A 135,950-nucleotide genomic window follows, 5' to 3' on the forward strand; every position below is an offset into this window, starting at 1 on the left:
TGAGGCCTATGGACAGGACTAAAATCATTATTTGATGCACATTAACTTGCTATCTACTTTTGTGCTATCTACTGCAGGCTAACCTTCTCCCTACCCCTGGAATGGAGACTGGGTAGACCTCTAGATATTGATGGGACCTCCCACCTGCCCTGACCATTGGCCATGATGGGTGGGGACTGTTGGGAGCTGGGGCCCAGCATCTGGAGGGCCACAAGTTCCTCATCCTTACTGTCCCATCACTAAACCCCATCATGCCTCCTTGTTCTTGTCCATCTTATACAGACGTGTAGGACATGGCACTTCTGTGTGGTCTCTGCAGCACCACATTTGGCATGATGTCCAAAGCACATTCAGTGGGACTCAGGCACCTGGAGGCTACTTCTCCCATGCAAAGAGTTGTGTGGTTGCACAGATTTCCAGGGAAGCACCACAAGGCAAAAGGAGAGGATCTAGTTTCCTGACTCACCTTTGTAGCAAAGGAAGGATGCAAGCATCCCCCTTCCCACCTGCTATTTCTTCCCTCTCCTCGCATCCTTTTCTTTGGAGAAATGGTGGCCGCTGAACATACAGTTTTGGCCAGCTATTCTCAAGCCCCACCACAGAGATAATGATGTGGAATAATTCTGTTACTTTTCAAGGCACGCAAACATATCCATATTGCTTATTTCAAGGGCAAGGCATGGGTGGGAGGAATCATTCAAGCACATGGAGAACTGAAACTTTATATTCATGTGAATTTGAGCACTAAAGAAGTAACCCATATTGATTAGCACTTAACATTTCACCAATGTGAAAAGAATTAACAACTGCAGGTACATTTTCATTTTAATGAGGCTATAAACAGAGCTATTTCTCCCGTGAAACTCTTGTTAGCAACCTTCGGGGACCTTTGTTTCCAAAATATCCTTTTATCATATAACAGATGCAATTAGTAGCATGGCGCATGAAGTCGCCATTATACGAAAGAGAACAAAATAAAGTCCACAATGAAATATTTCAGTATTAGGCCACATGATTTATTCAGTAGTGTTTATGTTCCCAAATTACAATTTATGTCTATCCATGTAAGACTACAAAAGTTACCATTAGAATTGTCTGTGCTTATAAAATACCAACATTTTCTTCTCTCTCTCTCTCTTTACTGTTATATACTCATTAACACCAGTCTGCAACAAGTTACATAGAATCATAGGCACTTCAAAGGCTTTAAAAGACGTTTACAACTTAAATGCATTTTTTTAAAGAACAATTTAAAAAAAGGATTCTTTTTCAATTCCTACTCGTACCTTCAAATTGCAAGAAATTAACCAACAGTGGCCATAGAAATTTGCAGCAACATCTTGGAATACTGTTAAGAGTCTTTGGGTTTGTATAGGCTTGTCAGTAGCTTACTGCAACATCTCCCATAAAGAAGATTTGTTTTTGTACGGGTACGACTACATCGTTTGCAGTAATAGTCCAATTTTACACATTAATTTGCTGCTGTAAGTTTCAATGAAGCTACAGGAACACTGAGAAACAAAGCAAGGTGTAAAATGGATTTTCTGACACTAAAATTTATACAAAGTGGAGGTTAAAGTTTACATAGCTGAAAAAATACATTTACACTAAGAGTTACCATTATCTGAGTTATCCGAAGACAAATTGCACCATGACAACTACAAAAAGGCATTTTATTTTTTATTTTATTTTTGGAAACAGATAAATTAATGAAATAAAAACTAACTTGTAAGATCAATCAGACATGCTGACAAAAATTAAACAACTTTCATTGAACCATAGGATAAAAACAATCATTTTCATTTATGCATAAAGTTTTTAAATGATTCGGTGAACATCAATGGCTGTATAAAATAATGTTTTGCCACTGTTATTCACAGAACACTGCAAAATGTTAAGATTTTACTTTACATTTTCTTAAAAGGAATACATGAAAAGTTTTAAATACAATGGGATTTTTTTTTTATCATAAAGGTGCCATAAAGGCTCTTTAATGAAAAAAAAAAGGTTTCTTCATTATTCTATGCAAAAAAAAAAAAAAAGCTTTATTTAAAAAGTTCAGTGATCTCTTAAACAGAGACACTTAAGTTAAGAGTTTTATGCATAAAACTCCTTAGTAGGTGCCTTCTGGTAGGCAGCGCTGGATGGTTTGCGTTCTCCAAGGTCGTAGCTGCCTTCATCCTTCTTTCTCATGCGATATACCAAAAGCAAGATAAGGAAGATTGCAAAGAGAAAACCAATAACTCCACCGGCGATAACAGCTATGGAAGGGGAAAAAAACAGAAGTTTCACCAGGAGCAGTGTATTGCCTCCAAGAGAAAAAACAACCACCATCATTTACTGAGTATCCCAACCTTTCAAAATGGCATTTCAAAGCAACAGGTCTCAAGCCTGGAAACCAAGTGGAGAGGTTTCCCACCCTTGCCACACCTCCTCTTCCCAGGCCACGCCCCTCAATGGTCCTGCTCTGCAGTTTCCATGAGGGTTCTGCCTGGCTGAAATGCATCCCTGAATAATGCAGTTTGCTTGCCTGAATAGGGAGGAGCGTGCAAGTGTGCGTAGAAACCATTCTACTGTACAAAGGGTTAACAAAAATGTTGTTCCCCCTACTTTTGCTTCTGGCACTGCCTACTATGGCCACTTGGAGCACTGCCATTGTAACATTTTAATTTAGTTTAGTTTAAACATGTAAACCGTGTTTATAACCCAACCAGGTTCTTAAGAGCCACCCAGATTATTTTATAGCCGAATAACTGTTAAGGTTCTGGAAGGGACGTTCTAAAATGTTCCTGAAGGCTTGACAAGCCCAGCCCCAAATATATTTACTTGGCTGCAAAATGCAAAAGGATTTACATGAAGGGTGCAACTCTCTGGTCCCAGAGAGAGTAGCCCAGAGGCCCACCCTCTGGGAGGGAGATCCACCACTTGTGGAAAGGACTGCTGCCATTTCCCCTCCACTGCTGGTACACCAGTGGCCAAGAAAGGGGTGTTCTAGGGTAGGTGCTCAATATGTATTTTCAACACACGTTCTCTCAAAATGCCCATTTCTGAACAGTATCTGAAAACATGTGCCACCATTAAACACAATTCTATATGCTTTGAACAAAAAACTGCGTTGTAAAATTTGAGGAAGTGTGAAATCCAAAGCTGGCAGTATTCAGATCCTCACATTCATCTCTGTGAGGTGCAGGTTAGGGTTCGTTTGTATCCGAATTTGCAAAGCTCAAATGCTTCTAGCAGCCCCATCCCCTTTGCAAAAAACCCCCTCAGGTGAAAGAGATTTGTTTTTTCTTTCATCCCTTGAGGAGGAGGTGAATGTCCTGGTGTAAACATTATTGAGATGCTAAGGAAAGGGCAGCAATGTATTGAGAGGAAAAGAGCAATAAAACTGTTCCTCAGTTGCAAAAGAGAAAAAAAAGTGGGGAGATTGCATCATACCACAGGATGGGGAGGAACAGTGCTCAAAGCAACAGCTATGTGAGTAGCTGCAGAGATAGTGAATACCTTGGCTTCAAAATAGAGCAGGAAGCTCCTTATTCTGCACTTTATGAACATATGGCACCCACCTGCCAATACTTCTGTTCTCTGGAAAAGGTTTTCTGAGTGTTTTTGGGTGAATACGTCGGTGTCTTCACCTGGTTCGTTCTTAGCGTTTTTGTTTTCAGCGTCAGGCTTGAGAATTCTCTTTTTATCTATCTCTTCAGGTGACTGTAGCACAAGATGTGGGAAAACGATGGCACAGAGTCAGTTCAGGGGGAGAAACAACAACCCGCAGCAGCAGTGACAGAAACCATTACCCTTTATGCATTCAAATTCTGTAATATATACATTTCCTATTCACTTGACACCTTTAGCTCAATTCTCTTGAGAACCTTAAAGGGGGATGGAGGACGGGGCAGAATTTGTCTCCTAAATTTCTAACTGGAAGCCTCAGACCCCTTTCTCAAAATAACTCCTACAAATCAATGTGTGCTTATATCGATTTGCTTACCCCATGAAATAAGAGTAAAATCAAATAGATGTGTTGCTACATGGTGCAATGAATGTAGTCTATTTCAGTTTAAATATTCTTTAACTGTGTAACATAATGTGGCCTGTAGCTCAGTGGAAGACCATGTTCTTTGTATACGAAAGGTCCCAGGTTAAATCCCAAACATCTCCAGGTAGGGTTGGAAAGTCCCCTCTCTCAAACCTGAGGAGCCACTGCTAGTCAGTGTACCCCAGTCTTCCCCAACCTGGTGTGATCCAGCTGTTTTAGACTACAACTCCTATCAGCCCCAGCTGGTGGACACCAAGTTGGAAAATAAGGTTGGTGTAGAAAGCATAGAGTGTAACTAGGTGGACCAGTGATCTGACTTGGTGAGAGTCAACTTCCCATGCTCTTGTTCCTATAATTTGAAAACAAGGAGCCTATTCCCCACAATTTAAGCCACGCCCCAAAACATTTCCACTGTTAATTTGAGGGAACTAGCCTAGTCTGCCAATAGCCCTACAACAAAGCTTTTAGCGGCCATCAGTTCCTTTTGATATTTTGTATTTTGGCTGCCCTGTGTAAAACCCTTTTGAGTGTCAGAATTCGTAAGGGAAGCAACAAGCACATTCTGATAGGATTCACGGTCCATAAGAGGAATAGCCAACTGCTCGGTGATGCTTATTGGGTGCCCTAGATGCAGAAAACTACAGGAGCTTGCCCTGCTCTTTGGTCGTTACTAAAAACTCTCCACTATGGTTTTTTGCAAGTTTCAGGCCTTTGGAATTATCTCTTACGATGCAACTCAGAATCATAACTTTGCAGTACTTAACCCTACCCCAACCTCTGCTTTCCTTACACACCTGTCTCCCTTCCCCACTAAAAGGGGGGGGGGGAGAAGCTGGCTGGAATAGGTTTAAGGGTTAAAAGAGGGGAAGCAGTGGGCAGAGCAAGGCTTAAGCACAGAGTCTCCTGCCCACTCCCTTTCTCCTTGCAATAGGCTATTGCTACTTTGCACAACAGCAGAAAATGCAAGGCTGGGGATTCTACACTTGTCACCAAGCTTTCCCATTTTAGCTGTAGGCACTAACACATTGGGGAGCCTGAGGATGCTCAAGGAAGAAAATGTAGCACTGGGGAAGAACCCTGCCAAACTGTGGGCACCGGCCGCCTTCTACGAGAGAGTCGCTTCCGATATAGAGGAGGGATACACACGTTTCAGAACAGAAGACCAAAGCTCTGCGTTTCTCCTAATAGACTGATATGATATCCAAGTGAGTTGTCTTTATGGTTAATCCACAGCTTTGCACTAAACCTAGTAAATCCTCTTAAAGCATACATCAGATGGCATTTAAGGTTAAATTATTATCACGGCAGCTTTAAAAACCAGCAAGAGGCTCCTCCCCTGCACACACCTTTGTTTGCGTAGGTACCTTGGTCTGCATTTTCAGCGTGGTTTTCTCAGTTCTGGGAGCATCACTAGTTGGTGGCATCTTTGGGAGAGTTCTTGATGGCACCACTATTGGCGTGTTATCGCCTTCTTCTTCTTCTTCAGCCCCTGAAGTATAAGAAGAATAGGAATGGAAACGCATCTGTACATATTTGCTCTGCTCTAGTTTATTGCCGATACTTGTGTGCTGCCCTAAAGGCTATTTACAATTTTATTTTATTTTTTAAAAAAATCTTTTCTAAAAAAACCATCAACATCGCAGAAAAATGTAAAATAAATATTGGCGCTTCTCCTCCAAGGAGCTCCAAGATAGGATATACTTCTTCCCTCACCCCAACCATTTTGTCCTTACAACAACCCTGTTGTAAGATGACTTGAACTCTTCACAAAATGCTGGTTTCCTAGCTACAGCAGTGAAGGCGAACCCATGGCCCTCCATATTTGACCATTGACCATACTGGCTGGGGTTGATGCGAGCTGGTGTCCAACCACATTTCCCCATGTCCCTGATCTGCGGGGGGGGGGTGCTTTCATAGGGAAGCATTCAAGCATGTGACCCCCCCCCCCGGAACAGTTTAAGAATGTAATCTGGTGTTTGTGGGGACCAGCCCTTACTTATTCAGCAGCTGGCTAATCAAAAAGGTCCTAAGCATTTACTGTGTAATTTATTTAGCTGTAAAAAGGACCGGATAGTTATCTGACCGATTATGTAGCAACTACTTTGCACTGAAATCCAAACACTCGTGACATTTTCTTTTATCTACCTAACTGATTTAATTCATCGAGATTTGCTCAGTGGTATTTGGCTTTCTTAGTTTAATTTTCCATTACTTCAGTACATTCAACTGGGGCAGGGGGAAAGAATTATATTAATCAAGCAGCCTGGTGCAACCACTTTTTTAATTCCTCGGGGTCTAATCTAGAACCAAATCCCTTTTTTTTGTCTTATCCCTTATTTATATGCAATAAATCCAACAGGATATCAGCGTTTAAGACTGCATATCCCAACTCCAGAAAACATAAATTCACAATTCAACCAACAGGAAGCGTCAGAAAAGTTCAGGATTACTGTGTAACTATAGAAATGCACATGAAATTTCACAATCCAGGTGGGAGCATGGAAGGGGTAGCCACTGAGAGCTCTGTTTGTTCCCTGCCACACACTCAATATCTCCGTCACTCTAGGTAGCCCCGCCCCCACGCCCATCAACAACATTATGCTCTCCATAAAAAATACACTTTAACTGACATATGCTAATGAGATGCAATGCTCTTGCTTGTGGCAAAAATTATCACGTGGTGTCACCTGAGCCACAATTACTTCTTTGTTGCCCAAACATTCTCCGTGGCCTTTAAATGCAGCGTGTCACCAAGGCCATCCTACTAAATGATACAGACACTGATAACAACATGGGGATTCTAATCTTCATCATAAACAGCATCACAGATTCAGCAGGTAGTCAACATACAGGCAATGTCTGCTTTAGGCACATCCAATATATGTGCGGTTGCGCACATGTGCATTGCGCCAAATACAGAAGTGACCCAAAAAGTCACGAAAAGGGGCGGAAGGGGGTGTCTGAAGGCTTTTTCAAAGGTGTTTCAAATATACACACTTTCACTTAAATGCATGGTGCCTAGGAACGTAACCTCCGCATAAATTGGGAGCTGCCTGTACAGTCATACCTCGGGTTGAATATGCTTCATGTTGAGCGCGTTCAAGTTGCACTCCGTGGCAACCCGGAAGTAACGGAGCGTGTTACTTCTGGGTTTCGCCGCTCGCGCATGCGCTCAAAATGACGTCACGCGCATGCGCAGGAGTGGCAAAAAGTGTCACACAGGTGCGCAGACGTGCCATCGCTAGTTACGTTTGCTTCTGGATGCGAACGGGACTCCGGAACGGATCCCGTTCATATCCAGAGGTACCACTGGACTGAATTTTCTGGACTCTACAGATTAGGTTTTTTCATGTTCTTGTTGATCAAGGGCCCACTTCACACATATCAGCTGACCTGAGTGCATCAACACAACTAGTGGAGACCCACATAGGAAACACAAGAAGAGAACATGGTCGGACTCTTCTAGCCCAGTAATGACTACTGTGCTTCTCATTGCTTGCTATCTGATTTTATTTCATTCTTAAGAAGCCAGGGATCTAACCTGGCACATTTTGCATGTGAAGTGTATGCTGTACAATGGAACTGTAGGACAAAGGCCATGTCTGGCCCTAACACATTTATCATTATGCGACATTGCTTTACCTGAGCCTGAACCCGAAGTATAATCATCGTCATCAATTGGATAAACTCCTGATGCTTCTTCAATGGAGCTGTTGTCAAGGTACAGGTCTTTATCGGAGGTCAATGCTGCTCTCTGGAAATGATGGTGAAATGCATGGTTAGTTCTTTGTTTCATGAAACACAAGCACAACTTCTAATTTAATTTCATCCCAGTATATCATTAAATGAACCGAGGAAGCAAACGTCACAATAAATAGTAGTGAGAAACAGTGTTAAAACAAGTGCCATAAGAATATCCTTCATGGCCATTGTTGAACTGGGTTTAACAAAAGATGAGGTCAACATGGAGGCTACGTCCTGTTTCCATTAGCCAAGACTTATTAATTTAAACTGATCTTATTAGACATATTGTCAAAGTCTGTACTTTCTTGGCTTGAAATATGAAGCACAAGGACTTGTTGTGCTTGCATTAAATAAAAGGCAAGCATTATGATTCCCAAAATCTCTTTTCAGCTAAACTGCTTCCTTCCCCTGTTTTTTCTGTACATCAGTAGCCATGGGAAAATAACATTTCCCAGGGCTACCAACCTTTGGGCTGCTGTTACAACAATACTCCAGGAGAGAGATGTCTCTCATTCAATCCAGTATCCAAACAAGAACCAGATAAGCAGCTGCAAGAATGAGTGTTGGCAGCTCCAAGGTGGGTTAGTTGGTGGAGATAATTTGGGGGCTCAAGGATATAGGGATTTGGATGCTCCAGGGTTAGTGAGAGAATGATCTGTCCCATAGTGCTCCAGATAATATTATAATGGGTACCACAGGATCTAATTGCAGTTATAACAGAGCTCAGTATAAAGTGAGTTATTCCTCAACTGTTTTCGGGAAATATTTATGTTTGCCGCTTCCAGTTACTGAGGACCAAGGGTAGAGAGCCTATCACTCATTTTTCAGATCTCATTCCAAGGCAGCCAACAAATTCACACCCAACACCACCTCACTAAAAAATAGCATAAACACAACCAATGACAAGATCAGCAGTCAAACACATACTTTCTGATAGGCAGAGGTATTATACTTACTCCCTCAAAATGAACTGACAAAGCTCCCAGTTATTAACTTTGAATCATTTAAAAACCAGCAGGCCCCTTCATATATTACAACCTGAAACAGGAGGTTGACAGGCAGTTTAGGTGGAATCTCATATGAGAAACTTGAACATGCACTTGTGCAAGAAAAAATGGTTTTAAAAAAATGAGAAAAGGGACAAAAACAGAGAAATGCTGGCTAGTGCTCCCTGGTCAAGTCAGAATAAGAAACAGCGCTTGATCACTGGAAATGGGCTTTCATATTTTAACACATAAAACAACATGATGGACTAAGTTTATTAAACATCAAAGATCCAGACAAGAACATATGAGCAATATTCTATGCATGCCTACTATAAATAAGTTCCCACTGGGTTCAGAGGGACTTACTCCCACCTAAGTGTGAACTGTTAGATCGCAATCTACATGCATTTAATTGTGTGCATTCAGCTGAACGTGCATGGCAAAATACTTTAAAGGAGGTAGGATTCCGGGGGGGGGGGGGGAGGGACTTCGGCAATCCCACCCAACATTGCATCTATATGCTATTTTTGCTTGAGGTGCGGTCTCCGGAACGTAACCCTCGTGTAAGTTGCAGGCTTACTGTGCATGATTTTAGCGTCGGGCAGCAGGCCCCATGCAAGAGCCACAGAAACTCTGTTCAGTACACTCAGACAGGGATTGCATTCCCATCCATCAATTATTATCCCACTTACATTGATATTCTTAAGAGTATAATGCTGGAAAATCCTCTGACCTAAATTCTTCACATATTACAAGCCAATGATCATTGGAGCCCAGTCTGGTTACTGAATAAACAGGAATAAATCTAAATCTAGGGGATGCAAAGCAGATTAATGTCCACTAAGCACTAAATACAGGTTGCTTCCCCTCTCAAATATGTGCTGAGTTTAGATTGCACATCTGGGAGTCGTTAGCTGTTTACAAGTCATCAACAAAATTAAAAAATAAAAGTAGTTTTACAGAAATGGTGTCACCCTAGACCCACAGTCAAGGTAAAGGCATCTTCTCTGACCACAGATATAAAGGGAGAAGGGAATAGGTGTATCAGAGTGCCACCCACCCTCTGCCCCTGGTTCATCTTGCACACGTATCTAAATAAAAGCATCCCAATCACCATTTCATAACAGCTGGGGAAAGACTATGATAAGCAAATGTAGGAAGCACTTATACTGCAGAACCACTGATTCCTTTAGGGCTACATAATCAGTGGCCTAGCACTCATGCACCTTTCAAATCTTATTTCTTCAGCAGGCAGCCTTATATAGAGAGTTTAAAGCTGGCATCGTATGTGTGCCCTCAGAGTGCTGCCACCTCTTCTTTTGCTGCCCACGGCAACCATTATTTTACTGTCACCAAAGGCACTTTTATCAACATATGATATGAGCACCTCAATTTATTTATTCTTAACCAAAAACCCCCACTGTGTGTACTGACCAGAGAATAAACCCCACGGTGGGTCAACATACTGAGGACAACCCTGTAAAGGTATATATTGTGTTTCAGAGACGCATAGCTGTTTTGTTTTGCTAGGGAGCCTAGTGATGTGAAAGAGGCTAGAGAAATTCACACAATCCTTATTAGGATTAGAATGCTCAGGAGTCTGTGTCAGAAAACCACCACTGTTTAAAATTGGTATAAAGTCAATAAGTTATTTTAAAAAAATAACTCTGCCATTGTTCTCTGCCATCATTTCCTCTTATCTGCTGCTTATGCGGCCTTTTAATTTTAACTTACAAATCCTATTTCCCACCCCCCGGTTAGTCACATTGGCAGTACCACCCAATCAGGGAGCGTGTGGTGACTGTCATGATGTCGCAACACTGCATATCCTGTCTAAATTGGCTACACGGTGATGCAATTCCTTCCTGAATCAGTGACATGGGTAATCCCAGTCAGTTGAGGGTATTGAACAGGATAACATCATACCATTACATAGCCAGCCTGATTTTGCTATGTAATTAAGTCATTAAGGTCAAACAGAGTCAATTCAGGTAAAGTCTTATTAAGTACAATATAAAATCACCAAAGGAAGGGGCCCTCTAATAATAATAATAATAATAATAATAATAATAATAATAATAATAATAATAATAGATTAAAACTGTGCCTACCAAATCCAATCCAATTTGCTTTCTCACGGGTCCACCATGATTCTCAAAGTCAATTCCTGCTACCTAAACAGTAACTGTATGCCACGACATCTATTTTTAGGATAATCTCTTGATTTGGGGCTTTAGCGTTCCATACACACATATGTATGAAATATTATATAAAATTCAATGAATGAATGCTGATAAAACCTGGTTTCTAGCAGGATCTATTTAGAAGTAGTGGAGGCTGGTCCATGAAAGCAAATGGGGAACTGCTCAACCAACTTCAGCCGGTCCTCACCTGTCTTTTTACTTACGACCAGACCAAGAAGTAGCTCTGTCTACTTGCTTCCTTCTCCATAATGTCATTGTTACCATTACAGAGCTTAGCAAGGAGGAGGATGGGGACAAAACTAGAATTAGTGGCTTCTGCCAGTCTTTGGCTCTGCTCCACCTACTGTTGGCTTCCCTGCCTTCCACCCTAGTAATCCCAATAGGCACCAGCCTCCAATGCTTATAAGACTGCACTGAAGTATGTACATCTCTAAACAATGAGCCTCATCGTCCTTCTGTTAGTTAGCATGTGTCTTGGCCTCTCCAAAGCCAGGGGAGTAACCTTCCACAATGGATGGTTTCCTACTAAGAATTTGGCTCCAGATTCTGTGTGCTCTGCCTAGCACTCTTTCCAATAAGTGAGACGGGAGGGGAAGAGAACAACCCAGAACATCTGCCTGAAAAAACCCGCTCCTCTGAGGGTGCTGAATGGTCCTCAGAAAGCAAGTTAAAAATTCATTGCTTCCGCTCCCATGCTTTTCCTGGTACCCAAATGAACCTAGGGGAGAGAGAGGGAGGGAACTTGCAGAGGTCTTTAAGACATGAGTTGTGCATCTGTTAATGTGTTTTAGATGGTGCCTGACACAACAGAGCTCTTGCCCGCACTAAAAAAACTTCTCTGCTCTAATGGAGGATGAGTGATGCCCTTTGGCTAAAGAGGCTTAGTGAATCTCATGGTGCTCAAAGACATTTTCTCTCTTGACAAGGCAATGGAATAGATACAAACTTATTTCGCAGGACTCCATACTGATATCTTATTTCAGCAAAGCTACGGCAGAAAGCAACAAGGAGGAAGTTTTATTGACCCAGAGGAAACAAGAGAGCTTCTCTGTGGATACTTTCAAAGAAACACACATCCCTTAAAAAAAATAAAAGTGGCCAAGTTCGCTTGTAGGGCTGCAACTCAAGGAGCAGAAGACGTTTTAACAGAGAGCTATCCTGCTCTATTATTATGTACAAGTCCATGCCCACATATATAAAGCTTTAGGCTAGGTCCAGAATATGTGGAATGGGGGATAAAGCCAGTAGCATCAGAAGTCTTAGTAGAATCCAGTGTTCTCCAGATGTTTGGGACTACAACTCCCATCATCCGTGGCTATTGACCATGGAGTCTGGGGCAGATGAGAGCTGGAGTTTAACAATACCCAGAGGGGAATATTTTGGAAGGCCTCTTTCTGTGGTCTGCCTGCCTGGGCAGAGCCTCATAACTCAGTCGATCTCTCTGCCAACACTGCAAAGGGGCAATATGGCCTATGAAGTGCTGTTTGAATAACTCTAGCTGCAATGCCAACGGATGTGGGGTTTTGCAGGGCACTGCTGTGCTGAACTGAACAGGACACCTTATTTTAGTCCTCCCCCCACCCTCTTAGACAGGAGGGTTTACTGTAATTTAAAATGACACACGGCTTATATAAAAATGCTTTATAGTATTGAAGGACATTTGCAGATCTTCCTTATGTAAGCACGAAACAATACTAAGTCAGCATTTGTAATGTGCATCTGCAGTTGATTCCAAACTCTGGCATCCGCCTGTGGCAATGAGAGCACAGCCTTGGAGATGAAAACTGTGCTCTGGACTGCAGCCTTGCTTGGCTTACCAGCGCAGTTACTATAACATTCAGAGTAGATGCCAGAAAGATTATTCACGCTCTTTGTATCTAATGAAGAATTTCTTCCCAACTCTCTGTGTGTATATATAATAAAATAATAAAAACGAAACATAGCTGGAGGCTCTGAACTTTCATTGCCGATTAAAAGGAAGAAAGAAAAGAACTGGCTTGACTGTCTTCAGCCACTGAGAGTACGGAAAGACCCAGATAACTGAAATTACAGGAAATTGTCTCTGTTGCACACAAAAGAGAAAGGTTCTTAAACAGGAATAGGTTCCTACTGAGACATATTAACCGGTTTAGTCATATACAATTTGCATAACAGAACTGTAGAATTCATCTGGTCCAAAACCCTGCAAAATGTAGGAATCTTTTGCCCAATGTGGGGATCAAACCCACGATCATGAGATTAAGAGTCTCATGCTCTAGCATTTGGATTACAGTGCAATCGTAAACCTACTATTTCTTTCTTATTCTTTAAACCAGAGGTGGGGTACTCCAGATGTTCTTGGAAAACACCCACCATCCTAGGTTACGCTAGGTGGAGCTAAGAGGATCTGGAGTCCAATGACATCAGGAAAGGCCACAGTTTTCCCCATCCCTGTTTTAAATGTGCACATGCAAACAACATAGAGAAAGTTCTTGATTACAGTTCGAAGCAGAGGAATCTCAAGCACACAAGCAGATTTCCCCAGGAGAACAAAAGAAGAACACTGCTTGATCAAACCATCTAGTCCAGTATCCAGTTCCCCACAGTGGAGAGCCAGATGCCTCTGGGATAAAGGTAAAGGGACCCCTGACCATTAGGTCCAGTCGTGGCCGACTCTGGGGTTGTGGCACTCATCTCGCTTTATTGGCCGAGGGAGCCGGCGTACAGCTTCCAGGTCATGTGGCCAGCATGACTAAGCCGCTTCTGACGAACCAGAGCAGTGCATGGAAATGCCGTTTACCTTCCGGCCAGAGCGGTACCTATTTATCTACTTGCACTTTGACATGCTTTCGAACTGCTAGGTTGGCAGGAGCAGGGACCGAGCAACGGGAGCTCACCCCGTCACAGGGATTCGAACCGCCGACCTTCTGATCGGCAAGTCCTAGGCTCTGCGGTTTAACCCACAGCGCCACCTGTGTCCCTGCCTCTGGGATACCCACAAGCAATTTCCAAAAGCACTAATCATTCCATGGTGCTGCTCCTCAGCAACTGGTATTCTTCGGTTCCATATTGCCCCTATGACTAATGGTCATTAGCACTCCATTCATTTGTCTAATCCCCTGCTAAAGGCTCCACCAGCAATTACCGTATTTTTTGCACCATAACACTCACTTTTTTCCTCCTAAAAAGTAAGGGGAAATGTCTGTGTGTGTTATGGAGGGAATGCCTACAGGTGGCATGCCTACGGATTTTCCTCCTCTAAAAACTACGTGCGTGTTATGGTCGGGTGCGTGTTATAGAGCGAAAAATACGGTAGATATCCAAGCAGTACCATCTATGGAAGCCACCTCCTGTCATGGAGAAGTAACAGTTTTATTTATGCCACAGGTTGATTCCATGTCCAGATTACAAGGAGGAGCAACGAATCATTTTGCGGTTCACACATACAGTGGTACCTCGGGTTAAGTACTTAATTCGTTCCAGAGGTCTGTACTTAACCTGAAACTGTTCTTAACCTGAAGCACCACTTTAGCTAATGGGGCCTCCTGCTGCTGACGCACTGCCAGAGCACAATTTCTGTTCTCATCCTGAAGCAAAGTTCTTAACCTGAAGCACTATTTCTGGGTTAGCAGAGTCTGTAACCTGAAGCGTGTGTAACCTGAAGCATATGTAACCCGAGGTACCACTGTATATACAAATATTCCCCACATGAACCAACCCGGACCCTGCAGTCATCATCTGAGGCCCTTCTTCATGAGCCTCCATCCAGAGGATGCCAACACGAGCTTGGGCCTTTTCTGTAGCCATTCCCTGCTTGTGGTGCTCTCTCCGGGAAGATTCACCTGGCATCTTTTTAACATATATTTAGTTGTCAGGCAAAAACATTCCTTTTCTTGTGATCCTCGGAGGAAGGGCGGTATAGAAATTTAATAAATAATAAAAATAAATATAGGCACTGAATTTTTTAAAAAATTGAGGCAGCTAAATTCCATTCCTAAACCGTTTCTTGTTGTGTGTTTTACCCTGTTAAGTAGCACAATTTTAATTGCTTCAATCCCACCACCAAAATAATAATAATCAAACACCCTTCATCCGTTGGGTTGTCTGCTATATCTGGTGCATGCCTAGGCATTTGAGGCACAGCATGCATTTCTGGAAATCTAAACAAAGACTCCCATCTGCACAATATAACTAACATCAGAATTCAAAAAGGTGGGGGGGGGATTCAGCTTCATTGTGAAAAGTCATACCCTAATCCTGGATATGAAGACTGGGGTCTTTTGCTGCCACCATATTTATTATGCTCTCAGCTCAGCCTCCAACGTGGATGGAGTGGGAGCACTCAGCTCTGAAGACGTCAGAATAGCTGCTTCCGAGAAGCTATCTCCAGTTCAAACCCTGAAGTGCCACTCCACGTTTAAGTTTTTAAATAGATAAGCTGTTCTTCTAACTGTAGCAGCAGTAAGGCAGCCAGCCAGCCAGCCAGCCAAACCACAGATGGATTTACCTCAATTAGCATAGCAATTCTGCATGTTTTACAAAGAAAAAAGAAAAAAAAAGAAAAGCGCAGTCATCAGTCTCAGTCCCAAATAGAAGGAAGCATGCACGGCTAATTCTCCATTATAGTTCAAAATGTGGGTGTGCATTTTTCAGCCACTGGAACATCAGCCTGCGTTTTACACATAAAGGTAAATCCAGAGAACGATCTGTTAATGAAGACCCAGGTGCCAAACTTAATCCTTTTCAGGCAGTGAGATGCTGGTACCACTGAGGAGGACAGCCTTTCCTCTTAAACAAACAAACAAACAAACAAACAAACAAACAAACAAACAAACAAACCTCTTATGAATGCATTTCCCTGTAATTAATTGCTATTAAAGGCTATGGAAGCATTTCTCTGTCTTTTGTCTCTCAGATCCATTTTCTACCTTTCAGAGGACCTTCATTTCCAGCTCCAGAGAATGCAATTGAATGATTAAAGCTGTCAGGGTAACCTTGCTGGCATGCATGCCGATAACTCTTCACATCACAACCTTCCCTCTTGCCTCACTGCCCTAGCCTAGCAGCAATTAATTGCAATCTCTCCAAGTGGTCAAATTGCAAAGCAGCCCCCATGGAAACTTGCAGAAGCTCACACCAAAGAATGTTGTTTTTAAAGCACACACTTTGTTCTTTTCTCAAACAACCCCAGGCACTTATGCAAGCAGCTGCTAATCAATAGGCACTGGAGATGGAGTGAGGAAGGTTCTGCAAAAATACATACATACATATATAAAAACAAATCCACCACTGTCAAAACTTTCCAGCTGGTGGAAAAATACATGGAGAAACAAGTGTAAGAGATGCAGCATGTTTAGCAGTTACATATTCTGAAGAAAAGCAGGCAATTACATAGCTAATGAATTGAATTACTTTTGAAAAGCACCATCTTAATCAGTGGCTATTACAGATGTCACAAAACAACACAACTTCTATTAAGCTTATAAAAATGTCAAAGCATTTCCCCTCCAATTCTACGAGAAGGTTCTCATAGCCTGGCGTGCTCTGGTCCATGGGGTCACGAAGAGTCGGACATGACTAAATGACTAAACAACAACAACAACCTCTTAAAAATTTAAAAAAGTGGGCCCATCATGTGCAGCCATTAAGTCAAATCTTCCTTCAAGTATGTGAAATGAACTGATTTCAGAGTTCTGTTTTGTTAAGTTTTTCAAGTTGGATTGGACACTGAAAGAGATGCCTTGGGGATAAGGAACCTCTGTGGCAGTCCAGATACTGTTGGACTTCAACTTCCATAAATCACAGCCCGGGTGGTCAATGGATTATGTAGTCTGTCAATATCTGGAGGACTCCATGTTCCCCATCCCTGACCTACATGGCAGGCTCATTCTTACTAAGGCCAGGAGAAAGTCACATGTGATAGTGACTATATACGCAAAACTGGGTTCTAACATGATGGTTACTGAATCACTATATAGTCAGCAAATCCAGCTTTCCAGTTTTACCAAATACTTAGTGATAGGAAACTTGCCTATGTTGAACTCCTTCACAGGCCTGGTCTTCATGCAATGTAAGCAACTGAAAGAGTACCAAGAATCTATCCTGTGTCACCAAAGCAAAACAGGGCAGTTTCTAAGTAGAACACTAACTCACTACACTTCAAAAGCGAAATGCTTAAACATTTAAGCCTTGCTACTCTCAGGTGCAATGCTTATCACACAAGGCATGCAAGAGTTGGCAGTTAGCAAACAAACGTTCTAATTTTCTAATCATATCACTGGCTCTGAGGAGAAAACAACATTCATCTTGCTGTGCTTCTATAATTTAAAGCATTTAAGCAGTTTATGCCCTCTTCTTCCCCTTAACATCTCGTTCATGACACTGCCAGGTAATTCATATTACCAGGTAATTCATTGTTAGAACTTAAAACACAAAAAGTGAGAAGCCGGGAGCTTGATAATGGCAGTCCTCTCACCCCAACCCCCACCCCAAAGCTGAAAATTGAAGACCAACACAGACATTTAAAATGGAACTATGTCTTCTAGGTTTTTCTGCATTGGGCGCCACACCTTCTGCTTCCCCCATTCCTTTTAAAACATTTAAAAACAGAATTTTGCTTATAGGACGGCAAGATATGCTGCAAAATGTGTGGAGTGCCATTAGGACATTAGCCACTGACAATCGTATTTTGATGAGGGGCCTAAATCTGTATCCATATGTATAACAAATTTGTGACAGAGACCTGCGTCCTGAGTATTTTAAGTACATAGTAACACCCTTGGTGATCAATGCATAAGGCTGGGGGGCGGAAGGAGAGAAACTCTCTGTAGCCAGTGCTGACACAAGAAGTAACTAAAAATACAAACCCATCAGAATGTAGAATTATATTTTAGCTATCATGTAACCATCAATTACAAATCTGTTTCATATGTAATGCTATAGTTAAGTAGTGCCGGATTATGTGGTTCACCAACAAAGTGGAATGGGCTCCTACGTTGGTGAGGGGAGAAGGCACCATTAGATGCAACAATAGAACTTCCAAGACGAATAATATTGCTGGCTGTTTGACCGGACGCAGAATAGCTGTGACTAATTCAATTGTGTAGCACACTGACACTCAACAGAGCTGCAGTGAAAGTACATACATACACAGAGAGAGACAGACAGACACAGAGATGTCCAACTTAGTTAACAATTAACGTTGGATCAAAGCATGGAAAAAAGGATCTCATCACCCACATCTGGAATCATTTCTCAACCCACCACTTTTTTGTGTATTCTCTGTTGACTGTTGCTATGAATGTCCTACTCAGGGACAATGTTCCAATCAAATAAAGCATTAGTGCTCCAGGGTTGTTCATTCAAGTTATTTTCAAAAAGTTCTTTAAGCAAGGAGGCTGCCCAAAACAAATAATAACCTCACAGAAGGACCAAAGCAGCTATTTACAGGAAACAAGATTCTCACTGCAGTTCCTTTCTAAAAAATAAAAGAGCAAATTGCACTACTGAGCTATTAACGATGTACTACTAAGAGCAGTCCCGATTTTCCCTTCTTTGAATGCTTTCTTCCCTGAACTGAAGATTATTCCCCCTTCAGTGTATTCTGTCTCCTGTGTCCTATGGAACAATTTATTTATTTTACAAGACTGCTTTGATATGAATGTAATGGGAAAAGAAAGGGTAGATTTGATCACATTTCAAGTTGTGTTGAAATTTGTTGTCTTTGAAATAAGTGTGATTTCTAGGATTTCCTCCCTTTTTAATACAGTATTTATATTTTAAGTTTTCAACAAAACTGGTTTCATTAATGTCTGCGAGAGAAGCAAAGTGAACCAAGCTCCAGCAGAGGTGATTATTTTGTGGCTGATTTCTCCCTCTCCCTGCAACCCTTAGTGCTACTGTCATGTTGCTCATAAGAATCCACCAACCCTGCAGTGCAGATTTTCAGGCGCCTGCAGGGAGATCAGTGACAATCACTGCCCCACTCCCTTCCTCCAAGCCAATGGGAATCTTATAGGTTAGGAACTTTTGTTGTTGTTGTTGCAAGACTGACAAAACAAGTTTGGAGAAGTACAAATGAAGATACTTGCAAAAAACCAAAAACCTCAACTTTTGAACAGCACTCGCTGCTTACTGAACGTCTTGCCATGTTTACAAGTTGTGCTCTGCCACTGCAGGGAACGATTTGTATAACATCAGTAGCCTTTCTACTCACGACGTTGATATAATGCCAAACCACACTGTCTGAACTTACACCATTTGATAAACTGAAAAATCTGTGGTTTCTGAGAGGTTACCAAACCAGGATCTGAAACCAATAATGTTTGAAGATAGTTTGTAAACTGTAACTGTAAACTGTTTGTAAACTATAAAGTTTGGCCAATTGTGGTTTGGACTTCCACCCCACCTCTAAAAGCACAGATTAGGATGTTCTTCTGCACTCAGAGGCCACTGTTGGGACAGCACCTGGAAATTCTCAGGGAAGGTGAGGGGGAATGTACCAACTATAGTTTGTATGGCAGTCCAGCACCTAATGCAAGCCATAGTTTGCCACTGCATATGAACCAATACACACCTGTGGGATTTTTAAATATATTTTTATTAAAGCAGGGAGACTTCTGTACCTACAAATAAAAATAACCCTGTAGTATCTAAGTCAGGGATGGGGAACCTTTTCCAGAGGAGGCTGAAAGGAGCAAAAGGCAAATGTCAGGGAGGGCAGTGATAGTAAATGTCTTTTCTGGCCTCCTGGAAGTACCAACTCCATGTGTAGGTCTCAGCGCACTTCCTCTGTCAGGGCGAGGAGAAGAAAAACAGACTAGCATGGAAATGTGGAAAGGTTCACTTAAGTGATGAGATCCTTTCGCCGAATGGACAATTGATGGTCACAGAAGATATGGGCAGTTCAAGAATCAGCAGTGAAAAGACATATGGAGTTCTCTGGAGGATGACTCGGAATAGGAGCGGGAGAAGGCGTTAGCTCGCCAAGTGAAAAGCCATGTTTTACTGTCTTTATGTTTTGATTATTTTTATTCTGTATTTTGTGCTTTGTATGCTGTAACTTTGTGTTGTGAACCACCCTGAGACCTACAAGTATAGGGGTGGTTTACAAATAATACTAATACTAATACCAATAATAATGTCTGCTCTCTGGTTCAATACATCAGCATAAGAGATTTCTGCGAAGTCACATTTTGATGCAATTATTTGTATAATTTCTTATCTGGAGCACTTTGAAGAAGTCAAGACATTAATCTTACTAGTCTGTTTAAAGGAACATTTTATATGGTTTATCTATGGTTTTAGTTAAAGCTGCAAGTGTCATCCCCATTTTACATCTTATCTATATAGCACAACATGCACCTTCAATTAGAATTCCAGTACTTTGCAACAGTACAAAAAAAGCAACCACTTCATGTTAAACTGAACTTCTCCAGAGTTAATCTGAAGGGTTATGGCAGACCCAAAAAAACTGCATTTCTACCATTTCAACCTCTCAGTGAAGACAATAAGCTTTAGAGCTTGTAAAACCAGAATATCAAATGTTAGCACGGAATAGTAAGAGCTCCGTGGTGTTTCTTAGAAGGGGGGAGGTTTTTCTCTCTGTTTTTTGAAAGCGGGCGATCAGAGTATAAAGAGAGAGAAAACCCTTCCTTTTAAGTCCTTTATTATGAAATAGCTATTCCTGGATTCCTGAAATACCTACAATTCTTTTCATTCAGTACTAAGAAACTCTTATAAGCTTAATGAAATGAAGAAACACTATCCTTTAACAAAGACAAGATGCTTCAAGAAACAGGAGGAATGTTCATTCAGCAACTCACAACAGTGGAAGACCATTAAGGGGGGGGAATATAAAGTTCAATAAAGCAGCAAATATGAAAAATGGAGTTGATAAAGTAACCAGCCCTTAGGAAGTTTCATTAATAGTGAAAGTGTCAAGGGTGAATAGTGAATAGTGAAAAGGGTCATGTAGTATAAAGCGTGAGCTTTGGGTGGGGAATGCTGCTTTGTTGCAGAGGAAAGTGTATGCAAACTATTTTCACAAAGATGTGAATGCAGTTTCTGCAGGTGGAAACTCAGCTGCTTAAACAGAAGCAGGCTGGCAACGTGGTTGTTCAATCTGTTCATATATTTAAAGCTTGATGTCCAAGTTAGGCTTATAAGAGAAAAATCATTTCTGGAACAGTTTTCATTAAACACAAACTCTAGCATTATTTGAAAATTAAGCTGATTGTCAAGTCTTAGGCTGCAATCCTAACTGCATTTATCTGTGAGTAAAGGTGGAGCTCAGGAGACGCGGGTGGTGCTGTGGGTTAAACCACAGAGCCTAGGACTTGCCGATCAGAAGGTCGGCAGTTCGAATCCCCACAGCGGGGTGAGCTCCCGTTGCTCGGTCCCTGCTCCTGCCCACCTAGCAGTTCAAAAGCACGTCAAAGTGCAAGTAGATAAGTAGGTACCACTCCAGCGGGAAGGTATATGGCGTTTCCGTGCGCTGCTCTGGTTCACCAGAAGCGGCTTAGTCATGCTGGCCACATGACCCGGAAGCTGTACGCCGGCTCCCTCAGCCAATAAAGCGAGATGAGCGCCGCAACCCCAGAGTCGATCACGACTGGACCTAATGGTCAGGGGTCCCTTTACCTTTACCTAAAGGTGGAGCTCAGTGGAAAGGCATCTGCTTTCCATGCAGAAGGTCCCGGGTTCAATCCCCAGCATCTCCAGGTAGGGTTGGGAAAGACTGAATGCCCCAGAGAGCAGGTAATCAATGTAGACAATACTGAGCCAGCAGGACCAAAGTTCTGACTCAGTAGAAGGCTGCTTCCTAGGTTCCTCTGAATTTAATAGTACTTATGAGTAGACATGGTTAGGAAGGCATTGCAATTCTGGAGGAGGCATAGCTCAGTGGGAGAGCACCAGTGAAAACATCCTGAATTCAATTCCAGGCATCTCCAGAAAGAGCTAGGAAACACACTTGGAGAGCTGGCCAGTCAGTGCACATCCTGGTGCATTGTCATCATCCCTGACTGTTGGACACACTGGCTGGGGCTGATAGGAGAAGGGGCCCAAAATACCTGGAAAGTGCCAGGTTGGGGACAATGCTAAGATAAACGGACCAATTATCTGACTTTCTATAAGTTAGCTTCCCACATTCCTAATCAAAGCAACAATCTGGTAAGTAAAAAGCACAGAGGAAAGTGAGAACAGGAACACTTCCTTCATTTTTTGTTTTGAAAAAGCCATCACATTAATTCCTACCAGTGGAAACTGGAAATTGAAGAAACCCACAATATGAATTGTCTATTAAAGGATGTGATGCTATTTCTAAACCTGACACCACCTCTTGGACAATGTCAAACAAGTGGCAGAAGATAGGAATTCAGATTCAATCTCAAAGTCATCAGCAGTAAATTGTGCTGTTGTTTTTTAATGATGTTAACATGAAGGTTGCTGTTATTGGGAGAGAACTGGCAATGCACATAACAATCCTAGGTCCAGTGAAATGATGTAGGACTGTGAAACTAGGCAGTCAAAGCTCCAGGGCTTTCACTGAGCTCTGTTATAGAATTTACAAAAAGCAGGTTAACATACAGGCCACATTTGCATGATTCTGGCTCACTGTCATGGTTGACCATGAATGAGCAGCATGGAGGTTGATCACTTCCACTTCACTCCTCCCCTGCCACCAGCAGAACTTAACAAACAAGGAAACCTTGGCTACCTATTATGTCTGAGCCAAGGATTGTTGTTGTTTTCTTCCAAACAAGCCATGGCCCATAAACCGACAACAAATCCTTGCCTAACGTTGGCTAGAAATGATAGTTTGTTAGAAAACAGCAAATCAACAATGACCAATTCAGATACAACAGAGAAGCCAAGCAATTGGGAAGTTGCACTAGCACCCTACTCAGGCATGGTAAACCACAATAATCCAAAAGCTTTGTTTTATTGTTACATGAGAATTTGACTATGGAGAAGCCAGTTTAGCCCCAAGTTCCAACAAATTCAATCCAACAGATGAAAGATTAAAAAGAGTTAAAGGCCCACAAAATGAAGTTACAGACACCAGATTACTTTGCTCAGGACAGGGAAGGAATCACAGCATGCTTCCTGATTAAAGTATCAGAAACAAGGAGGAGGGCTCAAAGAATCTGGTGTCAAAACTGGATTAGTCCAAGACAAAATAATGGGCAAGGAGTAACAAGAAAAAGCAGGCCGCCAGCTGGCACTTTCAAATAATCAAGATGGCCATTAGCTAGAGGAACAAGTTCCATACCTTCTCTGTGAGAGTCCTATCTTCTTTAGATTATTGCGTACACTGAATACACATCACAAAACTTAAAGCGTGGGAGCAATTCCTTATAAATGAAGGAAATGGATGGGCTGAACTATCAAGACTCGCCACTCCTCTCCCAAAAAGCCCACCTTGAAATATTTTACAGAAGTAAAATTGGATAGAGAGGTGGCATCTGGCTGTGTACACAACGGGGGTGGGGAATGACTGCAACTCCTGAAGGAAGATATTTCACACTTATTACCAGACAGGAGGCAAAATTGTGATAAATGCAGTATTTATGTGGTACATTAACCTCCTAAGGGCTTGATGTGTAAACAGCCAGGGCTAATTTCTGCTGGTTCGAAAGGGAGGGAAGGGGATTGCACATGCATTCGAATGAAACGCATTTGCTATTGTTGTGGACTGCAACTAGAAAAAAGAGATATGTGAAATATTTGTTAGCACTGCAATTCAGGTGCAGGTGGGTGGGTGGGTGGGGGGAGATAAACAGCCCACCAGGCAGCACAAGAGAAGAAATTGGGTCTAACTCCAAGCTGTAATTTAATCCCTAGAAAGTTTAATGTATTGCTGAAAGCATATTATTTGGCTATGCAAAACAGCCCTGCTTTCCTCTGTTAAGTGTTTGTAGAGCTTGGCAAGTTATGGAGCACAATGTGGTCCTGATTAATAGCTTCTGATATCCTGTGATAACTAAGGCATTAGAATTTATGTCACACCTTACTTGCCTGGGGGCAGAAGGAACAATTTCTTACAGCCCTGAGCTTGGCCAGGAATAAAAAGAAAATAAAGGAACACAGGCTTGAGTTTGAAGCTTGCTGGAAGAAGTTGCTGAGTGGTTACTGGCTGCCAGGAGTAGCTTCAGCTCAGAAATATATTGAGGAGTAGGACTGGTGTTGCTAGTACCACCCGCATTGCTTGCTTCCTCTTGATGGACTCAACCTGTTCATTTCTAATGAACTGTTCATTGCAGAAGGCAGCAAATGGTCTCTAGTGTTCTCATCACAAAAACTTGACCCTGTAAAATAGCATTGGGGAACCTCTGGTGTGCTGCCTTTTCAGCTGTTGGTAGAGTCCCATATCTGAAGAGGCTGATGACCACTGCTATATGCTTATCAACTTTTTGAAAAGAAGGGAAGGAGGGAGGATAGAAGGAAGGAAGGCACTCTATCAAGGGAAGGTTGAACAGGGCCATCTCAAGGACCTGTGAATCTTGAAGACAGCTTTGGCTTTAAAATATTGTTGGATAAATTCATGGAGAAATAGGGTAGCAGTGACTCACTAGTCATATGCTATCTCCAGCTTCAGATATTGCATGCTTCTGAATACCAATTCCCGGGAAGTAAAGGGGAGATTGTCACCCATTTTCCTAAGTAGATTGTCACCCATTTTCCTAAGTAGAACACTTTTTTTGGGGGGGGGGTGACACTCTCCTATTGTCTCCATGGAACTTTTGAAGACCAGCAACTGAAAAAGTCAAAACAGTAGCAACTTCCAGGAGAGAATACAATTTCCTTCATTGCCCCTGCAGAGATTTTGTAAGTCAACACTGAATTTTATGTGCAATATGCAGTACAAACCATCCCTTACGCAGGTGTTCAGTTCCAAGGGATCTGTGTACACCTGAAAATACGCATACTCAACCTGCCCCCATGGAATTGGCCACATGCAAGCATCTCTAGTCTTCTGGAGCCAGCACACCAAAAGGGCCTTGGCCCCCCCAAGCAAGGCAGAGAGCTTTTAAGCAAAAAACCCACGTGAAGATAACATATAAGCTGCCCACCTTACTTGAATTTAACTTGCAAAATTTTAACCAGCCAGACTTCAACCATGTATGGTTGAAACCTCACAAGCTAAATGTGTGTAAGATGTGATCATACTGTATTCATTTTCACTTACGGCCAACCACGTTGGAGGCCTGTTTTCAAGCAGAAAAGTGGACTATAAATATTTTTAAAATAAATAAGCATTCCCCGAATTTTGTGCCTGTGGGTTTTCCATGGAGCCTTCTCGCTGGCCACCATGGAAAACAAGATTAATTAGATGGGAGTCCGTCTGGATCACACCAAACGCCTGCAAATGTTCTCAGTGTGTGTGTGTAGCGCTGTTTGGCAAAGATGGGCAACAACCCAAAGAAGTAACTTGTGCAGAGCTGGGTTCATATTCAGTGGTTGATCTACGAAGCAATCCTTTTTTCTTTTTTGGGTCATTGTTTCTAGGCAGGGAACAGAACAGCTGCATCTCCATAATAAAAAGTCAAAACACAATGAAGAAATCACTCTTGAGTAAAGATTTTCGAGGGATCCAAATGGGTCCCAAAGCAAGATGTCTTTGAGTCAACAATGACTCAATGGCAATTGTCTGATTTATGGTATCATTTTCATTACTTTCCTTGTATCCCTTTTCAAAGAAAAAGAAAAAGCTGGTTGAGTTTGCAGACATGAAATCAAGCACCTTAGAGACCCCTGTTCAGCTGCAGATAAGAACCAACACAACAGCTGCCTTCTGTACAACACAATCTTCTCCGTCTCCAACACCATTCCATGTGTCAGTTCCTAAAATATTTGCTGTTTATATTTAGGATTTAGGACAGTTCCAAGGTTTACATTGCCTGTAAGGGCACTTTCGCATGCTGAAGTCTGCTCAGCAGCAGGACACAGCAGCTTAATGCAATGTGCAATTATTAGGATTGTCTGTTATCCCTGGGGTCCACACCTAGTCATATCTGCTCCCCAACACTCATAATGGAGAAAGCTGCACAGACTGTAATATGCCAAGTAAATTCCATCATCACCAGACAAACCACATCCATGATCTCAGCACAAGCCGGCAACAAGATTGACAACTGGCCATTTTTTTCTATCACATCATTGTCCCACTGCCACAAATTTATTATAGGGTGACTGATCATAAAATGCGCAAAAGTTTCCTTTGAGTAGTTTCTTATTAATATGTATGTCATTTGAACTAGGGTAGATTCAGCATAACCACAAAGCGAATTTGAGGTAACCTCAAATCCATGTGAGTCTTGTTCAATATATGTTCTAGTTTGTTGAACAAGTTAGTTTTTTTAAAAAAACAAACCTCATTCAGCGTATCCCTGAATAGATCATGTGCTAGAAATTCAAACCACAGAATTCCATCGGTGAGGCAGGAGAAAGTCGCAACTATTTGTTCTTAGTAATGTTATGTTTTTTATGGAAGTGAGAGCTAGACCATAAAGAAGGCTGATCGCCGAAGAATTGATGCTTTTGAATTATGGTGCTGGAGGAGACTCTTGAGAGTCCCATGGACTGCAATCAAACCTATCCATTCTTAAGGAAATCAGCCCTGAGTGCTCACTGGAAGGACAGATCCTGAAACTGAGACTCCAATACTTTGGGCACCTCATGAGAAGAGAAGACTCCCTGGAAAAGACCCTGATGCTGGGAAAGATGGAGGGCACAAGGAGAAGGGGACGACAGAGGACGAGATGGTTGGACAGTGTTCTTGAAGCTACCAGCATGAGTTTGACCAAACTGCGGGAGGCAGTGGAAGACAGAAGTGCCTGGCGTGCTCTGGTCCATGGGGTCACAAAGAGTCGGACATGACTAAACAACTAAACAACAACAACATTATGTTTACTGCATAGATTCGTCCAGTTTTGCAGAAATGGAATTGCACAGTAAAATCTTGTTAGAGATGGGCATTCGGAACTTCCTAAGAGTCGGGCCCATCTAGTCCAGCGTCCTTTTCTTACAATGGCCAACCAGGTGCCTCTAGGAAGCCCACATGCAGGACGTGAGCACATTAGCACTTTCCCCTCCTGTGGTTTCCAGCAACTGGTATTCCGAAGCAGTGGAGGTAGAGCATGGCTATTGGCATTAGTAGTCACTGAGTAAGATGCAGTTGGTATTGATGAAACCTGGCCTCCATCTTGGAACTCACAAGCCTTGCCTGGAGAAATCCTCAAAGTCCACAGAGAATGTACAGCGCAGACATATATTCAAAGCGTAATGCCACTTATGAGAGTCAAAAATGGACATGGGCATGTATTTAAGGCTTGGCTAAAACTACCCAAATCAAATTAAATGCTATGATTATTTCTGTCACATGGAACTCCCTCCCCAGGGAGGCACATGTGGCTTTAGCATTGCTGGTTTTTAAAAGAACTTTGAAAATATTGTGACTCCACATTTAATTAATTTGCTGTGCTGGGGAGAAAAAACGGGTACGGGGCTTTTAATTTTGAATTATATTTTTGTTCTGATCTGTAGCTAATTAATTTGCTGGTCTGGAAAATTGTTCACAGCTGCTAAGGTTTAACTTTGAAACGGTACTTAAAAGTACTGCTGTGTTGTGATGTTTTATATGATTTAATAATAATAAATAGTAAGCCGTCTTGCAAGGGCAATGTGCCCCAAAAGGTGGAGTACAAAGGCATTAAACAAACAAATAAAGCTTTAAATTACTTATCATTCATCACAGTGGGAAATTATATACTGCCTAAGCAGGAATGGATCAAAACTTAACTGAAACATGCCACAAAAGCAGCATATAATCTCACACAATCATCATGAAAATTCAAAATAATAAAAAAACACCCAATTATCTAACCCACCATTATTTAAAATTGTTTAACTAAACAAAACACTAGATTCCACTATTTTCTCAAAGCTTTCCAACATCACTGAAAACTGGATCAACGAACCTGCATCGTTCAACCAGACATGCATTGTCACCTGAATTTTAGGTTTGAAACAACCCAGGGCTAGGTTCAAGCCTTGTATAGCTTGGGATTAGGATACCTAAAAAAACAAACCCAAGTGATCACTGTATTCTGCGGAAGAGGGAATCCTCCATTTGATACCATATCAAGAGGTCCATTCTGCACAACACCAGAATTGTGCCTTTAGTGTGAAAACACTTATCCTTCAGAACTCCCTCCCACTGTAAACCATACAGGCATTCTTCTTTCAACAAGCCTTCTAAACAGAGACCTGTATCTCAGTTGGTATCCGCACTGGATTTGAACTGACTTTATGCTGTTGTTGTTTTCGGTACTGTTTTAACTGTTTTCATATCTGTAACTGCTTTCCATAGTATTATAGTGTGTATCGCTTCTGGATGCCTCACAGTGAGCGATTAGTAAATGAAATAATAGTAATAATTCAACACCAAGCAGTGAGGCAAGGTCTCCCAAGAGTGAAGAGTGTTCTTCCATACCAGTTGTAAACAATCAAATGTCTCCTTGCTTTCCTTGGTCCACCAGTTTCACCCCTTCCCCCCATGCCCAACCCATTCTGTGGTTCTATTGCAATGGGGCCTTTGACAAATCACCACTCTGTGGCAGTGTAGAGCTATACAGTACAAGGCAAAGCCAGCAACCCCCCCCTCTATAACCACAGCCCCCCCTTTAAACTTCCCCCAAAAGCAGAGTCATAGGTGTCTGCATGGCAACAAATGTAGAATGAAACAGATAACTCATACAAAATATTTTGCTTTGCATTGCATTGCCTTGTCTTTCAGAATAATTAATAAAAGCCAACTTGGAGCCTAACGTATTTTAGAATTAGCCATCTATTTATTATAGGACATTCCTAGTTCTTTATCATAAAGCCTTTCATTCTGCAGTACCCCCAACCAGAAGCATTCAAAAGCAACGAAACCCTTCAGCTGCCAACAATGAAATCCAGCACATGATTCAACTTTGGTTTATTGTTCCAGTGTCCTAAAAACACTTTAGAAAACACAAAAGTTTCTAAGGAAATTTGCAGGAAGGCCAAATCCCATTTCTTCTTGGAACTAATTTGGTTTAACAACTTGCTGCTACCAGTTCTTCTCAAAAGCCAGCAAAATGTCCTTCTAACTACTGTTCTGAGACCATGGCAGACTGCAAGACCTACATAAGGCTTGAGAATTTAAGGCTTCAGCTGCAGAGAGGCATGGGCTCTTAACATCTAAGTCATATTAATCATCATCAGCAACATTTTGTGCAAGCTGAAAAATACTCCATGATTGGAAGTAAGAAGGCAATCAGTCATTCTTCAATACTAGGTTGAAACATTTCCCTCATTTCCTCGAACGTGCACTTACAGTAATATAATAATTTTCCAGGGCACAACCTCTACAGATCCAGATGGCAAGACTCAGTTAACCCACAAGGGAGGCTGCCTTGCACAGAGTCATATCAGTAACTCATCTAGTTCAGTATTGTCCATATCAACATAGCCCAACCTGATGTCTCACAGAGATTATGGCCTCTGTCCCATCCAGCATGGCCAAAGACAGGGATGGGTGAATCTGTCCATTTTGCTTCCTCTCAATTTCTTATTGACCCCCCTCCTGCATTCCTAAATTCAGTTCTCCACATTTCCAAATCAGTTTGTGATTGTTATTTTAAAGAAAAAAGTCCTCATGAAAATTCATCAGCAAATATATCCTAATATGCACATGTTGCTATACAATCTTGCCTAATAAACCCATTGTTGCAAAGTGATTTCCCTAAATACAATGCATTTTAATGTTATTTTCACTAACATGCATTTTTATGCACACTTTACCCTAGTATATGAATTTTGTACACACTGCTGGCTGGAGAACTACATTGCAAAATTCGGGGAAGTGCAAATTTTGAAGGATCCTATGTTTCAGTTCTCATTTTGTTTTGGACAGTGTGAATTGGGTAGTTTTGCATTTAAATGCATTTGTGTGGGCTGGCATTTGCACTATCAATTGATACTCTCACCTCCCACATGTTCAAAAACTGCTATCGGATTTAAACGTGCATAAAAATTGCATTTTAAAATACTTTTTTAAAAAAGAAAAAATGCTTTAGAAGTAAGTATTCAACTGTCCATTTAAATGCAAATGTCCCTGGGAATTTAAAAAAAATGTATTCACAGATATATGCAGAAACAGATTGAATCGTTCAGCCTTAATTTAAAATGTTCGTGCAAATCGTACTCTGCACTTAAAATAATGATTTCGCAGTCATTATTTACTGCCCCATCCTGCTGTGCCCACAAGCGTTTAAACACTTAACTCATGGATGTGGTTCAGATAAAAACCACAAATACACAGACATACATAAGCACCCTTTAACAGCCTTACAGCATCTTCACCATGACTTATTAGCAAACATAATGTGTGGGTTTGAAATGTGTAAAAAGGGTAAAGGGACCCCTGACCATTAGGTCCAGTCGTGGCTGACTCTGGGGTTGCGGCGCTCATCTCACTTTATTGGCCGAGGGAGCCGGCGTACAGCTTCCGGTCATGTGGCCAGCATGACTAAGCCACTTCTGGTGAACCACAGCAGCGCACGGAAATGCCGTTTACCTTCCCGCCGGAGCGGTACCTATTTATCTACTTGCACTTTGACGTGCTTTCGAACTGCTAGGTTGGCAGGAGCAGGGACTGAGCAACGGGAGCTCAGCCAGTCGTGGGGATTCGAACTGCCGACCTTCTGATTGGCAAGTCCTAGGCTCTGTGGTTTAACCCACAGTGCCACCCGTGTCCCTTGAAATGTGTAGTGCTCTCCTTTTGTTCATAACTCATAATCACTTCTGCCTGAAAGTTCTGCACAATTCAGTGCAATTAACCAAGTCCTTCTTTAAGGCATCTTTTTCATCATGCAAGCTTAGGGGGGGGGGAGGAGCACAGGATATGTGAGCCAGCTCAACCATCCTGTCGTCACACAGTCAGAGGTGCTGCAGCAGAGAAAGTGCTGTGCTTGTGGAAGCTCTCCAAAACATGGAGAACAGCTTCAGAAAAGGTGGGGCTTGCAAATGTATCCCCATTTTTCCCCTCTCACAACTACAACCTCGTGGTGAAGAACACATTTGATAACCCACAACTGGAATAAGGTTCCATGGGATTTTGTGGTATCCTGACAATACCATCAGTCAATAACACGACTTAATATTGAATTGTAGCAATTGTTTTGATGAATCTGTTGTTTTTGCTTTATATGCTATTGTGTTTAGTATTGTTTTTCATGCTATTGTGAGCTGCTTTCAGCTCAACATTTGTTGTTGGAAAACAGGAATACACATATTGAATCAACTCAAATCAAACAAGAACACCCACAAAGGGCTACAGTAAAAGTGATACCTCACTGATCCAAATTGGGAGGGGTTCCTACGACATACTCTGCACAAAGGCTGGTGACCAAAACACCTTGTTCAGAACAGATTCAAACACATATTGAACCATGGGAAAAGTCCACCAGATATATATTCCCTTGCAGCTTCCTCAAGGCCCTGATCTCTACAGTTTCTGAGCTTTGTGTAAACCTGGACTGGTGGTACTGCTCCAGAATCTAGAGAACTGGAATACACAACATGTGGTCTGGATTCTCTAATGTTACAGGGAGTTCAGTCTCCATAACCACAGATATCTGAAGCTAGACTCAGCTCACATACTGTGATGCATTTTTCATTTATTAAGCCCTATTAAGGTTTCTGTAGCAGAACTATATGTTGGCCCAGGAACATAGTTTCTTAAGTTCTTTTTTTTTAAAGGAAAGGTTATGTTGGACACACAAAACATGCTCATGGGGGGGGGGGAGTAATATGTAACCAGCATCACATTACATCTGCAGCATTGGAATACCAGCTTGCCATACACCCTGCCTCTGGATTCCTGGTGTACTAATGCTATATGTAGAGGATGGCAACACAATGCATTTCTGATTCTGGCAATGCGCAGAAGGACTAAATGCACACATTTCTTTCACACCACTTTTAAGTTTGGCCTCACCTGCAGAAGACCCATCATTTCTTACTACTCATAATTCCCGCCCCCTATTTTGCCCCAGTTGTACCCAACACATAGCCCAATCCTGAGAATGTTTACTAAGAAGCAAGCCCCACCAAGTTTAGTGGGACTGAGCCTTGAATCCAGATGCTATAGAGCAGGGTTTCCCAAACATGGGTCTCCAGCTGTTTCTGGACTACAACTCCCATCATCCCTAGCTAGCAGGGCCAGTGGTCAGAGATGGTGGGAATTCTAGACGAAAAACAGATGAAGACCCAAGTTTGGGAAACCCTGCTTTAGAGGTTTACTTAATAAGTCCCTCTGTGTTCAATGGCACTTTCTCCCAAATAATTTCAGCTCGGTATTTTGATTGCAATTCTAAACATAATTGCTAGGAAACAAGTCCTACTTAAAGTCAGTTGGACTTTTGTCTTGTTGAGAATCAGGCTGCAATAGAAGCACTTATGATTTGCATCATTCAGACTGTACACAGGTCAAAAAAGCGGGGGATAATAGGCAGGGTGCATTAGATCAGGGAAGAAAACACGAGACAGACGAGCTTACCATACAATGCCCAGAGGCATGCAGACACAAACAAAAAGCTTTACAATCCAATATTACCTGGAGGAAATACAGCATCTATTTCCTCCAACACACCATCTATTGCCTAAGGCAATTCCTCCCATCCCCAATAATCCTTCTAGAACAGTGACCAAGTGGCTTCATAGAGCACAATGAATTCCACTCAAAAGCTTCAACAAGGTTTTTATAAAAGAAAACTAGTAAAATATTTTTTATAATTACACTGCATTGCACTGCACCCACATGATGCAAGACTGCATTGTAACATCACAACTAACTCTTACACAAAATATACCACCCAATAATAATAATAATAATAATAATAATAAAAAAAAAAAAATTCCTTCCAATAGCACCTTAAAGACCAACTAAGTTAGTTCTTGGTATGAGCTTTCGTGTGCATGCACACGAAAGCTCATACCAAGAACTAACTTAGTTGGTCTTTAAGGTGCTATTGGAAGGAATTTTTTTATTTTGACTATGGCAGACCAACACGGCTACCTATCTACAATAATAATAATAATAATTACACCCAACCTATACAGCCACTCTGTGCGGCTTACAGTATATCTAAAAATATAATACAATCATCAAGCATTAGAAACCTCCCAATACAAGGCTGCATATCTCCTAAAGTTTACTAAACCTTTTGAGATTAAACATATATATATACTGTCTGGGTTATCAGGAAATGCTTTTTAACCCCATAAAAGTGTGGAAGACAAATCTTCTCTCCTGTTGGTGTTCAAAACCCCTACTTACTTCCCTGGCAAATTTTGATTGTGGCTAATATTAGTTGTTGTTTTTTCAGGCAGGAAGAACTGGAGTTAGGGCATACATAGTTTAGGTGCAATAATGGTGTTGCCAAGGCAGGACTGCGGTTTTGCGACACGAAAGTACTTGCACATTCTGCAAGGCCACGTGCTAAGGAGGGGAACCATGTAAAACTTGTGGTCAGGATCTGTAGAGTTGTGTGTGTGAGTAAATCTGTTTACTGAGCACGAATAAAGATGTATGTGCGTTTTGCTTTCTGGTTTCAGTCCTTTGCTCCAAAGGGTCCATCTTGCTACAGAAGGTCCCTTGAAGGGCTCCAGTGGAAGGTGCCTGGCGCATGCAAGTTGTGGCCTAAGACATTTTGCTGACTGAAGAGGAACCGAAAAGGTGCCCATCCACTCCCAGGCCCAACATTTCATAAAAAACGTGCTGAGCCATTCACCACATCCCACTACAGTCCAGAAGATGTCCGCTAACTTGGATGACATTAAAAGAGGATTAGTCAAATTCATGCAGGACGGTGAGGCATTCAATGGCGACCAATGTTGGGAATCAAAGGCAGGGAGAGTGCTGCTGGATTCAGGTCCTGCTTGCATCTGGCTGGCCATCAAGAGAACAAGATGCTGGAGTAGATGAGCCTTTGGGTTGATGCAGGAGGGATATTTTTGCACTTCGAAAACAGTTCTTGCCCTCATCTATCTCTCTAGCTCCAGGCGCCACTAGAGCTAGGTTGCTTCGCTCTGTGCCACATTGCAGAGTTGGCTCTGGGGGGGTATGTGCCCTTCTCTGCAAAGCTACAGAATCAAGCTATATCAGGCCCAAAGGTTCTGGAAATCTCAGTTAACACCCTAGTGCCATTAGATCATTAGATGAGGTCTTGCTCCATGGACTATGTTATCAGTTCATTTACTGAATTAATTTTCAGTTGCCTTAAGAGTTATGCCCTCACAAAACAACATGCAAACAAGTCCAAAGCAAGACGCAAAAATGTAATAGCCACATTAGCAAGCAGACAGAATACTTTGGTTCAATGAGTATCCCAAAACTGTGACGCTGGTCCTTTATGGCAGTTATGTCCAACAGGTAGATCGTGATCTACCAGTAGATCAGTGGACGTTCTGTGGTAGATCACTGGCTCCCGCCAAAGAAGCTAAACAACTTTGATCTGAACCCCCCAAAATGGGGTAGATCACTGCCAGTTTTTAACTCTGTGAGTAGATCACAGTCTTTTGGGAGGCGGCCACCCCTGCTTTATGGTGTGAACAGTTCCCTCCGGAACTGACAGAATGACATTTGGCTGGGACATTGAAACATCCACCAAGAGTACTACACGCCAGCAGTTGTCTGCACTGAGTCTCAGTTTATTGGCCCTCGTCCAGTCCATTGCTACATCCAGCCTCTTACATACTGCTTCTGTTTAAGTGTTTATTGGATTGTTTCTAATTATCACATGGGATGATTTTATTGGCCAATTATGCAGATTTTCTTTTCAAGTTTGTAAACTCATACAGACTGCCATTCCAAGACAAAAGACCAAGAAACTAGCAGTATTTCTAAATAAACTTCTCTCCATTTTTTTTTTCATTTTTTTTTTGAAAAGTCATGTTTTCAAGCACACAGACAACAGAGGTAGCTGGTATATTTTAAGCTAGTTTAAACACAGCACCAGAACCTACTTTTTACTCTGAAGAAAAGCACCCTGTGTCATATAGCCATCTAGAATATTTCCCCAACAAATAAGGCATTTAATACTTCATTAAAATAGGATCAGAAATGTGCAGGGTACCCATGGTCAGAAGTGGCCATGTGTCAGGGACTGGTTGGATGCAAAGGAATGGTGGGAGCCAACCCAGGTCTCTTGATGGTGTGTTCGCACCGTGCTGACCTTGACAGTGTCTCCCCCTCTGCCTCGTATTAAGCAGTAGTGATGTAAGGAAGTCAGGTGAGTGCTACTGCCTCATCATGCTGTCTGCTCTGAATGTTGCCAAACTATAGCTCTCACCGTCCCTGACTACTGACTATGTTGGCTGGCGATGAGGGAGTTGGAAGTCCCACAACATTTGGAGGGCACCAATTGGGTGCAGGGAAGACTGTCCAAGAGCAAGCTCTTTTTGCATGGCCTGGCTTTTGGTGTCTGAGGCTAAACCAGCACATTTTCAGTCCTTGTACTCCGGGAAGGATCTGGGTGCATTAAAAAAAATGTATTTCTTCTTTTTTATCCAGGATAAAGAGCAAAGACAAAATTCTAAATGAAAGCTAAAGACGACAATGAACAAAAGGTCGAATTAGCCCCCATGCAACCACAAGACAGCTTTGTACTACAAAAGCTTAAGACTGACAGCTACACAGGCTGACAGAAGTAAGCAAGTTTTTAAGATTAAAGCATGGGCTGTTTAAATTTCCAGTTGCTCATTTTTTATGCTGTTCGGTTGCTCCCAACTTCTTGCTCACAGTACTTCGTTTTAGAAAAAGCAACGGCCAGTCATGCACCTGGATCCATTTCAGAGTCTTTGATGCATGAACTATTACATTCCACACATAGCAACCCAACAGAACTATTAAAATGTCTCCTCTCATGTTCGAAACAGAGTCCTATATTCAGAGAAGGGGTAGGAGGGAGCATACCTCCAGGTTATGTTTTTCTTTGCTATGTGACTGCACATTCCACACACACACACCCCACAAAAAAATTGTGAACGGGGAGAAAGAGCACAAAAGTAACTGCTTATTGAAAGCAGTCCCCTCTCGTCTTGCAAGCTATTCCATTCTATCATCTGAACGGCAGAATTCAAAGAAATCTAAAAATGTATTTTTAACCCAACACACCACTTATTACATATTAATAAAGGAGAAGGACTTAGTAAATGTTAGGAGACAATTTTATTAGAAATATGAATTTGGAGAACTGTCATACAGGTGATGTGATGAAATTCAGTTAGAGGGGATATTATTAATGCTATGATTATAAGATATCTGAAGAAATATTACCTTCAGTTTTTTATTTTATTTTATTTGTTTAGTTTATTGTATTGTAAAGTGTTTTTCTTTGTTGTGTGTTTTGTAATGTCTTTTTTGTCATAAATGTGGAAAACCAATAAAAAAAATTTGGGGGGAAAACAACACACCACTTATTACAGAGAATGACAGGGAAAGTGATTAGTCTAAGTCAAACTCAAGTAACAACTGAGTCAGTGCACCATGTCCTAGCAATGGTTGATGATCCTTCCATACCTTTCTCCCCTCTCCTTTGAGACCCTTTTCACTCACTTTCCATTATTTCCTTTTACCACAGTGCTGCCTTGCATTCTGCATTGCTGCTAAAACTAAGTCAGCATGGTGTAGCAGTTAGAGCACTTCACTAGGGTTAGGGAGATCCCAATGCCTATCCAGCCATGGAACTCACTGGGTGATCTTGGGCCTGTCACTATCTCATAGTCTAAACTACATAACAGGGTTATTTGGGAGGGGGGCAAAATGAAAGGGGAGGGCATGCTGGAGGGATAGAAGTAACAGTAGCTGCTATAAACAACTATGGTCGATGTCAAGAACCTAGGTTGGAAGAACAGTGGGATAGAAGTAACAGCAGCAGCTATAAACAACTATGGTCGATGTCAAGAACCTAGGTTGGAAGAACAGTGGGATATAAGTAACAGGAGCTGCTATAAACAACTATGGTCGATGTCAAGAACCTAGGTTGGAAGAACAGTGGGATAGAAGTAACAGCAGCAGCTATAAACAACTATGGTCGATGTCAAGAACCTAGGTTGGAAGAACAGTGGGATAGAAGTAACAGCAGCAGCTATAAACAACTATGGTCGATGTCAAGAACCTAGGTTGGAAGAACAGTGGGATAGAAGTAACAGCAGCGGCTATAAACAACTATGGTCGATGTCAAGAACCTAGGTTACCCTTGTCACCAGAGTCTGGAAACTCAATTTAAATCCCAGTTACAAATAAAACCTGTGTTGTGATTGGAGCAAACCATGGAAGTGGAAAGGGGAAGGAGCACATTAAAAGGTGCAAAGGTCTGCTGACTGGATCCAGAACTGAGTGCCGAAAGCAAGCTGGCTGAACTCAGCAGCTCTTGAGCGAACCAATCCCAACAAGGCTTGCATTTGGTGCCCAAACTGAAAAGGTGCTGAATACAAGCCGTAGTTGATGAGGAACAATCAGAAGCACACTGTCACACCCCTGACTGTCCCTTTGCAGTCAGGAATATAGCTGTCTCACATCCGACATCATATGATCTCAGGTGTGGGGCTTGGGAGAAATGGCCTCGTGGACTAAACTGGGGTCCCTGACATGACTTTGTAAGCCAGTGACCCTAGGTGTCTCCACCTGTAGACTAAATGAATTGTTTGCTCTTAAGTGTCTAAACATGGCTAATGAGATCAGGAACATATTCCCACCAGGCTCAAATGCTCTTTTGAGATGAAGGTACATAAATATACAGAAGAAGTTGATCACCACATCTGGAATCCTATTCCATTTTAAAAAATCACTCTGCAACTGAGATTTGCAGTAGTAACGGTGTTTCTGACCCAATTTCGGCTGCACGCACTCCCTACATTTAAAGCCCATGGTCTTCCTCAAATAATCCTGGGAACTGTAGTTTAAACCTCACAGAGGTACAATGCCATTAAAATACAGCTTGCAAGATTATTTGGGGGGAGGTCGTGTGATTTAAATGCATGGTCTATTATTTGCAGAATGCTTTGATATCAGAGTATGCTAGTTCACCATTTTTTTCCTGCTCTTTGGTCTTTTCTTTCTTTCAACAACCACCTAAACTAAACCTGAAACTTTTTTTTTAAAGGTAAAATACTACTAAGCCATCCTAGCATTTAATGCAGAAACGAAAGAAGACTTACATAAGAAGATTAAGACACTGCATTACGTTAACTTGCCAGCATTGCCCATAATGACTTGCATTACAGTGTTAGCGAAGGTAAGATCAGTGCGGCTGTGGTTCTCATACCACCAAGGTAACACAAGAACCCAGTCTAAGATAAACTATTTTATTGTCTCAGGGAATGAACCTTTTCAATCTCCACTGAAAAGCCACTGAATTCACATACTGAAAGACTTGTCCTTGACCGACGGAGCACTTGTTGGCTCCGGGCATGTCAAAAACAACAAAGAATACTCCAACCTCAGGCTAAATAACACAAATAGTGAGTATTGTACATTTACACAGAAAAGGGCATATAGATGCACTCTTTCCTGTTTAAAACCTTGGGTTTGGAGCAAAGCATTTTTTAATGTTGTTTCCAATAATAACCCAGCCCTGGCCCTTCTGTCACCACACACTATTCTAGACCCTCCCCTTATATGTAAGGATATAACTGCAATTCTGTTTTACCACTGCACATTCAGGGACTGGCAAGGGAAAATTTGGCATCTGGCTCTTTCCAAACATCTAATGTAACATGTTAAGATGCTAAACTAAGCATGATCATTTTGATAAGATATAGTTCCCATATATCAAGGGTTGCCAACTCCCAAGAGACTGTGATCTACTCACAGAGTTAAAAACTGGCAGTGATCTGCCCCCAGTGGGGGGTTCAGGTCAAAGTTGTTGAGCCTTTTTAAAGGGAGGAGGAAGGCCCATTTTTTAGGGGTTCAGGTCAAAGTTACTGAACTTTTTTAGGAGGTTCCAGTTACAGATAGGTAGCCGTGTTGGTCTGCCATAGTCAAAATAAAAAAATTCCTTCCAGTAGCACCTTAAAGACCAACTAAGTTAGTTCTTGGTATGAGCTTTCGTGTGCATGCACACTTCTTCAGATACACTTCAGTGTATCTGAAGAAGTGTGCATGCACACGAAAGCTCATACCAAGAACTAACTTAGTTGGTCTTTAAGGTGCTACTGGAAGGAATTTTTTTAGGAGGGAAATCCCTGTTTTGGGGGGTTCAGGTCAAAGTTGTTGAGCTTCTTTGGGGGGAACCACTGATCTACCAGTGATCTACCACAGAACGTCCACTGATCTACAGGTAGATCACAATCTACCTGTTGGACGCTCTTGCCATATATCAACTATGCAAATATAAATGACTTTATAATGTAATACTCCTACTGCTCACTCTCAGTTATGGAGAGGTTATGTCACAGCTGAAGCCTTGGTGGTGTCTATTCAATGATTCAGTTAACTGACAGTGTCCCCGCTCAATTATTTTTTTCTCAGATGTGATTGACATAAGCGTGTAACACTCTACAAGTTTTTCTGGAACTGATCGGTGTTATTTTACTATAAAACTAATGTAATGTTCTTCAAAACAAATTAAAAACCAAGGAAATGTAAAAAAAATAGATGAAATCTACTAGCACATATTTAGACTCAACACAGAAGCTATAAAAAGTGGGAAGTCCATATACTGCTTTCCTTCATAAAATCTATGTTGTATCGACAGGCCTGCAATTTAAAGGCAGCTCAAAGGCACTCAGTGCTCACTGCAGAAAACATCAGCACCTCTCACAGAAAAACACACACTGGCTAATATAGACCCATGTATACATTGGAGAACCCAGACCTAGGAACCATCTGCAGTAGACATTTAAAGCAGTATACCCAGCCACTTCCAAGGATTCAATGGTTGATTCGATAACCATGGTATTCTGGCTCCTCACAAACAGTCCAGCCGGTCAAGTAATGGTGACTACTGATGGAGCAATTTTTTCCCCTGTGGTTCCAGGGGGTAAGCCCCAAAACTGCTTGTTCAAATTTCCAGAAACATTAGCAACAACCTCTTGGGAGTAGAAGCTGACTTTGAAAGTGGAAGAGGCTGCCTTGCCCAGTCGTGGATGCCCCTTTGATAAAAGAGCCTGATGGGCCAACTATCAGGGATGCTGAAGCAGCATTCCCTACTGGGCTAGAGGAGGATGCAGCTACAAGTGATCTCAAAAGATTCAACTATTCTTCTATCTATCTATCTATCTATCTATCTATCTGCCTGGTAAATTATACTCTCAGGAGAAACACCAACCTGCCCACCACCACCATGACTGCTAGCCTTCCCTAGCCATCCCACAAAAACATTGTTCACTTTGACATAGGCTGCTTACATATCATGCATTTAAATCACATTTTTCTCCCTCAAAGAATCCTGGGACCTGCAGTTTACCCTTCACAAGTCCCTACACCCTATAGTCCCCAGGATTTGGTGGGAGGTGCATTTAAATGTGCTTTAAACGTATGGTGTGCAAGTACCATGCAAGAGTGCTCTCTTCCAAACTTCACATATTATAAGCATAATAAGGGTAACAATAACATGCTTCAGATTTTGCTACCACATAGTTTCTTTGAATGATCATCCCCTAAAGCGCTCTCTCTCTCTCTTCTCTCTCTGTATGTGGGAAAGGGAGTAACACGCATCCTACTTGAAAGCAGGCATTGGCAGGGGGGAAAGGGAAATGAGAAACCAACGCTCTGCTGAGAAAAATATTTATACACGTTATGTTAAATGTTTGACCAAGAATGCAACACAGCTCTCCAAGGACGCCTGTTCCTCTTTAGTTGATGTATTATGAAAAGCACCTTCTGATCTGCCAACATGCAGAATGCTTTTACCACTGCGACTTCCCGAGCACGTTTCCCCCCCTCAAAAGAAGTTTTTTATTTAAAAAAATCAATTTCGACTGTTCTCCTCTTTGATCTCTTTGTTCTTTCTTCCTTTTCTCTAAGGAGGAGGTTAACATCTCCCAAGAGAAGCCAAGATTCCCAAGTAAGCGGACTGAGCAAAGCTCCCTAAAGCAGTGACCTACTGTACGTTAACAGCATTAACAAGGATTACGCACGCCTCCCTCCTCTCCCTGCCAACCACAAGGGCTCGCGATAACTACTTTGCAAGCCTTGTACCGCTTTCACAGTCTTCAGGTTGGGTGCCCTGGCAATCCAAACACTCCATAAATAAACAGAACAAGGGTCCTATATGGAACGGGAGCAGCGGTGCATCCGGACAAAAGGTGCAACGTGTTGACCTGTTTGTGTCTTTCCATCTTCAGTTCGAAAAGCGAGACCCTTTGACATGGCAAGTTCCAGTTCAGTTTTTTCAGCAAGTTCCAGTTCGGTTTTTCCACTTTCCCTAAATATATGCTCTACTGTATTTGCAAAGGCAATATAAAAAGATTTAATAAATAATATTTGAAAGGCATGTTATATATTAGGACTCTCTCTCTGAGATATTCAGCGGTTTATACAGATTGTTATAATTTTATCGTTAAAAGATAAAGGCAGTGTTTTTTTGTGTTGTTGTTTTTTTTAAAAAAAACTTAATATCTTCCATAGGTATCCTCTAAATAGGCTGGGCACTACAGAAGAGACTCAGTAAGCAGTTTCAAAATTTTATCGTTGGGTGGGAGTAGAGCAACTTCCATAGAACCACAGAATTGTAAGGTTCCCCCAAAGGTCATCAAGCCCAACCCCCTGAAACACAGGAATCTTTTTGCCCAACGTGGGGCTCAAACTCACAGCCCTGAGGTTAAAAGCCCCATGCTCTACCGACCGAGTCATCCTAGCTGAAGCCTTTGCTCCTCTGAGACGGAGATTGCTCTTTCCTTCGCTTCTGTCATTACAGGGTAGTGACAGGCCATTCCGTTCGGGCAGCGGTTCTCAACCTGTGGGTCCCCAGATGTTGTTGGACTACAACTCCCATCATCCCTGAGCTCTGGCCTTGCTAGCTAGGGGTGATGGGAGTTGTAGTTCAACAACATCTGGGGACCCACAGGTTGAGAAAGGCTGCGTTAGGGCATTCTCTGCCGGGGTGGGGGCAGCTGTTGGTCTTGTGGCTAAGAGCCAGGAACCGGCTGATCTTCACTTCGTACTTGGACTTGCTATGTGTTAATTTGAATCCTGTGTTGGGAAACTTGGCTGTTTCTCTTCTGCTTATTAATAAGCACTGGTGGCTTTTCCTCCTGCCCTTGATGAACGAAGTTGCAGTGTCCTCAAAAAACGACTATTTCACACTATTCACATAACTACGAATGCAAGTTGATTCAAGACATGTTGTTTTCCCAACCATGATGGAGCTTTGACTAGGGTCTAGTTGTGCAAACTGGGGGGGGGGGGGGGAGAACGGGACCAGACTATGTTTTTTAAGTAAATGAAGCAATATAGAAAAGACTGTCTCAGCAGATACAATGCATTTTTAAACAACACAGGCAAAATGGAGACACGGCCTTCCCAAGACTCAGTGAGCGTAAGAAAAGGAAGATGCTATGTTTCTAGGCAATTTACAATAAAGCAAATAGTTTTGTGCTGTATCGGGAACGGAGCCTTCCAGACATTACTGGATTCAAACTCACATCATTGGATGGGCCCAAAATTTCTAGAAGGCCACAGATTACCCATCCCTGTCCTATATTTCAAGTGAAAATACATTTCATAAAGAAAAAGGTACCATCTGAAGTGGCTTTCCAGCAACAAATTTCATAGCCTAGTCCTAGGATGTTTTGCTATCACTCATCACTCAATAGGAGTATAGGATCTAGATCAAGGGAAGTAATAGTGCCACTGTATTCTGCTCTGGTCAGACCTCACCTGGAGTACTGTGTCCAGTTCTGGGCACCACAGTTCAAGAAGGACACTGACAAACTGGAACGTGTCCAGAGGAGGGCAACCAAAATGGTCAAAGGCCTGGAAACGATGCCTTATGAAGAACGGCTAAGGGAGCTGGGCATGTTTAGCCTGGAGAAGAGGAGGTTAAGGGGTGATATGATAGCCATGTTCAAATATATAAAAGGATGTCATATAGAGGAGGGAGAAAGGTTGTTTTCTGCTGCTCCAGAGAAGCGGACACGGAGCAATGGATCCAAACTACAAGAAAGAAGATTCCACCTAAACATTAGGAAGAACTTCCTGACAGTAAGAGCTGTTTGACAGTGGAATTTGCTGCCAAGGAGTGTGGTGGAGTCTCCTTTTTTGGAGGTCTTTAAGCAGAGGCTTGACAACCATATGTCAGGAGTGCTCTGATGGTGTTTCCTTCTTAGCAGGGGGTTGGACTCGATGGCCCTTGTGGTCTCTTCCAACTCTATGATTCTATGATTCTATGATCCTAAGAGAGTTGTTGTGAAACAGAAGGGCACACCACGTAATATAAGCCAGTCTTAAACTGGCTTGACTCCCATTTCTTAGTTCAGGAAACAGGAAAACCTGTAGCTCTCATGGGAGTGTTCTGGCTCACAGCTCAAAAATTCCGAACTCCCATTCTCAGGGCTCTTCTGGGAAGCTATGACATTTAACCTATGTAACACAGATGTCTGTACAGTTGATAGCATCCCCTGTGTAAACCCATCCCAAGTCCTCTGGACAGCCTTGAAAAGAAATCCAAACAAAAGTACTAAGAAGGCGGCCAGCAATGCTGGACCAAAACTAGAGATACAGTACACTTTGGTTTGGATCCCAAGATAAGTTAACTGGAAGAGGTTCATGGAAGGAGCGTTTCCTGTTCTGTCCTTGCAAGTGAAGCCAAATGCATCTGCTGAAAAGTTTCTCTGGAAGGGTCAGCAGCGCTACTGGATAATGTGGGACAGGGTTGCTGGAGGAGAGGGAAAACACCCAAAACTGAACTTTGATCTTAACCTAGGGATGGAAATCTCTGCCACTGCATATGTTGCTGAACTTCAACTCCCAGCAGCCTCAGCCAGCATCGTAGGCACTGGATATATATATATATATATATATATATATATATATATATATATATATATATTTTGCAGCATTAAAAGAATGAGATATGAAATTTACACCATACCTTCTGAATAAGCAAGTATTACAAGAGACTGCCTTATATCAACTATATCGAAATGAACAGCAATATCAACAATATATAGACCACAAAATAACAAGCATGACAAATTAAAATTATAGCAACAAAATCAGCAAACTCAACAAGGACTTTGGTGTTAGAACTCAAAACACCCTGACTTGGATGCAGTCATACCTTTTAAAAAGGCAATATTTATACATTTCTGGTTGTACCAGAACATAGACTGAGCAACAGATTTGACTGTACAGCCTACTGAAAAGCAACTCAGTGCAAATAGATGGCATTAACACTCAGGTGTGCATCCAATTTTCCTTTGCAGTTCCTGATTCTACGGAATATATGTTCAGTTCTCTTTCACTCAACTGACAGTTTTGCACATCTCTGTGCAGCTCATGCCCATAAAGTGAAGTCTGACTCACAGTAAGTTGACATATTTATTCAAACTTACTTGTGGACCTTGCAAACATATAAACTTCTTTAAGGAAAAGAAAATCAGGAGCACTGAATATGTAGGTCAATCCTGCCTTGGAGAAATCCTTGAATTGCAACCTTTTTATTTGCTCTAATTCGTCTACTGAAAGGCAAGGGGGAAAAGCAAGGAAGACTATTTATAGGTAAGTGTCAATGCCTTTAGTGGGTCCAGAGGGTTAATAAGTTGTTCATGATGCAGGGTGTGCATAAGCAAGCTCTCAGACAGCAGCTGCTGATCTGGAGATAATCCGTCAAGAGTTGTGCCACGGAGACTCTCTTCTCCCTTGCCTAGCGAGACAGCTTGGCAGGAGGCCCGAGTTGGTTGGACCGTATGTTCCAGACACATTACGTGCCTGTGACTGGTGTGCAACTGACTCAGCAGAAGCCAGGATTTGGGTGGTTTGTTCTACTGCACATAGCGTGCGCCACACACACACACACACACACACACACACACACACACACACATTCTGCATTCTTTTATACCTTTCAGTGTTCAATGGCAGATACCACAGTGCTATCAGGACAACCCAATGTACCTTGACTGAGATATTAAAAAGTCAAACATCTGACAAGAGTATAAAGCAAGTAGGTTGAGCCAACATTTATTTTCATTGCATTTGTGAATGAAAGTGCTTTGTTCATCATGAACTTCTTCTCTGCCATGCCACTTTCCTAACTGGAATCCCAGTGCCACTGCAGCAAGCAAATAGGAACCCACATTTCAGTAATGTGCAACATGTAGTTTGGTCCCAACAGAGCTTCCTTTTAATCTGGCCCTCAGGATGAATGCACAACTTTTGATTTCTCAATATTGCCACCTTACTTTTATACCCAGCTTATACACCAGCATTTTTTTAATAGAATGCTTGGATAGGTTAGGATCTTTGTTGTTTCTTAATAAAAACATGGGAAAGATGCAGGAAAATTTGACCACTTGGCAAGTCCTTTTGTCTTAAGGAGAGAGGTTAACTAACAAAACAGCTGAAATCAATGGGTGCCTTTGTAACTTTGAGTGCACTGCCCACCTATCCTCAATGTAGAACTGCTTTTGAAGACTTTTGGAATTTCCGCCTGGTCTAGAATGATGCAATTTGCTTTTCAGTTGGAGACATGGAAGCAGCAATCTATTCTGCATGACTAAGCATCACAAATCAAAACGCTTGTTTTAACTTATAAATCCCTATACAGCTTGAGTCCACCATATTTATTAATTTACTTAGAAACTTATGCACAACTCAATCTGAGAAATATCTGAGTAGTGGACAATACAAATCCACATAAATACAATATGAATATGTCCAATCAGTAACACAGAGAAACGTATGGCTGAGTCACACTCAAGAATGTGAATAACAATGTGGTGATGATGATGATGATTACCAGTTGAGTTCAAAAGGTTTGGGGTCATCTGCTGCATACAGCTTCCAGATGATGACTTTAATCTTGTTATTTTAAGTACTCTTTATTGCTATTACTCATCAGCAGACTCAAGTTGCCCAAAATCCATACCAATATTTAAACAAGTAAAAGCATGTGTTTTCCACTTCAGTCCCATGCTGGCCAATATGCAGCTTTTCCAAACTTGAAAATGAAAGGTGCATATCTAAACCATATGTAGGTGACACATCTCAGTGCTCAGAGGGCATAAACATACACTGCAGCAGGTTGTATAAAAGAGATGAGGTCCCAGGTCCAATCCATGGCATCTCAGGTAGCAGGGATAGAGAATCTGTGGCCCTTCAGATATTGTTCAACTATAATACTCATCAGCCCAATCACCACTGCCCATGCTAACTGGAGCTGATGAGAGTTGAGAGTCCAATAAGATCTGGAGGGCCACAAGCTCCCCATCCTTGACTTGAAGAGTCGTTGCCTTCCAGAGCTGGGCCACAGGCAGCAGGTTGAACTGAACCAGGAGCTGGAATCAGAAGCCATGGAACAACCCAGAAGTCAAAACTGAAGGACAAGCCAGGACTGAAGGACAAGACAAAAAGAGGCAGGGTTTGTCTGAGAAGCAATATAAGCTTATCCTTCTCTGACGCGTGGTGAGGCATGTTAAGTTGTGGGTGAACATATCAGACGACACAGTGATTCTTCAAACAGCTCTTGTTTATTCACAGGCCAGGACAGAACTGAACTGAAGGGTTCAGTCAGCCTGCTTATATAGAGCTCCAGTACAATGTAACTGTAACAATCTTCTAAAACTATCCAATCACTGAATGTCACTTTCAATCCCTTATTTGCATAACTATCTACAGTATCCCCCTGCTGGCCCAGGGTGAGAACTTCAGTACATAACAAGGCATGTAGCTCACTTCACTCCCGTTCCACTTAGTGTGTGTTCCCATCCTTATCTGTGAGGTGTTCAGCCCTCAATTGCTGCAGCTCATTCTCCAAACCCTACAATTCCACAATGTCTTCTATTCTTGGTTGTTTTTTAAGCGATGCAAGGTTTTTTCCTTTCCAAAATGTACAATGCCCCCAGGCAATGATGACCAGCGTCCACTGAGACTAGTGGGGCAGAAGACAGTGATGTCAAAAGGAGGTGGAGCCAGGGACATTGATAGGCGGAGCCACAACAAGTGGAGTCAACCAACTCTACTTCTACCTCCTCCCTGCTAAGTTCTAGATGGGGCAGCACTGAGACTATTAGCAGAAGAAAGCTAATAGCCAGTGACAGTCCCTGGCCTGGATGTAAGGAAGAAGGTAGACGGGTGGGGACTGGCTGGAGGCAGAATGGTGTTGGTGGTGAAGCAGTACCCCATCTCAGGTAGCAGGGATAGAGAATCTGTGGCCCTTCAGATATTGTTCAACTATAATACTCATCAGCCCAATCACCACTGCCCATGCTAACTGGAGCTGATGAGAGTTGAGAGTCCAATAAGATCTGGAGGGCCACAAGCTCCCCATCCTTGACTTGAAGAGTCGTTGCCTTCCAGAGCTGGGCCACAGGCAGCAGGTTGAACTGAACCAGGAGCTGGAATCAGAAGCCATGGAACAACCCAGAAGTCAAAACTGAAGGACAAGCCTTTACCTTGATGAACCAGGCACCACTGCCCCTAGATCCAACCACCACATGGGACTCATTCCCCCTCTCTTCTTCTGCCTACTTAGACCAGCACATCTGGTTGGATGGCAGAAGCTGGCCATCTGTCATGGATGCTTTAGCTGAGATTCCTGCATTGGAGGCAGCCGTTCCCTTACAAGTCTATGATTCTATGATCTGAATGAGGGACATCCACTTTACTAATACAGGGGAGAGGAATTTAGAATGTAGTCACTGTCTTGCAGGGATGTGGGGCCGGGGGGCGGCAGCTCCTTTTTTAAGAAAAAGAAAGAAATAGTGCAACTTTAAAATAAGCATCCCTGCAATGGCACACACAAATTTACATCCGTTAAAAAAAAATCAGGTTGCGAGCAAGAACCACAGTTAGGGCACAGCCTCCATTCACAAAAGCCTCTAGCAAACAAATCTCTCGTAATAAAGGCTAATTGACAACTGCGGAGCGCCAAATGAGAGACTGCCACTACTTAATTGCAGGTACGTTCTGTGAAGCTTCATGCTATATTTAACGCTTAGCCTAGGCAAGGGGCTGCCGCCTGTGCATGATGCTCTACAGCAAAGTTTTTCTGTGCGTGAGCGTTTAAGCCGGGAAGAATTTACCTCAAAACCTTTCCCGGCAAATTAGAAGGGCAAGGCCGACTTGCCCACTTTCATCGGAGAAAGTAGGTCAGGACTTCCCTGAATGGCTCCATTGGAAGGCTGTGCCCAGAATGCAGATCAAATGCCTTTCATTGGATTAGAAGCAACAGCATTAAGAGGTAAATTCATATAGTACTAATTATCACCAGAACAAGAGGTTGTGGCTTGCTTCTTAAATGGTACGCAGAACCTCTCCATCCCTCAAAGTAAGAGGCTAGAAGTTTGATGTTGCTTCCACCCTATTTATTTATTTTGCAAGATTTATGCACTACTTTATTGTAACGAAACCTTGAAGCGATTTACAAGAAAAACATATCAGGTTTTTTTTAAAAAAACCTACTGAAATCATTTAAAAAATAATAATTAAAATCAACTATAAGCTAAAAACCAGGTTAAAACACTTGTCATCATTCTACATGTCTGGATGGGCTTGCCTAAGCAAAAATGTTGTAAGCAGGCACACACACACACACACACACACACACAGTACAGCAAACACAGCTGCCTTATGTCAACAAGCAAGGAGTTCCACAGTGTGAATGCCACCACAATAAAATATTGATTTCTTACAAATGCAAAGCAAGGAAGCGAACATAGAAATGAGCACTAGACAAACTGGAACGTGTCCAGAGGAGGACAACCAAAATGGTCAAAGGCCTGGAAACGATGCCTTATGAGGAACGGCTAAGGGAGCTGGGCATGTTTAGCCTGGAGAAGAGGAGGTTAAGGGGTGATATGATAGACATGTTCAAATATATAAAAGGATGTCATATAGAGGAGGGAGAAAGGTTGTTTTCTGCTGCTCCAGAGAAGTGGACACAGAGCAATGGATACAAACTACAAGAAAGAAGATTCCACCTAAACATTAGGAAGAACTTCCTGACAGTAAGAGCTGTTTGACAGTGGAATTTGCTGCCAAGGAGTGTGGTGGAGTCTCCTACTTTGGAGGTCTTTAAGCAGAGGCTTGACAACCATATGTCAGGAGTGCTCTGATGGTGTTTCCTGCTTGGCAGGGGGTTGGACTCGATGGCCCTTGTGGTCTATTCCAACTCTATGATTCTATGACTTGCACAACATGAATTGTTAGGGGAAAGCCATGAAAACTGAATAAACTGCCATGTGAACACAGCTGATGGTAAGCATTCTTTCATTTAAGTGCTAATTCTCTCTCTCTCTCTCTCTCTCTCTCTTTCTTTCAAAAAATACAAACAGAAAAATGTTTTCGTACTAATTGGGCATAACCCTTCAGGCACTGTTTGAAATTAGCCAGGAGCCAGACGCATTTTGCACCTGGCTATCGGCCACTTGCTACAAAGTGAAGATGCTTGGGGCCCCGGATAGCACCTGACATCTCCACCATCTAGAGGTGCATGTCTGGGGATCTGGACTGTTTTCACACACTAATACCCCATCCTGTAGAATTCTATCAGTTATATTTTATCTGCATAATCAGAATGAAATTCAAGAACCAAAATGCTTTTTCTGTGCAGACTGAGCAGGAGCAGTGAACAACGCTATAGTTAACTGTTGTAGCTTGTCTACACTTACCGCACCCCACTGCCCTGAATAATATTCTTAATTTTATCAATGGTCCATGCCACCATTAAGAAAAAAGAGGTAGGAACAGGGCCAATAGATATATGGACTGTCCCTTGATCTAGTCACTTTTCTTCAAGTTCTCGTAAGTTCTTAACCTAGCTCAAGGTTGTCCTCTGAACTAGCCAGATGTTTAACTGAGAATCAATCACAGTCAGTCCATCATTTGAAAAATAAGTCTTTAGAGCCATCTTGACCCAAAATGGCAACTAGACATTCTGTTTTGATGACTGAAACCTTGGTTTAAGGAGCCATTTAGCCCCTAGCTTAGATATCTGAGCTTCTAACACTGCCTCCAGGCACACCTCATAAGCAAGGGCCAGAAAAATGAATGGGAGTTCTGCATTGTTTTTGCATCCATTCCATGCTTGCTTAGGAAAGGTATAGAATATGCTTTTAAATGAGTCCAGCTTTGTATTCTTTAGATTAGGCATGAGCAGTCTTTGGGCTTGTCAGGGCTTCTTTGTTGTTTTTACTAGAACCCCAAGATCTATCAACCAGAGTCAGGTGCAAACAACAACCAATTAGAATTGAACAGGGTGTCTCTGAACACATTCTGAGTCCAGGAATTTCTTTGCAGTACAGAACTGAACTGAACTCACTGTTCCTTTGCATCGAAGTTCACTGCTGGTTACCTTTCTTCATTTTAGCAACCTGGCTTAGGTGGAAAAGTCATGTATTCTGGTTTATTAAAATGTTTTGGGCTCAGAAACCCTTGCTAACCTACTGCAAATAACCCAGAGATCTACCAGCACATCCTGATCTAATTTTAGCCCACCCCTGCATCAGATCTTTGTGGTATTTATTCATGACTTTTCTGATTATTATTTTTTCCTCAAAGAAGATTCTGGCAAAGCAAGCACTTTAAAATGGATATTTTAATGATACAGTGGGGGAAAACCCTATAACTTAAGTTTCACAATAATTGCACCAGTCATACACGGTCCATGTTCTCAAATCTATTACAATAAGCCAAATAAGAACATCCCATTTTGCATATGCTCACTATTTTCATTCCTTCCCTACTTATAAGGGATGCATTGTTCTACAACGAAAGCAAAATCATTCCATCAGTTAAGCAGAAATGCTTGAAATGGTGAAATAATTTCCATTCAACACCACCTATAGTACATAGCACAGTGTGCAATACTGAAAAAGCAGCATTATATTAGGACATCCTGACAGTCGCACAGTTGGTAGGGCTACTGAACTGACCCCCTGCCACCACCATAGCATACCCAGAGGGCAAAGCAGCAGAGAAGTTTGTGTGGTGCAAACACACCAGCAGGAACGCAAGATTGACTCTACTAGTGCTTTTGTATCATGCTGACCTTGCCTCTGCAGTGATGGGAGGTCAGGTAAAGCAGTGCCCCGAACCACTTCAGCAGTCACAGAATCGTGAGCCTTTTGGAGGCCTGGATTCACATCTGTCAACAGCCATGCAATTCACTGGGTGATCATGGGCCTGTCGCTGTCTGAGTCTACCCTACCCAAGCAATCATGCACCAAACCAAATTTGTCTGCCTACTTCACAAGCTTACAACACTGGCAAATACTACTCCAGCATATGGTTTTGCTGCTCCTGCTGCAGAAAAAGCACCAGAGTTTCAATTGTGCTGAATTTTATGCTCCGCAACACTATTTGCCGCCTATAAAAAGTGCACTTGTTGAGCAAAAATGCATTGCACAAAGCAGCCCAAATCCAAAAGAGAAGGCCTTATGCTGTAATAGGTTTCAATATCCTTAAGCACTCACTTTTGCATTGTGGCCTAAACTCTCACAAAACAAGCATTTGCTTGAGAATGTTGCCTTTAAATTTTGATGTATGACTTAAATAGTCCAAGTATAGTTTAGCTCTTTAAAAGGTATTGCTAACCAGAAGCAAGCAACTGACTACAAGTCATCCCTACCTTTCCAAGCCTCCCTTGGGACAAAACAAATCTGAATACAGTAGCACCTCGGCTTATGTTACCCTCGGGTAACGTAAACTTCAGGTTGCGAAAACGGCAAACCCAGAAGTGTTTCACCACGCATGCATGTGCAGAAGCACTCTACCGAGCCGCATGCATGCACAGAAGCAGTCCCTCTGGTTGCGGAAACCTGGGGATCTGACCAGAGCTCCCGAACAGATCCCGTCTGCAACCGGAGTTACCACCGTACAACTCACTTTTGCCTGCCATGGATTATATAAAGACATTTGGGCCTACTGACCCAATCAAAGTCTCTAAAGTAACCAGCACACAAAACCAGCAGACAGCAACGAAAACGTAACCAAGTTTTCAAAAGCCAGATGAAATTCGTGCTTCACCCACACTTTCCTCAATCTGAAGATTGCCAAGCTGTCCTAGACAAGGACTCAGTAGGCAAGGACACTTTTTTCTAAACCTGGACTACCATTGAGGGAAGGATTTGTGTTGTGGAATATTTCGTGACAAGGAACAAGATGTTTGCACTGTATTCCAGGTAAGAACGTAACAGAAGGGTGGAGAGGACCTGTGACCAAATATTGTTAAGACTACAGCTTCCATCATCCATGACCACTGGTCATGTTGACTGGGGCTGATGGAGGCTGCTAAACTGGCTACCCCTAAACTGTACCCCCTCTCACAGAAGAGTGTTAATGTGCCTTAAGGAATGTTGGGCCAGGTTGGCCATGCTTCCAGAATTGGGAAATATAATAACATTTTGTGATTCCGTGACACTTATGCCATAATGGGCAAAACTCCTGACATAAATCCCATCTAGGGAGCAATGGGAGTTCCACCACCAAGGTGCCACAACAGAGAAGGGCCCACTACTTTTGGGCGAAAGAAAACATGCGCAAGACCAGATTGTCAATCAGTTCAAATCCCCATCCCTCAGCTTCACTGGATTGTGGATTCACAGGCTGCCTGAAATGAAAGCCAGAGTGTAAACATAAAGCTAATGCCAAGCTCAGCAAACGTAATATGCTCGGCCAAATAAGGGCTCCACAGACATTCAGTCTCCAGCATGTTTCGCGCGATTCCTTTCTCTAAAGCGGCACATTACAGTTGAAATGCCAAGCCTCACAGCTAAGAAATAATCAAAGAGTCTACGCCGGAGAAATTATAAACAAAGCCATCAAAGATTGGAAGCTGTGTACAGTATTTGAGTGCAGGGGGATACATATGAAATTTTCATTGAGCTAATAAAAGCAGCAGCAATGTTACTTCAAACTTTCTGCCTCGGGGTGGTGATTCCATTCTCTCCCCACGAATTCAAACGCGGCACAACGCAGAAGTGTTTAAAGAGCACGCAGGATAAAAATGCTGTCACAGACATTAAGATGTTTCCGTCACAGCCATCGTTCTGTCATCAGGACTTGGTAACAAAATGTTTCCAAATCTTAGTCCAGGATACACAGCAAGAGTCCTGAAGCCCAAGAATGTGCTTCTCTCCAAAATGGCTGAACACCCAGTGCTACATTTTGTTTTTAAAACAGCTCCATTCCACTTTTATGTCCAAATAAGAAACCTAATAAGCATGAACTGGGAACCATGGAGTAGGAGTTGCCAACATGGTACCCGCAGGCCTTCCCTGACACCTTCAGAGTCCCCACCCCAGCTGAAAATAGGATGGAAATAAGTGTTCTGCTGTAGCCAAAGAAATAAGTTGTGATGTGTGCACACTGAGGTGGGGGAGAAATTAAGATTCAGTTTGCATTTAGAGGAAAATCTACCCAATTCACACTTTCGGAAACAATACGCAATCTGAAGAGCTGCCATATTTCAAAATCCTCACTTGTCTGGGTTTTGTAATGCAGTGTTCCAGCCAAATAATATGTACAGAAATGCATATTGGAGGGTAAAGTGTGTCTGTAAATGCATATAGATAAAAATATTATTATTATTATTATTATTATTATTATTATTATTATTATTATCAACAACAAGAAGAAGCATGTGGATAAAGTTGATCCGTTAAGTATTGTGTTCTTGGACTTTTGACAAAGTCTCTCACCAAAGGTTCCTAGGCAAACTTAGCAGTCGTGTGACATGCCCTATGTAAGTGGTTAGAGAACAGGAAGCGGAGAGTAGGAATAAATGGATAACTCTCACAATTTAGGGGAAGAATGTAAACAGTGGGATATCCCCAAAAGGATTGATAATATCTCTAATCTGGTTTCTCTTAGTTCCTCATTTTTCTAACCTTAAATTCAGTTCATCACATTTCTGTTTCACATTTGCTTTTTTAAGAAAACAATTATTGTTAAACTGTGTGCATTTCTCCTAGCATACAAATCTTTGCATGCAATTTCACCTGATACAAAGCATTTTGTATCTTATTTTCACCAATACTTTATGTACATGTTTCCCTAATATGCATTTCAATTTGTGTACTGTTGTAGGAAATGTGAATTTGGGCAAAACAAACTGAATTTATCCCCTGCCACTATCTCTAAAAGATATGTAAATTATCCAAAGTTAAGGATGAGCAATAAGGTAACTTATTAACGTTAGTATAGGAAACCAATTTATTCAGGGAAATAAAAATGCAAGGGTTTGCAAAGAGCTCCAGAAGAATTGACACTAATTGGCAAACGCTGTTCAATGTAAATGTAAAATATGGTACATTGGGACTGAAATACCTAACTATGCATATACAGTGGTACCTCGGGTTAAGTACCTAATTCATTCTGGAGGTCCGTACTTAGTCTGAAACTGTTCTTAACCTGAAGCACCACTTTAGCTAATGGGGCCTCCTGCTGCTGCCGCGCCGCCGGAGCACGATTTCTGTTCTCATCCTGAAGCAAAGTTCTTAACCTGAAGCACTATTTCTGGGTTGGCGGAGTCTGTAACCTGAAGCGTATGTAACCCGAGGTATCACTGTACACGGATGGTGTCTGAGCTGATAGTGATTGACCAGAAGGAAATCTTAATTTCACTGTGTAGAGCTCAATGAAAAAGTCAACGTAGTGTTCAACAGCAGTGTAGAGTAGCTCTTGCTTTTATGTTTGTAAAAACTCTACCTACATCTGATCAGAAGAGCACATACCTGGAGATGACCAAAACCTATTTATTTCCTAAAATTTATATACTGCTTGATTGTAGAAAAAACCTCTAAGCGTTTTACAAAAAATATGTGTATGAGAAATGTACTGTGTAAATTTTGCATCAAGAAGCAAAGGTTCCAATAGCAGCAGGGCCATCATAGCCCTAAATGTCAGATCCATTCAGAAATTATGCCTTTGAATCTTATTAACACAGAGAGAGAGACACGCAATCTTTTCATGATGAATACCGAAATTAAAAAAGAGTCATTACAGGTAAAGATACAATATTTTTATTAATTCCGATTCTGCAAAACTTAGGAAGGTGGAGAGCAGGATCCACCAGTTGGAAGGGATGGCTAATAGCTTCCTCGTTCATCCCACCCCTCTGGCCCGCACACTCAACACAATGAATAACTAAGAAGTCCCAGCACTGCAAACTACAGTGGTACCTTGGTTTGCGAACTTAATCCGTTCCGGAAGTCCGTTCTTAAACCAAGGCATGCTTTCCCATAGCAGCAGGGGACTCAAGTTACAAATGGAACACACTCGACAGGAAGCGAAGCATGTTCTTATTCCAATGCAAAGTTCACAAACCAAAACACCTACTTCCCAGTTTGCAGAGTTCTTAATCCAAGTTGTTCATAAACTAAGCCAGGCTTCCTCAACCTCGACCCTCCAGATGTTTTCAGACTAAAATTCCCATCATGCCTGACCACTGGTCCTGCTAACTAGGGATCATGGGAGTTGTAGGCCAAAAACATCTGAAGGGCCGAGGATGAGGAAGCCTGAACTAAGCTGTTCTTAAACCGAGGTACCACTGTACTCTGATATCATTGCCTCCAATCTGGATGCCTTACCTCCAGTGCTGAGATTAAGAACTGTGAAAGGAAGGGCTCAACTACATACATACTGCGGACCGTGTACTTTAACCTGCTGTGGGTGGGGTGGGAAAGGAAGGATTTTGAGCCAAACAGCTGATAGAAAGAGCACCTTCCCTTCTCCAATATGGCCACCCATATGGCTCTTTTTTCTTTTTCTTTTTTAAAAAAAGCTCTCCAGAGAATCACATGACTGAGTATCATGCTTCGCCGGAAGAGGTAGCCAAGCCCACACACAGACTGCAACATACCCAGGATGAAGAACATGCTTCCTGTCCTTGGGACTATTTCTTGGTGACACCCCTCACCAGCGTTGCTTCTCACCCTCCTTGAGAGTTTCTGCCTGGTTGGGATGTGTCCCTGAACTCTGATAATGACGCTTGTTTGGTTGCTCCACCCACTTTTGCCTCTGGCCCCACCCACCACTGCAATGTGGCCCCCAAAACATTATGCGGCCCTCAGAACAAGTTTCCCCATCCCTGATGTAAACGAAAAGATATTAACCATCCTACATGTGTCTGTGCACATGTTAATAAATCTTTCATTTTATAGCCACCTTCAGTATTACAGATCTTCCAAGACACCACAGAATTGTTTTGAGCAGGAAGGAAGAAAAGAATGCAGTGTTGTGTATTTGTGTTCAACAAGGAAGTCCAACACAATGTTAATAATGCCATCCAAAATTAATTCGCTTTTGGTTGGAAACAATTGGGTTAATGTGCTTACGAGTGTTTTAAGAAAACCGTATTTTTATTTTTATTTTCATTTTATTTATTCATTTGATGTGCAATTTGTTCTTTACAGATTGCTTGTGCAATATTATGCATATATTGCTCATCATCTTATTTCACCCCAAGCAAACTCAGAACCAGACAAAAATAATTCACACTGCTTGTTGGAAGCAGATCCCTTAAGGTTTAACTCTCTGCACAGTCATTCTCCCCAGGGTTGCTTCGGAGAACCTGTGTCATTTTGAATATTGCTGTATTATGTTATTGTTCCTCAGGACTATAGAATTCAGAAAGCAACCATAACTATCATTACATCATCAAGGATTAATCTCTCTTTGCTCAAAAGGGGTGCAAAATGTGTTTCACTGTGAACAAGGAAGACTATGTTGTGCAATGTAGGTCTAGGAATAAATTACCAGCACTACAGATGCAAACTCCTCGCTTGCCTTGTGAACTAAGGACACAACTAGGCAAGGTTTTGTTTGCAGAACAGCCTGAAGTAATTCTCCCATACTAGCTACAACAGGAAACCATGTTATACCACTTTAGCAATGTGTCTTGAACCAAACCCAAATTGCTCACTCATTATTTGCTGCGGCTGAAGATGAGACGCAAACATTTAAAAAGGGGGTTCTTTATGACTTCCATGCAAGCAGTGCCTTACAGGGGACTTAAAACAACCTCTCCATCTTCAAAGAACAACACAACCCTGTTTAAAAGAAACAGTCACATCTAATAAGACGACAGAGTGCTTTTCAGCAGCTACACAAGTGCTCTTTTATTCAGTCTCCGGATCACAACAACATAATTATTCGCCATAAGGAAAACATTTGAACTGGTGACCGGGAAAAGTTAACTCATTTTCCAGGGTAATTAAATAGCCGTTTAATTCTAATAATTTAATTAATAACTCATTATAGACGTGCTGCAGTGAAGTTAGCCTTAAATAAAATAAGCATAGTGTGGTGGCTGTTCTTCTTTGCAAACTCTCAGAGAAAGAAAGGGAGAAAGTGAAAGAAATGCTATTAACGAGACACTATTTACTTTGCTTATTTAAAATGTTTATATTCTTCATTATATCACATTCACGGCAACTGATACACCACCATGGGAACCCCATAAATAGTAGTCTTTCTCCGTGCTTTGCTGCTAGTGCACACGTTACATATACAATCCAAGATAATAACCACAATTTTTACAGACGACTAGGTCACATCACTGTTTCTAAAGACCAACAAGGCCTCTCCTCTTAGCTAAGAAAGGGAGTCAAGAGTTGGATGGGTCTAGTTGGCTACCTAGTCCAAACCCCTATTGGTTAAAGGAAATCTAGAGCTAGGGCATCTCCATTTGGTTCAAGTGGGACTTGCAACAAAATGTTGCAGCATAGAGTGCTCCTATTCAAGGTTGCGGCTAGCCATACCATCTTCTAGGCTACTCCAGTCCATTCCTTCTTCCCATTTCCCTGTAGGAGAGCTGGAAAAATCAAAATCACATTTTGAAACCAATGCGTCCCTCGTCTAAAAGGCCTGGGACACAAATTTTCACAGCCCGCTAGCGGCTATGGTGGCTCACTTACCAGAAGTACTGTATTCAGCGTTAACTCTGAAAGTGCATACTTGATTCTGACCAAACTAAGCCTCCTAGTGCAAAATATACACCAGGAGGCTTAGTTTGGTCAGAATCTATGATGCAATTGTCTTCAGCCTGAATCTTGCACATAGCTGATCTGCACTGAACCTCTATTAGGTAAAGGTAAAGGGACCCCTGACCATTAGGTCCAGTCGTGGCCGACTCTGGGGTTGCAGCCCTCATCTCGCTTTATTGGCCGAGGGAGCCGGCGTACAGCTTCCGAGTCATCTGGCCAGCATGACTAAGTCGCTTCTGGTGAACCAGAGCAGCGCACGGAAACGCCGTTACCTTCCCACCGGAGCGGTACCTATTTATCTACTTGCACTTCACGCTTTCGAACTGCTAGGTTGGCAAGAGAAGGGACCGAGCAACAGGAGCTCACCCCGTCACAGGGATTCGAACCGCCGACCTTCTGATCGGCAAGTCCTAGGCTCTGTGGTTTAACCCACAGCACCACCCGCATCCCATGAACCTCTATTAGAACTAGATAAAAAGAAGGTCCTGCGGGTAAGAACATCTGCTGAATAGTAATTCCATGTTTGTTTATTGCATTGCCCTTCTTCTGGAATATTTGGGGGAAGTCTAAGCCCTTCATAACTCCAGCTGCACTGACCATAAAGAGGAGACATAAAACAATCTCTGCTACCCAGGTGAGAGTTCTAAGAATAAGTTCTAAGAATCTTCATCCATCAGTAGAACAGCTACATCATCACTGCACTATATATTTGTGGCTGACAAAATCACCTTATTACCTGCTGGGACTACTGTGCAACTGGAGCAAATGATCTGTGGTGGCAACGTGGAATGTTTTCAAGACATCCAAACATAGTTTAAGGGTAGGATGCCAGGAGCCACAACTGGGTCACCACAATTGATGGCTTTGTTGTTTACTGCAAACCTTATGCAGTTTTCCTTGTGAAACGTGCCCCCTTCATTTAACATACCACAGTGTCTATAATTCCTCATCTCTTTTTTGGGGGGGGGAGCAGCAAAAATAAAATAAAACATCTCCAGTTCTACCAGCTTTTTTTTCTTTCCGGGAAACTATTGATGATAACTTACCTCTCCAAAAAGAAAAAATTAAAGGGGGGTGGAGAGAGAAATATATAAAAGGATGTCACATGGAAGATGGAGCAAGCTTGTTTTCTCCTGCTCTGGAGAGTAGGACCTGGATCAATGGATTCAAGTTACAAGAAAGGACTAAACATGAGGAATAATTTTCTGGTGGTAAGAGCTGTTCAACAGTGGAACGGACTTCCACAGGAGGCTATGGGCTCTCCTTCATTGGGGACTTTTAAGCAGAGGTTGGGTGGCCATCTGCTGGGGATTCCTTAGCTGTGTTTCCTGCAGATGTACAAGATTGCTCCCAACTCTACAATTCTATGACTTGTTGAATTGTTATCACGTTTATATCCTTCCATTGCTGCAAGGAGCTCAAGACGGCATATATGGCTCATGGGTCTGTCCCCTCACACCTCCATTTATCACCCCAACAACCCTTTGAGAGGGTAGGTTAGGCTGAGAGACTGTGATGGAACCAAGGTCACCCAGCAAGATTCATGGCCAGCTGAGAATTTTCACCCTCGTCTCCCTGGTCTAGTCTAACACTCTAGCCATTACATTACATTGCATCAGATGGATTTGGGGGAAATGGTACTGAAACAGTATGATCTATTTACACTTTTGGAAACAGGAACTAACACTGCACTATAGCATCGCTGAATCAACGCTGCATGTCAGCTCAGATGTAGTCTCTGCAGAAAATCCACATGGTGCTGTTTTCAGTCTAAAAAGCTCCAGAGAAAATTGTAAAGTGCTTGTGCTGGGTAGCAGAAGACCACGCCGAGTGCGTTATTCACTTGCACCATCAATTCTACATCCATTTACTCTGAAGAAGCATAATTCATCTCAACGAGACTTCTATGTAAACACGCTTAATGCGTGCAGTCTTTAGTTCATCAAGAAAACTAGCACCAGGCCCCAGCTAGCCGAGGACTCCCCAAGATGACCGACAGGGCCAATGCAAACTCTTCCTTAATATTCACAATTCAGTAAGTCCAAAACTAGATTTGAGCTGTGCTGCTGAGCTATCCTTCCCAATTAATGTAATGAAGGCACTTTGTGGACGTATGCATGCCTACGTCTCTTTATAAATGGTGGGGTTGGACCTGCTTTCTTTATAGTCTTCACGGATTTTCAATACGATTGGGTTCAACACCATCCTTCTTTATCAGTCTTACTGCATGCAGACAAAAGGAGCAGGACTACCAGCTCAGCCACTTAGAACTTAATGCAAAAAATAAAATAAAATATGAAAGTACTGCCAACTGCAGTGGCTCTTTCATGAATACCTTTTGTCAGAGAAACTCAAGATAATGACACCATTAGCAGGTGCATTAACTGGAAAACGAAGGTTTTATGAAGGTTTAGATTTTATATAGGGACGCTGTGGGTAAAATCTCAGAGCCTAGGACTTGCCGATCGCATGGTTGGTGGTTCGAGCCCCCGCGGCGGGGTGCGCTCCCGTTGCTCGGTCCCAGTGCCTGCCAACGTAGCAGTTCGAAAGCACCCCCAGGTGCAAGTAGATAAATAGGGACCGCTTACTAGCGGGAAGGTAAACGGCGTTTCTGTGTGCGGCTCTGGATCGCCAGAGTAGCTTCGTCACGCTGGCCACGTGACCCAGAAGTGTCTGCGGACAGCGCTGGCTCCCGGCCTCTAGAGTGAGATGAGCGCACAACCCTAGAGTCTGTCAAGACTGGCCCTAACAGGCAGGGGTACCTTTACCTTTAGATTTTATATGAACAGTGTGGTGGAGAAATCCTAATGTACAAACATTTAAACAATTGTTCTTATACAGTGGTACCTCTGGTTAAGTACTTAATTCGTTCTGGAGGTCCGTTCTTAACCTGAAACTGTTCTTAATCTGAAGCACCACTTTAGCTAATGGGGCCTCCTGCTGCTGCCGCACCACCGGAGCACGATTTCTGTTCTCATCCTGAGGCAAAGTTCTTAACCTGAAGCACTATTTATGGGTTAGCGGAGTCTGTAACCTGAAGCGTATGTAACCTGAGGTACCACTGTACTGCCATTGATCAAATGGGGGGGGGGAGCAACTACTACTAATTAATACCATGCCCATTTTATGAAGAAAACAAACACTGAAAGACATCGCCAATTAAGATGATCAAATCATTGCATTCAGGCCAGGAGACGGGCGCAATGCAGTAATAAGCACATTTCGTCGGATCTTAAGTGAGTTTCCTTAATGTAAATTCCACCAAGTTTACTGGGCTAACCCACAAAGTAGGAGTGCTGTCCAATTGCAATCCTATGCACACTCACTCCATCATGTGGTTGGTCCAGGCTGTGTCATATGTATTGGTGGAGATATTCCTAGGGCTGCAATCCCATGCACATTTAATTTGGAGTTGGCTGCAAGTCCTATTTAACTCCAGAAAACTTATGTGAATATTCATTATCAGGCTACCAGTTTTGGAAACTCATGACAGCAAAGTCGAGCAGCTCAAAGACATCCAAAACATTTTAAAGAGGAAGGAGGGAGAAATCAGCAAACTCCACAATTAGTTCCTATATACACTTTCTAACCACAGAGAAGTGCTTATTTCATCCTCACTGTAACTTCTGAAAGGATACAGGATTGCCTGGAATGCTTCTCAATGATACTAAGCCAAGCAGAGACAGGACCCCCCCCCCTGCCCCCCATTGACAGTACCCTAGCAAGCAAGCACACGCGCACACACACACAGAGAGAGAGACCCTGTATGAGCAGAGAACAAGATACTAAACCCACATCAAAATCCTTAGGCGAGGGGGAAATCTCATATTATTATCAGATTTCAGCTTGGCTTCACCATTATTATTCAGTAGTTTTGAAGCCTGCATTATGCATAAGGGGAATAGGAAATGCAAACAAGCTACTCCAGAGAGAAACTCTGTGCTAACTGCAAATTCCATAAATTCAAGGTATGCTGAAGTACTTCTAACCTTGAACACCAGAAAGAGAGGAGTGGGGAAGAGGATGTAATACAGCCAGAAAAGAGCACAAGATCTTTTTACATGAGGAGTTTCAGATATGCTGAAGTGATGAGGGAAGAGACCACAACATATATTGTTCAAGATCTGCAGCTGAACCTCCCAGTTCTCGAGGGATACAAGCACTTTCAGCAACAGAATCCTGCAGGGATTCGAGCTATTTTGCAAAGAGTAAAAGATTTTCCCTCACTTTTCCATGCAAGGGGGTGGAAAGAAGAGTTTTTGATTGCACAAGGACCAGAAAGGCATTCGATTCTTAAATGTCTTATCGTCAACAATTAAAACTCCACTATATGTCAGAGGCAGAAGGCAAGAAGGGAAACGACCAGGCTTTTCCAGGCACCCTGGGTAAGCACCATAGCTACAGCCCAGAGGAATCCCTGGCTGGTTTCTAAACTTAAAAAGAGCCTGTTAGTCAACTCCAAAACAAACCCCAAGAGGGAAAACATTTCCCCAATTCTCTATGCAACGTATCAATCCCACAGGTCCAACCAGAAAGCTTTGCTGGGGATGGATGTAACTCTTAAGTCTGCTTATAATTTATTTATTTTTTGTTGGGTGGGGAGAAGCTATCATATAGCGAGCTTCTGACCAAATCCACATTTCAGTTCCAATACATCAAGCTGAACTTAAAGATTGTCTCTGGGATTCTCACCCCTGCCCCCCCCCCTTGCAAAAAAAAACCAATGATCACAATTTGAATCACCATCATATCATGTTCTCCTGAGTCTTCCAGGCAAAGTGAACAAACTGAAGCCGCAGCATCAGAGGTCTGAATCAATTGCAAACTTTTTTCCTACAGTGCTAAAAAAGCAGCCACACTCTTGTCTCATGCACCCACTTTTTTTTTAAAAAAAAGATGCCTTTTTATGGTGCATTTATAACGCTTTCCCATCTCTGCATTTCGGTTTAAACCATTATATTCGGACAATTTTTTTGGTACTTTATTAAAAAAAACAAAGGAGGCGCCACCCAAACAGAGCATCAGAAATGCAGCACAAGGTTTTGTCAAATGCCTCTTCAGGACGAACATCCTTCAATGCAACAGCCTGGCCCCAATTCCAGGAAAATCACTGCTTGGTGACATACAATGGACTGCCCTCTCTCCTTTCCTCCCACCCGCCAACCCCCGTCTCGCATATCAGCACCGAGGAGCCGAAAGACCAAAGTGCCCCTTTTCTGCTCGAAAAGTTTTGATCTTTTGCGAATGACCTCAGCAAAACTTCTGCGCAGCAGATGTGGGAACAGCGGGGGCGTCTCATCCTTCCTCCCGATTGAGCCGTCGCCCCCACCCTTTCCCTCCCCAAATCGGGGCCGACCCCTGGGCTTCTAGAATCGAGAAGGGGGGGGGGGCTTTTTCCAAAATAGACACCCCCCCATCTCAGATGGGGCCAGCGTGACATTCCGTGCTGTTGGCTGCCAGCACTAACTAGCGGAGCGGGGAGGGCAGGAAAAAGAATCCTCGAGCGCAGAGGGGAAAGTGAAGCGAAGTTTCTGCAGGCGCTGAAATAGCCAGCGGGGCTTCGCTGCCTGCACGAAGCGGGAGGGGGGGGGGAGTGTTGTTTATCGGCACCAGTTGACCAAAATGCAGCAGTTAGGGGGCATCGGGGTTTGCTGCAGGGCTTGCGGGGTGGCCGGCTGCATGGAATGCGACTGAAAGCGGGGGGGGGGGGAGAGAGAAAGGAAGCTGCCAGTATCGATTCGTCCCACGGTTGCTCCGCTTCTCCCTCCCGCCCACTCCTCAAAAACAAATCTTTTTTGCAAGAAGAAGGGACGTACCGTCTCTGCCGAGACGCAGGCCGCCGAGGCGAAAGCAAGCAGTATCCACACGTTCCACATTATTCCCGGGGTTGCAAGCGGTGGCTTCGAAGGACCCGTCCCCCCCTCCACAAAAAAAGGAGAGCGCGCGCTGGAGAGGAGAGATTCCCAGGCAGGTCCTGCGAGTAATCCTCCTCCTCCTCCTCCCCCCTCCTCGCCGGCAGAAGCGACGGGCTCGCGGGCTCCCCCTCTTCCCTGGTCTCTGCTCCTGCAGACGCCGCTCCTCCTCGCTCGCTTCAGGGAGGAGTTGGCTGGCTTGTGGGGAGCAGAAGGGGAAGGGGCTGGGCTGATGGGCTGCTCCGGACTGCCGCCGCCGCCGCCGCTCGCTCGCCTTCGCCTCCTCGCCGCTTCGTCGGACTCAAGCCCGTCCCTCTTTCTCTCCCTCGCGCCGGGTCCGGCCAAGAGAGGCGCGCAGGGCAACGCCACAAAGTTTGGCCGAGGCGCCGGAGTTGTCCGCGGGGAGAAGGGAGCGGAGCCTCGGCGGTCGTCGTCGCAAGCCGCGCTCTTAACTCGCCGTTTTTCCGCTCGGCTTTCCTTTCCCAGGACTGTGCGAGCGCGACTCCTAGTTGAAGCCTGAGGGAAATTCCTGCAGGATTACGGCGCGGATTGGCAGGTCGCGCAACCAGTGGGAAGGAGGGGAGGGGAGGCGCGCGGGGCGCGCGGCGGCAACCCCGGCGCTGCTTGGTCCCTCGCAAAGCCAAGCTAATCCCCCCTCAGAGCCGCCGCCCCCTGACCACGTACCGCTCTCTCCACACACACACACACTCACTCACACTCTCCAGCTCCCCTCGTCCAACCCGCCTAGGAAGGCGCAGCGTGGGGGGTGTTCTGTCTTCCTTTGCTGAGTAGCGTCGTGCAGACGGGAGAAACGAGCTCAGGCGCGCGCGCGCGAGAAGCCCACTCCCCAGCAATAAAATATTTGATGGGCATTGCCATTCAAAATAGTGTGTGCGCGCCACGTCATGTGATCGATTATGCTGGGTGGGGCTTACCTGGTTGTCCCCCCCCCCGCAAAAAAATATTTTATTCAAGTAGGCACCCCTGGAGAGAAAGAAGGAAGCAGTGCTGTGCAAATCCTCAGGTTGCCACTTACTCCTGAAATTTATGAACAGGTACCTTGGCCCTTCCTGCCAACCTAGCAGTTCGAAAGCACGTCAAAGCGCAAGTAGATAAATAGGTACCACTCTTGCGGGAAGGTAAACGTTTCCGTGCGCTGCTCTGGTTTGCCAGAAGCGGCGGAAGCTGTACTCGGCCAGTAAAGCAAGATGAGCGCCGCAACCCCAGAGTCGTCCGCGACTGGACCTAATGGTCAGGGGTCCCTTTACCTTTTACTTTGGCCCTGGGATTTTGTACAGCTTTTAAGTACTTGTCTCAGGAAACTTGCCTGGACTACACAGGGCTGGCCTATCATGTAGCAGATTGAGGCAGCTGACTCGGGCGGCAGAATCTGAGGGGCGTACCTCGCTGCCAGAGAAATGGCGGTGGTGGCTCCCAGGCTCTGGCGAGATCTTGCAAGATAGCTGGAACCTGGAAGCCTCAGCTTACTGTAGCACCGGCCCGGCCCGTTTCACCACCTGAGGCAAAGCAGTAAGGTGCCTTGCACGTTGCTACAGTATTTATCTACCAGAAATCAAGCAAACTGCATATTCATAATTATATGGCCTTACAGGGGTTGGGAACTGGGTGTATAAAAGCACATTCTGTTGCATGTACAGTGGTACCTCGGGTTACAGACGCTTTAGGTTAAAGACTCCGCTAACCCAGACTAAACTGCGGGAGGCAGTGGAAGACAGAAGTGCCTGGCGTGCTCTGGTCCATGGGGTCACGAAGAGTCGGTCATGACTAAATGACTAAACAACAACAACAACCCAGAAATAGTACCTCAGGTTAAGAACTTTGCTTCAGGATGAGAACAGAATTGAGCAGCGGTGGTGCAGCGGCAGTGGGAGGCCCCATTAGCTAAAGAGGTACCGCAGGTTAAGAACAGTTTTAGGTTAAGAACGGACCTCCAGAACGATTAAAATTCTTAACCCGAGGTGCCACTGTATATCCGTTGAGTCTAATGGTTCTTATTCCCAGCTGCATTTGGCCCTTAGCCCCATTGCATGTGGCCCTCTGTGAGCAATCAGTTCAGACTTGTGTTAATGGAGTGAGAGGGAGATCCATGCTTTGTTTCAAACTCCTCCCACTTAGGGTTCTGGCTCCACCCACCACTGGCTGCAACACCTAGTCGACTTCCCCAAAGGATAAAGCTTCCTCCTACCTAAGAGTTTCAGCCTGAAGGAACGTCCAGCTAAACCTGCTCAATGATTATAATCATTTAATAAGGTCCTCCTCTGAGAGCCTCACCTTCAACAGGTGATGATGAGCACGATAGGCTGTTTTGGAGTCGTGCTGTCCCCAGGAAGATGCCAAGTACCTTTTCCACGCTGCGCACTGTGGATCTATGGAGCTTGCTCCCACAGGAGGCAGTGATGAGCACTAACTTATATGGTTTTAAAAGATGATTGGACAAATTCATGGAAGGGGAGGGTATCAATGGCTACTACCCATGATGGCTATGTTCTCCCACCATGGTTGGAGGCAGTAATGCTTGTGCTCAGGTCCTGCTTGCTGGTTTCCCACAGGCATCTGGTTGCCACCTTGAGAACCTCTCAGGTAGAAAGGTAGGTAAAGGTAAAGGACCCCTGGATGGTAAAGTCCACTCAATGACAGCTATGGGGTGTGGCGCTCATCTCGCTTTCAGGCTGAGGGAGCCGGCGTTTGTCCACAGACAGCTTTCCGGGTTGTGTGGCCAGCATGACTAAACTGTTACTGGCGCAACAGGACACCGTGATGAGTGTCACAGTGCACGGAAACGCCATTTACCTTACAGCGCTACCTACTTATCTACTTGCACTGGTGTGCTTTCGAGCAGCTAGGTTGGCAGGAGCAGAAACAGAGCAACGGGAGCTCACCCTTCCAGTCGGCAAATCCAAGAGGCTCAGTGGTTTAGACCACAGCGCTACCCACTTCCCTATCTCAGGTAGAATAGTTATTTCCTCCTAGACTTCTCCTTGACATACCACTTCCCTTTCTCATGCATAGGGCTTTTTAAGGCTGTGTGTGTGTGTGCATGCATTGAATCATGTGATAACCGATTTGCATTCTAAAATGGTATAATCCCAGCAGAGCAATGCTGGAGTTTTTTCTGAATTTGAACAACTTTTATTTATTCAGAAGTGTGCATTTTAAATGGGAAAGTTCGCTCCCTTTTTATTCCATATTTCCATTTAAGATAAAGCTTACTTCAACAAATGATGGGCATTAATCTCTGTTGAAAAATGACTGGCAAATTATTAGAATTAAAGGATTACTTACAAAGTATTATTAAATTTTGTAGGATTTGAAAGATGTAAAGGCATTGGAATTTACAATAAGATGAATGGAGTTTTATTTTTAATACCTGAAGCCTCTTTTTCAGTGTATTTAAATCTAAGGAAAAAAATCCATTATACTGCTGCACTAATGGCATTGGACACTGGTTTTTGTTACAAACAATCTTTGCTGGAAATTGAATCATTCCTACCTTTGGTGGAAGTGAAACAAAGAAAAATCAAGAAAATAATATATATTTGTTTTCTAATCGGTCCCACAGTTAAAATTCTGAACCAAGGAAGGGATTGGGGTAGAAATAGGCATAGGAGATTGGTTTGTAGTTTGTCTATAGCAGATATGGGGAACTGGTCATTGGTTTGTGGGATCATCAAGATGTTAACCAGACTGGAGGCCCTCAGGATGTCAACCAGATTGGAGGTGGTTGAGATGCAGAGGGAAAGCAAGTGTTCTGAGCTCTCAGTCAGCAGTTCTATCACAGACAGGAGTTCCTCACTGCGAAGCCTATGCCTTGAATATGTGGTCCTTCTGGATGCCCTCCTCACCAGAAAAAGGCATCGTTCTTTTATTGGAGGCTGCCATTCAAAGCGAGCCTGTCTCCTGTAGAGTGGCAACATCAGTGTTGAGCATTTTCAGTTCACGGTCAATGATGGTCGTATTCAGTGCTTTTTTTTTCCTCTTAAAAAATGTTTAGGGATACTCTCATTTTCCTAAGCATATTGAAATACTGCCTCTTAATGAGACCAAATTTAGATTCACAAAATGGAGCCGTTGACCAGAAGTTTGGTGGACAAGCCTGGACACATGGTCCTGATGTTCCAGCTTGCTAGATGCAAGAGGGTTTATTTCTTTTCTTTTTTGCCTGGTGCAGTAGATTGGTCCACTTGTTGAGTGAAACTCAGAGCTCCAAGGACCCATTGAAGCAGGTAGGCAATGGCAGGTCAACACTTTATTGACTGGGGGATGCCCAACTTAAGGCTGGTGGAAGCTGGCCAGAGAGACACTATGACCTCTCCCACCAACCAGCCCAAGAGATATTCTCCAAAATACAGCAGATTTGCTTTCTTCATAGGAACGTGGCAACCATTCATTCTTATGGAAGTGCACTTGAGGCTAAACCTCTTCCCTGGCAAACATTAAAACCTAAACCTGCCCCATCTAGGTTCTTCTTAGTCACACCAAACTGGTGTAATCTCGGAACACTGTGTGTGTGTGAAAGAGATTTTGGGGGAGGAAAAGAGGACACCAACTGAAAATGGAGCTATGTGCACAGTAGAGGAAATATTTTTTTAAAACCCCTTGTGTCTTTAATGTGTGCTGAGTATTGTAGATCAATGTTTATGTCCCAAGTAAAGATGTGTAAACTGTAACTGACAACCTGCATCAGAGATGGGGAACCTGTGTCCTTCAGAAGTTGCTGGACTCCAGCTTCCATCAGTCCTGACAATTAGCCATGTGGGCTGGAGTTTATGGGACATCAAAATGGCGGCTTTCAGCTGCTGCTGCCACTTGTTCCTGCCATTGCCTGAGTTTTATAGGATGGAGGCCTGGGGAAGATGCAGCACAAAGGAGTAAACAAAAATGTGCAACAAGAGCAACAGTGGCTGGTTAATCAGAGGCTGGTGACACAGCCGTGTTGCCAAGACAAAGCAGGAGGTCCGCCTAGGGTGTTCGTGATCCAGACGCTCAGCCATTAATCACTGTGTTGCTCTTGTCTATATTAAAAATAAAAACACTCCTTCATTCCTCACTCTGTTATCTCTCTCTGTCTCTCTTATCAGCCCTGCAGTGTTTGGCAATCACAGGTTTGGATGATTAGAGTGGTCTGATTTAATTAGACAAAAGGCAGCTTCTTGTATTAAAGCATATTGTGTGTGCTGAGAATTCAGCAGGGCAACTGCTGTCATGCACCAGAGGCATCCTGTGCCCTTTTACCCTGCAGGTCCAGGCAAGACATGAATCTGAACTGCAAGGCAAACTCATCGGTCAGAGAGGCAGGCCGAGGTCAGCTCCCAGGAGGCAGCTTGGAGAGGTGAAAGACAGGTTTGCAGAGAGGAGCAGGAAGCAGAACTGGCAGGGGCAGAAAGCCAGGGAAAGGACTGGCAGGATCAGAGAAGGAAGCACAGCTAGAAGCACCACAAAGAGCAAAGTCTGTGGTCCTCGCTTTTCTTTTTCTTTTTTGCATAGACTTAAGGATGGATTTAAACACGACAGGGCTTTACACATATGCGGCCAGTCATGTTTAAATGTACTTACTTGTCATGGACTGGCTGGATACAGAGAAGTGGTGGGAGGAAGCAGCTGAGGAACCCTCAAGGGAAGAAGGCTTAGAGCCAGGGGATTGGTGGTAGGATGGTGATGCGTAGTCAGAGGGAGCAGACTGTGATGAGGAAGTGTCGGAAGCCGAAGAGGCAACAGGGTTTAGTGAGCAGGAAGAAGCTGTGGCAGAGAGCAGTCCAGAAGCAGAGGCTGTAGAAGAGTGGGGCCAAGAGGCAGAGATCAGGCAGGCTGCTGAAGAAGCCAGGGAGTTTTCCCCTCCTGCTGCAACCAGCTCCCCTCTCCCTGGTCTCCCAGAAACCCACAGAAGTATGAAGAAAGCAAAGCAAAGGCAGACAAGGCAAAGAAGTCCCAGGTTGTTAGGGAAGGACCAGGGGTAGGGGGAAATAGAGAGTTGTGAGAAAGACCTTCAGTCCTTGCAACTGCTTCATTGGGGCAAGGCCTACTAGGAAGAGGGGCTGTGTTCACTAGGGCTGCACTGTTCTGTTTCTTTGAATAAAGAGTTAACTTCACTGGCATCTTGTGAGCTAGTGCCAACCTGCGCACGACTCCCGCCTTGACATTACTATGTGCGCAAACCCATTCAAGTGTGAACATTTGCAGCACTTGGATGGTCGTTATTTCATTGTATCATATTTCTACCACACCCTTTCCTCCCAAGGAGCTCAAGGTGGTACACATGGTTCTCTCTCTCCCCCCCCCCCCATTTAATTCCCACAACCTAGGGATTTGAACCTAGGTATGGCGATCACACAGGGTCCCCGGACGTTTAACGGTCTGTTGATCCCTGTGCCACCACTGTGCTCGCTTCCCCGCTGCCACCAACCAGTTACTCTCTAGTAAAACACTGAGTCCAGTCAGTTGTTAAAAGTGAACCAAAAAACCAAGTTTATTTTACAAACATTAACAAGTTTATGGTTTCTCCGAATAATATTCCTGTCAGTATCTTAACTTTAGTTTCTTTACCGGCCTATACCTTCCTAATACCTTCTGACTGATTATTTCAGCTGTTTAACTGACTCCTCTTAACAACTTCTCTCACTCTCTCACACGCGACTAGCCCAACCCACAGACTTATCTTCTCTGTCTCTCCTAACTCCAGACTGTCTCCTCAACAGCTCTAACTCACTAAAAACCTCTATGCTTAAACTTATACACCCTTAACTCTGCCCCCTGGGTTCCCATTGGTTAGTCATTTTACAATTAGTTATCCCTTTCCCTATGAACCCAGTATGATGTCACACACATAGGAGGGCAAACGCCACACTAGGTCTCCCAGATCTTAGTCTGACACTCTAACCGCTACACCACACTGGCTCTCCCTTACCTGTGCCACCTTGGCAAGTGGGGACATTGCACTTGAATTTGATGACATGGACGTTCCCACGACAACCTGCTCAGCCCTTTCTCCTGGACCCAGGTCTCCACTCTTAAGCCGCTGGGATCCTCCCCAGAGTCTGGCACTTCTCAGGGTTCTGGATCCCCATACCCCAACTCGATAGGACCTTCTCTCAGGTTGGACTCATGCTCTTCCATTCCACATCATCCTCTGGCCACCCTCTCCACAACGTCTGCACAGGGCTCATGGTAGCTTCCAGACCCATCAAAAATAAAATTAAAATTTAAAAGGTGTTTATGGGCCTTCCTGGGATATAGAGGCCCTGGCCTCCGGATGAGGATGCTTCAGACTGATGCTCGGCCTATCTTTGTAACTGCAATGGGTCCACTGTAAATAACTACCTATTTACTTTGGGATAAACCCCATTCAACTCTATAGGACTTGCATTCTAAGGTAGCATGGGATACAAAAGGAAAGGAGAGGTGGAGCATCTAAAGCAGGGTTTCTCAAACTTGGGTATTTAGCTGTAACTGGACTATAATTCCCATCATCCCTGACCACTGGTCCTGCTAGCTAGGGATGATGGGAGTTGTGGTCCAAAAACAGCAGAATACCCACGTTTGAGAAACCCTAATCTAAGGACTTACCTACACTTACCTATTGCCTCACTCAGACACAAGCCCACACTTTAAAGCTCCATGTCCAATCGCCCCTTCTTTTTGCTCCAGAGTTTTCCTGGCAAAAACCTGCTCTTTAAAAGTTGAATTTGAGCAAACAGTAATCAGCTGAAAACCTGAATAGCCAATTGCTCCAATTCAGCTGTAAAGAGCGGGTTTTCACAGTGAAAGCTCCTGAGCAAAAAAAGTGGGGGGCGCTAGGATGCTGAGCTTTAAGGCGCAGACTGGAAAGCACAAAGGAAAGGTAAGTGTGGATAAGCCCTAAGCCAGAACAGGAAACAAAAGGTCAAGTGAGGAAATTTCTATTTCAATCCATGAACAAGCCTTGAGATTTCTTGGCCAGCAGCATCTGGAGATGTGTAAAGAGCAGATCTAAGTGCCTTGCAACAGCAATAAAAGAGGCAGTGCAAATGTATTTGGCACTAGTCAACATTTGTTGTATAAACCACCAGTGGTTTTCCTTCCGCTGGGAATGGAAAAGAGATGGAGTTGGAACCACATTAAAAGAAATTAAGAGGTTGTCAGTTTCCTTTCATAACTTTTGCAAAGAATAAGAGGAACAGAACAAAGTGCTGGGTTAATTTTTTAGCTGATGGGGTAATTAATTATCTGAAATGCATTAATGGGAAACCCAGCCAGATGGGCGGGGTATAAATAATAAAAATTGTTGTTGTTGTTGTTGTTGTTGTTGTTGTACTGGTTTTTGTGAGTTCTGCAGCAAGACGAAACTGGAACACTGTATTAGAAAACAGGTTAGAATGTCCCAAAATTATTAGAACAGACGTCTGTATTGCAACATTTCAACTGCCGCCTGTCTGTTCCATGCAAACATTTAACTCTAAAAATATTCCAGAACAGCAATGTTCTCTGGGCTTTAAAAAGAACAGAAATGTGAGCATTTGAAATTGAATTAGCAGGTGTGGAAAGAAAGGATTAACTGGAGAAGACAAAATTGCTCGTGGGATTGTTCTAAATAGTAGCTTCCTCCATTTATTTTCTTGTAGGCAATTTGGAGTCAGGTAGGATTAGCTAGAGGTGATCCTGGAAAACTGAAAGTTTAAACATGCCTTTAAAAAAAACCCACTATCTATATAGCAGATGATTTGCTGCAGAGTTTGCTCATTGTTTTTGAGTTGCTTTGCTTGCTTTTTGGTACAGAGTAGCCTACTTCGGAGTGAAGCAGATTTTGCCCAAAGCAAAACGGGCTGGTGCCAAAGCCTGGGACTCTCTGCAGAGTTTTTAGGGGTATGCATCAGATCTGGATGAATTCCAAATCCCAAGGCAAAGCATGGGGCTTGTCAGAGGAAAGCTGGGATCTCTACAAGATGGCACAAGGTACTTGATGACACCTTGATTATCAATGCACCCAAAAAATGAGGCAGACAAGCATCTGCTGAAAGCAAAAGTAATGCTTCTGAGCTCATCATAACGCCATAAAGCCAGGGTGGGATGACGGGGGAAGAGAGAGCAAACATCAGAGCAGAACATGGAGGTTGAGCTCTGTTCCTCAAAGGGAATTGGTCACACAGCTGATCCAATGGGCTTGGAATCATCAACCATCAGCTGATGGCTGGTATCTTCTGCTTGTGGAAATCAAGTTCCCCACAGGGATCTTGGTCATGCAGCTGATCCTGTAACATCTCCACCTGTCCAACACCTGAGGTCATATATGATGTCAGGTGTGGGACAGGCAGACATAGTTTGGGGGAAATGGCCTTTCAGGTCAAACTGGGACCCTTGCCGGGTTTAATTTGGTCCACAGCCCAAAGGTTCCCTGCAGAAAGCAGCAAAAGCATCAGACAGTGTTTGATTAATCATCACTCTATCCCCCGTACCAAACCTTGAAAGCCTCTTCCAGTGACTTCAGTGACCAAATAGGGCAATATGGGAGAAGGTGGTTTATCAGATAACCAGGTCCCAAGTTGTTCAGGTGTTTATATACTAACAGAAATGCCTTTAATGTGGCCTGTTAGCAAATTGGCAGCCAGAGCCAATGCTCCTATTCATAGAATGTTAGTGGTCAGATTTGGCAAAACTTTCGTTTGCAAAGACTGTTCCTGCAGGCCTGCTGGTGTCCTTTGGTGTACTCCTTTTACAAGTGAAAAAATGTAGGTTGTTATGTTCTATATAAACCGCATTTGCATTTCATAACTTTTTTGTATATACTGTGTAGGTGGAGTATTTTCTCCCTGCTTGAGTTAAATATATTCTTTAGCAGGAGTCTTCCACTCAGACACGCTTTCCATTATCGAGGGACCACTAGTCTCTTTCAAGGTTTCCAGCTTTTTGTGTTGTTTTTGTATCTGTATCCATTTGCATTGCATCTGCCTCCTCTGTGTGCACATGTGTATAAATAAATATGTCAGCGATATAGCCGTATGCATTTTTATTACCCTCCGATTGTGCATCCTGCGAGTAATCAAAAAGTTTGAAGTATGACTCAAAGCTCTGAGATGAGATTGTCTGCCTGCGCTGCTTTAAAGAATTGCAATATTCGCTGTCCTTGTTAAGTTCATTTTCTCTCTGGCATTAGGCAGTAGTTTTGCAAACGGTCACAGGGTGAAGCCGTCACACAAAGAAGGGAGTTAGGAGTGACACCTTTAAAGTATCAGTGAGCAGTCAATGAAACTGAGGCTTCAAAAGCACAAGAGCCGTGACACTTTCAATAGATTTCAGGGAGGAACAGAGCCCTGCCTGGATGCACAGAATGCTTGAGGTGGTTGCCAGCTACTGCCAGGCTAGGTCTGTTCATGAGGTGGGAAGAGCCAGCTATCCTGGGCAGCAGATGCTGCAGTGGAGGCTGCAGTGACACGGCACATTCCTGTTTCGCCTCAGGTGGCAAAATGAGAAATGGCTGCTGCATACAGAGCAACAGTAAGATAATTTAAGAATTGTAACGCAGGCTATGCTGAAGCTCTCTCTAAGCTTTTAACTGAGTTGATAATTAACTGTTGGTGTTCTCTGCTAGCTGACATGTGAGTGTTTAACCTTATAGCACATGATTAAGGTATTCAATTGCAAATTCGCCATTTTGAAGGTGAGTTGCCTTTGTCTTCTGTTCCCAGGTACAGTGAGAAAAAGGTGTGATAATGAAGCCTCTCTAGGAGCTGCATAGCCTGATCGTAATTACGTTATATATTTAAGAAGAAGAACCTATGCTTGAATAAGCATATGCTTTATGGAATTATTTGGGTGTATCAATGATGCTTTTAATACCTGTTTTGAAGAAGTTCTGGTTAGTAAAGGTTTGAATCATAATCATGGGTCTGGACAGGGTTTTTTTTAATTTCGAAAGGGGTCAAATTTTATGCATCCAATTTCTTCATGCTGCATAATATTAATATCTGCACCAGTTTAGCATGCATTGTCAGGGTAAGGATTCTTGCACAAGCATAAGGGTGAGAATAATGGCTGTGCAATATGAAGCCCTGTGCAACAGCTGCATTAGTGGAAGCTTATTGTGCAACTGGTTGGGCAGCAGGAAGTATCAGCACTACAAAAATCTGTTGCACAAGCAGCCATGAAAACTATGCTGGCTTCCTGTGCCTCCTCTTGCAAAACCCATTTTACTAGCGCAACTAGGACATTGCCAAGGGACTTTAACTTAGCAGTACATTGAATTCCAACCTGGGTCCTCAAAGAATGAATGACTGTTAAATCCAGTCTGATGATGAAAAGGCAATAGGGATAGCTGAATTTTGAGATTCAGATTTCCCTATAAGCCAATGTTCTTAATTGAATGAAGAAAAAATACTTCAAAGTGTAATATTCAGCAGTGATGACCTACAGAACAGGCTCCCTCTCCTGCGTTTTGTGTAGCAGAAGCAACTGAGCTGAATTCAGTTGGTGTTAACACGGCATGAGCTAAGAATTATACCTTTTGTTCAGTGAGACTCTCACTGATAAGACATTAATGGCTGTAAAGGATTTAAGAGTCCATGGAAAGGATTTAAAATTCTATTCCAAGTCTTGGAGACAAACTCATTAGCTGCCCTGTCATACAAGGAATTAGCTCCAAATTTGCGAATGCAATGAATCAAACAGCAAAGGAGAGATAAATAGCTGATGATATTTATCAACAGTGGGGTATCTCAGGAAAAGAAAGTGAGGCTTTTCTGTGAAGCTGGGGGGAAATGAAAGGCATACAGATAAAAGAAGCCTATTATAATGTCCTGCGCAGCCGTGAGTCTTGGATGAAAACAGCAGTGCCAGATCTAGAAATTTTGCCCATAAGGGGCAAAAGTCTGCACTCCTGCCCCCCTCAAGTGCATGACACCAACAAACACAAATCAGTCATTCAAGTAACAATTATTTTCCTGAGTCCACTTGTCGTTAACTTTGTCTCCAAGCAGAGTCACCTGTGATGAACAGTGCTAGCTGTCAAATTCTTTTGTTTCTTCTCACCTGGATGTCGCGATGATATGTGCCAAAGCATAAGCCTAGTTCTATCTCCTATCTCCATCCCCAGATCCGTTGCACTGATATGTGGCAGTCATTCCCCACCCCAAACTGAAGCTTTTTTTAAACTATGAAATAAATCAGTGTGGGAAGATTTTCTATTCTTTTCTTTTAAAGGTAAAAGGAAGGTTTTCCTTTAAAAACACAACCAGTGAGCACACCAAGCTCAGCCGCTCAGCAGCCAGCCTTCCTGCACTTGATTTAAAACAGAGGGAAAGATGTCATGAGGTTACTTCTTCCACAGGTTGTTTTGGGGTTTTTTCAGCTCAGGAAGCACAGGGAAGAGAAACTACAGATCACTGGCGAAAGGGGAAGAAAAACCCACATACGCCATCCTCAGCTATTTCCTAGGATAAGGTAAACTGAACCTCACATCTCCTGGAATAATGAAGGAATTCTAAATAAATTCCAAAGTGCTCTGCAAATGTGGTGGGAAAACAGAAGGCCGTTGGGGGAAGAAAATGTTCGGTAAATTGGAAGGCTGATTTTGTCATGGGACTATTTCTATCCAAGGATGGCATGCAATCTGGCTTTTGGGTTTCTGATCCTAAATAAACTTACTAATGGCCCACTGGCCCATTTCTGCAATCATGTTTTCATTTTGTTGTTTTATGCTGTAAACAACCCTGTGATCTTCAAATGAAATTAATTATGCATTTGGTTAGCCACTGTGAGAATAGGGTGCTGGGTGGGGGCCCCACATCTGCAAGTTACATCAAACATGCTAATAAATTGAGGGAGACAACTCTCAAAGGTCCCTCAGCACAGGGCTAGATGCTGCATCCTCGAAAAATGGACCACAGGGCAGGGGAGATGGGAGAAAAGAATGATTATGTACAAAAACGATGCAGCTGCTAACATCAAAGTGATGACTTCCCTTTTGCAGGGTTCCATCACTGGGTATCAGCCAATCAGCATCCGCATCTATTCCAGCATTTTATTAAAAGTCTGAATTTGGAGCATATTCCAGTGATGTGTGGGTTTTTTTAACACGCTCCAGCTGGCCACCATCCAGTGACAAAAGAGAAAGACTGTGCAAACTCAGGGTCACAAGGACTTTGATCTTTGCAGAGCTTTGTAATTGCGGAAGGAAATGGGAGGATAACGATAAAAGAAGAAGCACCAGTTCTGGGGGTGGGGAAAGAAGATGACAGTCTCTGAGGATGAAGTGAGGAAGATCTCCTGAGACATGAAAGAGGGCCTGGACACGCTTCTCTTTTCCCTTTCTTTTTGATCGTAAGCTTTGTCTAAGCCAGGCATTCTCAAACTGTGTTCTGGGGAAGTCCGGGGTGCCTCAATGAAAAGTTTCACCCTGGTGGACAAGCTTACCTGCAAGACAGTTTCCCCATCACAACTAACCTCCCTTACTGTGTTCTCCACACTTACTACTGTTTGGGAGGGAGGGAGCATAGCTCAGTGGTAGAGCAGAAGATTCAATATTCAATCTCCAGGTGAAGTTGGAAAGGTCCCCTTTCTTAAACCCTGAAAAGTTTCTGCCCAATTTTTGCAGACAATGCTGAGCTAGGTGTCCAATGGTCTCACTCATTATAATGAAGCTTCCTCTGTTTCTTTGTTCTTGGAAGTATTCCTCTGGTGCGCTCTCAGTTCATGCAGTACAATGACGAGGCTCAAAAGCCCTGCCTAACATCCCGTGTGAGCGGACCAGCACCCTAACACATGCCCTCAGAATCTCTCCAGAACACAGCAAGTCCTCTGCAGTGAAGTCTACGGAGAAAGAGCTCTCTAGTGGTAGGCATATTAGAAAACCACCAATCAACTGCCATGCACACGCCATTTGTTTTTCAGGACACAGCCCTGCAGGGGTTTTTGTACCTCACTAGTGGACTAGTCCCTCTCACTGTCATCGCTGAGTCTTCTCAATAACAAAGGTTCTCCTGTTAATCCATTAATACTAGTGCGAAACTGCTGACATTACAGATGACCTTGCTGGCTGATGCAATGGATGAATTCGTATGCTCCTTTGGCTGACTGTGGACAGACACTGAAGACTCTTGAGCAAGGGGCAGGGTATGCATGAGCTGAAATCCGCAAACGTCTATTGGTTGAGCATGTGTGAGATCGGTGTACTAAAAAAGTTTTGGAAGGTGGTGGACTCTACTTCACCTGAGATTTTTAAACAGAGTTTAGCTGGTCATCTGTCAGGGAACCTTTAGTTGTGATTCCTGCATTGCAGGGAGTTGGATAAGATTGCTCTGCGGATCGCTTCCAGCTCTACGATTCCACGATTCTCTTTTGACCTGTAATCAGAGACACTGAAAACAATTTTATACCTTATCATTACATCCTCTGATGTTCCAAACTCACACTCATGAGCTCTGCACCTTAATTGCATAACAAAACGATCCATTTCTTCGGTTTCATCCAACTGAAGTTGCCAAAACTGATAGTGTTCAAACACTGGCTTTTTCCTGGGCTCACAATACTGTTTAAAAGCTTTTGTTAAGATTTTCTTGGCTGGATCTGCATAAACATTTTGCATGTTATTGTACATCTCTGGTGCCTTGTCACTATGCTACAAAAGAATAGGAATCTTATCATCTGCTGGTGTGTTGTTTGCATTGGATAGTTGGAAGCAGAGAAGAAGCTTTTGCTCCCACCTTCTCTAATTTCTCCCCAGGTAAGGAGAGTGCAATGAACCCTTTCCCAGACCATAAGTCAGATTCCAAACTCACCACGATCTTTTCTAAGATAGAAGAAACCTTCAACCCTGAAACACTGACCTTTCCAGCCTCGTGTAATGAAATGCAAATGTTAAATATATTGATTTTGGCTGGCAGAAGGAAAACGGAGCAGGACAGAAGCTTCAGGATGACTCATGGAGCATTGGCTCCTGTGATTTCCTGGTCAGTTTCCCCCCTGCCCCCCGTGCTACCTCTGAAAACAGTTTCTGCAAAGTGGTGAGAATGGATTGCTTGTGTCTGTGTTTGTTGTTTCTGCTGTTTTTAAAGCAAATCATTTGTTCCACTGAAGGGGGCGGAATCCCTGAAAGATAGAACCAAAACAGTTCTAAAGTCTCTGAATAAGACTCCTTTTCAGTATGGTAAATACTGCTTCATTTCCTTCATTTAACAAAGATCACATCCATACTATTTGTTGCACCTGGATTACCCTAAAGAATCCTGGAAACTGTAGCTCCCCCCCCCCAAGCTACCATTCCCAGCACCCTTAAACTATGGTTCCCCAGCAATCTTTGGGGGAAACCATGTGCTTTAAAAATACAGGGGTGGTGGAAACACATAATCAGATTCAATAGGAGCTCCTTGCTAAGCTTTCCCTTCAGCCATTCTCAAACATTTCTTCAGTTTGACTTTTTTATTCCCCCTCTCCGCAGCTTTTCTGTCCACATAAACACCAAGACGCTTGCAGAATTATACACAATAAAGCAAATGACTACCTGCGTTTTGGAAACAAGGACGACAAATTTGAAAACAGCATCAGATGAAGAGCAACTACCTGTTCTCTTCCTAAACTCCCTTTGGAAAAGGTCAGGCTCAGCCTTGGTTGGCAACCCCCTCCCTGTGCAATTGGGGGACACAATCATTTGGAGCACCTGTGCATGGGGCACAAGATGTTGAGGCCAGGGGCCAGAAGGTGCACCCCACGCTGTCCTCCATCCATTAGAATGAGATACACATGAGAACAGAGCCTGCATTTTGTTAACATTGCATGGGGATTTACAGGAACATCTGAGCCAAGTTCAGGATGTTGGTACAAACATATAAGTCCCTCTACGGCTCAGGACCAGGTTACGAAAGAGGAGGAGGAGGATTAGGAGGAGGAGGAGGAGAGGAAGAAGAAGAAGGAGGAGGAGGAGGAGGAGGAGGAGGAGGAGGAGGAGGAGGAGTTTGGATTTGATATCCCGCCTTTCACTCCCCTTAAGGCAGCGGTTCTCAACCTGTGGGTCCCCAGATGTTGTTGGACTACAACTCCCATCATCCCTGAGCTCTGGCCATGCTAGATAGGGGTGATGGGAGTTGTAGTTCAACAATGTCTGGGGACCCACAGGTTGAGAAAGGCTGCCTTAAGGAGTCTCACAATGGCTAACAATCTCCTTTCCCTTCCTCCCCCACAACAAACACTCTGTGAGGTGAGTGGGGCTGAGAGACTTCAGACAACTGTGACTAGCCTAAGGTCACCCAGCAGCTTCAGGTGGAGGAGCGGGGAAGTGAACCCAGTTCACCAGATTACGAGTCCACCTCTCTTAACCACTACACCACGCTGGAGGAGGAACTGTGCAAACCTAAATTCCCAGTATGCGCTTGAATCCCTTCCTCAAAATATATACTGCTTGTTTGTTTGTTTTATAGTGGAGCTCTTTAAGCAGACACAATGTTCTCAATTGGGAGAGAATTGTTGTAGGAGAGGGAGCAGCCTTGCAGCCACAATTTTCATTTACGGTGCTTTGGATATATATATGTAGCAGAATAGAAAAGCAGTTGACATACTAAGCACTTTTTAAAAAAAATCTCTTTAAAATGGCAAACGTTATGTCACATGCAGGAGGAGAAGGCTTAATGGTGCATTTTTACATGGTCTGGGCTTTTTACATGGTTTTTACATGTCTGGGCTTTTTACATGGTTTATTTCAATGGATCATGGCATCAGCACAGCTGGCATAAGTTTAATATACAGTGGTACCTTGGGTTACATACGCTTCAGGTTACAGACACTTCAGGTTAGACTCCGCTAACCCAGAAATAGTACCTCGGGTTAAGAACTTTGCTTCAGGATGAGAACAGAAATCGTGCTCCAGCGGCACGGTGGCAGCGGGAGGCCCCATTAGTAGTGCTTCAGGTTAAGAACAGTTTCAGGTTAAGAACGGACCTCCGGAACGAATTAAGTACTTAACCCGAGGTACCACTGTACTGTAAAAGATGCCCCTCGTGAACTATCTGAGACCATGGCACAAGCTCTTGTCTCAGACATGTCCTGGAAAGAATAATTAACATCCTGACTCTAATAGTTGCAGAAAAGATTAGCATGCTAATCTTTACATTTACAAGAAATACTTAATTATCACCTTCCTATAAGTGGGAACCAGACTTCACACAGGCATTGAAAGTCTCTTTTAAGGTAAATTTATGATTCAGGAATTGCAGAGATAAAGATGTGGTTTCCCCAAAATCAAGGTCCTTGTCCTTTTCCCCTCAAGCCTATCTCGCAGAACATAGCAGTACACTAGTACGAACAAATAACAGTTCAAAGGACTTGTGTTAAGTTATTCACTCACCATGGAAGCCCCAACTCCCTAGAAGTATGTTCAAAGTGGGCAGAATTGAATTTAAGCTCATCAAAAAAAATCTGGGAGCAATGGATAGCCTTATCGTCTACAAATCTGTTTAATCCACATTTAGAGCTATTCATGTTGGTGGCCATCACCACATCTTGCAGTAGCAAATTCCATAGGGCAACATGTGCTATATGAATATATCTTGCTATATAATAAAATTGTAAGGCTGCAGTCATGCTGTAGTTTACATGGCCTCCAGCAAGCAACCAAGCAGTGGAGCAGGGTGTTGTGAAGAGAGGTGGAGCAGAGGAGCAGGAGCAGAGAAGACGAGGGATTGGCCAGGTGTGAGGGAAGGAGGATTGGCAAAGGGTTGTAGGGTAGATGGGGTTGAGAAGTGGTGCAAGTAGGGGCAGCAGTCTCTAGTGTATATGTGTGTGCTTATATGTATCCAAATTATATGCTCCGTGCTCTGTGTTTCAAACACAGTTCATTATTTGCTTATAATGCCCTACAAGGAGCTCAGTATATGTTTTTACCCCTTTCTCTACTTCAGCATCATAATAACTCTGTAAGGTGGGCTAGGTTAAGAGAAGGTGATTGGGTCAAAGTTACCCATTGAGTACTGAATGGCAATTTGAGAGTGTTTCTGATACCAGTATTCACACTTTATGCCTTAGCTGCTTGGTGCAGCATCTGCCTTGCATGCAGAATGTCCCAGGTTCAATTCCTAGGATCTTTGAAATCCTGGAAAGCCAATTTCATTGAGTACTGACAGTTGTTGTATATTCGTTTAGTCATGTCTGACTCTTTGTAACCCCATGGACCAGAGCACGCCAGGCACTCCTGTTTTCCACTGCCTCCCCCAGTTTGGTCAAACTCATGCTGGGAGCTTCAAGAACACTGTCCAACCGTCTCATCCTCCGTCGTCCCCTTCTCCTTGTGCCCTCCACCTTTCCCAACATCAGGGTCTTTTCCGGGGAGTCTTCTCTTCTCATGAGGTGGCCAAAGTCTTGGAGCCTCAGCTTCAGGATCTGTCCTTCCAGTGAGCACTCAGGGCTGATTTCCTTCAGAATGGATAGGTTTGATCTTCTTGCAGTCCATGGGACTCTCAAGAGTCTCCTCCAGCACCATAATTCAAAAGCATCAATTCTTCGGCGATCAGCCTTCTTTATGGTCCAGCTCTCACTTCCATACATCACTACTGGGAAAACCATAGCTTTAACTATACGGACCTTTGTTGGCAAGGTGATGTCTCTGCTTTTTAAGATGCTGTCTAGGTTTGTCATTGCTTTTCTTCCAAGAAGCAGGCGTCTTTTAATTTTGTGGCTGCTGTCACCATCTGCAGTGATCATGGAGCCCAAGAAAGTAAAATCTCTCACTGTACTGAGGTGCTATTCAGCATAAGGCAGCTTCCTGTGTTTCTTAATGGTCAAATTTAGCTGATCATAAACCTTCTTAATGTCTCTACCTGAAATTCACCTGCCACCCCTAAGAGGGATCCAGCGGACTTGGCTTTATCATCAAATTCTGCAGAAGAATCTTAGCTCACAAAGCCAGTCTACTTTCTGACAGCGGAAAATCCAGGTGCCCAGCTAACATGATCTTTTGCATTGCTGGAGTGTTTATTTTCATTCACATAAATGACAAAGGATAGGAGAGGTTCCTAGTTGAGGCGAAACCTGTGATGCTAGATCTGTGATGCACACATGTATCTTCCTGGCATTCTCCCAACTCTTTTCAAAGATAAAGTACAGGATGAACATCTGGTTCACACTATTAAAACCTTAATTAAAACTGAATTTCTTTTCCAGAATAACACCATCTGTCACAGCTCAGTCTCTCACTTTCTAAACAGAAATGCTACTCTTTCCTCAACCCATCCTCCCCTGCAAAACAAATTTCCAATTGTTACTATCTCCAGAATCTCTTTTCTTGAAGAGCAAAAAAAAAGGAAAAAAAATATGCCAAGACTTGATCTTGCTGTTTTGTTTTTACTTGTTCCAAGGAGCCACCATGTACATTTCATTTGTCTCAGTACAGGAAAACATAATTCTACCAGTGATTATCTATCTAGGTTAGAGCACCCCTGGGCTAATTTGTGAATAGTTTTCCATTAAGTGTTAACACTCTAAGGGATTAGGGTTTAAGATACTCAGTGCTTATCCATCTAAACATTGCATATTTGTGTGTGTGTGTGTGTGTGTGTGTGTACATGCTTACATGCTTTTAAATGGAAATATGGCAACAACACAGGCTTCTCTAAGGCAACCTACTAAAGCAAAAAGATTACTATGGTCACAACTGCACAGTTAAAGCACATAGCTTCCCTCAAAGAATTCTTGCAAATGTGGTTTATTAAGGGTGTTAGCTCTGCGAGGGTTAAACTACAGTTCCCAGGGCTCTTGGGGGAAACTATGTGCTTTAAATGTATGGGGTGAAAACAGGTATTTTCATACCCTCCAAGTGTCCCGATGTTCCAGGGACAGTCCCGGAATTACAAAAGCCACACCAGCTTCAGATTTGATCCTGAAAAGTCCCCATTTCCCCCGCTGGCACCAAGCATGGTGGGGGAGGAGGAACTGGAACTTTTTTGAGCAGCGATGGCAGCAGCTGCTGAGAGGGAGCATCCCATTGCCTCTCCGTGGCCTTTCCATGGCCACCACTGCCAGCTCCTCCCTTGGGCAGCTCTCGGCAGCTGCTGTAGAGTGGGTGAGGAGGAGAAGAGGCTCCTGCTACCAAGGCCCCGCCCTCCATGATGCGCCAGCTCTGAAGTGCAGGCAGAGGGAGGGTCGCCATGGGTGGGATGAAAGGTGGAACAGAGCGGAATACAAGGAGCCTTGATTTTTAAAAACAAATATGCTGCACATCCATGTCTAATCTTGCTCCTTTAAATACACAGTGGTACCTCAGGTTACAGACGCTTCAGGTTACAGACACTTCAGGTTACAGACTCAGCTAACCCAGAAATAGTACCTCAGGTTAAGAACTTTGCTTCAGGATGAGAACAGAAATCGTGCTCCGGCAGTGGGAGGCCCCATTAGCTAAAGTGGTGCTTCAGGTTAAGAACAGTTTCAGGTTAAGAATGGACCTCCGGAGCGAATTAAGTTATTAACCTGAGGTACCATTGTATATGTGTGCGCGCGCACACACACACACACACACACACACACACACACATATTGGTGTGCATTTTTCTTTTCTTCTTGTAAATATAAAGAATAAAATAAAATCAGGATAAAGGGGTTTTCTTGGGACGGTGGTGGCAGAGGTGTAGGGGGGTGAAGTGGGTGTGGTTCGCCCTGGGTGTCATGACTGAGGGGGGTGACAAAATGGCAGGCGAGTGGGTGGCACACCTCACGTCCGACAGCAGCAGCTCTTTTGACCCAGCGGCAGAGAGCGGCCCTCCTCAGCAGTGGCAAGGCACACCCGGCCACAGCAGCTCCATTGCCAGGTCATGTCTGACCCAGCTGCAGAGAACAAGAGGAGAGTTGGCAGCAGCACAGGTGTTTGTGCTCTGTGGCACCCACCCTTTTTCTGACTGGAAATGCTCTGCTGGGGGAGGGTCACAAAAATGGGGGAGGGGTGTTGAGAAGGATCAGTTGAGGGGAGTGAGAAATATCCCTATTTTCATCTGAGGAATGTTGAATGGTATGTATTTTGAGTGTATCTGTCTTTTATTAGGCCTACAAAGGCATTGTTGTTGTTGTTGTTGTTGTTTAGTCGTTTAGTCGTGTCCGACTCTTCGTGACCCCATGGACAAGAGCACGCCAGGCACTCCTGTCTTCCACTGCCTCCCGCAGTTTAGTCAAACTCATGCTGGTAGCTTTGAGAACAGTATCCAACCATCTCGTCCTCTGTCGTCCCCTTCTCCTTGTGCCCTCCATCTTTCCCAACATCAGGGTCTTTTCCAGGGAGTCTTCTCTTCTCATGAGGTGGCCAGAGTATTGGAGCTTCAGCTTCAGGATCTGTCCTTCCAGTGAGCACTCAAGGCTGATTTCCTTAAGAATGGATACATTTGATCTTCTTGCAGTCCATGGGACTCTCAAGAGTCTCCTCCAGCACCATAATTCAAAAGCATCAATTCTTCAGCGGTCAGCCTTCTTTATGGTCCAGCTCTCACTTCCATACATCACTACTGGGAAAACCATGGCTTTAACTATACGGACCTTTGTTGGCAAGGTGATGTCTCTGCTTTTTAAGACGCTGTCTAGGTTTGCCATCGCCTTTCTCCCAAGGAAGAGGCGTCTTTTAATTTTGTGACTGCTGTCACCATGTGCAGTGATCATGGAGCCCAAGAAAGTAAAATCTCTCACTGCCTCCATTTCCCCCCCTTCTATTTGCCAGGAGGTGATGGGCCCAGTGGCCATGATCTTCGTTTTTTTGATGTTGAGCTTCAGACCATATTTTGCACTCTCCTCTTTCACCCTCATTAAAAGGTTCTTTAATTCCTCCTCACTTTCTGCCATCAAGGTTGTGTCATCTGCATATCTGAGGTTGTTGATATTTCTTCCAGCAATCTTAATTCCGGCTTGGGATTCATCCAGCCCAGCCTTTCGCATGATGAATTCTGCATATGTTAAATAAGCAGGGAGACAATATACAGCCTTGCCGTACTCCTTTCCCAATTTTGAACCAATCAGTTGTTCCATATCCATTTCTAACTGTAGCTTCTTGTCCCACATAGAGATTTCTCAGGAGACAGATGAGGTGCTCAGGCACTCCCATTTCTTTAAGAACTTGCCATAGTTTGCTGTGGTCGACACAGTCAAAGGCTTTTGCACAGTCAATGAAGCAGAAGTAGACGTCTTTCTGGAACTCTCCAGCTTTCTCCATAAACCAGCGCATGTTTGCAATTTGGTCTCTGGTTCCTCTGCCCCTTCGAAATCCAGCTTGCACTTCTGGGAGTTCTCGGTCCACATACTGCTTAAGCCTGCATTGTAGAATTTTAAGCATAACCTTGCTAGCATGTGAAATAAGTGCAATTGTGCGGTAGTTGGAGCATTCTTTGGCACTGCGCTTCTTTGGGATTGGGATGTAGACTGATCTTCTCCAATCCTCTGGCCACTACTGAGTTTTCCAAATTTGCTGGCATATTGAGTGTAGCACCTTAACAGCATCATCTTTTAAAATTTTAAATAGTTCAGCTGGAATATTATCACTTCCACTGGCCTTGTTATTAGCAGTGCTTTCTAAGGCCCATTTGCCTTCACTCTCCAGGATGTCTGGCTCAAGGTCAGCAACCACACTACCTGGGGTATACGAGACATCCATTTCTTTCTGGTATAATTCCTCTGTATATTCTTGCCACCCCTTCTTGATGTCTTCTGCTTCTGTTAGATCCTTTCCACTTTTGTCTTTTATTATGGTAATCTTTGTATGAAATGTTCCTTTCATATCTCCAATTTTCTTGAACAGATCTCTGGTTTTTCCCATTCTATTGTTTTCCTCTATTTCTTTGCATTGCTTGTTTAAGAAGGCCTTCTTGTCTCTCCTTGCTATTTTTTGGAAATCTGCATTCAATTTCCTGTATCTTTCACTATCTCCCTCGCATTTTGCTTGCCTTCTCTCCCCCGCTATTTGTAAGGCCTCGTTCGACAGCCACTTTGCTTTCTTGTATTTCCTTTTCATTGGGATGGTTTTAGTTGCTGCCTCCTGTATAATGTTGTGAGCCTCCATCCATAGTTCTTCAGGCACTCTGTCCACCAAATCTAAATCCTTAAACCTGTTCCTCACTTCCACTGTGTATTCATAAGGGATTTGACTTAGATTGTATCTTATTATTATTATTATTATTATTATTATTATTATTAAACACAACACTGACTGATTAAGCAATGCCTTGCTTTTGTACAATCTACAAAGGCAAGGCATTGCTTAATCAGTCAGTGTTACTTTTCATAATAATAATAATAATAATAATAATAATAATAATAATAATAATAATTTATTTATACACCGCCCATCTGGCTGGGTTTCCCCAGCCACTCTGGGTAGCTCCCAGCAGAATATTAAAATACAATAACCTATTAAACATTAAAAGCTTCCCTAAACAGGGCTGCCTTCAGATGTCTTCTAAAAGTCTGGTTGTGCTGGTCCCAGAGGGAAGGTTACCGTTGGCGTAGTCAAAGTCTGGTCCTGGGTCACTGGGCTGGAAACAGTTCACAAGGAGCGAGGTGAGGTCCGAAGCAGGAAGCCGGGTGGGGACAGGAACACTGGGGGAAACAGGACTGGATGCTGGCCGAAACAGCTCATCAACGACGTTGCTCCCGCAACCTGGGACCGGGCTGATTGGCCTTTATCTTCTCTGAGGCCAGGGGTGGTCCCGGCCCCCAGGAGACCCACCTCTCCTGGCCTTAAGACGAGCACTCCTCCTGGGAGAAACCAGTTCCCTCCGCCTCTCTGCCCTGAGCCTCTGCAGCTCAGGAGAGGCTGGAGGGTTAATGGACCCAGGGGGAGACTCCCCTTCCCCTGACAGGGCTGGGAGAGGCGCACCTGTAGGCACTGTGTCTTCCATCACCTCCGGAGCCAGAGAGGATTCACCTGGTGCCTGCTCCTGAGGATCCGGCACAGGTGCAGGTGCTTCAGCTCCAAGGCCCTGCCCCAGTTCAGCCGGCCCTGGAGGCGGGGACTCCTGTGCAGGCTGGGATTCCTCCGGTTCAGCCTCTGAATCGGTTTCCCAGGCCATCACACTGGTAGTTGTTTTTCTCTCTTCAGTCTGTTTTCAGTCTCTTACTTCCCACCTTTAACCAAAAAATAAATAAGATGCAGGTCAACCTGTGGTCATTTAGTCACAAGTCACAACCAGTGGCCCTGGGTACAGATGCGCGCTCCCATAGGGGCCAGGTCCCAGGGGCCCTGGGTGCCATGGCTCCCACAACATTTTAAATGAGGGGGCCAGGCACCCACAAAGTGCGGTGGTGGCCGCACATGGATGCGACGGGGAGCATGTGCACAATGTCATTATGATGTCGCCATGCCACATGCGCAACTGACATTGGCACACTGAGGGGTGTGATGATGTCACACACGCACACCAGGGGGCATGATGATATTGTGTGCGCGCCCCACAGTTTGTGTGTATGCCCCAGTGGCATTGCACAGCTCCGAGCAGCCGCGATTACAGGAACAAGCCACTGACACTATTTTCATTTTTAAAAGAGGATAATGCTGGCGCATTGTGCATCACAGTGCAGATGGGGAATGTTTACCCAGACATACTTCCACATCAGCAACGTATCCTGCAGAAGATCTGCTTATGTGCATGGATCTCATTTGCTGGAATGGGACAACCAAAATTCACACACATACCTACAGAAAAGAGATTCAAAACAGGGAAAGCTGTGTTATACTGTGCCAAGCCATTGTTCAGTCTGGCTCAGTACTGTCTACAGCTCTTCAGCAGCAGCTCTTCAGACAAAGTTCCTCCCTCTGTTATGGGGAGATTCTGGGGATTGAACCTGTGACCTTCTGCATGCAAGGTGGTTGCTCAGTGGTAACTGAGCTATGGCCTTTCAGCTGGCTGGGTCTGATGGGACGTTGTTCGTAACATCTGGAAGCCATCAGGTCAGGCAAAGGTGCTCCACACAATGTATGATTTTATAAATCTCTGCCGTGCCCAGCGAGTTCTTTTTTTCCTACACAAAGTCCAAAGTTTTTTAGCCTTTCCTCCATAAGGAATAATTTTGGGTTGCCCTCTTCTGCACCTCCTCAAATCCTAATCTCTTCCGTTTGGGGCAACAATGGAAACGTTTTTCAAAAAGTAAAGGGGAAACAGTTTCGGAGCAAAAACTTCAAAGAAAGTGTAATTTTTTTCTACAAGTCCTCATAAATAATAAAGCTCTAAATAAGGCAAGCCAGCAAAGAGCCCTCTGCAGGATTCTATCACCTCTAAAAAACAGTAAACTAGTATTGGGAACAGAACTAGCTCAAAGCACCACATCTGTGGTTATTCTCAGCGGACCTGCCCCATAAATAGCTTTTTATATGGATATTTACACCCCCTTAAGTGGGGATCTGGAGAATTGGAGCTGGTTGGGCTGGGCTAAATTCCCTTGGCTCTTATTCTTCTTTACAAAATAACATTGCAAACTGTTATCTTTTAATGAAATCTGAACTAGTGTTTGCGAGGGATTTAATTGCATTTCCTACATTCCAAGGTTCCTACCCCAGCGACAATGAAATGCAGTAAGGGCATTAATAGCACCATTTTGCACTTACGTCATGTCTTAACACCCCAGCCATTTGCGCAAGCTCCATTGTAGAGCTGTTTCAAATCACAGCTAATCCCCCTTTCTCTCCCAATGTTAGCAAGGGCGGAAAGCGAACAGTGAAAGAACCAATGGCCTGGCAGGGAGGCAGTGTGGTGTAGTGGTTGGAGTGTTGGACTAGGACCTGGGAGGTAAAGGTAAAGGGACCCCTGACCATTAGGTCCAGTCGTGACCGACTCTGGGGTTGTGGCGCTCATCTCGCCTTATTGGCCGAGGTAGCCGGCATACAGCTTCCGGGTCATGTGGCCAGCATGACTAAGCCGTTTCTGGCAAACCAGAGCAGTGCACGGAAACGCCGTTTACCTTCCTGCTGGAGCGGTTTATCTACTTGCACTTTGATGTGCTTTCAAACTGCTAGTTTGGCAGGAGCAGGGACCGGGCAACGGGAGCTCACTCTGTTGCGGGGATTCGAACCACCGACCTTCTGATCGGCAAGTCCTAGGCTCTGTGGTTTAACCCACAGTGCCACCCACGTCCCTCAGGACCTGGGAGACAAGGATTCAAATCCACACTTGACCATGAATCTCACTGGGTAACCTTGGGCTAGGTACTCTAGGCTCCCTAGCACCATCTCATAGCCCAATCAAAAGATATAGTTGAAGGCAATCAAGGAGGACATCTTCCCTAGTGATAACCTATCTGTCTACCTGCCTAGGAAATAAAACCAGCATGCAGACAGGTATATACTGTTAGGTTTGGCAGACAGCCACAACAGCATCAGGCTGGTTGTCGTCAACAAAGGAAGCAAGGAAGGCATTGAGCAGAAAAACACACAAGCTTATTCTCCGATGAGTTGCCTAGCAGACAATGGATGAGCGAAGGAAGAGAAAGGCCTGAAGCTGGTGCCTGGAAGTAGTCGTTCGTGATATGAAGATTGCCCAGTGCTGCAATCTTGACAAGAATTCCCTCCTCAGAGGTGAAGGGTCTTCATGCGTCCTGGTGAAAACAACACTTTCAAGTGATGCACAAGCATAAGAAACTTGAAGATCCATTATCCTCCTTAGGAATGTTTATAATCAAAACACACTGGGCAGTGTTCACATACAGGCCATCCTAGTTTTGAGCGGGGTTTACGATCTGGATACCTGCATGCGCATGTAGAGTGCGCGTAAGCCCGTTCCCCTCTGTTCCCGCTTCACCCCATTCTGTCCCCTTTTTTGTGACATCCTTATGATGTCTGGGGGCACTCACTGTCCTTTCTTACATCTGAACACATGGCTTTTAGTTGTTGACAACAGCAGATTTAGGGCTGCGCGACCAGTTGTGCCGTACTGGGTGCCGAGTCTAGGAGGCTCTGCTGGACGTCACAACTATGATGTAGTTAATTAAGCAGAACATAAGGCAAGAAGTGGGTGTGCGTGCCAAATTTTGGACTCGCACAGGGCGTGGTTGAAATTTGACAGACCAAAGTCGGCCCTTGCTGTTGATCTCATTTAGATACCAAATTTGGACTTGCGGACTGGCTGTATTAATTTATACATTTAAGTTAAAGGTAAAGGGACCCCTGACCATTAGGTCCAGTCGTGGCCGACTCTGGGGTTGCGGTGCTCATCTCACTTTATTGGCCGAGGGAGCCGGCATACAGCTTCCAGGTCATGTGGCCAGCATGACTAGGCCGCTTCTGGCAAACCAGAGCAGTGCATAGAAACGCTGTTTACCTTCCCACAGGAGTGGTACCTATTTATCTACTTGCACTTTGACGTACTTTCGAACTGCTAGGTTAGCAGGAGCAGTGACCGAGCAATGGGAGCTCACCCCGTGACAAGGATTCAAACCGCTGACCTTCTGACCAGCAAGTCCTAGGCTCTGTGGTTTAACCCACAGAGTTAAGTTAAGTTAGGACTCATAGAATATCCTTAGTGTTCATTTCAGCTTATTCTCTCTTTTTCTGCTGCTGTACAACAGCTGCATTCACATGTAACACTAAACCATGGTTTAGCACTTTGAAGATGAGCCACAGCTCCCCCAAACGGAAATAATAGTTAAAAGCAGACACACAGGTCACCTGGCTGCAGATTTCCCTGCTATGGTGAGATGTACTGTGTCTCTAGTATTGGCTGCTGTAGTGAGGTGGAGCTGCAGAAAAGCCCTTCTGGCAGTGGTATCATGGCAGTTTACCTGGACGGGGCAAAGTAGCAGGAAGATGGAGGCTCTATTGATGCGCCACCACTTTATCCATACATCCCCCAACCTCACCATTGCTCCACTCTACCCTAGTGCCATCCAGGTAAGCAGCGATGCCAACATTACGAGTGCTGCTCCACCCCACCCCCCAGAATTCTGCTGTTTATTTCTATTAAAATCACAATTATAATTTTCAGAGTTACATCTACGCATATCAGTTAGCATATACAAATTTTATGCAGGTTGGTGCCCTCTTTTGTTCCTCTTTGGCAATGTACAAGTGTCCCTCCCCCCCTAATTCTGGTTGTCCTTTTGCATGGGAATAACATGGAAAAGAAGCTTTAAAAACCTGTCTTCAGGCCATTTGATTTCAGGGTTTTTTATAATGGGGTGCTTTACATGTCTCAGATCCATTGTCCTATTGTTTAAAAAGGATCTCCTGTGGGAGTACAAATTTTAATTACCATATTTTTTTAAAAAAAGGAAGAAAAATGAAAATACAGATTACTTTCACAGATGAAGGAGATGGCAAAAAGAAGAAAATGCTTAATGATATGATTCCCCTGATGGAATCTGCTACAGACTATTTAATATACTATACTTCAAATGTTCTATATATTTCAACTCAAGAATTTTCCTTTGAAGAATAAAACATGCCATGGAGAGACAGTACACCTGAACATATTTATACCTTTTTTCGGGTGGGGGGCGTGTAACATAGTTCTTACTCATTTTCATACTTTCAAATGTTTAACGTAGGACATGCTCTAATGCTACAAAAAATTAAAATAAAACAACAGTAAAAGTTCAGATAAACCTTTCTGAATATATTAATGAAGTTGCATCAAAGTGCATATACCAAAATTATTACAGTTATTCCCCTCACAGCACTACGATTCTCAGAATGGTTGAAGAATCCATCCCTCTTCACAGGGAGCTCAGGTAATTGATGCTCTCATTGGTGCCAACTTCAGGGGGCCCTGGGTGCCTGGGCACCCAAAAATTTTTCACTGTGGGTGCCTGGCCTCCATCACTCCTGACTTACCTCCAACTCTCCAGCACCACTGCAGTGGGGCCTCCACCTCTGCGGGGCTTCTGTTGGGACCTGCTGCAGCCATGGACGTGCTTCCAGGGCATGGCTACAGCAGTGGCAGGCCCCAATAGAGGCGCTGTGGTGGAGGCAGATCTTGGCTCCACGGCGGTGCTGGAGAACAGCCACAGCACATGGAAGCCAAACAGTGTGCATGTGACGTAATAACGTGATATCACATCGTGTGTTGCTGGGCACTCAGAGTCTGGGGCCCAAGATGGTGCACCTGGCAGCTCTGGGATGCCAAAATGGGCCTCTGAACAACTCTCACCACTCTTAAAAAACTCCAGAACCCAGGGTTTTCTGTAGGAAGCCATGACTGTTAAAGCCAGCATGGTGTGGACTCATAATCTGGTGGTTCGGGTTCACGTCTCCGCTCCTCCACATGCAGCTGCTGGGTGACCTTGGGCCAGTCACACTTCTCTGAAGTCTCTCAGCCCCACTCACCTCACAGAGTGTTTGTTGTAGGGGAGGAAGGGAAAAGAGATTGTTAGCCGCTTTGAGACTCCTTAGGGTAGTGATAAAGCGGGATATCAAATCCAAACTCCTCTTCATCTTCTAAAGCGACATTATAGTGCTTTGAGTATGGCCCATGCCTCTTCCACAACTACAGTGGTACCTCGGGTTAAGAACTTAATTTGTTCGGGGGGGGGCCACTAGGGGCGCATCAGAAGATGGCTGACAATAACATCTCTCCGACCCACACGAGGTAATTTGGAGGCTGTGATGGGAGTAAATAGCCTCCCTACCCCCCCAGGATTGGGGGGGGGCTGCCCTTGCCTGCTGTGCCCTATACCACCCCCGAATTTGTGGGGATGGGGGCACTAGGCACAATGCCCTCCTGTGGGATTTCGGCGCTCTGATTCGTGCCACTAGCTGCAAGAACTTCGAAAGAAACAATTTGGATGAAGCGAATGCACATATTTCATTTTTTAAAAAATAATAATATTTATTAGTAGTTTTCAGAATTATAAGAAGAAAAAAACATTAAAAAACAACACTATAATAGACAAAAAAGAAAGAAAAAACACAAAAACCAATACAAGAATACAGCAAAAAGATAAAAAGAAAAAAGAAAACAACACAAATCCCAGATTACATATCTAAAACTTCCATTTGCTTGTTTCATTGACTTCCTCACACCTCCCTTTTTGTATTCTAGTTTAATTAGTTATTTCAGCAAATTCTTTCCATCTTTCTCAATTTTTGTTAAAAAATTTATCCTAACCTAATAATCTAATAATTAACTCAACCAATCCTTTCCATCTTTCCCCATATTCTATTATTCACATTACCTTAATTAATTTAACCTTATCTTACCCTAAAACACCTTAAAGCTTGAATCTTAGTTATCAAATATACATTACTCCTGATATCATTTCTGCTAAAGTCATATAGTTTCATTCCAACATTTCCCCTAATATTCATTAATTTTTAACCAATTCCCCAAATAGAAAAATTTCTTTATAGATTTTCTTCCAATCTTCACCCAACGTCCCTTCTTCCTGGTCTCGGATCGTGTCAGTCCTTACTGTCCATTCCATCTAGTCCATCAACCTGGGAGCCTTATGTCCGAGGCCCTTAAATCTCTTCCATGTCCCTTCTGCAATTCTTCTTCTTGTTGTTTATACTTGCCCTTTTCCTTGTCTTTTGTTGGTCTCTTTCTTAGTTTCTTTCCTTTCTCATTGAGGGGTAGGCCTCTGGGGGATTCCAAGCCAAAATTGTCTCCATCTCCCTTCATCGAACCCGCCCATTCCCCCACAGTCCCACTCCCCACAATCCTCAATATAGTCCAAAAAGTATTTAAAAGCATATTCCAAGGTCTCTCCAATGTTGGGAACCTCCTCAACTCCAGACGCCCCCTGGCCCACTCCAACTTTAATCTTCAATGACAATGGCTCATACTCCTGTAGAGCCTCGGGACTCTCCATTTGTATTATTTGGGGTGCAACCGCATCCTCCTCCATTATCAGTACAAATTTATGAGTTGGTCCCTGGATAATTTCTGTATCAATATTCCCTATTTGCCCACAGTTATTAACTGCAACAGTCAAATCCATTTTCTCATTCATCAAGTCCATCTTCTCATGCATCTGTTCCAGCAGGGCACTTTTCTTGCATAAGGCAAGCACCCATTCTTCTTTCCAACTCATCTTTAGTCAAGGTCAGAAAAGCCTGTTCCCACGGTCTTAATCTCACATCTGTTGAGCCCTCAAATGTACTGCAGTAACAATTTGACAAGCTCCCTCTAGAGGAGGCAATTTCTATTTGTATCCATTTCTTTTAGGCAAGTCCAACAAAGGAAAATTACTTTCGTTTTTCAGATATTTTTCAGATATTTTGTTTCTTTAAGATGCAAAAGGCAACATTGAAATTAGCTTGTTTCTCTTCTTTAGCTATCTGTCAAAATATTCCATTGACAGTCAATGAACCTCTCCAACAATTTCTGTCTCTGACACCCCGTTCCCAGGTTAGAGACGGTGGAAACTTATCCTTCTTCACTCCCTCTCCTGCTAGAGTTGAACAAAGTTCCCTCCCTTTTCTCCTACTTCCAAGGGGGTTTCAGTAATTCTAAATGAAGGAAATTTAGACTTTTTTGACAGCTTTCCAGGCTTTAGCTTACAAAGTTTTTGCTTTAGTCTGTATACAAAAAGCGGAAGGCAGACTTCCTGTTTTGAACCTTCCCACTTCGTTACCAAATTAAGAAATTTCTTGATCCAATTTTCCGTTTCTACTCATGGGTACTTGTTTTAAATCCAATTGTCCACAGGAAAAAGTCAGCGCTCTCCGGCAATGGCTGTGCGGCTTCACTCCGTGAAAGTAGCAGTCAGTTCGCAGCACCGTGCTTCTCACCCCACTTAGTAGCAGTCAGTTCGCAGCACCGTGCTTCTCACCCCACTTCGCTCCGGAGCCCCTAAATGGGATTCCCTGCGAGTAGGGGGGGCGCTCCTGGTGCCCTGCCGAACCCCACGTTCCCAGGCTTCCTCCGCCTGGGATTTCTAGCGGGTCCCCACCTTCGTCGCGGCGGGAAGACCCAGTTTCCACGGAGCCCGTTCCTACGAACAGAGGAACTCCGCCATTCACCGATGGCGCTGACCCGGAAGTCCACGAATGCACATATTTCAAGGAAGAAGGGGGAGTAAAGACTGCTAACAGAAGAGATCTCTGATAAAACAAGACGAGTCGGAGGAACAAGTATAAATCATGAGAAGATACGCCAAGACTCGGTATGGCAAAGGGACTGATGGGGGAGGGAGAAAAAACTTTCCTTTCTTTCCTTTATGTGATTAAACAAGAATTCCCCCCCCCCTCACAAGTCAGAAATGTCGTTTTAAGGATTTAAGCTGTGGATTTAAGGCTGTGTGGAGATAAACTTTCTAACCAAAGCATGTTTTAAGAAGAGCGTGGAATGTATAAGGGCTTTGGAATGACGCAGTTAAAAATACCGTCGCCATATTGGGAAGTCGGAGGACTTAAGTCTGGGAGGAGAAATAGAGAAATAGAGCTGTTTTTATACTGTGGGTGAAACTCCTCAGAGGGACTTAAGAACGACAGTTCTGTGATTAAGGATGGAAAGAGCAATGTTATCTATGAAGGCGATGATATATGGAAACCATCTCGATTTGAGGATTGGAAGAACGGAAAAATTCACACAGGATTATTATAGGTGTTTATCGGCTTAAGGAGATTATCAGAAGAGATCATAAAGAAAAAAGAGAAAATATACGAACAAGATGAGATGTGGAAACAGCAAGATAAGACTGGATAGAATTATGAACTTTGTTTGGACTGATTTGGACATTAACGCAGTAGCAAGAAGATGATCAGAATCCCCCTTCGGATCTTGAAATATGGGTCCCCTCAACAAAATTTAAAATTCGGCTTTGTAATTCGGAATTTATGTGATGTGATTTGATTTGATTTGATTGGCCGGTTAATAAAAATTATTTTTTTAAAAAGAACTTAATTTGTTCTGGAAGTCCGTTCTTAACCTGAAACTGTTCTTAATCTGAGGTACCACTTTAGCTAATGGGGCCTACCGTTGCCAACGCGCCACTACCACACAATTTCTGTTCTCATCCTGAGGTAAAGTTCTTAACCTGAGGTACTATTTCTGGGTTAACGGAGTCTGTAACCTGAAGCATCTGTAACTGAAGCGTCTGTAACCTGAGGTACCACTGTACTGCTCTTCCCAGTTTGCTGTGCGCTCTGCTGCAACAGTTCCTCATGCCTAGCAGCATATACAACTTACTTTGAAACATTGTGTGTACAAACGCAAGGTTTCTTGCAGGCTGCTCTGTGGGTTTGTTTATTTATTTGATGAGGAGAATCTTTGATATCTGAACGCCTTATATGCCTGTCATTTCCTCCCTCTCCCCTTTCATGGCAAAAACAAAACAGGATGTTCACCCACCGACTTCTCCTCCTTCTCCTCCAAGAACCCCAAATGATTGGCCATCTGTGCACAGCACTCATGTTAACTTGTTTTAGGTTTGGTAAGCACTTTCCTCGAAAAGCTGTTAACCTAATCAGAAAAGTAAATAACTTGCTTCTGTTTTGCTATTCAAAATACATGTGAACCGCAACCCCTCGCCCCATTCCCCACCACCACCACAACGGCAGTACAAAGCAAACATTGAGATTATAAAAATCACACTTGTTCAAACAGTGTTAGGAAAAATTATTTTAGCTGAGTTTGCAAGAGAAAGTAGCATTCCCACCCTCCCTTCATTTGCTAAGGTGGAATGTATTCTTATGAGTTGGGGGGCAGAGGGGGAGGAAGTAGGCTATATGTGAGATCCTTCCAACCCCTGGATTCAGCAAGTGTTAAAATATAAGCCATGCTAGCTTCCTGTGTGGAGGTAATAGCCTGGGTGATGGGCCATTAAGGGGAACAAAGGAAAGGAGGCTGTGTGTGTGATGAAAAATGTGCGAGGGCTCTCCCTCAGCTCAGAGGTACCGTATTTTTTGCTCTATAGCAGTGTTTCCCAAACGTTTTTGGGCAACGGCACACCTGCTTACCGGAAAAAAATCTCGCGGCACACCACCATTAAAGCCCCGCCCCGTGACGTCAGCGCGCAGCGTCACGCGGGGGGGGACGCACAAAAGTGAACGTTTTTTCCCTTCCCCTTGCCGGGGTGGGAGGAGGCAGCAGAGCGAGGGCAGCTGAGGCGGCGGCGGCGATAGCGGGCGGAGGAGGAGCCGTCGCCGGGAGTTGCTGCTGCTGCCCGGACATGCCGGCCTCCTCCTCCTCCGCTGTCTCGCGCTCCTCCCTTTTGCGCGAGCTGCCCCGCCGCTCGGCACCACCACCGCGGAGCCGCCCCCGGCTCGACGCGGATCCTCGCCGCCGCCTCTCGCCGCCCGACTCGCCCGCCTCCCTCCCACGGCACACCAGCCGGTGTCTCACGGCACAGTAGTGTGCCGCGGCACACCGGTTGGGAAACACTGCTCTATAGCAGTGTTTCCCAACCTTTTTTGGGCAAAGGCACACTTGTTTCATGAAAAAAATCTCGAGGCACACCACCATTACAGCCCCGTGACATCAGCGCGCAGCGTCACGCCGGGACGCACGAAAGTGTAAGTTTCAATTTTTTCCCCTCCCCCTTGCCTTCCTTCTGTGCCAACCGCCAAAAAGCCAAGAAAAAAGCCAAGACTTTAGGGCAGCAGGTCGACACGGAAGAAGCTCCTACCTAAGGACAGGTGCGACGGCCGTGTCCTCTTCTGCCACACTTGGCAGCCCTGCCTCACGGTCGTGACTCCCACCCTGATTTCTCCCCGCAGGTCAAGCGGCACAGGCAGCCCAATGTGTCCAGCCCAGACACAAGCCCCGCTTCCCCACTCTAGATCCTGAATGCGACCAAGTGCTCTGGACTCCTGAGCAGGGTGGGAAAGAGGACTCGCATCTGGTAGTCTCCGGGCTCCTCGCCTGCTCGAGGGATGGCATTTAGGCAAGCTGACGGCCGTCGCCATCGCTGCCCCCTCATGCGAGTGGACCTGCCCGGAGTGGTGGGCCGGGGGAGGCTCGCTCTCTGTGGGGATGTGGCCCGCACACGCGGCCCCGCTTCCTCCTGCCCAGGGCTGAGCTCCTTACCCGCAATCTCGGTCTCGCGCACACAGATCCCACTTATTCCGAAGCTCGCGCCACTAGCCGGGGCTCTCACACCGTGCGAGGGCGAGGCGGCGCGGCCCACTGACGTCATCGTGGCTCGCCGCTGCCCTCGACTTCCCTGTTCCCTCCCCTCCCTCGGGTCGCCGTGGTTACCGAGGACTGCAAGCTGCTCGGGCGAGCGTGGGGCATTAAGTGGGAGAAGGAAAATTAAAATTAAAACTCGCCTGAAGGCCGCCTCTCCGGATATGAAGCTATCTTTCGAATTTTTTAATTTTTCCCGCGGCACACCAGGCAACATCTCGCGGCACACTAGTGTGCCGCGGAACAGTGGTTGGGAAACACTGCTCTATAGGACGCACCCAACCATAGGACGCACCTTGTTTTAGAGAGGGAGAACAAGAAATAAAATTCTCCCCCTCTCTGCTCAGACCCCTTCAGTGAAGCAGCAGGAGAAATGGAGCCACTTCCATTTCTCCTCCTGCTTTGCTGAAGGGGTGCTGCGCAGCTCTCCCTCTCTGCTGAAGCCAGGTGAGTCTTGCTCTCCCGGCTTCAGCAAAAGGAACCCGAAGCCTCCGGAGCGGGAGGCTTCAGGCAGCCATCCCTGAAGCCTGGAGAGTGAGAGGGGTCGGTGCGCTTCAGAGGCTTCGCGTTGCTATCGCTGAAGCCAAGGAACCTGCATTCGATCCATAGGACGCACACACATTTCCCCTTAATTCTTGGAGGGGAAAAAGCGCGTCCCATAGAGCGAAAAATACAGTAGTTAGGAGGACAAAGCCTGAGTTTAGAGCTGAAAGTGGGAGTAATGTGACCTAGACATAAAGCAGCAAGCTGGAGAGAGCAATGTTTCTGTTTGAATCCAAGGCGATGGCCATAGGCACCAACTGCTGGGGCCCGAGATACTTCCACCCCCCTGAATATTTCTTTTGAGGGGGCCGGGCCACCTCAATGTTCAGAGGACGTTGTCAACGTTGAGCCGGGCCCCCTCAATAAACTTGAGAAGCTGGCACCTCTGGCTACAGCTAGGGGAGAAACAAGATCCTTTGGGGGTGCTGATGCTGAGAGTTCCTCCATTGTAGGCTCAGGTTGTAGATATGCATAAATAAACCATATATCATAAAGACGCCACACTCTCCCCTCTGCCTCATTTCCAAAAGGAAAAAACAGACCCAGGGCCTAGAAGTCCAGGAATTTCACACTGCTCAGAGATTGAGGTGGTGTGCAACAGCGTATCATGGTTAGACATATATTTTAAGTTCCCCTAGGACAATACAATTCACACCCATGCTGTTTTCCAAGACACCTTCTCTGTTCTTAGATCCTTGATACCCCTGATGCAGTGAACTCCTACTTAGAGCAGTCACTCTAGGAAGCAAAGTGTCAGAAAAGCTGAAGGAGGAGAAAGCCCTGTTCAGAATCCAACCCCACTTCTTGTGTGTTCACTGCATGCATGAAAGGGGAGCAAGGCTGCACTAGCTGTCCACACCCCAAAACTCAGTGCGCCCCTCTGTCCACACTTCTGATGTCAGCCTATTCAGTTAACTGAATGAAATGAGCCCCTATCTGCACATATTTATTCTGTAACTGGGGTGCCACTACTCAAAAGGCCCTGTGTTGATTGCTACTCACCTTACTCCAGTAGCATATAAAGTGCCACCCAACCACTCTGCCCCCAAGTGAGCCAAAGTGACCGAAGACTGGATCAGCCCAAATTGGGCAAATTTGGTCAGCGAAACTTGCAATTTGACAGATCTAGAGCATGGCGCCAATAAATCATCATTGTTACTGGAAAACAAAGGTGGATGAGATACTGTGGCTCTCTTTGGAACTAAATGGAATTGAGCTACTCTTGAATTCACTTATGCAGCTAAAGAAGGAGGCAAGGCCTCCAAATATTAATAATCCAGTTAATTCATTCAATATTACCTCTGCGGCCTAAAATTAGGAAGAAAATTACTTCCAACAGCTCACCGACAGTGACATTATCTTAGAACAGCATCCTGAAATGAGAGAGAATGGCAAAGATTCTATCTGAATGGGCTAAGTATGGCAAAATAGATTTATAGGTTTCTTGAAAAATTGCCACTTGTCTGGTTTTGGATAGTTTATGTGCTGTCAGGAGGGGTAGGCAACTGGCCGTTGCAGCAGAATCTTCTAAGAGTGGGTGTTGTTCTCCACACCACTTCTTTTGTGTGCTTTTAAATGTTTGCAAGTGTTTTAAGTGCTATTTTTAATGGGGTTACTTATTTATCTAATTTTAAAAATTACAGTGGTACCTCAGGTTACAGACGCTTCAGGTTACATACGCTTCAGGTTACAGACTCCGCTAACCCAGAAATAGTACCTCGGGTTAAGAACTTTGCTTCAGGATGAGAACAAAAATTGTGCTCCGGTGGTGCGGTGGCAGCAGGAGGCCCCATTAGCTAAAGTGGTGCTTCAGGTTAAGAACAGTTTCAGGTTAAGTGCGGACCTCCAGAACGAATTAAGTACTTAACCTGAGGTACCACTGTATTTCTATTATTGTGCATGTTTATTTGTATCAGTTTAAAATTTTGAGCCAGCTTGGGTCCTGCACCAGAAGAAAGGCAGGATTTTAAAATAAAAAAACAATTAATTAATAGAATCATAGAGTTGGAAGGGACCCAAGGGTTTAGCTCAACCCCACTGCAATGCAGGAATCTCAACTAAAGCATCCATGACAGATGGCCATCCAACCTCTACGTTAAAATCTCCAGGGGAGAAGAATCTACCACCTCTCATGGGAGTCTGTTCCCCTGTCAAACAGCTCTTACTCTCAGAAAGTTCTTCCTGGTGTTGGATTGAGATCTTTATCATAACTTGAATGCATTGGTTTGGGGACTAGTCTCCAGAGCAGGAGAAAACAAGCTTGCTCCATCTTCCATGTGACAGCCTTTAAGATATTTGAAGTTGGCCATCATATCTGCTCTCAGTCTTCTCTTTTCCAGACTAAACATACCCAGCTCCTTCAATCGTTCCTCACAAGTCTTGCTTTCCAGACCCTTGACAGTCTTGGTTGCCCTCCTCTGCACACATTCCAGCTTGCCAATATCCTTCTTAAATCGTGGTGCCAATATCTGGGTCCAAGACTCCAGGGGTGGTCTGACCAAGGCAGAATAGAACAGGGCTATTATTTCCCTTGATCTGGACACTATACTTATGTTGACGCAGCAGACATTTGCTGCAGTCGTATTGAGGATATATCGTCAGAGGTGACCTGGACTTTGGGGCTGCATAAAACAGTTTTTACATTCATGGGCTTGGTGCTGAGTCCCCTGGCAATAAAAGCAGGTTCCAGGGTTAAAAGAGGAAAGGGCATAACTCAGTGCACATACTTAGCATGTAAAAGGGCCCAGATGCCGCTCCCAGCAACTCCAGGTACGAATGGGAAGGACTCCCGTCTGAAACTCTGTGGAGCAGTTTAATTATCTCAGGCAGGCAAGCAAGCCCCAATAAGAATGAATGAGTCTCTGGCAGTTTTATGGTACGTTTATTTACAATAAACATCCATCGCGTGGCTCTGAGCCTAATGCACTTAGCTACGAGTTGGTCACTCTGAGTCTCCACCCCTTTCGCAAAACGAAGGACGCCAAAGTCCAGTCCTTCCTCTCTTGTACTTCCATTGCATTTTAAGCTCTTCTGGTTTGGAGATAAGGTGGGTGAACTCCCCCCCCCCACTATCAAACAAAGATCCTTCCAAACACTGCCTCCCTCCTGGTTGCATAGCGACCCCCTCAATGTCATCTATCTCCTCCCCTCCATCTGCCTGTGAGCTTCCCGAGTCTGCTGCTCTATCTGAGTCTGGGAACTCTTGATGAAGGGGGGGCAACTAACCCACCCCTGCTCTGTTTGTGGCTACAATCCTTCATCTCCAGACTCTGGCTCCCTCTGTACTGGCATTCCTTCATCTCCAGAGTCAGACTCTTCCAGGCATTCGATTGAGCCACATCCTTGAGAAGCAGCTGCCACCCATTGTATACAATAATGGCCTATAAGAACCAACAATCTGACTTGGCACATGGCAGCTTCCTGTGTTCCTAAAACATGGTGAGCCCTGTCTTGGAAGATGTGGGTAATTTCCCATCACATGGGACATGTTCAGCTAACATTCCTTTCTCAGCTACGTTTTGCTGCCGGCTGTGTGGATGCATCACAGAGGATCTGTTATCTAAATAATGTCATCCCCCGATTAGATGACAAACATTTTAAAGTCGAAAATTGCCCAGAGACACTATCAACCAGTAAATTCACATCTGCTACAGAATCAATTGAAATGTACTTCAGATAAAAAAAACCCACACTGCCACAAGTCATATGCAGTTGTTCAAACACTTGCAAAACCTTCGCTCACAGCAAATGGAACTCTGTACTTTTATTTAAAAATATAGCCTTTGTTTACTATTTAACCAGCTGGATGTGATTGCGGGCAGACATGTGTGATAGATTTACACACGGAAGGAAGAAAATATTAACTGTACACAGATAGTGTAATCATGCTGTATTCTTTCCTTTCAATTTTGCTACCAGAAAGTATAGATTGGTTTCTTTTACTTTATTCAGGTGCTAACTCAAAAACGTTAAGCGTAAACTATGCCCATTTCTGGAAAAAAGAAGAAGATTTAATAAAGCCAGACAAAACAAGCTGGAGAGTTGCATTCTCTGTGTTGTTGCTGCAGATCAACTAATATTTAGTTGCCACAATAGGATCTAATTAGGCCTCTCGCTTTAATTCATGACTCTAGGATGCCCTTGAGAGCTTGCATAATAAGAGGGAGAATGTATGATCAGGTTTAAAGCAGAATATTACCGTCAACATAATCCCCCTGAAAGGAAACAAAGAATATTTATTCACATTATATGTCTGCCGTGAACAGCAGTCCTCAGACAATTTGATTATAGGAATGTGCAGTGCCAAAATGAAACATACTTGTTGCCTGAATTAAACCCATGACACTCCTCAATTCTTCCCAATTAGAAATATGTCTGGTGTTTCTTCTAATGTACCATAATAGTTTTGCAGCACAAGGCTGTCCCAACCTGAAGATTGATCCATATGCAGTATTCTATTCATTGTGTTTTGCAACTGAATTTGTCTAAATCACAGACTGGAGGATCTTTTATATGTGATCATAGCACTAAGATTGCAGATAAACCTTGTCTGCTCTTTAAAAGGCAACACTTCCACTCTCATCCCAGCACTTAAACTCAGGATTTAATACTCTCCCAGTGGCAGTGGTGGTGCTGATGGTGACACTCTCAGCACTTTGGAAGCCAGGTGTAAAGGGGAAAGAGTTCTGGGCTAGACTAGCTTTGCTGCTTTTCTATGTTTCTCCCTCTTCTCCCTGGCACCATCCCTGGGGGAGCACATGATAACATACAAGCGATGGCCATTTTACACATGGCCAATTGACACATGATCACTGATGTGTGGGCAGAATGGGGGTGCAAGGCAGAATGGGGGTGCAAGGCAGAATGGGGCATAATGGTGTGGGTGCTCTCCCAACATGCGTGGGGGCCAGGGTGGAACTCCCGCATGAAATGGTTGCTGCCTGTAGTTGAAAGTGCTACACAGTTTTTCTGCAGGATGAATTGTTTGCTTGGAAAGGTTCTCTGTTTGCATGTCTGTAATTTCAAGAGCATATGGTCTTTGCCAACTAGGGGTCAGCCTTCCCAAATCAGGAATGGCTCTGCGCTGGAATTTGTAACTTTAAGAGAACTGTGGCTTCAGAAATGAAGCAACTCAATAAAGGAGTTGGACGTTTGACTCCAGTTTAGTTCTAAGTGAGGCCTTGATTGTCTCATCAGGTGCACCTAACATGCACCTAACTGGGCACATGTAACTGGGCACAGGGTTAGAAAGCAGGTGGCCCGCCAGGTCTTGCTGAACTCCAACTCCCATCAGCCCCAAGCAGGATAGCTAATGGTCAGGGATGATGGGATCTGTAGTCCAACAATATCTGGAGGTCAATAGATTCTTGAGTCCTGTTTTAAGGGATTCTATCTAAGATTAAAGTGCAAACTTCTCTCTTTTTTGCCAGACCTCATGGAAACTTCTGAACTGTGTATCCTTTCCTCAGCAAGTGTCCAGATCTAGAAAAAGGTATTGCTGCCCAATGGGAGCTTGTCCAGGACGACTTGACCTCGCGAGGTCAACATTTGAAGTGTGTCAAGGCGAGAAGCCATGTTGCTCTTTTCTGCAAATAGCTCTGTTGGGGTAGGACCAATTTTGAAGCAGCTACTAAATGGCACAAAGAAATAAATAGAATAATAAGCTGCTAACTGCTCTTAACTGAACTCTTGTGAAAGCAAAACTTAAGAAAAGAAAAAGAGCATTTGGAGAGTGGGAGGGTGATGCGGAAAGGCAAGTGGAAATCTGGTCAGCTCCCTTTTCACATGTGACTGCTAAACCATGTTTGCAGTATTAACAGATCTGCAAAGTGGGGAAACCTGCCTTGACTAGAATACATTTCTTTTGCTATTAAATGCGAAATCGAGCATAAACAAAATCACCACAGAAAGCAGGTTAGAAATATTGAGACGGAAAGGGGGCCAGAGGCATCAATAACACATTCCAGAATTTTGATAGAAATTATTACAAGTCTGTAACAATGAAAACACCATTAACATGAAGATCCACTGGAATGCATATTTGGTTTTAAAATGGCTCCTTTCCTCTTTCTTGTTGTTGTTTAGTCGTTTAGTCATGTCCGACTCTTCGTGACCCCATGAACCAGAGCACGCCAGGCACTCCTGTCTTCCACTGCCTCCTGCAGTTTGGTCAGACTCATGTTTGTGGCATCGAGAACACTGTCCAAGCATCTCGTCCTCTGTCGTCCCCTTCTCCTTGTGCCCTCAATCTTTCCCAACATCAGGGTCTTTTCCAGGGAGTCTTCTCTTCTCATGAGGTGGCCAAAGTATTGGAGCTTCAGCTTCACAATCTGTCCTTCCAGTGAGCACTCAGGGCTGATTTCCTTAAGAATGGAGAGGTTTGATCTTCTTGCAGTCCATGGAACTCTCAAGAGTCTCCTCCAGCACCATAATTCAAAAGCATCAATTCTTCGGCACTATTGCCAAGAGTCCCAAACCAAACTCGAAAGACGCTCTTAGCACTGCTTGTGAAAATTCTCTTATGAATATAAGACAAAAATGACCCTGATCTGGGAATGTTTGTTACGTTTGAGTCCCATTCAGAAATCAAGGGGCAAGGTGATTGTGACTAACTTAAACCTCACTGATTTCAATTCGATTTGAGCAACGAATTTTGTGCAACTGATCGGAGCTATAGTTGTTGGTGGAGAAGTTGGCTTTGTTTAAATGCAGCACAGTTTTTAACAGAGGCTGACTCAGCTAAGCACATTCATCACTTGATGACAGCAACATCAAGCATTAACTTGAATGTGTGAATGAGCTATCACAAATTTAACGAGAGACAGAGATTTTGTATCATCCAAAGTCACCTCCAATGCAATGCTTTTCAATGGAGTTGATTCACCTGTTGAACAGTGACACACAGATGAATTGAAGAAAGCATCATGTCCCCTTATTCCAAGTTCCCTTTCCACAAACTCATGGACCAATTGCCTCTCACATTGGAGCTGGAAATTACAACACACTTGGCGCTACAATGCCCATGAGTTCAGTGATGAAGGAACAGTAGTTGTGGTCATTTGGCTTGAGACTGGGAACAACATGTAATACTTTCATTTCCAGCGATGGCTGTTTTGGCTCACAGCTTCACCACTGTTTAAATAGCCAGAACTTGGTCAATATTAGACAGCCCTATTTGAGCAGAATGAGGCAACTACCAGTTGATGTTCCCGGATTTCTTAAGTGGTAAAAAGTCCAAGGTAGCCTGTTACATAATCCATTTCCCTGTGAGGAGAAAAGTACTGGAAGCTTGTGGTGTTTATGTCATACATTTTTATTACACAAGTTGAGCCTCAGCCTAAAGAAACATCCAGCCTGCCCTTCTTCCTCCTCCTCCTCCTCCTCCTCCTCCTCCTCTTCTTCTTCTTCTTCTTCTTCTTCTTCTTCTTCTTCTTCCATAACTTGTCTGTTCCCTCAATGCAACAACAGCTTGCTTTTGCCAGACAGTTCCAAAAACTCAAGACTTATTTTTCCTTTGCTGGGTACAGTCAAAATTGTTTCCTCAAACATCAAATTAGTGAAGTAATGATGGCTGAAGTAGATGGAGTTCCTCAACCTTACATCTCCATCATTTCTTCCCTGCACCCCTGTTTCCCTAGCTAGGGCACTTAGCTGTTTGATTGAAGTGCAGAGTGTTTGAGGACTGGGACATTCGCAGGGAAACCAAAATGCTTGTTTACAAAGCTATTGTACTAGCAACCTTACTATATGCTTGTGAAACGTGGACCACTTATAAACGCCATCTCCAACTCCTCGAAAGATCCCATCAATAGTGTCTCTGAAAAATTTTACACATCACCTGGGAAGACAGGTGAACTAATTGCCAGTGTACTGGAAGAAGTAAAGATCACCAGTGTCGAAGCAATGATTCTTCAACATCAACTTTGTTGGACTGGTCATGTTGTGTGGATGCCTGATTATCATCTTCCAAAGCAACTACTCTATTCTAAACTTTAAAATGGTACGCGTAATGCTGGTGGTCAACAAAAGAGGTTCAAAGACTCTCTCAAGGCAAATCTTAAAAATGGAGTATAAACACCGACAACCAGGAAACACTGACCTGTGAGTGCTCCATTTGGAGAACAGCCTCTACCAAAGGTGTCATGGGCTTTGAAGATGCTCGAACTCAGGACGAAAGGGAGAAACGTGCTAAGAGGAAGGCATGCTTGGCAAACCCTCACCATGATCAACTCCCTCCCGGAAACCTATGTTCCCACTGTGGAAGGACGTGTGGATCCAGAACTGGCCTCCACAGTCACTTATGGACCCACTGTTAAAACTGTGTTTATGGAAGACAATCTTACTCGGCTACGCGGGATCACCAAAGAAGAAGAAGACAGCTGGAAGCAAAGCTCCTGGGAAAATGGTAGTGCAGAGGCAATGGTTAAGCAGTTCCTGCATTGCTGCTTCTCCCCTGCAAATTGATTGTTCCTTTGCAGTATGATAGATGTTCATCAGAGAGCCAAATACCCTCTAGCATCTGCCCTGTGAGGCAGCCATCTCACTCAAGACTCCTGAAGTTCCCAGGCTGCACAAGTAACTATCAGGAAAACAGCAAAATGAATTCTCCTTTGCTTGTGTTCTTGGTTGACTCTGGCACTCAGAAGCAAAGGGTCTTCTTGCTCTCTCTTTAATTTTTTCTATTCATAACTCCTTACATCTCACAGCAGACCTATTTTAAGCAACAGATGGATCAAACGCAAATAAAGAACAAACTACAAGGGCTAAAAGATATTATTTCAAATGCTTGCTTTGTTCAAAAGTCATGTTGTTCCTGAACACTGATGTAATTGCTGCTTATTTTGAACACTCCACAGCCTGGCTTTGGTTAGAGACAGACAAAACATAACTTAGAACTGTAAACCGCATCTTCTGTGCCAAGAAGAAACGGCTGTAATTTACATTATGCTTCAGATTTGAAGGCGAAGGATGCAGCCAGATGGCCACTGCCCATGCTTTTGGTAATCTGTCTATCACATTTGTATCGCCCACCATTCTTCCAAGGAGCTCAGAGCAGCAGGTTTTATTGTATTGTCTCGCTTCTTGGCTTAGCCCCTGACGTGGATTCCAAACGGAAACACCAAAACCAACAGAGCAAAAGCATGCAAACAAATTCCTGAGGGCATCTGAGAAAAATCACCCCCATCCTAGGGTGGCCACTTACAAATGGCTCAAAAAAAGGGTAACAAATGCATTAACCTCCCCAACCCCCCAAGAAGATGAAGAAAGAGGAGGCAGGTTTGCATAAAAGTTGCATATGCAAATATTATTTATGAAACTTTAGCAATCATAAGTACAATTTGAAGAGAAATGCAATTCCATAGCAGGGAAGACTGTGACCAGGTGTTTCCCCAGCCTGCTGTCCTGCAGGTACAGGTGCAACTTCAAAGCTCCTCCTACCTTCCCATCTTATGATTCTGTATCTATAAATAGGGCTTGGACTGGACAGCCCTTACAATAGAGGATGGTCCTCTGCCAAGTTGGACACATGGCCAGCCTATCACCTCCTCCCATATGAACCTATATGAGATCTTCGCTCTGTTCTTGAGGTCCTTCTTGTTGTTTTCCAGCCAGGTGCTGTTGATGAGGACATGAGTAGCAGAACCTCCAAATGAAGTCCATTTGGCCCATTCTTTGCTCACATTTAAATGAGTTCTTAAGATGTCTTTCCTTGGGCAGGCATTTTTTAATTCAGGGATAGTCATCATGGTGCCTTTGAGAAGTTGTGGACTACAAGTGCCGTGAACTCCAGCTGGCATGGCCAATGGTCAGGGATAATGGGAGCTGCAGGCCACAACTTTTGGAGGGCATTGTGTCAAACTATTCTCAAAAGTGGTTCAATAGTCCCTCTTCCTGGGAAACTCTGGGAATTGTAGCTCTGTGAGGGGAATGGGGGTTTCCTAACAAGTCTCAGGACCCTTAACAAACTACAACTCCCAGAATTATTCGGGAAAAGCTATGACTGCTCAAAGTGGTGACATAAGGTGTGAATGTGGCCTACAACTCCCATCATACCTGACCATTGGCCATGCTAGCTGGAGGTGATGGGATTTGGAGTCCAACAATACCTAGAGAGCCACACAGACATACCTCCCCCTCCATATAGAGAACAGAATGACCTCCATGATACAGAGCCTATGCTCTATGACTCAGAGCATGTCCATTTCTATATATAGCACAAAAATAGCCAAAAGCCATGGGGTTATGGAGAAAGACTCTAGATACAGCTTATCATTGTACCCTTCTGCTATCCTATGTAGGCACAACTCCACTGGGAATCCGTGATGGATTCCTAAGCAAATAAAACAGCACTCATAACAGACATTTACAAAAGAGATATTAAATAAATGTTTGCTAAAGTAGCTCAAGGTTATTAGTTAATGTTCGTTCCTTCATAACTCAGAGTGCAGTTAATAATTATTAGGCCTGTTTCGGCCAAAAAAAAAAAAAGAAAGGTTGGGTTAGATTGTTTTGACCTGTGTTAAGCATTAATGTCAACAACTACTATCATGGTTTGTGTGTGACGCTACCCGAGGGATCCAGTGTAAGTGATGAGAAGATATGGTACAGCTGGAAAGCTCTCAGTGGCGTAGATGCCTCTAATCTGCATCACAGCAGCAATTTTATGATAGAAAGCCCTGGATATCCAATGTTGTTATTTGATTTGGTGCATTTCAGCTGTTGATTGAAAGGAGAGCCTAAACTGGGCTGCAAATTGAGAAAGGGAATTACGAAATCCTGTTCCAAAAATTAAAGATCTGGTAGGGGCTGTGAGTATTTTGCCAACATTTCCCAATAACTGGATTAATTACACGGTAGTGTCACTGACGACACCCCCCAGAAACTGCCTTAATGTGAACAAAGATGAGATGGCTGCCTTGTTGGGCAACCGATTTAGGGCGCTGCGTGGATTATAAGGTTAGAGATAGACCAAGCTAACTCTTGGGGGGGAAAAGACTGAGAGGTTCTCCTGAGTGATCTCCACTGAAATGAACAGGAGCTTTGTGATTGTTGATGCCCTTGTTTGGTGCGTTGAAAGGGTGCCATTTGGATTTTCTGGCACCAAAATGTATCAAGGTACTATCTAGGATTTGCTACCAGTAAGCAGTTAAAACATAAGCAATGATTGTCACTGCTGTTAGTGTGGTTTGCGCATGGGAAGTGCTTGCTTGTATTTGGCTATCTGTATTTGGAGTATTTATTTGAAAATGGCAATTGGATCTCAGAAATGTTGCCAACATTTACTGAATGCACCTATTGGGTTGCAGTCACAAACAGGGTCCTGGTGGGAAATCGCTGAACTGTCCAGGAAAATCTGGACATATAGCACAACCCATGTCAGAAGTCTAAAAAGATCTCAACAACTTGGTCCCCCCCCCCAAAAAAAGATCTTAACAACTTTTGTGTTTGTTTGTTTGTTCACTTTTTGAAATATGGCAACCCTAATGTATCCAACTATGTTCTCCTAGAGTGGACTGGTTGAAATTCACAGACCTAAGTTAGTCATGCCCATTAATTTCAGTGGGTCTGCTCTGAGTCTGGCAAACACTGAATGAAACCCACTGAATGTTAAAATTCTGGCTCCTGAAAGGTCATGCTGTGGAGATCATGTGACCTAAAACGCTAGCTTGACAAACACGATTTATGGGTTAAACTTGAGCTGACAGCAGAGGCAGGTTTAGGGGAGCTTGACCAGTTTGGTCTCAGTGGGCCTGGAGCCTTGGGGGTGCAGTAACTATGAAGTAGAATGGGAGGCGAGAGGGCACCGAATTTGGGTGTTGCACAGGTTGCCGTAGAACTTTGAGCTTCCCAGGTCTGCCACTGCTTTCAGACAAGGCCTCTGACACTGACATGGTGAAGGGCAGCCATCGCCCTGAAAAAGGTGTGAAACAAATGTCTGAATTTTTTGTGGCTAGAGATCAGATGACTATATAGAGAATATATGGAGAGCTCTTCCCACTGACTGGGCAGTGGCTTTACAGCCTTTAGAGACTAAGGGCTCCTCCAGACTTCTGTTTGTTCTGCCACTTTCCCCCAGGAAAACCCAATGTTTACTGCTAAATGGGAGCTAATGTTAACTGGGCTTTCCACAGATTGATGTTTGTTCTGATTCAGTGCTAAAGAGCAAGTTTTCCTGGGGAAAGTGGTGGGGCCCATGCCTAGAAAGCATGGGAGAAGTGGGGAAACCCCCAGGACCTGTGCGTTCTGAGCACAGGATGAGCAGAAGTGTGAACCAGTCCTTTATCAAGCCAGATCTCTGTTGTTTCCAATATGGTGAACGAGGCGATGAACAAATCAGTTAGGCATCCAATTTTTACAAATGCTGACTGACAATCTTGTATGGAGAAACAGGGCTGCAGATTGTTTGTTTGTTTGTTTGTTTGTTTGTTTGTTTGTTTGTTTGTTTCTGGGGGGGGGAGTCCCCCGTGAAAGAGGAAGAGATAGAGATGTGAAATATGTTGTTGAATGGCCTGGGCTTCTTCCTCTAAATTTCAGATATTGAACGTATTCTTCAGATCCCTGGTCCAAGAGCCCAAACAAATGGTACAAGCAGATATTGTGGGTAGCTTTGAGCACTATTGACTCAAGGACTCCATCTTCAAAGCACTAGGTAACTTTTGTGAGCTCAGATATAGTGGTGTCTCTTTAGACGTCTTCTGAGATATATGCCCTGAAACTGTTAGGCGAGCCTGCCACCCATAAACACCTCCTTTATAGGCAGCAGGAATTCCATATCCCAGATGAACAAACACCTTTTAAAAATTGCTTTCATAGCCCATTTCATGATTTCCACCCTCAATTTGCATGTATTCTGGATTTCTACCCTGTAAGCCAGGGAAACATTTCCCAAGCTTGGATCTGAAAATATGTTTTCCTTCTTTCTGCCATTTGAACTATTTGTGCTTTTTGTTTCAGGGGATAGTCGCATCATGAGTCCGAGACAGATTCTGAGCTGGGCATCCTGCAACCTGCCCCTAAATCCAGCCTTGCCTGTTTTCATCTGGTGCGCATCCTTTTCTCTGAGCACACCCCCTGAGGCCCCCAAACTATCTTAGCACAGATTTATCATACCACCTGGCCTTGGTGCGGAGGCGACGGTTCTCCCCCAAATCAAGGCAAGCATTGAACGAAACCCTCTCAGCCTGGCATGAAGCAAAAAAATAAAATAAAAACAAGCCACCTAACCAAGTTGGCCTCTGGCTCATAAAAATAATCCATCTCTGTATGAAAACCAAACGCTTCATAAAACCGTCATGCTGATTTGAAAAACAATTTTACAGCTAAAGGGAGGAATGCCCAACCAGTGTAATTCATTACACTGAGGAGGCTTTAATAAGCCAGCCAAAAAGCACAAGGGAGTTCCCCTCCAGCTATAATAGAACGCAGATGCCATAATATAGCGCACATGCAACCCTTCGTACAAGTTGCAGGCCTAATAGCTGTGGATTCCAAGGCAAAAATTTCTCCTCAGAGGTCATTCCTCAGGGTAACAAGCAGACACAGAGAGCTGCTGCCACAGTAGAGCTGGGTCTCGCCCTAGCTAGACACAGCTTGAAAGTGGGTGGTGGGAAAAGGACCCTCACTTGGTTTTGACACTACAAATAAAGCTCAAAAGGGCACCAGATAAGGATACACATCAGGTGCCCACTTCAGGGCACCACCGACAAATTGGAAGATATTCAAAGGGGGACAACAAAGATGGTGAAGACAGAAACCAAGGCCGCATTTGCACCAGGCACTGAAAGTGTTATTATGCCCCCTTTTAACCGTCATGGCTTCCATCCTATGAACTGAAGATTGATAAGGGCGCTGAGAGTTGTTAAAAGCCCTTGATTTCCCTCACAGAATGGTTTAACAGTCAATGCCTCTTCCCAGGGAACTCTGGGAGTTGTAGCTGTGTGAGGGGATTGGGAGACTCCTAACAACTCTCAGCACCCTTAACAAACTACAGCTCCCAGGATTCTTTGAGGGGAATCCATGGCTGTCTATAGTTGTATAAGAGTGCTTTAAATGCATGGTGCAGATGCAGTGCAAGTCTTGTGAGGAAGGAGGTGGGTATATTTAACCTAGAGAAGAGAATGGTTCTGCATATTCTACTGAACATTAATTCTCCTTCAGGCAACAATTCATTCTTGCTTCATTAGAAGAATATAATACATACATACATACATACATACATACATACATACATACATACATATATACAGATGTATTGAACACTGAAGCTCCACTGGTGTCCCAGACTTCCTCTCCTGACCCCTCCAGCCTCAAAATCTGTTCCTCAGGGTTGGGTAACGCTGTGGAGCAGATTTTGGAAATACACAGAGGGAGTCCTGTTGTGTCAGCAGAAGTCTGCTGGCACAGCTTCGGATACAACCCAGTAACAGGAACTGGTGCGATCAGTGCTATTTTTCTAGAAAAAGAGGTGCTGGAACTCACCATGAACACCTTCCTTGTTCTCTTAGAATGGCAATGGTGTTTACCTGAGTGGTGCCGGAACTAAAACATGAGAAACTGGGAGAAATCAAAATTCACCCGTCCCTATCTATGCCTATTGCTAACCACCATGGCACATCATCAGTGCTGGCAATATCAAAACTGCAGTTCGTTCCAAGAAAGATGAATCATCCCACCTTGAACCAGAAGGTGATATGAGCTTTTGTGAATCTGCCCACATTCCAGACCAGATCAAAGGCTTCTCTCATCGACTGACAGGGAGTTGGTGCAGTGTGATGACTAAGAGAGATATGAACCAGGAAGCCTCTGCTCAGAATGTCATCTCTCCCAAGAACTCAGATGAAATGATCTCCAGCATCTCTCAGCATCTCTTCACCTATCAGTAAAATGGAGGGGAACACAACAATATGGGTGGGAATAAGGACAAAAATAACACTGTCCTACCTTATAGGGTTATTGCAGATAATGCGTCTGAAGCAGTTTGAACACACAGTGCAAATGTTAAGTAATATGAAGGACTGGTTTGGAGAGCTTTTGCTCAGTCCTGCCGTATTCAAGAGAGGTTATTTGAGGGCACTGCAGACCTCGCTTGGTGCAGGCTGAAGTTTGGGCCCAATATGCTGTTTCATACCCAAAATGCAAAACTCTGAAAACATGTAGCTGCATAATGGGTGTGCTGGCAGCTCTCAAGCGTCAGGAGAGCTAATGAAAGCAGCCCTGTGCACAAAAGAGGTTTTCAATGCATCTGTCCCAGTTTTACTTTTAATGAAATTCATGCATTTAAGCTACAAAAACAAACAGTTCCCGGGAACTCAGAGCTCTCTGGCTGGCAGGGTAACATTCCTTATTCCCAATCCGATCTCATCTCATCTGCAGCGAGAGAGGGCAGTTTAGGAAGGGTTGCAACATCTGGACAACAGCTGATGCCGACTCGGGGGACTTAATCAAGATATCCAGGAAGAATATATTTTTCCAGAACTTGAGACAGTATTATTGAATCCCAGGGAGAAACCGATCCTTCATGTGACAAAGAATTTTTTTTTAAAAAAAAGTCCACCCACTTGTTTACCAAACTTCCTCCTGACACAACCTCTGTATATGCAAGGAGCAAAAACTGACAGTCTTCCCCTTTTGAGACAAAGAGAATAAGATGCCCAAAATATATCCATATTGAAACAGAGCAATAACTTCTCCGGCTTGGGAGAGTCATACATTTGGCAACTCCCCTCTCCTTTGTTTTCAAAAATAAAAACAACCGCCTGAAGAGCACTTTCTTCCACCACATCAGATTATTGTTGCACATGTAGACGAAGCGATGTGGTCTTTTAAAACTGTCTTCTGATACAGCGCATAGAATTTTTTGTCCCTGTTATTAAATAGCTCCCTTTGGAACAGCAAACTACAACTCCCAGCAGCCCCGGACGGCATGGCCAGGCTTTTCCGAAACATCTGGAGGGCACCAGGTTCTGGACATGCATGCATTCAATATATATCCTGCTCTTCCTCCCAAAGGAGCAAACACATCAAGGGGTGTGTGTGTGTGTGTGTGTGTGTGTGTGTGTGTGTGATCTTAAAAGTATTCAAGAAACAGTTAAAAACATCCTCTCAGCCAATGATTTCAGGGTTGCCAGCCATCTTTCAGCCATCAAATGCCTGGCTAAACTGGAATGTTTTAAAATTCCTCCTGAACACTGGCAACCCCAGGAAAATACGGTAGGCTGGTTTCTGCACAGACTCTCACACCCCTTCCATTCTGATGAGCAAGAAGCATAATCAGAGTTCAAGGACACACTGCAGCCAGGAAGAAATATTTGGGATGCAAAGTTGGGCCAGTGTGAGAGGTGGCCTATGTAGGGTTCAAAGGGCCAGGTATGTAGGTCTGGAGGGCTGTATTTAGTCCCCAAGACAGGAGGTTCTCCATCCCTATTTTCAGGGAATCGAATACACATGCAAAAAAGTGTGGCACCTTCCCCAATACGTGTGTAAACTCAATCTAGCTGAGTGGAGAACTTCAGCACACTCCCTCCTGAACATCTGAATAAAAGGTAAAAGGTAAAGTCCAGTCAAAGGTGACTATGGGGTTGCGGCGTTCATCTCGCTTTCAGGCCAAGGGAGCTGGAGTTTGCCCACAGACAGCTTTCTGGGTCATGTGGCCAGCATGACTAAACCGCTTCTGGCACAACGAGACACCATTACAGAAACCATTATGGAAACGCCGTTTACCTTTCTGCCACAGCGGTACCTATTTATCTACTTGCCCAGGCGTGCTTTCGAACTGCTAGGTTGGCAGGAGCTGGGACAGAGCAATGGGAGCTCACCCCGTCATGGGGATTTGAACAGCTGCCCTTCTGATCGGCAAGCCCAAGAGGCTCAGTGGTTTAGACCACAATGTCACCCACGTCCTAACATCAAGAGTGCAGGAAGTTTCAAATAAGCCTGCTCACTACTAGCTCAGTATTACACATGAGACATAGCATGATAAACCCAGGCACTTGGGAATGAAATCTGATTTCCTGTGGCCATAGACAAAGGAGATCTGCCAATTTAAATGCCTAATCTCCCAACACACATAAACACACACTATCCAAGAGCTGTAAATGTTTGTTAGGTACCAGAGTGGGAAAGCATTAAATGTAATTATCACACATTAGCCTTTGATTCCTTTTTGTTTAGCTGATTTGAATAACTCACACTTTGAAAGCAAAAACTGACACTCGTTTTGAAAAAGCAGGTGCTCTCTAGCCTTAAAACAAAAAAAATTAACATATTGTGGCATATCTTCCCAGCCATTTTACATTTTAATGGAGCGTACTGTTGCCAAAGCAGCATAATCTTTTCCTTTAAAAGAGGTTTTAAAATGGCAATTGAGAGGCTTAGAAGGTTCTTATCTTTGTCTCCAAGGAATTTGTTCTCCAGTGTTGTCTTTAGTGGTTGTTCTCCCCCCCAACCTCCAATGATCATGCAATTAACTGTCTCCCTTTGTTGCATTATTTTTTCTGGTGCCTGGATCTCAAAAGTAGGAAACCTGTTAATAACGAATGCCAGACAGTTAGTCCCTTGATGCTTTCGTTTATTAGGTCAATTAACAACTTCCAGAGCAAAAAACAACAAAGAATCTATGTAGTTTCTGAAACAGAAACAAATTTATTTTGGCAAAGCTCCATCAGTTGCAAGCGATGCAAGAAAACACACTGGCACAAATGTTTATGCCATAATATATTTGCTAGTGTTTACGGTGCTCAATGTTATTTTTCTAGAAAAAGAAGTGCCGGAACTCACCACAAACGCTTCGCTTGGCAATGGTGCCCACCTGAGAGGTGTCAGAACTGAGTTCCGGCTGGGGGGGGCGGAGCTATGCTATAGGAGTAAAGTAATAGTTTTAGGTCAATTCACTGCTTTCAAATACAGTGGAACCTTGGTTTTTGAATATAATCCATTCCAGAAGACCATTAGACTTCCGAAATGTTTGAAAACTGAAAACTCAATATGGAAGCCTCAATACAATAGGGAAACTCAAAACAGAAGCCACGTAGCATGTCTGGCTTCCAAAAATCATTCGAAAATCAAAGCGTTACAGTGGTGCCCCGCAAGACGAATGCCTCGCAAGACGGAAAACCCGCTAGACGAAAGGGTTTTCCGTTTTTGAGCTGCTTCGCAAGACAATTTTCCCTATGGGCTTGCTTTGCAAGACAAAAACGTCTTGCGAGTGTTCCAAATTTTTTTCGCTCCCCCCCCCTTTTTCTAAGCCGCTAAGCCGCTAATAGCCTTTTAGCCACTAATCCGCTAAGCCTTTAATAGCCGCTAAGCCTTTAATAGCTGCTAAACTGCTAATAGCGCTAATCCGCTAAGACGCTAATAGGGTTGCTTCGCAAGACGAAAAAACCGCTAGACGAAGAGACTCGCGGAACGGATTAATTTCGTCTTGCGAGGCACCACTGTACTTCTGGGTTTTCAGCGTTCGAAAGCCGAGGTTCCACTGTAATGAGTTAGATGGACCAATGGCCTGGCTCAATATAAAGCAAATGCATCCAAGACTATCCAATCAGTAGCTGCAACCCATGTCAAAGGGTAGCTTCATCCACACCATAGAATGCAATACAGTACTGAGCTTCTATTGCACGACTTGTGTTGTGTAATTAAGGTGGGGGAAATTCCTTTTCAGGCTGACTGTACACAGTCTAGAAGATGTCTGTTACAGAAGCAGAAAAGACAAAGAAAGAAACTAAACGAAGAGAAGCTATTAAAGCATCACTCATGAAAACATCCATCCTTTTTGCATTAGGGAGGTGGGGGGTGGCTGTGTGGGACAGCCACTTCAGTTTGGCAGCAGATCTCCAGAAAGTCAACACAACTTTTATCAAAGTCCATAGGCTCCATCAAAGCCCTCTGGGCTTGGTTATTAGAGGCTTGGCAAAGAACGTCAGCCCCTCTTTGAAAAGGGCAGTGGGTTTTAAGAAGAAGAAAGGGAAAAACACTCTGAAAGCAGGTAATTCATCTTAGAAGATTTTAGATTTTGATAATAGCTCCATTTATTTCAGACCAAGCAATCTCCTGTGGTCTCCCAGACTTTTTCTTTTTTTCCCCCCAAACAAGATACCTGCACTCTGGGCTTGTAATGTAGCTCTAATTCATTGCCATCAGTAACAGGAATAAAAGCACACATACAGAGACAACAAAAACAACTTTTCAATCACTTGAAGATTCCGAAGCAATCAAGCTTCATACTAATGTCTGCCACTTATTATTCCAAGTGCTCCGCATGACACAGATGAGAGCATTCAGTGGTTAGCATAAATCATTCCTACTGCAAAACTGTCACCGTTCGGGCGGGGGGGGCACAATTCTCTCCCTAGACTACATTCAAAAGATACGGTATATATATTAATAGGAGAAAGTTTGAGCTGATTTTCAGTTTAAATCAGTTGGGACTAAAGACTTATCTGCTTGTGCATAAAGGGTTTGGGTGGGGGGTAGAATACCACAGCTAGTGGTCATTCCTTCTATTTCCAATGTTCAAGCTGTGTGTGCCAGTCCTTTTGCATCCAAAATGGCAGCACACATACACAACGGAGAGGTTTTAAGAGGCGTAAGGGAACCGCAAGGTTTGCAGAAATACCCCCCCCCCCATTTTTTAATCAGAAAACCTAACCCAGTGGGGGGAACACTCTTAAAAACAGCCCAAGGAAGACTTAAGTGTGCACTCAGTAGCCGCAAAACGCTACTTAAACCTTTAAACCTACTTTAAACACTACTTTAAACGTTGACCTTTAAAGCCCTAAACGGCCTTGGCCCGTATACCTGTAGGAGCATCTCCACCCCCATCGTTCTGCCCGGATGCTGAGGTCCAGCCCCGAGGGCCTTCTGGCGGTTCCCTCATTGCAAGAAGCAAAGCTACAGAGAACCAGGCAGAGGGCCTTCTCGGTAGTGGCGCCTGCCCTGTGGAACGCCCTCCCATCAGGTGTCAAAGTGATAAACAACTACCTGACATTCAGAAGACATCTTAAGGCAGCCCTGTTCAGGGAAGTTTTTAAAGTGTGACATTTTAATGTATTTTTAATCTTTGTTGGAAGCCACCCAGAGTGGCTGGAAAAACAAACAATAAATTATTGTACAAACAATAAATTATTATTATTATTATTATTATTATTATTATTATTATTATTATTAAATCCAGTGACAGGTATCTAGAACAGGGAACATTTTGCTGGAGGTTGCAATTTCAACATTGTACTAGCTAACTTAATTTGTACCCACGCCATACATTTGAAGTACTCATGTCACTTTAACGGTCATGGCTCTCCCCCCAAATATACATCTATATCATCTATATCTATAGATAGATAGATAGATAGATAGATAGATAGATAGATAGATAGATAGAGATAGTTTGTTAAGTGGCCTTCTAACAACTCTCCTATATCGCCTAGGATTCTTTGGGGACTTTAGAGTCACACTTTAGACTCAACACCTTGTGAAGTTGCTTTCTTCACATGATGGCTCTGTTGTGTCACTGAGGCTTTTCTTTAACAGAATCAGCTTAAATAGAATTAAAATCCTGGTTTCACGTTGCACATAATGTAGGCATGCCTGCTCCTAGGACCTAGATGGTTTTATACTATTTACTCAGAAGTAGGTCTGGTTCTGCATAGGTTGCTATCACATTTAATTAACAGCATCATCATTGCGTCTTCTGCCTCTAATTGCTTCCCGTTCAGTGTGGCGTGGCACTAGTAATGAATTAGTCAGTTTCTGTTCCCCTCTGGGTGGGTTGAATTGCTTGTTTCCTCCCATTTTTATAGCACCCTATTACAAGACATGAAAAAGAAGAAGAGGAAGCAAATAATTAAAGCCCACCACCAGAGGGACAGGAATTGACTCATAAAGGGGAATTAGGGGGACACAATTTGTCACAAAGGCTGTGTTACACCAGAAGCAGAACTAGGAACATTAGACAAGCCTGCTGGATCAGGCTGTCCCACCCAGGCCATAACCTGGTCTTTACTTGGCCAACAAGATGCCTTTAGGAAGCCTGCAAGCTAGACATGAGCACAACACAGTGGTGTAGCATGGGAGGGGCCCTCCGGGGCAGCTGCCCCGGGCACAGAAATCTGAAAGGCCACAACCAGATACCGCAGTGACAGGCTCCTTGTGGCAGACCCTGACAATGGCCATGGTGGCTACTACACCATGAATTTGTCTAATGGTCTTCTAAAGTCATACGGATAAAGGATAGCACTTCTAGTCCAAGTGGCAGGAGCTACTCAAGGCTCCCTTTGGCTTCAGATTTTAGCAGGGCCTTGAACCTGGCTTTTTCCATGTCCAAGCCAAACAATGCAGGCAGTGTATACACAGGGGGAGGGATCACAGTACAATGATATAGAATATATACTTTGCATGCAGAGCAGCTCCAGTTAAATGGTTCAGGTAGCAGATGTTGTGGGGAGACCTCTGGCCAACAACTTGGAGATTTGCTGCCGGTCAGAATAGATAATAGTGAGTGAGAAATGGGCTGGCTCAATATTAGGCAGCTCCATACGTTCACGTTGCCTTGCGGTAGAGGGGACAGAAACATCCTGAGACTGAGATTTACCTTGCAGCTCCTGCAGCTTCTTAAGTCATTCTGATAAGGAGTGAAAGGCTAGCAAAGTCTCTGCTGTGTCCCCCTCAGGTGTCGGCACATACACAATGGGCCTCACTCTTGGGTAGTTATTAGGAGTGTGCATTGGATCTGTGCGTACCTCAAACTACAAGGCAAACAGTGCTCTGGATAGTTTCCTCGTGTTCCTGAGTTGTATCGTGCCTCAAACAAGCTCCCTTTGCTTTTGAATTGCGCTTGCGGGGTTGAGTGGCCAAAATTGCAAGAAATGAACAAGTGGGGCCCTGCTCTACCACAGAACGCAGTAGTTGAGGCATTCCACCTCATACATCTGCAGAGTTCTTGGACTGGGAGAAGCAGATTCTCGGCGGAACATGCGTATGCAAGAGGTACCGTATTTCTCGCTATATAAGACGCACTTTTCCCTCCTAAAAAGTAAGGGGAAATGTGTGTGCGTCTTATGGAGCGAATGCAGGCTGCGCAGCTATCCCAGATGCCAGAACAGCGAAAGGGATTGCTGTGCAGCGCTCCCTCTCGCTGTTCTAGCTTCTAGCTTAGCCGGGTGCAGCCTCTTCAGGCCAGTGGGGAGCCTTTATCCTGCTGCCCTGAAGAGGCTGTGCAGCTATTCCAGAAGCCAGAACAGCGAGAGGGATCGCTGCGCTCCCTCTCACTGTTCTAGCTTCTGGCTTAGTTGCACGCTGTCCCTTACCTCACCTCCCGGAAAAGCCCCCAAGAGCCACACGGAGCATGTGTGACGGGCTGCCCTTCTCCCTCCTCGGAGAAAAGCCTGCAAGCGCCTCACACACACTCCACACGGCTTGTGAAAGGGAGCTCTGAGCAGAGCCTGGGATGCATACAGGCTCTGCTCAGCGCTCCCTTTAAAGAAATTTTTTTTCTTGCATTCCCCCTCTAAAATCTAGGTACGTCTTATGGTCAGGTGCGTCTTATGGAGTGAAACATATGGTGAAACCAGGAGTGGCTCACCTGGTGGGGCAGAGACAGAACAAGGACCTCCCAGCAAGATCTCTGCTGGGCACAAGCAGCATCTCTGTCAGGCACAAGAAGTGGTGCCGCCTAAATCTTCCACTTCCCTGTATGCAGCAGCAATGGCACTGCTGGCTTGTGATTTTTGCTGGTCTGCCCCACTGAGCAAGATGTTGGAAAGAGCCCAGGCTGGCTGAGAAAAATTGCTGTTCTTTTCTGAAACGCTCACACATTATACATGCGCTGCTGGAGTCACAAACAAAATCACTTTGCTGCTAGAGGTGTTTGCTGCATTCCGCTTAGTCCAATGATCTGGGGCTGCGGTTGCATTAAGTACATTAAGTACTCGAGCCCTGAAAGATCCTAAGGACAACATTACCTTTGCCACATTGGCAAGCATGCTATCTTACGAAGGCAAACTGTTTGGGTCTGCTTGGTCATGTACTGTTCTCACATTTCCTAGTATGGTGAGGTCATTTTGTGATTAAAGTGGCTTTGGTCACTCCATTCGTTTGTCCTGCTTCCCAGTGAAATAAAAGTCAAGCCACACTCTGAACCATTCAGAAAACAAGACCAAATGAAACTTACAAAACGGGTCTTGAGAAACGGATGTGTGTGGGTAGACGGCAAGGGATTAATAGGACATTAATAGGCTCTTTCTTAGTTCTTAGGTTCTGAAAATTTGATTACACAATTGGGAAACAATGCAGTCCAGCGAAAGAAATATAGAATGAAGACAGCCCAGCCAAGTCACAATCCCAGTTTTACTCATTGAGTGGAGTAGAAACAGACGGATCTGTTAATTTCTTACTTTCCAGACTGAAGTTCAATTCTCCACATTTCAGCATCAGTTTTTAATTATTTTATTTATTTATTTCATTCATATCCGCACTTTTCTCCAAGGAGTGCAAGGCGGTGTAAATGATTCTCCCCCTCCTCATTTAATCCTCACAACAACCCGGTGAGATAGGTTAGGCAGAGAGACAGTAACTGGCCCCAAGGTTACCTGCAGAGTGTCATGGCCATGTGGTTCCCGAGAGGGCATCCCAGGGGCAACAGGATATGATGGCTCTCCCTCTTGTGGGTGGAGAAAGAGATCCATGGGAAAGCAGGAAATCTACCCATGGAGGCATCCTCTTGCCAGCTGCATGTCTGTGGCCACTGATCCTCCTCAGCCAGTGCTCCGTTGGAAAGGGCAGAGGCGGGCATTTTGGTGTGGGTTGGAGAAAGACTGGGGAAGACTTTTGATCTGCTGGATAACCCGTGGGATCAATGGGAGGGGAAATTGCAACATAGAACTGATGGTTAAAAGGGGAATAATGTACCTTCCCAAATATCCATCCTGCTAGCACAAGCTCACCAGGACTTTAGATGATGATGATGATGAATTAGATTAATATACAACCCTTCATCATAAAACCTCAGGGTGGTTCACAGAATAAACTTAGGCAGGTTGTCTGCTTTTAATTCTTCCTCTCCCACCCTCTCCTTAGATTGATTTGCCCATTGCCTAAGAAGGTGTCCCCAGTTAACTGGGCAGAAGTATTTTTTTAGAAAAAGAAAAAGAAATTGTTTTAATGCAAACAAGTCTAAAATCTACAGATGAAAGTAGCTTCTTGCAAGAGGCATACTCCCTAATCCCTGACACAAATAAATGTTTCCTCCAGAATACACATGTGGATCGCCTAAACACAAAAATGTATATGTTGTTTTTTTGCTTCCAAACTATTGTGTTTCCCTTAACTGTATGCAGATTTAATCAATCGATTAGTTAGTCCATTAAGGCTCATACAACTTGTTGATTAAAATTGCTTCCATCAGGCTACATCCGTAATTCATCTTTATTTTTATCCCATCTTTTATTCAAGACGCTGCGTAGGTACCCCTTGTTTTAACCTCAGAACAATATCAGGTAGGGTGGCTGAGGGAATATGATAAGTTTGGGTCATATGGCGAGCAATTAAACCCAAGTTGCATCAACTTTAGGCCAAACTAAACATGTTATTGTTCTTGACCTCTTTAGCCCTGGTGTGCGAGATATTTAAGGAGCAAGCTGGGTCAAAATTGTGATATTGGGGAAAGTGGGTTTTAATCCTTTGCCACCTACACGATCCCCACCAGATCCCACTGCATTGGATTGGCTCTGCCACTGATACTAGCAAGCCGTTATAGCCATTCATTCTTTTTCTGCTGCTGCCAGTGCCACTGGCAAAACAAAAAGGGCTTTGAGGTCTGGATCAGGCCTTCAGGCCAGCAATTTGTCACCTCTAGACTAGACAGTTCCCCACGAATGCATCCTATCCCACCTTCAATGCACCACCCATGAGCGGATGAAAACTGGAAATAATACTGACATTTCAATAATACTAACATTCAGCTGTAGTTTAAGCAAAAGGTCATTAGAGAAGCCATGCATATTGCAAATCCAATAATCACGATAAATTTAATATGTATGTGCTAAGCCAAGAGCCAAGGTAAACTCTTTGAACAACTGGCTCAGCTTCGAAGTCCAGCAATATAGTTTTAAAAGAATGGCAATATGGTCGTAGAACTTGTTGTGGCAAGGAAACCCTATCGATCAGAGAGGCAATTTCTTCCCCTTGAAGGAATATCAGCCAATAAGCAAATTCATTTGTTTTTGGAAAGTTAAATAGAAAGACCTCAAAGGTATGTAAGAAGCGAGCTGATATAAGCATCTGGATCAGATTGAGCTAAATCTATGACAGAGGCAATGGAGCATTCACTGCCTTTATGATGGGCCTGGCATTCAGTTTTGGAGGGAAAAATGAAGCTGTGGTAAGACCACCACTCTGAAAAAACACACACTGAAAAAAGCACACTCTGAAAAAAATAGCCACCCTTCTGAGGAAACGAAAGAGGGGATGTAGTGGTTAGTGTCAGAAGAAGACTCGTGTTCAGATCCTCACTTGCTCATGAAACTCGCTGGGTGGTTTGGGACCATTAAGTATCTCTCAGGCTAACCTACCTCACACGGTTCTTGAGGGAACTAAATTGGAGGACATCAGGCTAGTTTAAGGGGTTCAGAGAGGAGAGCAAAACACTGACCACTGGTAACATTTATTTATTTTATGGTTTATCGTTTACAATCTTCATCTTGAGAGACTACCTGCTACATGAGCCTGCTTGTACACGCAACTACAACTTGATTGAGGATGTTGTGGTCTCCCCAAAAATGCAGATCATTATTTATACTACTGCAGTTGGGTTAGCTCCTTCTCGGATAAGGAACTATTTTATTAATTAAGTGGCACAAATCAAAGAGCCCACCCGGCCCCGTGACTCCTGCCTGTTTTGTTCTGCTGTAGTGTTTGATCAGGAGGCTCAAGAAAGGTTTTCCAGAGCTACACGCTGTGAGAGAAGCAAATACACAGCAAAACAGCTTGTTAACAGCAGCCTTCAAGAACTCCTTCAAAGGGGGGCGGTGTGATGTTGTGATGGGAAACAACATACAGTTCTGTATGATCAAGACAGACAGACAGCTGACCATGTCTATTATTAATAATCTCCACCCACCCGTCCTGATTTCAGTGGATACAACATCGGAAGGAGATGTTATAGCTTAGCCAGGTCTCTGCCTGAGACTTTGCAGAGTTGCTACCTGCCAGAGTAAACCAGGGATGGGCCACCTGTGACCCTCTAGTTGTTGCTGAACTACAACTCCCACCAGTCTCAGCCAGCATGGCCAATAGCCAAGGATAATGGAACTTGTTGTCCCTGAGGGACCAGGGACTCATGCCCCTCCAGTTGTTGGTGGAATATAACTCCCATCATCCTGGACCAGTGGCCTGCAGGCTGTGGCCAGTGGAAGGTGACAGATTCCCCATATCTATCTGAAGCCTTTCCCATCATTGTTTCCCCTCAGAGCCATCACAACCCACCACTGCCTATTGTGTATTAATTGTCATGTGTTGTCAGCCATCTTGGAAGCAGAAAGGTGGGATATAAATATTTTAAATAAACAAACACAACAAAATCACTACCATAATCTCATAGTTTATCTAGACTATGAGAGGACTGCTTTCCATAAGCTTTTCTCTATAGTCTTTAAAATAACCCTGTAAGGCAGACCAGTATTATTATCCCCAAACCCCAGATGAATGGCTTCTCAAAGACAGCCTAGCAAGTTCATTGCTTCAGCAAGATTTGAAACGGGGTTTCCTGGTTCCCGGTACCTTTGTTCTCCTTTCAGATTGGATGAGATCCTTTCCTATTTGTTGGTCATATTTATGATCCTGTAGTTGTCTGTTTTACAGAGAGACACATTCTTTGGTCTTCTCCCTCTGCCATTTTCAAGATGGTGATGGCTCATGCCACCATAGGTCTATTTTCAGTGCTCATTGAAGACCTTCTTTGTCCAACAAGCATCTTATGTGGAAATTTTTATCCCAGTCTGTAGCTGTCTTGAAAATTAAATTCTTTTAATACATGATTTTTTATGTTTTTATTGTTTGGTTCCTCTGAGATGCTTCATGGGAAGTGATTCATAACTGGGAATAAATATACAAAATATTCTCTTTTAGCTTCCTTTCATAGGTTTATCTATGCAGTAACAACATTTAAAAAACAAACAAAGGGCATTAGGAAAGCCACTCTGGGGAAACTAACAAATATAAGCATGGTGATGTAGTTAACATTGGTTAATTATACATCTTCCGCTTGTCTTTGTTCTATGCATCTTTTAAGATGAGCGTTTTAATGAGTTAATGTGGCTGCTCTAGAATTAGAAAAAAAAACATTGATCCCTTCCTCTGTTTCTTTTTTTAAAATTTATGTGCACTGAAGTTAGAAGATTAGTAGCTGTTGTAAAGGGATTATACAACCGTTAATCCTGTTCGGCAGTGATAAAGTTCTTTGCTTTCGAGCAAGAAGGTTTAACACTTTTCTTCGTCTGAAATTGTCAAGAGCCCAATGAAGACAAATTATTTCCCCCTTTTCGGTTTCAGAAAATAAATGAGCATATGCATTTATTTGCTGGTTTTGCTGGAAATTAACTCTCAAAACAGACACAGGTGAAATACACAGCACTACTAAACTGTCCTAGGCAGAAACTCAGCTTGTAGCATTTACAACCAGAAAGCTGATGTCATGGGTTCAATAAACCAATAACATTCTGTGCACAAACCTCAAACTTTTGACAGACTTGGTCATACCCTCCAACATTTCTCCAATGAAAATAGGGATGTCCTGAGGAAAAGCAAGACATTACGGGATAATATCAGAAACAGGAATGACTCCTGTAAAACAGGGGCGCTTGGAGGGTCTAGACTTAAGCTGCTATCCTAAAAACTACTGGCAACAAATTTGCTAAACTCAATGTGGCTTACAGTGGTACCTCAGGTTAAGTACTTAATTCGTTCCAGAGGTCTGTTCTTAACCTGAAACTGTTCTTAACCTGAAGCACCACTTTAGCTAATAGGGCCTCCCGCTGCTGCCACGCCACCGGAGCATGATTTATGTTCTCATCCTGAAGCAAAGTTCTTAACCTGAAGCATTATTTCTGGGCTAGCGGCGTCTGTAACCTGAAGCATATGTAACCTGAAGCGTATGTAACCTGAGGTACCACTGTACTTGTGAGCAGACTTGTGCACACTTTTTATCAGCAGAAAACACAGCCAGAAAGCTTGCACCGCAGAAGAGCATATTTACAGACTTTATTTAGCGTTGAACAGAACAAAGGAAAACATGACCGTTCTGAGTCAGTGACTCCGACCGACTGAGAAATCGAAAGGAACAGCAAACATAAACATCCTGTGAATAGGACATGCGCAGACTCTGTGACTCACAAAGCCTGCTCCCTTTTAAGGTGGAACGGAAATATCCTAACATTATAGAATTGTCCTGTCAGACTGCAATTCTATACACATTACCTGGGAGTAAGCCTCAGGAACTTAGTGGTGCTTGCTGTTGAGTAGACATGCACAGAACGGCCTCGGCCCAGTATACCTGAAGGAGCATCTCCACCCCCATCGTTCAGCCCAGACACTGAGGTCCAGCTTCGAGGGCCTTCTGGCGGTTCCCTCACTACGAGAAAAAGTAATTTCTTGTTCTGCATTCCAGTAAACATTTTGACCTTGGAGAAAAGTCACTTGGTTCTTGTTTACTTGCAGATTCAGTTCAAACAGAAGGACACCGGAGGAAATCATCTGGTGTGCATAAGCAGCGCTTGGCCAACATTAAAAAAAACACAGGAACAAGAGGAGCTTGAATTATTTGTATCTATGGCAAGGCAGGACAACAGGCAAATTGCAGACAGATGCAAAGGTTTACCATAAGCAGATGCCAGGAGGAAATGTGCCCTGTGCTTATAAGGAGCAGCGATAATTCAGTTTGCGAGAGAGCCACTTATGTGCAACAGTATTAAGTTAGTTGCAGAAAGGGAATAATTCATGCTGCTGCTAAAGTACAGTGGCCACAGGCCAGCGCATTCTTGAATTGTGGTCTCCACATGACTGTGACCTACCAGAACTGTCAGCTGAAATACTGGCGCTCAGGGCAGCAAAAAGACTCTTATCACATTCCAAATGAGAAGCTGTGCAAAGGACGATTTGCATCACAAAGGTTTCTAATCACAAAGTCAGAAATCTCTAAAATTCTTTCATGCTTCATGTTCTAAATAATGTAATCACACAAAAGAACATTATTAGAAGAATACACGCCGCCAATCATCCGTTTGGTGGCTGCAGAAGCATTGTGTGTGTTCTCATGCATGGGCTGAATGCGGGTTTCTCTGCTTCTGCGACAATGATTGGCTCGTGCAGGTACACATCCAGGTGAGAGATGCATTTGCAGAAACGCAGCACATGGAAGGTCCGTGCTGGTGTGGGACATGGGCTGAATTTTGCATAAAGTCCCATGGGCAACACTTACTCCAACAGAGTGTTGCATACGTCTGCCTGCTACACAATAAACCAATTAAGGAGGTTAGAAGCTGGTAAAATGTATAGAGAACCAGATTTTGGGGGGCAGAAATCTGAGGGTCCAGTTTCTGCTGATAAATTTATAATTGGACCCTGAACTTTCTAGAGCTTGTACCTGTGTGGTATATGGGGGGGTGTATGGGGTGTTAGGGAAGAGGTAGTACCTCTGGTGGGGGGCACGTTGTACTTCTTCTGGGGTCATTTGTCCACCTTTGGACCCCATCCTGCACTCAGCTCTCACCTGTGGCTCCTAGAAGCTGTCAGCATGCGACAGTGGCCACATCCCGGGAACAGCTTTGACTGACCAGCTAAACTAGAGGAGGGTAGCCGATGAGTTAAGAAGAGTTTGGATTTGATATCCCGCCTTTCACTCCCCTTCAGGAGTCTCAAAGCGGCTAACAATCTCCTTTCCCTTCCTCCCCCACAACAAACACTCTGTGAGGTGAGTGGGGCTGAGAGACTTCACAGAAGTGTGACTGGCCCAAGGTCACCCAGCAGCTGCATGTGGAGGAGCGGAGACGCGAACCCGGTTACCCAGATTACGTGACTTAACCACTACACCACACTGGCTCTAAGGACTTCCCCTGGATGCAAAAAAAGGCTCCAGCAGATTGAGCAGACAGGACAGTGCTTTGGGGTCTGTGGACTAGAGGGCTAGGCTAGTCCCCTAAGTGTTCCTGGTTTTGTTGTTTAGTCATTTAGTTGTGTCCGACTCTTCGTGACCCCCTGGACCAGAGCACACCAGGCACTCCAGTCTTCCACTGCCTCCCTCAGTTTGGTCAAACTCATGTTCATAGCTTTGAGAACACTGTCCAACCATCTCGTCCTCTGCCGCCCCCTTCTCCCTGTGCCCACAATCTTTCCCAGCATCAGGGTCTTTTCCAGGGAGTCTTTTCTTCTCATGAGGTGGCTGAATATTGGAGCCTCAGCTTCAGGATCTGTCCTTCCAGTGAGCATTCAGGGCTGATTTCCTTCAGAATGGATACATTTGATCTTCTTGCAGTCCGTGGGACTCTCAAGAGTCTCCTCCAGCACCATAATTCAAAAGCATCAATTCTTCGGCGATCAGCCTTCTTTATGGTCCAGCTCTCACTTCCATACATCACTACTGGGAAAACCATAGCTTTAACTATAAAGTGTTCCTGGTAAATTAGAGCATTAAAGCCTGGTGCCTGCTTCACAATGCCCGGGAAGTTTCTGCCCAGCTTAGGGAGGGAGGCGCAATGCTCTGTTGGGGTCCAAGAGCCCTCCTGCCACCTTCCTACAGCCTCCCCCTTCCCTGTCTTTAGGAAGAAGGCAGCAGGGCTCCAGTATCTTGTCAGAGGCCTGGCTCCCTAAAGCCCGGGAAACTTCTGCCTGGCTTAGGGAAGAAGGTGCGATGCTCACATAGGCTATCTTCTCAATTATGGATCTTCTCAGTTGGTGCCCCCTTGGCTCGGCGTGCTGTGAGTGCCCTAAATCTGGCACTGCTGGTGGGCTGGCTGTAACCAGTGCACTGCATGCTGTGCTAGCCTGCTGAGCATCGTCATTCACATTCCTTGCCTTCCATTATTGTTTTGCCCTGGCCTGTCCTTACCCTATTCTTGCAGGCAGCTAGACTAAAGATGCAACAGTTCCCTGACCCCTGCTCTCCTAGGGCAAGGCAAGGGCTGCACCCTTGTGGGCAAATTCAAGGGGCTGCATGGGAGTGGTGGGTGGGACCAGAAGCAAAAGGGGCGGGGGCAGAGGAAAAAGAGGGCAGGGCAACAGGTGTGACTCCTGCATTTGTAAAGGTAAAGGTAAAGGGACCCCTGACCATTAGGTCCAGTCGTGACCGACCCTGGGGTTGCGGCGCTCATCTCGCTTTATTGGCTGAGGGAGCCGGCATACAGCTTCCGGGTCATGTGGCCAGCATGACTAAGCCGCTTCTGGCGAACCAGAGCAGCACATGGAAACGCCGTTTACCTTCCCGCCCGAGCGGTACCTATTTATCTACTTGCACTTTGACGTGCTTTCGAACTGCTAGTTTGGCAGGAGCTGGGACCGAGCAACGGGGGCTCACCCAGTCGTGGGGATTCGAACCGCTGACCTTCTGATCGGCAAGTCCTAGGCTCTGTGGTTTAACCCACAGCGCCACCCCTGTCCCTAATTGGCGAGCCCGGGTTGATTTTGGTCTGATAAATGCACGCATCCCTGGAGGTCAGCGCTCCTGCATTTGTACAGTACGCTAAAGTCCAACTGCACACAAGCCATTCAGCCAAGCAAGAAGCACCATCAAGTTCAGTAGCACATTCCAATCCAGGAAATGCACTTGAAGAGGGCATACAGAGGAGCCAGTGAGGGTGTCTGACCTGTGCAGAGTCCCAAGGGCCAAGTAAAGAGGCCTTGAGGGCCACATTCAGGCCCTGGCCGGATGTTCCCCACCTTTTTCCTACAGAGCCCAATACCTCGCTCCCTGCTTCGGAATCCAAGCTGGCAATGAACTTCAAGAAAAATATTTATTAATTCTAACCAGCAGCTCATCCTCCATATGCTGTAGCTAGTGAGGGAAAGAAAGCTGATGCAACTTGACAATACAGCTGATTGTTTCTGGTACTCAATCGGATGGGCTTCTCCTTCTTCCTTCTCTCCTCCTGTGCTCATTTTCTTTTCATTGAGAGGGTAAAAATAATCTGAGATCTTGCATTCTTTGCAAGAATGGGAATCAGCTCAGCTTGGAAGCTACGGAGCTGAGAAAGAATACTCAGGAGCTCTGTTATAATCCAAAAATGGCATACTTCTACTCTACATCAGGCTAAGGAAACTTTTCCAGCCTAAAGGCAGGGAGTACTGGGTTGCCCTCTGCCAAGATGGGAGCTGTTCCCTTTTAGCCTTACCTCCCAGTGCTAAAGTCATTTCAAAGAGCCAGGCAACACATGTACCGTACATTTAAAGTGCACACACAGAGAATCCTAGAAACTGTACTTGACCCATTGCAGAACTCTTAACAAACTGAAGTTCCTAGGATTTCTTGGTGGGGCAGAGGTAATTGTGCTTTAAATGTATGTACGCAAATTTTGTGTGTATGACAGGAAACACTTCACAACAGGTAGCCACAGTCTTGTTGCTCAAAAAGAAAAGGAAAGTTCACTACAGCCAATCAAAGACAATCAACCACACCCTAGACTCCCCACCTCTCTCACCACCAAAGGAATACAAGTGAATTGCAAAGAGAACCCACACAAGTGACGCTGACACAAAACCCCACACTAAGTAGAATAGAAGCATTGCCACCCGACCCCACCCCACTCACCATTCCCCCTCCATCTCTTTCCCCCTTTTCTTCCTAATGTCTCACAACAAATGAAACTGATCTGTAGAAGATGCAGTGCTTTTTCCTGGGGGGATGCAGGGGTACGCATACCACTAAACATTTTGTGAATCTAAGTTTGGCCTCATTGAGGGGCAGTATTTCAATATAAGTAGGAAAATGAGAGTACAGTAATACCTCCACGAATGTCCGCCTTGTCTAGCATCCATTCCGGTGAACATCCATAGCAAAGCCGGAAGTACCAGAACAAGTTACTTCTGGGTCTTCCGCTCGCGCAAGCACAGAAGCGCAAACCGCTCTGTGCGCGTGCGCAGACGTGGTGCTTTGCCCTGCATCCTTTTCGGCTAGTGGCCGTGGCTTGCTGCAAAACAAGGTACGACTGTACCCCTAAACTTTTTTTTTTTAGAAAAAAAAGCACCAAGAAAATGTAACTTGAAGAAAGGGACATCGCACATACTTTTGTAAACCAAGAAATCTTTAATAAAAATATATTAAAAGAAAAAAGAAAAGGAAGGGAAAGAGAAGTGGGGACCTCAGGAAAACAAATCAGCTACCACCACCATGATAAGCATGCAACCCAGTGGCAGACTTTGGCTTCTCAAATATCAGCTGTGCCTTGTGTGACGCTGATATTCTGCGCCCTCCTGTCTCTCACACTCCGTTCTAAAGCATTGTTTTGGCACCCCCTGCTGTGTGGCACCCAGTGCGACCGCAAGGGTCGTGCCACCCTTAAACCGCCCCAGTATTGTAAATGGCCGAGGACTTCCGGGTTGGCGCGATCTGGGAATGGCGGATTCCCTCCGAGCTCCGGAGGGAATCGGCTCAGCGGTGGATGGGTCTTTGCCGTGCCGGCGACACGGGGACCCTTAAAAACCGCAGGCGCGGATGTCTGCGGACTGAAGACTCGGCGGGTGCCTTAAGCGCCCCCCCTGATTCGCGAAGAGCCTTTTTAAAGGCTATGGAGGGGATACGGGGGACGGCGCGGCACTGAGAGTCGATCGCTACCGCCGCTGAGCGAAGCCGCGAGCCATAACTGGAGAGCGCTGACTTCCTTCCTTGAAATTTGGACTGGAAAAAAAGAACCCGTGAGTAATCTGGAACTGAACTTTAAAATTTTTTACCTTCTGAATTTGAGACGACCGGGGGGTGTGCCAAAAGGAAGTCCCCACCCCCACCCCTTGCAGACGATCCAGAGCAACGATAGAAGAGCTAAGCTGGAGTGCCTACCCTGTAAAGGGTGAGATTCAAAAAGACAGTAACTTCCAAGATTTGGAAAGGCAAATTTGAGCAGGAGAGCGGAGTGTTGGAAGAGTTTTTGTTTTAAACAACCCCCCCTCCCGGGCTCGGGAACGTCCTGCCTTTGTGCCTGCGTTAGAGCTGCGGAGTTTGACAGCTGTCAAAGCTGCCAAACGGGCGGTTTAAAGTGAGAAATTGCCATTTAAGATTCCTATGGACTAAGACGAGTTATAATTGAGCTGAAACTGTTGGAAACAAAGTAATAATAATCAGTTAAAGGATTGTTGGTGAAAAGGCAAATAAGTAATCAGATTCCCCCTAGGGGGAATTCTGTGAAACTACAATGGATACAATGGCTGTGGAAGGAAAGTTACTAGTGGAAATCGAAAGGATGTTTCAATTGGTGGGAATCTTACAGGAGCAGAGTTTGGCCATGAACAAACAACTTGAGACTATGACCTTGGGAACAGGCAACTCTGCTCTTTGTATTGAGGACCTCAATGAGAAAGAATCCACAGCTGATTGGGAAACAATATCTATAGAGTTGGAAGAGACTAAACAACAAGAAAAAGAAGAAGTAATCCTGGGAAGCAACAACCAAAAGTTGACATCTGTGGAATACAAGCAAGGAGACGCTGGGAACATTTCCACCACAAGTCTGCAAGAGATACAGAAGAAGAAGGAGGAGGCCCCAAGACAAAATGGAGTACAGGAATTTAAAATAAAGAAACATGATTGGGGCCTCCGTTTGGACTTTGACTTGGAAGAGATAGACTTTGTGGAAATACTTCAGCAGCTACCTTTGAATCTTCTTGTCGGAAGAGGACATACTTTGATGGTGAAAGAACTTTTCCCAGATCTGACGACTGCTATAAAGGACTACCAACAGGACAGGCGGAGAGGAACGGAAATAGATTTGAAAGCCTCGGACGTGAGGAACCCAGGCTGAGAACTTCGACTTTGGATTTTTATTGGGAAGGGACAAAAACCGGGGATGGGAGGGAGGGAAGAAGAGACTCTTAAAAACACTCAAGACTTTTAGGTTTGGTAAAGATGACTTTTAATTAAGATAAAATGAAAATCGATGGAAGAGAACTTAAGTCCAACTTATGAAAATTAATTTTTATTATAAAAAAGGAAATAAGATGAATAAGATTGTTAAGAGGAGAAATATCAACTTGCTGACATAATCTTGAAACTGGGATGCATGAGGGGGGGTGGGGGGAAGTCAGGGAACAAGGTTATGAAATGGGGATTTGCTGATTTTATACATGTTTTTGTCTTTTGTCTTTTCTTTGTGTCTGTTTTGTCTTTATAAAAGCAGAAAACCAAATAAAAATTTTATAAAAAAAAAAAAAAGTATTGTAAATGGCCACTTCCAATTGGCCACGGACAAATGGCAGCTCTCAGAACCTACACAGCCCATTTGCTGTCAGGCTTAGGCCCTGCTGGTTCGCCTTAGTATCAGCTCCTGTTCCTGTGTTGGCTGGGGCTAATGGAAACTGTAGTTCAAAACATCTGGAGGGTGCCAGGTTGCGGGAGGTTGGTCTAACACTATCCGACAGCGGTTCTCCGGGATTTAGGCTATGGTTTCTCTGTTGGTAAGTGGAGACAGGGACTGTGTGCAAACCCTGCATTTAAAAGCACCCCCTCCACACACAAAGAATCCTGGGGGTTGTAGTTTGTGAAGCAGGGAAAACAAATCACATTAGCGTTTACCTTTGGATTCTGTTTCTATGCTCTGCATGGCTTTGCGCTCATCCCAAACTTAATGCATGTTCGTTTTCAAGCCAGACCTCCAAAGCCGGCTTGCCAAATGGTGCCAGCCTACGCAACGTAATTCATCGTTTGCAGAAGTGCTTTAAGGTCCTTCAGGGAAAGTGCCCAGTGAAGTGTGCTTTAAAATGTTATTTCATTATAGCACAATGGGACTGCCCAGAAAACCCACGAGATTCTAACTGGAAAGCAAGGTTCCTTTTCCCTTCATTCCAGTGTCTGGTGTGCTGATGAAATGCAGGACATTTCAGGGTGGCTGAAATTTGCTGGAGATGCAAAAAGGACCTTATTTCAAAGACACAGGAGACAGTAAGGTTTTGTTGCGCCTGCAAAGATATTTACATTTTACAAAGCTACAGTTCCCAGTGCCCTTAAAACTACAGCTCCCAGGATTCTTGGTATGTATGCAGCCATAGACTGCAGCAGTGTCTGCTCTAAACCACAAAGTTACCTAGACACTTTGGACACTTTCACAATATTTCCATACCTTTTCCCGTCGTTTCCTTCCTTTTCCCGATACTTTAGAGAGGGGTGGGAGTGGGGATTATTG

The 135,950-nt window shown here is 44.0% G+C and overlaps 1 protein-coding gene and 1 long non-coding RNA gene across 3 annotated transcripts; one reads left to right on the plus strand and one right to left on the minus strand.

The window, feature by feature from the left end:
• Positions 1 to 994: 994 nt before the first annotated feature.
• On the minus strand, positions 995 to 64,896 carry SDC2 (syndecan 2). Of its 2 annotated transcripts, none has more exons than XM_083517457.1 (5): positions 63,956 to 64,896; positions 7,682 to 7,793; positions 5,404 to 5,528; positions 3,567 to 3,708; positions 995 to 2,261 (listed from the first exon to the last, which is right to left on the minus strand). In XM_083517457.1, the coding sequence occupies exons 1-5, from the start codon at positions 64,013 to 64,015 to the stop codon at positions 2,098 to 2,100; spliced, it is 603 nt and encodes a 200-aa protein (XP_083373583.1). In that variant the 5' UTR covers positions 64,016 to 64,896; the 3' UTR covers positions 995 to 2,097. The 2 variants fall into 2 exon arrangements, with proteins under 2 accessions (XP_083373583.1, XP_083373582.1); XM_083517456.1 differs by having other exon boundaries at positions 5,386 to 5,528; positions 63,956 to 64,869.
• A 45,218-nt stretch (positions 64,897 to 110,114) lies between these two features.
• LOC310713436 lies at positions 110,115 to 112,667 on the plus strand. Its single transcript, XR_014529243.1, has 3 exons — positions 110,115 to 110,167; positions 112,120 to 112,234; positions 112,540 to 112,667. It is a non-coding gene; the product is annotated as an uncharacterized lncRNA (long non-coding RNA).
• Positions 112,668 to 135,950: the final 23,283 nt, after the last annotated feature.

The sequence above is a fragment of the Podarcis liolepis genome (assembly GCF_965112155.1).
Source record: "Podarcis liolepis genome assembly, chromosome: 8".
Lineage (NCBI taxonomy): Eukaryota > Metazoa > Chordata > Lepidosauria > Squamata > Lacertidae > Podarcis > Podarcis liolepis.

Bases quoted from the DNA above. Each gene is read 5' to 3' on its own strand.
- SDC2 (XM_083517456.1), bottom strand. From the start codon at position 64,015: ATGTGGAACGTGTGGATACTGCTTGCTTTCGCCTCGGCGGCCTGCGTC. The intron at 5,529-7,681 runs GTAAAGCAATGT...CTTATACTTCAG, and splicing joins TACTTCGGGTTCAGGCTCAG to GGGCTGAAGAAGAAGAAGAA. The intron at 2,262-3,566 runs GTGGGTGCCATA...CCCCTTCCATAG, and splicing joins GAGAACAGAAGTATTGGCAG to CTGTTATCGCCGGTGGAGTT.